Source organism: Lepisma saccharinum, chromosome 22 (genome assembly GCF_977018435.1).
Source record: "Lepisma saccharinum chromosome 22, izLepSacc3.1, whole genome shotgun sequence".
Lineage (NCBI taxonomy): Eukaryota > Metazoa > Arthropoda > Insecta > Zygentoma > Lepismatidae > Lepisma > Lepisma saccharinum.
The window spans coordinates 51,370,355-51,514,533 of NC_139250.1; the positions used below are offsets into that span (position 1 = coordinate 51,370,355).

At 37.3% G+C, this 144,179-nt stretch overlaps 2 protein-coding genes across 2 annotated transcripts; one reads left to right on the top strand and one right to left on the bottom strand.

Annotated features, from left to right (window-relative positions):
• Window positions 1–1,490: 1,490 nt before the first annotated feature.
• Window positions 1,491–90,657, top strand: LOC146004713 (multicopper oxidase 3-like). Its single transcript, XM_083143668.1, has 11 exons — window positions 1,491–1,593; window positions 16,214–16,388; window positions 32,327–32,450; window positions 35,290–35,500; window positions 58,126–58,346; window positions 62,822–63,026; window positions 63,739–63,926; window positions 68,868–69,066; window positions 70,648–70,872; window positions 77,945–78,207; window positions 90,472–90,657. Exons 1-11 carry the CDS (start codon window positions 1,512–1,514, stop codon window positions 90,538–90,540), a joined length of 1,962 nt encoding a protein of 653 aa, XP_082999794.1. The 5' UTR covers window positions 1,491–1,511; the 3' UTR covers window positions 90,541–90,657.
• A 25,785-nt stretch (window positions 90,658–116,442) lies between these two features.
• LOC146004873 (uncharacterized) lies at window positions 116,443–120,174 on the bottom strand. Its single transcript, XM_083143899.1, has one exon. The coding sequence runs from the start codon at window positions 120,172–120,174 to the stop codon at window positions 116,443–116,445; it is 3,732 nt and encodes a 1,243-aa protein (XP_083000025.1).
• Window positions 120,175–144,179: the final 24,005 nt, after the last annotated feature.

Here is a 144,179-nt window from a genome sequence, read left to right on the forward strand (position 1 = left end):
AAAAAATATCAAGAGGGGCATATTTTTAACAAATTTATGGACAACAATCTCACAGAAGTGCCTTTTATAAGTGTAAGCAAATCAATCTGAGGGGGCTCATCATTTGTACACTAGGATTGAAAATTCTTAGAATTAAGAGCATATTACACTTGAAGAATTGGGGAATAAGGGCATCTTGGCATAATTTTAAGTGTGGGCAAATCGGGCTGTTTAATTATATGAGCTCATCATTTGTACACTTGTAAGTGGTCCTGGTTCTATCACCAATACTACTACTGTTTACTGAACACGTATGGAAGAATATTTTAGTTGTTTCAAATGTAAACACCGTGCACTCAGCATAGATGGCGTAACTCAACGCGCCTCTCATGCTGTATACGTTATACATTGCTGGAGTAACACTCGGAAACCACAGACAAAAGCGCTCCTTTGCACACTCACAGATTATCTTCACATGGCGAAAATTTGCTCTGATTGGCTGCTCCACAGAATCCAGTCGAGGAAAGCAAGTAGCAATTAGAACATGTCCTATTCCTCCAAATCAGTCAAGCAGTCAGCCAGGCGGCCATGATTGCTACCTAGAAAGTTAGTTCAGCGCCAACTAGGGCATTCCAACTAGAAATCCAGTTCCGTGTGATAGGGGCTTTAGTTTGTCATGGTAAGCTTGCTTCATGCTTTCAGCAAACTGTCTGTGCTATCTGGGTATGGTTATCTTCTTACACAATGTTGCAGTGAGCACTAACGTTAGTTGTGACAATACATAAGAAGATGTTGATATATTTTTTGCTAGTATGTTTTAAACTTTCAGGAAAAATAAATATTTCTTCGTAAGTTCTCGCGCCTGACCTGCGAAATCTCTCCGCCTCCCCAGGGAGGCGCTCAGCTCAGTTTAAATACCAGCCTATTATTATAAATTATCCTCATTATCAGTTTATTAAAAAGATATAAAATGTGGAGATATGATCTCATTATCACCCAAGGAATAATTTTTATTTCAGAACGAGCTTATTGTAGGAGAAACGGAATTTCATTTCTAAAAACACTTAGAAAAGCTCGAACCATAATTACATATGAAATATCTCAGTTAGTGAAAGTCAGTTAAAAATCCACTAAAAACAAGAAACATGTTTTTTTTTTAAAAAAAAAACAATAATAATGATATAGACATTTACCACAACAATATGGCAATTCAAATGAACCGGAAATACCACTACATGGCGTGTTTCTCAGAAAAGTTCGTCGTACTACATTATCGCAATATATTTGAACCCCTCCGCAATGGAAGCCGGTCTCAACAGGACAAAGAAAATACACGTACGTGTAAATTGGCCTGTAGATAAGAATGCAATTTACTTGCGATTGTGAAATATCTATTTTTCATGCGTTACCGTTTGATTAAACAGGAGAAACCAGAAGGAAATAAAGATAGTATGACCCTTCATTCCCTTGTAAATGTTTCAAACAACGGTATTACGAGTACTTGGAGAAAACACACGAGGCAAGAAGTCAACATGGGTCGTGGCGCTCTAAGTATTTCTAAACAATTTGAAATGGTGCCTACGGTTTTGGTGGCAATAGTCCTGAAATTAGTATGTGAGTACTATGGAAGTATACATCTGATTTGTACATGTTTATATTTTATCCAATGGTAGCGAGTACTGAAATAAGTTGATGACGGGTATTATCTAATTTGTATTTTCTTGGTACTTTGTTATTTAACGTCTGCGATCCACATGCATTAAGATAATCCTGTAAATGAGGAAGAATGAATATTAAATGAATAAAGTAACAACTTAACTGAATAAAACACCAGGGACGTTGTTGGGGGGGGGGGCACGCGGGGGCACTGGCCCCGGCAAACGTACACGTGGCCCTGGGAAACTGTTCTGTATTTGCTGGAAATTTTACTTTGATGACAAATATTGCAAAATAATTCTTCAGTAAATTTTGCTTGCAGTTTGAAACACTTCTTCAATTTTCAGTAGAACGAACCCAAGCAAGGCATTTCTTTCTTATTTCCCTCTTTCTTGCTTGTTGAACACAAACATATGTATTGGGACGGGATGCAGTTAATGGTTTTGATTTGATTTGATTTGATTTGTTGTTTTAAGTCCACTTTATGCACAGTAAGGCTAATCGGGACTGGACCTACAGTTTAAAGTGGGATCCGAACCACTATGAGCCTCCACCGGGAATCGAACCCGAGACCCCTTGAGTACAAGGTGACGACGCTACCACTGCGCCATCGGGGAGGCCCAGTTAATGGTTTTGTAGTCCGCCCCGGTCAGGGAAGTCTTGAGACCTATTGCAAATTCACTTTTCCTCCCTGCTGCACACCAGATCCAGGATCCCCCCAAAACCCGCACTTTCTCTTCATCTGGCCTTGCACTGGCTCCATGGGCGCTGAAAGGACGACACAAGCAGGAAGATTTAGCTACGGGTGGCTAGAACTTCCTACGTTAATTATTTTATGGTTCAGAAAAGATATCCCCATGCGTTTCAATTTCCAAAAACAGAATTCTATTGCTTGTCCCTTTTTTGGCGCGGGAATGAATGACAGCGGTTCTTCTCACATGCACTCAGCCCTCCTGCTAATGACCTGCCCTGCAAGGAGGGAAAGGCTACTTTCTGAAAATTCCGAGAAACATCGAAGCGGTCGGTTCATCTGTTGATTTGGTGGACAGTTGATATCTAAAAGAGAGTTTGACTATCACAAAAGATCCTGGGTTCGACTCCCAGGGTGGTTGCTCTCATGTATAATGAAGAATAAACCACATTTCAATTAAGGAAGGAAACTAGGTATGTAGCAATTGTTTTTACAGCCGTCTGCATGCTCTATAAGCATTATGTTACAAAATATGTATATATTTCTGACTTTCTGTGATTTTCTTCATTTAGCCTCCACCTGCAAATGCGGAAGCTGCTGCTGCTTCGGTGGCTAGGTTGGCTAGACATACAAATATAATTAATCCCTAGTCATGGAGCGAATAATACTTATAATACGCTTATAATCATGAGTTATGGAGAAGCAAATAGCTTATCAATTATTTTCTGTTTGTATTTGTTGTGCAGCGGTTAACAAGGTGCATTACGATGCCAGGGGTTCTGGGTTCTGGGCGTGTGTGTTCTTTATGATGGTCTGCTCATCAATTTCACGTCACTCATTTTCATCTTCATCTTCACGATTAGCCAAAAAGTGTCAGAAAAACGAAGTAAAATAAACAAATCAATCATTTATATATTACGCCGCTTTTCTATCTCTTGGGTTAAATGCGACGATGAGGATGAATGATGAGCCGAAGGAATGGCGATGGGACATACATGATACAACCACACCTGTCCAATGTCCGAACCTTGAAGCTTTGGTTTCGTAGCGTGTTATACTCAGTCAGTGGAATTCTTAGGAAGAAAAACTGTAAAAGTAGGGTGAAAAGAAGCAAAGTTGTACGATGCATAAAAATACATGTTTAGTCCTTCTAAAACCTTCCAATTATCGTGTTCGTGTTTTAAGTACACTGTATGCACAGTAAGGCTAATCGGGGATCCGAACCACTATGTGCCTCCATCGGGAATCGAACCCGGGCAGGTTGTTGAACCTGCTGAACCAAAGACGAGAGCGTAATTATTTGAGCGTGTGGGAACTTTGTTTTATCCAGTGCCATCATATATCCAATTTTTCACACACAAATAAGATTAATTTTAAGAAATTAGACGTGTGCATATAATTTCTTATCGTCATCATTTCCCAAGTGAACAATCAGATGCCATAGAAGACTCGGGCCCGCCCTTGAACTAAGATATACCCGATTCGATTCCGGTATGAACTGTATACATGAGATGCCTAGCTTGAACTCATTACGCGCACATTTCATATTTGCACTGTTGCCGATACTTGTACACCTGGTTCCAGGTCTTTATATCTAAAACCACGGAAATGGGTTTTATCTACTTCTCAATTTTCTTCCAGCAAATTTACAAATCTTAAAGACTAATAACATTGTTCTTGGTGTATAAGCCATTAAGCTAATCAGTTCATTCTGCATTTAGTTTCCCAAATAATGGCTGTGTATTTCGCGAGAGTATGTCCGTAGACTGTTGGGGGCTACAGAAGAAAATGATGTTCCTTTCCAATTTATTGATTGATTGAGTTGGTGTTTTAAGTCCACTTTATACACAGTAAGGCTAACCGGGACTGGGATCCGAACCACTATGAGCATCCACCGGGTATCGAACCCGGAATCTCTTGATTACAAGGCGACGATGTTACCATGCGCCAACGGGGAGGCCCTTGATCCTTTTCTTTCCAAGTGTGTGTGTGTGTGTGTGTGTGTGTGTGTATATATATATATATATATATATATATATATATATATATATATATAATATGTATGTATACAGCATGGGACTATAGGTATATAAATAGTTTGTTAATTTATAATAGTTTGATGGAAAAAATCTTACGTTTCCCCCCCCCCCCCCAAACGGATCAACCTAGCTACGTCCCTGTAAAATACCAATTTAAAGGATAAACACTTGACATTTCTTGTGTTGATTTTCCAAGTATGACTTTTTAGGGCTGTAATATGCAAATTTGTGAATAATATAGCTACTTGTGTTATTTATTTTGTTATTCTGTGTAGAAAGAGAAAAGTGATCATGACATTCTAGTATAGAAAGTAAGGAGGCAGCAATCAAGCTAGAGCCCCTTAAATTAGATAGAAATTTCCATATCTTCATGAATGTACTGTATAAAATATATAATTTTAGTTATTTTCACACAGTATCTGCAAAATAAATTACAAAATATATTTTTAAAGCGAAAAGAAATGGTCACATGTATAATGCAGCTGCGAAGCGTACGTACACAGTTACATGATCAAACGATGCGTCTTGGCAAGGGCTATATGAAATTGTGCAACCATCGTTTTCTCCAGAAACGGTCGATAGGAGTTTCTGAAATAAATGATTCAATTCTGCGTTAATCTACGCTAACCAAATACTTTTTCAAGTATGCCTTCAATTTCTTATCGTGAGAGCAAGACAAGTGCCTGTTTTTATTGAGTTTTGCAAACGATCGCTCGCTTTTAAATGCTCTAAATATGAAACGGTTGGTTTGATCGTGATGAAATCTTAATAGGGTGCAGACAGAAATGATTTAAACACAAAGCTTAATTTTATATCAATCTCCTCTAAATAGGGAATCATATCAAGCCAGGATTCTGAACCTCAGTCATCGGCCGTTGCTCTATGAGGCATTTAAAGAATGCCATGTCAGGAATTAACAAAGCTTCCTGGTTTACCAAAGTTAAAACTCGACTGTACCTTTTTGCCAAAGGGCGATTTTTTTCAAATTTTCCTCTTCATTCGAAAAACCGCTGTGATATTCCAAAATCTTAAAAATTACACCAGCTTAGAATTCCTTCTAGAGCATTGAAGTGAATTTTCGTGTGTTTTTACTGTTATTTAGATATTATCAAAAGTTTAATAGACTTACGTAATCTCAAAACTATCGATAATATTTAGATAACATTGAAAGCAAACTACACGAAAATTCACTTCAATGCTCTAGAAGGAATTCTAAGCTGATGTGATTATTAAGATTTTAGAATATCACAGCGGTTTTTCGAATGGAGAAGAAAATTTGAAAAAATCGCCCATTCAGTTGCCAAAGGTCCAGCCGAGTGTTAAGGTGCTGAGCAACTGGAATTTGCAGGACAATGCCCAGGGTTACAGGGAAGAGAACAAATCTGAGAGCAACGGGCGGTGTGGGGTGTTTTGCCTGGAGTCATCGAACAAGTAGCAACTGAGGAGATTGAGCGGTCGATCAGATTCCATCAGAGACAGACAGGTATAGTTCTTTCCAACCATGTTGAGCTAGACTTGAAGGCATAAATCCACTAGCTTGTGTTTTGCCATTTCCAAGTGTGAAAAATAAACTCTCGTCCATTACCATTAAGTTATCTGCCAGGGGCGAGTGCTCACCGTTGAGAATGAATGATTAAATGAGCTATGTCACCCACATCAACGGTTAAAGGTTCTTGGTTTGATCCCACGAACCTCAGAGTTCGTTACGTGGTGGAGATGCGTTAAGATTTTCAGAAATTTAAAGATGGTCAAAAAACCATTCATACCAATTTTGAGAAACAACTTTTACTTAGGATTGGGTAGTCCTACGAATACAATATTAGTTTTGTTTTTAAGCTCTTTGCTTCTGTTTTTAAAATACGTAATCATTGTCAATTCATATTGCGGAACAGATTATGTAGAGATTTTTGTTCAGCGGAGTAATGATGTAAGTGTAACGTGGCAACACGGCACGCACCGAATTGCAGTGACGTCACATAGTTTCCACGGTTCAACGGACATCGCAGTGTGCATTAACGAGGAATTGATCGTATGCATTGCGCCTGCTCGGCGAGCACTTCTGAAAACCCAAAGTGTCGAGGTTTCTAAGGCAGATAGTGAGATCCCCATGTGTCGCTTGGTAATGTCCGTGAAGCGTTTTCCTCACCAGGGAAAACAACGATTCGATGGACCTTGGTCCCCTTATGCTTAAGTGTTACAACCTAATAAACAGGAGTTTTGAGCACTATGAACCAGATTGATTGATTGAACTGGTGTTTTAAGTCCACTTTATTCCAGTAAGGCTAATCGGGACTGGACCTACAGTTTAAAGTGGGATCCGAAACACTATGTGACTCCACCGGCTATCAAACCCGGAACCCCTTAATTACAAGGCGACGACGCTATCTCTGGGCCATCGGGGAGTCCACTTTGAACCACAGTTGAACCTACAAAATGTTGAAGAATTTTATTTTGCCACATATTTACGAACATATTACTGGAACTATTAGATTGTAAGCGCGGCTTCCATGAACGTTCCGCGCCTTACATATCGTCGATGTTTTCACGAACTGGCGAATGTGTCAACTCCCTTGCATCACGAACCGGCGAATGTGCAAAATATTGATTTTGAGAAAAACGAAGTTGAAAGTAGCCAATTTTGCGTTACTTGCGAATCATTGAAAAAAATATTCGAGCTAAACTATATTTTGAGATAACAATAAATGCTGTGTGAGAAGGTAGTTCATATGAGAAAGAACACCGTTGAAAGAATTTTAATGAACAATAAATGAACAAAGGATTTCATTGAATCTATTCGTCAGTTCGTGAAAACTGCGAATTCTACAGTTCAAGGCTAAAACTTTCAACTTATTTATTGGATATTTATACAGAGTTAAATATTAGGCCAATCCTTAATACACTAATCATAACAGTTTAATACGTAACAGTGAGAAACAGAGAAATTCACACAACACTAGACGTACCCGCAAATAAATGTCAAGAATAATAAAATTCAGGAAATAAAATGTAAGGAACAAAATAGTAATACATTGACCAACACTAGTCTGTTATCAAGTACAAAGTTAATAGACGCAAAATGGTTGTACAATTAGTGAGGTAATCTGACATAGAAGTCTCTATAATCAGGATGAGAAATTACTGGTATTACTCCTTGACATAATGACAGCAAGTCCTGGTATTTTTTCATAGGCAGTTTTGGCTTTGAAGTAAAAGCCCTTGGTGATAAATTGTCCTCTTTAGCACTGCGTGGATTAGGAAGTGATATACTTGAGTGTGTGTTTAGGTTATGCGATGTTTTTATAAATATATTGGGACAACCCTTGCGCACTTGAATTTGCATGACTTTTGTCCAGTCCACGGGTTGACCCTCATTTGTTGTTCTAACTTTTAGGATACGCAGGTACTGCGAATATTGTTTCCAATCTAAGACGTCTTTAGTATGCAACTCATGAACAACATATGGTTGTTTCTTTCTTGCCATTCTGATTACGGGGATGAATTGGGCAGGGATGAAGATATCTTCACTCCGTCGAAGTGCGTTTTCAATTGAACTGTGAATAGCATCACCTTCACTTTGTCCGTGACTCGTTTCGAAGAAGAAAACATGTATGGTGTTGATGTTGTGTGCTTCATTGTTTAAAAAATAAACGAACATAGAAGGCAGGATACTGTTTTTGTTCTGAGATGCACAGCCATCGGCGAAGAACGCTACTTGTTTTACACCTTGTTCATCTTTCATCAGCAGAAACTTCCTTAAGTTTGTTGCAAATTCATTCGGACCTCTTTTCGCTAATCCTTCGAGCCAAACGTAGCAATGATCGCTTTTACTAGCTAATTCATAAATTGTAAAATTGTAGGCTGATAATTTTCTTTTGTAATGCAGTTCAGTTCGTTTGCTCTGTGGTAGATTTATGACTTGCTCCATGTCAAAGCAAGCAGCCACGAACTCCTGTGGATTTTGTACAGCTGTATTTTTCATCGCACCTTTAATTTCCCTCACCTTCTGTTTTTCCTGTATGTGCCTGTTATATTTTTCAATCAAGTGAGAATGATTAGATAAACAATTAGATGATTTCAATGAGTTGTACGTCTCACACAAACCACAAAGATCTTTTTTTGGGGAACGAAATTTTAACTTCAAACATTTAAAAACTGATCTGTATAAGGAGTAACATGCCGAGCTGTTTGGAAATTATTTTTTGAATAGTTCATACATCTTTGCAATACTTAAGTTGGACGACAAGTACTGTTGGCTAGAACTTCTGCGGCAAAAATGAGATTCCATCCTAGGGAACATATTTATGTGCTTTTTAATATCTGTACGCATTTTTCGTCTCTTTCTTTTAACGTTGTCTGACGTCCACCTCTCTTTTCTTCTTCTACCATGCACTGGTTCTTTAACTTCATTAGCATTGTCCTTACTTGTCTCTCAGCAATTGCATGTATGTTAAGAAACATTTTACGACATGCTCTTTGTCTTACGTTATGGTCATCTGGTAAAAAAATAATGAAGCGTTCTTTCCTTCCTCTTTTTGTCTTCTGACTTCGTTGACCTTACAGGAGCATTGGAAGCGATGCACTTACTCAACCATTCTCGTTGTCGAGAAACATTTCCTAAATTATAATAAACGTTATTAAGTTTCATTCTTGTGTTGTAATCAAAATCGTTGCACTTCAATCCTCTTGTTTGGCATGTCCGTGACTCACAACGTGGACGAAGCAATCTGCGAGAAGGAATAACTTGATGACTCTTTTCACTTACATACTCATAATCCAAATAACGACAGGCTTTTACATTTTTCTTACTTTTTCCTTTTCGGAAACCCTTCGCTTTACTGGAGTAACATCCTCCTTTTCAGAACCATCTACTTTAAAATCTGTGTGGCTTGATCCCGGAGAGTTTGTTTTTCTCTTGTCTAACACTGACACTTCTGTTGTGCTCGGCGCAATCCAATATGAAGTGATTGTAACAAACCAAATCCTGACACGTTTCGCATGCAGGAAATATTTCTTCTTCACAATACAAGGAACTACATACAGCGTGAACATTCCTCGGTGAAGAATGTGCGGACGATTCATTATCACTGGAAGATATAACAAAATCATGATCCTTGTCCTCATCATCCGCTAACGTTTCTGAAGAACTGTCAACGTCACGAACTACTGCACTCGAGTCATTGATCACACCACCTGAGCTCTTCTTTGGCACTGACAGAGGAAGTTCATCACCTGTATCACCACTTTCAGAATCTTCTTCCATCCCAATCACAACACCTTCATAATAAATTTTCTCAGGATCCCACCACATTTTCACTTTCGCTCCATATTGCAACTTCTTCATTCCATGGGGGAGTGTAAGTTCTTGGCTTCTGAAGATTTTAATACTGCCATCAGTCCACTTCACAAGCACGTCCTTATTCATATCTTCTGAATAATTACACAACGAACCACACCACTAGAAGGCTGGCTATTCTTCAAAATAATATGGCATATCTTTTATAAACCATTTGAAATAATTTAGTTGCGAGAAGTAAACCAGATGATTGCCAATTTCATTGAAAGTCTCAAAATATAAACTGTACATTGTTCCAATAGAAACACAAACAACTGTGCCTTACATGTTTTCTGATATCTTACAAATGGGTTATATTTCTTATGAAAAAAATGAAATTTAAAACGTTTTATTACAGCGGCATCCGTTAGGCAAAATGTAGTCGAACTGACACATCCTAAATGGATTGTAAAATGATATCATGTTTTTTTCTCCACGAAGCGGCGAATTTCATATTCGTCGGTTCGTGAAATTATCACAATACTAGTTTTCATATTCGTCAAAACGTTGTCCATCTTTATCTCCTAAGCAATATTTAATAGAAACTTGAAACTTTGTGAGAGCAAAGTAGAAGTTGTTCCAACATATACAGCGTCAAAAACTCAAAATGTCAAATTTTGTACATTCGCCGGTTCGTGATGCAGGCGAGTTGACATATTCGCCAGTTCGTGAAAACATCGACGATATATACGCATAGGCCTCTTATAGGCCAACTATAGATAGATCATCATCATCAGTATTCTAACATGAATGGCAATTTCTTGTAAAGTTCATTGTAAATCAATCGATCTAATCCTTTATAATGGAAACATAATCCAAAGTTAATGGAGCCTCCCCGATGGCGTCTTCGCCTTGCAATTGACGGGTCCCAGGTTCGATACCCGGTGGAGGCACATAGTGGTTCGAATTTCACTTTAAACTGTAGGTGAAGTCCCGATTAGCCTTACTGTGCGTTAAGTGGACTTAAAACAACAAAGTTAATGTGAACATTGTTTCCACTAATGGTTTCACGAAACTTAGCGTGAAGTGGAAAATGTTAGCTGGAAGGATGTTTAGACGAGTCTTTGAGTTAGCTGGGGGATGCTCTTATGTGACAGCTCAGGGAATGCTTTGCAAAATTTGTGCTAGGTGGGGGATACTATCCCCCGTATCCCCCTTTACTTCGAACACTGATCGGTGGGAAAGTTGGGACTACATCACTGGCTTTTGGTACCCCTTGTTATTTAAAACAAACGTCAAGGTGCAAGCGTCTCGCTGATGGTATGTTCAATTTCCTTTCAACTTCACTAACGTCCTTCACTCTTTCGCAAAGTTTTTATATAAAAGTTTCCAGTCTTTCTATCATGCCTAGAAAAAACTTAGATTTGCAAATAGGAACCTTAAATCGTTTTGTAAACATCCATATCATTCAATAAATCTTGAAGTATCGGCGTAAATGTTCCTTTATTAATATTGTCACTTATGCTCATCACTGCATGTAGAATAAAATAACCACAAACACATTACACCGGTTGCATTTCCACCTGGTGGCTGGGAAACGACGATTCAGAGATCGTTGCGATCAGCGAGAACGAAAAATTCTCTTCGACTGACATTTTCGTGTCACAAGGCACCTAAAGTTGCTGGCGGGACAAATGAGCGTCGAATACACAGCATGTTGCCTAACGTACTGTAAAATAGGGGAGAGAGAAGGTGAGTCGATTGGCGACGTTATTGGATAAATTTTTACAATAGTCCACAAAGTAGGGAAAGTTAGCGCACAAAACACTCAAACAAGCTAATAAAAACAACTGACAATAACAGGCATACACTTGGCAACGTTGTAATGGGAGAGCGATGTTACCGCTACAGCTTTTACTTCGCAAATGAGGATGTTGATAGTTGACACTCATCTAGCCACGCACCTGCGAAGACGATTGGTGGACAGATGGAGCTATGTAGGACAGCCGACAGTTGGTTCCGCAGCCCGCGATTAGCATAGATGGAGACAAAACCGCTTGATTTCCGGACCATTGTTATCTGACAGTCGTGAGGATTGGAAGCGGCTATCCCAGTGTTCCTTTCATTTCTTTGAGTTTAAAAATCTTTCCCATTTGAATTTCAATTAAAATTTTGGGTGCCTCAGCACTTAGGATATTTTGCACCCGTCACGTTATACGTAATCTTATCATAATAAAAATATAAGCGCCTGAAACCAAAATTTCCCTTACCTGGGTTAAAAGCTGAGGCTATAAAGGGACAAACAAAGACAAAACACACGTCAACACACACACACAAACACACACACACACACACAGTCCTACGGAGATTATCCTGGCCGTAGCACCATACGCCAGAGCCTTGTTAGTCTGCAAAATTCAGTCCAGGGTGTTCTACGTAGAAGGTCACCCCTTACACCCCTCTTCCCCATTACGACTGATCAATATCAACATAAGTGTTTTTAAGGATTGCGGTATATTAGTAAACATAGCCAACAGTGGCATTATCCACCATAGAGAAGCTAAGCTGTGAAAGTATTTAATACTGAGTGTGTGCATTGATCAACGATTATTAGCCCTAAATGGCCAACACCACAAACAAAATCAAATCAAATCCCAAACGTTTCTGGTCACTCATTAATTCAAGCAGGCAATATTCTGGAATACCTTTCAAAGTAAAACATGACTCAGTACACGCAGAGGACTCTGAAAAAGCTGATCATTTTTTTCATTATACAGTCTTCTTAAGAGTCTTTATCAATCTAAATACACTTACTGTTACTCTTTTGCGGAGAACACAAAACTTTCTGGGCTACTGTGAGGTCGCCTCAGACGTGAGGATCCACTTTAAAGCGTTTTCGATGAATTATCAAAAGCTTATACAATCAGCACCCAATGAAACTTCCACTTATGCTAATCCACCCAATGTACAATCAGAAAAGAAAACTCCTTTTCGAGAGAAACCTGTATTAAACTTGAAAATCTTCCTTACTCTTTTACACTCACAAAATCACACATTTTAAACAACTTACATCATTCTAATAAATAACTCGTATCTCCTAGCGACCGAAACAGAAACTTGTTAGGTTTGTCAATAACCATTCGGACAAATTACGAAATTGCGTCATAATGTGACAAATGTATTTCTTATATATTTAACATTCTAAACGTTGCATCTTTAAATTTCATGAAGGTGGGGTGTAACAGCCTCAAATACGCTGGCTTCTTCACTTCCCAATCTTACTCCAGTGCGCTGTCACTCTCTAATATCTCTCCCCACGTCTCCAGAAGAATTGCAATATATCCTATCTTCAATGCTTGGAAATCGCGCGAATGGTCCTGATGAAATCACTTCTCGTTTCCTCAAAAATTCTGCTTCTTTTCTCGCTATCCTCTTCTCCATTTTATTAAACAGATGTTTCAATGAGGACACATTCGCGGATACTTGGGAATAGGCTAACGTGGTGCCGTTATATAAATCTGGAGACAAGGGCTGTTACTTCTTATACACCCATTTCTCTCTTATCACCAGTTTCCATCGCCTGCGAAAAGATAATAGAGAACCGACCGTACAAATTTACCTCTCCATTTGTAAATACAGCACAGCACGGCTTCATACCAGGCAGTTGCTGCTTAACCAACTTGATCATTTTATTATCCGACGCTATCAACTCTATGTCTGAAGAATCCCAATTGAATGTAATATATACGTATTTTGATTTTATAAAGCTTTTGACTGTAGAGCACAATTACCTGCTTCATAAATTATATCACCTATCAAATATTCATGGAAAAGTTCTCTCTCTGCTCAAACACTACCTCCAAAATAGACAACAGAAAGTTGTACTCTGTGAAACCTGTTCTTTTTATCAAGTTGTATCCTTCTATGTACCCCAAGGCAATATTCTTGGAACTCTTATCTTCATCGTTTTCCTTGATAATATTCCAGGATATCTTTCCTACTTATGTAAATCCTTCTCCTGTTCGCTAAAGATTTCAAAATATATATTCAAATATCAAATTTCAGTGACGTGGCACTTCTGAAACAGAATTTAAATTTTCTGATAAAAATGTGTGTGTGAATAATGGAACTTAAAATTAATCCTTAAAAAATGTGCAACGATGACCTTCTGCTTAAAGAAAAACGCATTAAACACCGTAATACTTTATAAAATGATCATCGTGTTCAAATAATTGCCGCACAGGAGGACCTAGGTGTCATTTTGATGAGAAACTCTCCCAGTTCTGAGAACATCGTTACACGGACCGTATGCTGGGTCTGTTCTATCGTTTTATAGAAATTAACAACCTGTCTTCACTCATCACTTTTTTAAAAATCTTTCGTTTCACCTAAAAATGAATACAGTTCTCCGATCAGTTCTATTGCATGTCCCTCAAATTTAAATATACTAAATTCCGTTCTAAACTTCTTCCTGGCCTTTTGACACGTTTGAAGACGTAGGCTCATTTCGCATGTAATCATAATAAATGCATATACATAACATTTCATTATTTGTGAACGTGTGTTTTATGGTGACATGCCAGGTGAACTTTAATATAAGTGAAAGCATGAGTTCGTCACTAGTTTAAGATTTTCGTACCTACAAAGAAAAATCTAAAGCACATATCCACCTGAATAAATTATTATCTGAAATCAATCAAAATTGTGCAGATATCTCCAGCTGATTGTGAACGCAGGCTCATTGCCATGAATCTAACCTTCACTGGCCATAGAAATCATTTAGAAACTGCAACACTTTTAGAATGCACTGGACCTACACATTTTCAGTTTTATTGAAATTTTCAAGTTTTTTCTGTCTTTTTGCTCGGAAGGAGCTACACAGAGTGTGGAAATGTAACACAGAATGGAAAAAATATCCATCCTTGTACGACCCTGAGAAAAAAATAGCACCTCTAATCTCCTCGCTGGAGAGCAAGAGAAAACTGTCATGAAAGAGGGAAAAGTTAAAGTGAAGTAACGCTCGCCGACATGTTACTGTTGCATTCCCGTTGATTGTGGTTTGTTTGTATTTGTTCATTAATGGTAAAATGATACGCTTTCCTTGGTTGCAGAAAGCTTAGTTACCCGTGCAAAATATTTGTCTACTACGAAACGTACGCCATCAATTAACGCAGGGGTTCCCAAACTTCTTTGTTTCACAGCGCCCTTTTTGTTTCCAGATTTTCCCGCGGCGCCCAAGTCAGAATGTAGGCCTATTTAAGACTTCCAATGCTCAGTTAGTGTGGTTGGGTTGCTTGCCTTAAGTTAAAAAATAATGACATATTTCAAATTCAGAAACATTGTAAATATATGTAAAATGTACTAAATAAGCACATATTTGGAACAATCATATAATTTCAGTAAAAATATTAGAATACACTTTGGGAACCACTGAATTAACCAATGGATGATATTCAATGTGACGTCGGCGGCGCAGGTCATGATGGGAAATTTGGCCAAAACCGCATGGTCCGGCAGTCAGTCCGGCAAGCCACAGCAAGCGTGAAGCGAAACAAGTGCATGAAAATTATCCTATGTTTATTTTTAATTGTATATTTTCAAATGAAGTTCTCTTTTGATAAATCAATGCGTTGTTTACGTGTGCCATTTTTTATGTATTAATTGTGAAAGAACAGCATGCCTTCATACATACAGTTTTTTGGGTGGTTAAGATGGCGTGATTTTTCCAATGTGGGGTGAAATATGAATCGTATCTGAAAGGCACGTAGTACTGTGTTTATGGCTAGAGTTATATAACTTTTGTCTTACTCTTTAAATCTGCATGCTTTGCAACGCGTGTGGTTGCTGTACGATCTCTAATAATGTTAAAGAAATTGAAATATTGCTTATCAATCAGCGGATGTATTCGCAATATGCGTATATTTGTATACACTTTTCAGCATATCTTTTATGCCTGTCTCAATGCACATGGGAAATGTCACAATGATAATATAGTACACAAATAATATATACTATATAATACAATATAATATAGTACTCGAAAAATATAGTACACAATTTTGTAATTCGGAACATTTCTATAAATTATCTTTTTCACGAGACAAAGTTTGCTTTTTGTTCACTTTAAAAAATATATATATATATTTTTTTTAAATTCCCTCCACCGGGAATCGAATTTTGGATCCTTCGATTACAAGGGGATATCATTAGCCACTGCACTATCGGATAGGCCCGATTGATTCTATGAGAAACAGGCTCCATAGTCCTGTACTTTTTTGTATGTTACAGTTACGTAGCTTTGTATAACGTTGTTTCGTGGTATAATCATCTTTTTAAATACTCTGGTCATTGTTAAGAGTCGTAGCAAAATGTGAAAGACTACATTTGGCACGTAATCGTTATATTTGTATCTTGAATCACTGCCACAAAAGCTGTGATCGCAATGCTTATCAAACGTGTTTCCAACAAACTCCGAAACGTTTGCCGGAATCATGGCGGCGGACGTGTTTTCGCGCAATGAATTGTGGGGGAAGTTGTTCGTTGAATATCATCCATTCCAACTTGTTTTCTATGCAGCATGTGAGGTTTCCGAAGATGCGTTTCCGGACTTCAACTTCTTCAAGCCGAACAACGGAGCATCGCAACAAGGGACGAGGGACGTACCTGGCCGCGAGTGCACGAGGCCCTGCTCCGACCAGTCCCTCACCTGCCTCTTCGACTTTGTCCTCGAGAACTACGCAACTCTAACCGAGTAAGTATGCATGTTAGCCCTGTCTGGTTCGCTGTACTTTTTGACAACAGGTGTAGTGCAGGTGTATCTCGGTGTGAGGCTGGTGCAAACAAAAGTTCAATCCAAGTAGACGAATGGCGGTGTTCGAGTTCAGAAGATTCAACAAATGCCTGTCTGCTTCCTTAAACATTAATTTGATTAGTTAGCAGGCACCACGTGATCATACACCACACGCTACACCGCTCCAGAACGTAGTGGAAACACCACATACACTACTTGACACCAAAACAACGAAGTAGACGAGTCGGTGTTGCACCGCGTAACCAACTGGAGGCGCGAGTGGAGAGAGAGTCCAAAAGTGCAGGGAAGTAGACGGGACTGCTGATAAAAGGTGCGTTTACTACATTGGCGTAGGTAAACAATGGCCCAAAAAGTGATGCTCTTTTGTTTAGCAATAACGATAAATTTGTCAGTCTTACGTAGCCATACATATTATTGTTCGGTCCAGGATTTGCCCTAAAATGCCTTTTTTCGTTCATTAGCCAGAAAACGTAGGCTTTTAAGTTAAAAATACGCATCATATTATTTCTGAAAGAAACTTCCTCTCTTACTAATATTTAATTCCGCCTATTTCAGCCACAAGTGTCTGTTTCGAAGATAAATGGCTCTCTAAGCAAGGTTGTATTAGGCGCAGGGATCCGGAACCCCCTACCCGAAAGACTTACCAATTCTAAAATTAAATAATGAAAATATATTTGTTTAGCATTTGTTACGTAATCGGAAGTTCATAATGTGCTCTGAACTATTGAACGGCAAAGATTGCATTGGGATCATACGCCTTTCGAAGGACAGTTCCAAAGATTTATGATTGCACACTACTATTAATGATAATAATCATAATATATTAATCAGGGACTTTACTTTTCGCCAACTGGATCTAATATCGTTTTGGTTATGCAATAAATATTAAATTCTTCATCTATTTGACCTTAATTTCTTTGCCAAGGCATTTGTTTTTTATTTAAATTATGACTCTCTTAACTAAGTTGGCCGCGGTGGCTCAGTCGGTAACGCGTCTGACTACCATGCTAAAGGTCCCGGGTTCGATCCCCGGCCGGTTAAAATCCGGGAACTTTTCTAACGTTGGAAGCGGCCCCGGCGCTCACCCAGCGTCGAATAACATGGGTCCCTGGGGGAAACCCTAGGGGGTAAAGGCGGTCAGGCGCGTGATGCTGATCACATCACCCCCACTCACGACCGGATCAAGAAAGTGTGGGGCGTTACCCCCACATCCCCTATACGCCTTCATGGTGTGGTGCTATGCACAGGAGACAACTTTACTTTTTTTTTTTACTTTTTACTCTCTTAACTATATTTCTATTCTTATACCGTCTTTTTACCTATTCGTGTAATAATAACAATATAATTTTAATTGTATTTTAATTCGTATTTAATATAATTATTTTAATTTTAACATCTTTATTATTTTTATTATTTGTGAGACACTTGGTTCGGACCCCCCCCCCCGAAATATACTTTTAGATACTTGCCTGCCTCTAAATGCTTAAATTGAGTAAATGCTGAATAATATAACTTTCCTTGAGCAGGCCTCATCTCCAGGAAGCTATCAATTCAGGGCAAGCCCCGGCACCTAACGACCTGTTGGGTGAGATGAGTCAAGACAAATAGATAATAAACCTTTTCCTGCTCCCCCAAATATAGGCAATAATTAGGCTGGATAGTTCAGTGAACTAACTACGCACTGGTAATACACTATATTTTTTTCCTTTTGTCCATGTCAATTATTCTCACCACTTTGTGCTCCCAAATGGCGCATCAATTGGACATATATCTGTGCATCGGTTGGATAGCCACTTATAGCACAATGCAATGGCCTGAAAATACTTCTGCAACCACCAATCACAACACACGACAAGTCTACGTAACTACGTGTTGTTTAATAAGAGAGAGGTTCTGCGTGAAATCTGCACCAGTTGTCATTTGCTTTATTTAGTGAATAGATCACGCTGTGTGTTTTGATTATGTTGATTTTTTTATTCCACGTGCAGAGAGAGACTGCGTGTATAAAATGTATCAAGTATTATTGGCTATAAGTCAGGTCCGTACCTATTTTTTTTTTGAGGGGCGTTAGGGTAGATCCATAAATGGATCCTGAAATTTTCTCTGGTCTGGAGAGACACAGCATGTGCTGTAATGTAGTAAACATACACACACACACATACACACACACACATACACACACACCACTATATACGTATTTATATATTAGAGAGGTCCAAAAAAAATAAATAATGTCTCATACTTGCTAATGTTGTTCCTTCCCCACGAGCATATTTTACTGCAAAAAATCAGCCAATTGGGAATAAATTTAGAGGTCGTCCAATCTACATGAAGTTCAGAGGCCTGCACAAGACCTGGAGCAGACCAGTTCGCAAGACATGGCTCCTGAAATGCCGTGCAACCTGCGCAACACCCTCGCTTGAGCACCTTGCCTGACCACCTGCCCAGATCGTTCTTGGCAGGCATTGAAAACCCGCCGGGTACCCGCAGTTGTAAGATACCTAGTAGGTCTCAGTGCGTTCATTCAATCAACTGCACGCCCCTCCCTCTGCATGACGTAGTTGCTTCGAGTAGAAACTGCACCGGGCGCACACCTCTCTGCAGTGTTGCCAACTGCAATAGATTTTCACTACTTAAAAATGGGAACTCAAAGCTTCGTAAGCCACATCGCCAATGGAATGAGATTTACGAATGTTGCCCCCCCCCCCCCCCACACACACATTGAAATAGGTTTTCCGTGGCACAGGATCCATAAGTATATGTCGTAAACAACAATATACAGGGTGTTTCTAAAGGTCGTTTACAACGCTTGGGAGGTGATTCCTCACACGAAAACAAGCAAAAAGTCTAAGTTCCATTTTTACGACTGAGGCTTCGTTTCCGAGATAGGAGCCTCGCAAAAGGTGACAAAGTGAACGTCACACCTGACTGGGACGAATACTATAACAGATAGAGAGGCGGTTCCTAGGGAATCATAAAGGAATCGTATGTGCTCAGTCCGGAAGTCACTATGAAATGTTCACTGCACGCATGCGCAATGGAGTCCTCAAAGGAATTTGGGATTTCCAGCAAAAAGAATGCATGGAAAAGGTATGTAACGCAGCAAGAAGGACCGTGACAATGAGAAATGCGTTAAAAACAACACACCCCGACCTCAAACATCAAAACATGAGCACGGAACACAAAATCCGAAAAGGTGAGCACGGTTGCATACCCCAATTACACGCGAGGAATGAACGAATCATGTCATGTGGCATACGAGAGACACATTACTACACCAGGAGGAGGGAAAGAAAAACACAATATCAGATGATTACGACAACGTGTATTTTTACACGCGACAACTACTACCCCCCCCCCACACACACACACAACAAACAACAAATGCTACAATGTCTTACGCACAGACCGTGCGTGTCACTGTACACCAACTGAAGATGTCACTTTCACCACACAAAGGGGGTGGGAAGCAATACCAAGAGTGTTCTCACTGGGATTTGCCGAGGGCGATAATCACGTACGGTTTTAAAAATGTCTGCCGTTCACGTCTACGCAGAGATGACAGTGACGAATCAAGGATTGTCGACTACGAGCAAACAAGTCAGGTGTATCTGCTACCGTCGCGGCGGCGACGTTGATGCGAGCAACGAGGTCCTCAGCTGATGTGACAGGTGTGTCTTATACGAGGGTTTTCATTTCTCCCCAGAAGAAAAAATCTAGAGGGTTGAGATCTGGCGACCTCGGTGGCCAAAGCACAGGCTCATCCCTACCAATAAACCTATTGCGAAACTCGTCATGAAGAAAATGTCGTACATTACGATCGAAATGAGCTGGTGCCCCATCGTGTTGGTACCACATTTCTTGCCGCAGTGCCAAAGGTACGGTCTCCAACAGTTCAGGCAGAACCTCACTAAGAAATGCATGATACGTGCGACCATTCAGGCTTACAGGGAGAATGTATGATCCAATTAAATGATCATGTACTATCTCGCACCACACATTCACTGAAAACCTGTGATGTTGATGGGCCACAAAAAGTGCATGTGGGTTGTCAAAGTCCCACACATGACTGTTTCTACTATTGAAGACATCCATCCTGGTGAAAATGGCTTCAAATGTCCACAATACCTTTGCCCCGAAGTGAGGGTTTGTGTCCAGCTGATGCAACAACCATTGGCAAAACTCCATACGAGGGCAAGAGTCACGAGGTAACAGTTCTTTACTTTCTGCAGTTTAAACGGGTGCATTCCTTCCTCTGACAACACTCGCCAAACATTCACATAAGACGTGTTTCGTGCCCAAGCGAGCACGCGCGTACTGGTGCCAGGATGTTCTGCGACCCCTGTTAACACATCTTCTGCAAACTGATGTGTGCGTACACTTCGGGGTCTTCCAACTTCTTGCCGCGGTGGAAACACTGACCCTGTTTCACGCAGTCGACTGTCCACTACCTGAAAGAAGGCGTGAGACGGTAAACGTCTATGTGGAAAGCGTTCTCCATAAAGACGCCTTGCCTCATGGCTATTACCACGTGCCTCCCCATACATGAGGTGCATGTCTGCTAGCTGCTGGGTCGTATACGCAGCCATCTGTGTAATAGGGAGCTGGAACTGCAAAGTATCGTTTTTGTTTAACACTGGCACACTGCACAAATTGGCCGTATCACCGTACGAACACCACAGACCAATTGTTGCGATATTTGACTTGCCACTCCACCACGTCAACTTCTTCCAATACAACATACTACAGTAGTACTCTTCAATGCGTATGGCAACCTAGAGCGAACTGCTGATCATATCCCAGCACCTGCAACACGACTGGGACGACTGCCGGAGAGAACCAACCCTTCGAGCTCCTCTCGCGGGTACAGCAGTCATGAAGGTCAAACGTAGACTACGAGAGCCAGACTTGCCTGCGCAACGCTTTCAAAACTGGTCTCTTTTACGTCACAGTGATCGCTTGCGAACACTCTTGGTATTGCTCCCCTTTGTGTGGTGAAAGTGACATCTTCAGTTGGTGTACAGTGACACGCACGGTCTGTGCGTAAGACATTGTAGCATTTGTTGTTTGTTGTGTGTGTGTGTGGGGGGGGGGAATTACGTAGTTGTCGCGTGTAAAATACACGTTGTCGCAATCATCTGATATTGTGTTTTTCTTTCCCTCCTCCTGGTGGAGTAATGTGTCTCTCGTATGCCACATGACATGATTCGTTCATTCCTCGCGTGTAATTGGGGTATGCAACCGTGCTCAACTTTTCGGATTTTGTGTTCCGTGCTCATGTTTTGATGTTTGAGGTCGGGATGTGTTGTCTTTAACGCATTTCTCATTGTCACGGTTCTTCTTCCTGCGTTACATACCTTTTCCATGCATTGTTCTTGCTGGAAATCCCAAATTCCTTTGAGGACTCCATTGCGCATGCGTGCAGTGAACTTTTCATAGTGACTTCCGGACTGAGCACATACGATTCCTTTATGATTCCCTAGGAACCGCCTCTCTATATGTGATAGTATTCGTCCCAGTTAGGTGTGACGATCACTTTGTCACCTTTTGCGAGGCTCCTATCTCGGAAACGAAGCCTCAGTCGTAAAAATGGAACTTAGACTTTTTGCTTGTTTTCGTGTGAGGAATCACCTCCCAAGTGTTGTAAACGACCTTTAGAAACACCCTGTATATATATGGTGCATTCAAATGAAAAGGTCCATTTCCTTGCAGAATCTTTATTACAGTAGTTGGCTACACATATTCACCGTATGAGGTAAGACACTGGTCCCACTTTGAAACAAGGTTATGAATTCCTTGGTAGAAGAAGTCCTTGTGCTGGGAATGAAACCATTCCCTGACAGCTTCCTGCAGCTCAGGACTCGAGGCAAAGCGTTGTCCTCTGAGGTGTTTCTTCATAGGTCCGAAAATGTGAAAATCACATAGACTCAAGTCAGGACTGTAGGCAGGGTGGTCTAGCACTTTCCAATGGAATGATTGCAACATATCCTGTGTCTGGCTGGCTGTATGGGGACGAGCATTGTCCTGGAGTAAAATGATGCCTTTGCTGAGTTTTCCTCGACGCTTATTCTTGATTGATGTCCGTAGACGATGCAGTGTTTCACAGTACGTGTTTGCGTTAATTGTGTGTCCCTCCGGAAGGAACTCCACTAGCAGTAGCCCTTGGTCATCGAAAAATACTGTCATCATAAGTTTGCCGACTTTAGGTAGTGACTTGCTTTTCTTTGGTTTTGGTGATCCTGTATGCTTCCATTCCATACTGTCCCTCCTTGATTCTGGCTGGTAATACGGGCAGATGGATTCATCTCCAGCAATGATTTTTCTGATAAAGTCCTCACCTTCATTCCTGTATCGCATCAAATGAGCCAATGACATTCCCATTCTGCACATTTTTGTTCCTCTGACAAACACTTTGGCACCCATTGTGCGCACACTTTCCTGTAACCCAGTCTGTGCCTCACAATGTCATGCACACTACCCAATGAGACGTTCACTTGTTCGCTAATGGCTGCCAGGGATATTCGTCTGTCTTCTTGAATAAGGTTGTCAATAGCAGCCACTGTCCAATCAGGAATGCGATATTTCAACTGTCCCGGCCGAGCATCGTCCTTCAATGTGTTTCGTCCACCACGAAAACGCCTACACCATTTTCCCACTGTTTTGTCCGATACACATTTTTCATACACAACTTTCATTCTCCTATGAATGTCCGCTGGATGTACTCCTTCGGCATGAAGAAACCGAATGACATCCCGCTGTTCTTCCTTGGACACGTCCCTTAATGGCAGTTCCATTGTTCAGCACAGCGTTCCACATCGAGGGAAGAAAGTGAAGGTGATTAGATAACGGACACGTGCTACCTGGACACACTTGCGCATGCACACTGTCTCGTATAAAACGCTTTTTCAGAAAAAATAAAATGGACCTTTTCATTTGAATGAACTAAGTATATATATATATATATATATATATTCTACTGCGAACATCAGGGCCGTAGCCAGCCAGGGGCCAGGGGCATTGCCGTTACCCTCGTTTGGGGGGGGGGTGCAAGTACCTTGATAAACGTGCCAACAATAACAATAATAGTAATAAAGTAGCATGAAAGGTGTTATTATCCTCATAAATCATGCAAGAAGGGGGTAGAAGTCGGTTCTCACGCATTTGTGTTGAAACAGAGGATTAGAAATATTTTTTCAACACGTCAATTTCACATTAGCTAATAACGGAAAACAAGCACACAAACTGATTTTGAAAGAAAGAAAGTACATGATGAATGCATTCCGAATGTACATACATATGACATGTAAAATTTCCATCTACAATACTTTCTCTTCACATGGAGCGACGTAAAATAAGAAATACATATGCTAACACTAAATTGTGTACATATTCGAAGTTTCATTAAAGCATATATATTATTTAAATACATTACATAATCAATTCATCCAACTCGTAACAAACGAACATTAATTGCAAATAATATCACGGGCCGCCGTGGCATTCTCTGTTTTAAAACTTTTCTCACTTAGATGTTCGGCGCTCAGGGCCGACTCCCGCTACCCCCTAGCTACGGCATTGAACTTGATGAGACTGTATAATATATTATAATATATTTGTACTTTCATAAAATTTGAAAGGGGTTGAAATTACCCCTCCGTTCCCCCTCTGCAGGTGGCCTTGGCCGTCTGGAAGGAAAATGCAAGAAAAATGTGAAAACTAATTCCATCTTGAGTATTCTTTCGCCCTTCTACTCTTACATTCTACTAGCCTGTTCTTTTTTGTGCTTTAATGTTTGACCCCCACCCTTGCCCCTCCGCTAGACTTAATTTCCGTCCAAGATTGATGATCAATGAACCCCCCCCTGGTTGCGCCACTGCGTTCCTGGTTAAGGCACCATGCAATGAAAAACAATTAGTTTTAAGTGAGGAGATTTTTGTTTGCTCGATCATTCATTTAGATAAATGAAGCTGTAATATTGCGTGCATTCCCTGGCAAAAAGATATAAACGGCTTACGCTAAACTGAAATCGCTAACTTGTATATACATTCTCCTTGGAGCAGAGAGCTCCTCCTAGGACTTCGTAGGATTTAGGAGCTACGTAAGTAGGCAACACTGGCTGCAGCTGTCCACGTGGTGAAGAAACGCCTGTAGCGACACGCTGCCGGAGGGCTGTTTCCTTCCAGCAGGTTTTGCAGATGCCTGGGTCTTGTTGAATGCCCAGTTACCTCGTAAGCGCAAAGCGCCTTGAAGACGAAGAACCCGGGTAAAGACGCAAGTCGACTCGTTGCCGTGGGCAGGCGAGCAGGTATACCTGTTCTCGCGGACAAGTGGGCAGCGGGTAGGTAAAAGTCAAACTATGCAGGCCTCTGATGAAGTTTTGCTTAAGGATGTATATGTAACGTATATGGAATATATGGGACATTTAAAGCATTGAATGATTAATAAAGAATTTGTACTATTTGCACAAAGAAATTAATACAATTATTTATTACAGAGTTACAATTCATTACAACAATATATTAGATTCATTTCAATATTCAGTCGGTGTTCATTTCAAAATCAACTTCTATAAAATCCAAATCCAAGCGTCTGAAACATGACTTCCATCGTGCCCGACGACCTGAATTAGGCTCTCCATTTCGCTTTCTTTCCTTGTTATTGACTCATTAAAGTTGGATATAAGAGCCACTAAACGTTCAACAGTATCGTAGACAACTTTCAGTGACAACAATTTATTTCACTGACATGGGTACCTGGGGGAAACCCTGGGGGGTAAAGGCGGTCAGGGGCGTGATGCTGATCACATCACCCCCACTCACGACCGGATCAAGAAAGTGTGGGGCGTTACCCCCACACCCCCTATACGCCTTCATGGCGTTGTGCTAAGCACAGGGGAGCACTTTACCTTTTTTTTTTTTATCTTACAATTTGTGCGAGTCAGTCCAGCTTTTCATTTCATATTGTAACCTTAAATCACATTAGCTGGAGAGTCTGTCAGTTTCATGTATATTGAACTCCGGTTTTCATCACGAGCCTTCAGACAAGTAAGTCAAGTTATCATTTCTTGCTTTTCCTTGGAAGATACCTTATCTCTAACCAGTTTAGCTCTAAGATACCGCAAATGGGCCTCCAACTTGTTCCTTGCAGTTTGTTGATATGGTGCCTGCAAGCTAAATACAACAAATTTCTTGCAATACATTGTTCCAACAGAATGCAGATACTTTTCATCGTTCCCGTCTTAGAAGCTGTTGTATCGAAACTGATGCACACAATATCATGAAGCACCTCCCAGAAGAGCAGCTAGCTCCTGAATGGTTTTTCCTTATACCTCTCCTGTTCCAGATGGTATCTATCCAGCACCCAGTATTTTGTCAACTTCATAACCTGTGATAGGTATGTACTGGAAGTCTATCCACAGTTGCTTTCATATTCGTTTGATATGTTCGATCTTTCATCAACGTACTATCCTAGTGCAAGACTAAGGGAAGTTTTTAAATGTTACAAACTTTTACACATAAACGTTTTGTCAATGATTTCTTGATGGGCAGCTTGCTTGCGCTTGTGGAGTCTTATAGGTTCGGCTGTCAAGATTCTGGCCATTTACTGTGGCACTAATAGCAGCTGTGAGTATGGTGAACTTTCTGTCCGAAAGGTTGATAGAATCTAAGATTGGAAGATATTCAAAAGAACACTTTAACTCCAGCCCCCTTCCCCCCACCCCCACACACTTGTACGTACAAGAAATGAACACACATATTTGAAACAAAGAACTAAGTGGTAGATGAAGTTCAAATGCTGTTACCAAAGAAATCACAATGCCACGACTGAACGACATCTTAAATATACAGGACAAAAGCACATGCCTTAAACACCTAAATATTTGTGACTGTTTTCAGAGTTAGCATTGCATACATACAGTGCTGAAAAGCGAAATTTACTCACACCGACAGGCTTCATCTGAACTGAAGAGGTAGTACAGTGGGATCCATGAGTTTTACCGTGAAAATTGTCCATCACCATGCTCGTGCACTTTATTTGACTCAATACGAGCTTTAAGAATTAAAAGAAAACTCAAAACAAGCTGTTGACAACTTCTGCACCAGTATACATAAAAGTCCATAGCTTAAATACACATAGGATGTGAGTTAAAAATTAATGAAAATAGTCATGGACAATTTGTCGAGCAATACTAGTGGATCCCACTGTACATGAATTGCGTACATTTTAATACCAACAACCGAGCAGAAAGTACGAAGGATCGTTTTACCCCGGGAGATAATTTTGCCCTGGTTTCCCCTTCCCTCATATGATGGCATATTTGGCTAACTACAAGGCGATTCATTGAAGTGTAGACCACCACGTCGGTGTTTGCGCTAATTGCAAGCCAGACACTCGCGGCCGTTTGTCGGCATCGTAGAGTGTCGATGAAACAAGAGCACAACAGTTTCCGTAATTATTTTGAAAAGTGATTTACGTACCAGTTATATAAAAGGAGGTGGTTAAAATAGTCGCCTTCGAAGCGCACAAATTTCTGATTTCATCTTTATTAAGACACCCACTAATATTATCGTTTCAACATGGCACCTGCTTCTGATCACTGTGGAATTTGCTCCAAAGGAATTTATGGAAAGCAACAGGTATTGGCATGCTGTCTGTAATACAAGGTTTCACGTTAAACCATGTTTGAAACTTTCTAAATATGAAGTTGAATTTTTTATGGTGAACGACATATCTACCTATAAATGTACGAAATGTTTACAACAGCGTAGCGATGAAACTCCTGTGACGCCACGACCCGTTCCGGTGAATTGTGTAGCTGCTCGCGATAGTGCCAATGAAAACATGGACATAAATAGAGAAAATAATGAAGAAATGGCAATACATAGTGACAATAGTGATGAAGATGATATTGATCAAGAGCATCAACTTGGAGGACAAAAGCCAGGTAATGTAAACTGTTTCAGTTGCTGCCATGTTAAAGACATTATGTCAACATTGATCTCGACAGTGCAGAATGTAAGTGAACAAATTCAATCTCTTAAAGCCGAAGAACAGAATGAAGTACTAATGAAAACAGAAGAAAAAAAGATTCTACAAAACACTTATGCACACGTAATTCAAACGAATCTTCCGAAAGAAAAACAAAACACAATCGGAATGCCCCGCAGTACTCCTTGTTTACCTTTATCTACAGTAGCTCACAAAACTCGCACAGATAAGGGATCTGATAAGTTTCTGGGTCAATCAGTGCAGTCGATAGAAAACAACCAGGTTTTAAATGCATCTGGTTCAAAAAACACTCATCAAGCTTCGACCTTGCAAAATGTAAACAAACAGGTGAACGACGTGAAGAAATCAGTGCAAGGTCAGAATCCATCTACTAGGTTAGCAGTGCAACGCAAGGTTTTTCCTCAGAGAGCTCTATTTGTGACTCGACTTCATCCTGAAGTTTCAAATTCTGACCTTCAGCAATATATTGCTGAAACTTCTTCCGTAAAGAAAATGGTATGTACAAGGCTGAAAACTAAATATGATTCTTACTCTTCTTTTCATGTATCTGTTTCCCAGGATGACTATGATGTACTATTCGATGAAAATATATGGCCTAAAGGGGTATTAGTAACAAAGTTTTTTGGCGAATTGAAAAATGACAATATAGTTGCCAACAAAGACAAAAGTGTATCTGATACAAATAGTAACAGTAAGTCCGGAGAAAACTCAACTTCAAAAACCTAAGTAGTTCTTTCCTTAGTAATAATATGATTAAATGTTTTTTAACAGAATGTTAGAGGAATTAACACCAAATTTGAAACATTAGTAAGCAATATAAATATTGAAAATTATGACATAATTTTTCTTACAGAAAGTTGGTGTAAACAAGATAGAGATTATTTCATAGATTTAGATCCAATGTACAGGGTGATAAGAAAAGATAGAAATCTGGATTTAAACAAACAGAAATCTGGTGGTGGTGGTTGTCTTTTAATTATTAAAAACAAGGTTCAGTTTATGATCTTTTAATCACCTTTTACAGAATTGGATGTAATTTGGGTAAAATAAATGTCAAATGATTCTGATCCAACCATAATAGGATTGCATTACTTGCCACCTGATTTAAACTGTGACTTGTTTGCAAACTACTTTGATTGGGTAGTTCAAGAAATGTTAATGAAACACAAGGAAATAATTTTAGTTGGAGATTTTATTGCTGGTGGAATTGACTGGGCTACTGGAAATTTGTGTTGTTCTAATTATTATGTTAAAAGAAAGGCTGAAAAAATTGTTGAAATCGCAACACTTTCAAATCTAATTCAGCACAATGTATCGTATGACCCTTCACTGCCTTTTAATGTTTTAGATCTTCTACTTACTAACATTTCCACTTGTAACATTAGTTTTAATGAACATCCTTTATCTAAAATTGATAAGTTTCATCCACCGTTTTCATTTTATTTTGAATTGGATAGGTCTAAAAAAGACAATATAGATACAAGGGAAAATAATATTTATAGATGTCTTAATTTCGCCAGAGGTGATTATGTGAATGTTTATAATGAATTGTTGCATTTACCATATATGGTTGAAATATCTAATGATGTACAACAATCTGTTATGGAACTGACTAGAAATGTGTATGCAATATTAAAAAACAATATTCCTTCTAAAGTTAAAAGAACAAACAATCAACTGCCTTGGATGACAAGGAAACTAAAGAGAATGATCAATAAAAAGAGAAGGTATCATGATAAATTTAAACTTACAAATAAGTGTGTATATTACAGTACTTATTACCAATTAAGGAAAGATGTTAAAAAGGAATATTCTAATGTAAAGGAGCATTACTACTCCTCCTTAGAAAACAATGTTAATGGTGACAAGAATGCTTTTTGGTTTCACTTTAATAGAAAGAAGAGAGAAAATACTATCACTGAAATTATTTATGATAATGATGTACTGTTCAATGAATATGATATTGCTAATGCTTTTTGTGAGCTTTTTCACAAATCTTTCTCAAAAAGAAGTAATGCAAATTTTAAAAATATTAATCTTCATTCATACACCAACCTAATTGATGTACCTGTTATCTTGGAAAAGGATGTAAGTGATAAAATTAACAAACTAAAAGGCAGGTCTTCTATAGGTCCTGATGGCATACCTAATTTTATTTTGAAAGCAAACAAAGATGTTTTTGTACCATTGTTAACTAAAATTTACAACATGTCACTTACTTCTGGAATATTTCCAGATATCTGGAAAAAATGTGTTTATTGTACCTGTAACTGAAAACAAAGATGGTAAAGCCAATGATCTTAATAATTATAGACCAATTACTATATTAAATTCCATGGCAAAGGTTTTTGAACACATAATTGCTGACTATTTGTCTTTTTCTTTTAAACAATATATTGATGGAAATCAGCATGGATTTTTTAGAAAAAGGTCTACTATCACAAATTTATTGGTTTTAATAGGCTCTCTTAAATCTAACATTAGGAAGCAATCCCAGACCGATATTTTATTTATTGACTTGGCTAAAGCCTTTGATAGTGTCAGCCATCAGCTATTAATTTACAAACTCGACCAAATGGGATTATCACCACGATTTCTGAAATGGTTTTCCAACTTTTTAGTAAATAGAAGTTTCTCTGTTAAGATTGGTGAAACAACTTCTTCTAAAAAAGAAATACTTTGTGGAGTACCTCAAGGGTCGCCACTTGGCCCAATTCTGTTCGCTGTTTTTATCAATGATGTTACATTATGTTTTAAATCTGGCACATGTTTACTATATGCAGATGATATAAAAATTTTTAAGAGTATTTTAACAAATAATGATGTCGCTCAACTTCAGGCTGATCTCGATAGAATGACATATTGGTGCAAGATTAATGAAATGGAAATTAACTTGAGAAAGTGTAAAGTTTTAAGATGTACTAAGAAAGTTCATTATATAGTCTCCAACTATTTTATTTATGAAAATAAAATCCAAGTGTGCGACAGTCATAAAGACTTAGGAATAGTAATAGACTCCTCTCTCATATTTGATGAGCACATTTCAGAAATTTGCAAAAGAGCAAAGAGAATGCTTGGTTATATATTTTTCTCATGGAAAGTTTTTAAAAGGGAAGATACCTTAATATTCCTGTATAAAACGATAGTTCGTCGTATTCTTGAATATGCAAATGAATTATGGTTTTTGACTGCAACCAGTCACCTTCAAAAAGTTGAATCAGTTCAAAAACTTTTTATCAGGTTATTATGCACAAAGTTTAAAAAAAACTACTATGACCAACATTACTCTGAATGGTTATCACAGTTGAATATGTTTTCCTTAGAAGAAAGATGAAAAATGAAAAGGTTAAATTTTGTAGAGAAGATATTAAATTTCCAAGTTGACAGTGAATACTTTTTGAATAATATAGCTTATAAAATTCCCAGATATTCCCATAGGTATATCTCAATTCTCACATGCCTAAACAAGGCAAGAGGTTTAGTAGCTGATCTTGTTGAAACCTACAATCTGAATTTATGTTGAAGTATAAAATTGTAGGATCCACTGTTTTATTTTATAATTATGTATTCTATTTTTTAATTTTGTATAACATAGTGGTTGTTTAATCGTTATCATCACTTCAATAAATATGATCATTATTATTATTAGAACAATACACAGTTAATTGCACAATATTATATAACAATAAACAATTATTAGTATCAAAGATATAATGGATCTCATTGAAAACTTAATTTGAGGTGTGGATATGCTAACTTGTTATGTTATGTTATTCTGCAGCTTATGTATTTTATTCGTGTAACTTAGTGCTTTTGTATTTGTATTTGACTTAGTGCTGTATAAGGTTTCATACTGTGCTCAACACTTAAAATAAACGATTATTATTAACGTAAACTGGCGAGGAGGGGCTAGAAACCAGTTTTTACTGAGGTCCGGAAAGTAGACACGAGACTGTGAAGTGATAAGGGTCATTGTTTTCTATTGTATGGCCTGTTTATTAGTCTGGCGACTGTGAAGTGATAAGGTGCTTGTTACGTGTTGTGTCTTTTCTAGTATAGTCAACCGCAAGTGTGTTATGGCTCAGAAAATATTTTCTACAGCACAGCGTGTATTCATTTATGACTCATATATGTTAACTCAATCGGCAAGTCAAGTTCAAATGCGATTTCAAACAAGATTCCCGGGTGTAAAAGTTCCATGTGATTTTTATCTCTGGCTACATTAAAAATGCTGTACACAAGTCAGATCTATACACCCTGGAAGAACTGAAACTTAACATCCACAAATAAATTACCAACATTAATGAACGGGAAAGGCAGCAAGTTATGGCTAACTTCATTAAAAGGTGTCAAAAGTGTGGGAATAACTAAGGCGTCCAATTTCAACACCTTTTTTCATAAATTGGTAAGTAAATAAATCACTCTTTAGATTAGTCGCGGCGAGCCTCCCCGATGGCGCAGTGGTAGCGTCTTCGCCTTGTAATCAAGGGGTCCCGGGTTCGATACCCGGTGGAGGCTCATAGTGGTTCGGATCCCACTTTAAACTGTAGGTCCAGTCCCGATTAGCCTTACTGTGCATAAAGTGGACTTAAAACAACAATTCAAGATTAGTCGCGGAAACTTATCACTTGATTCAAGGACAGTCTACAGTGTCCACATACGACCGCGAGCGCCTCGTTTGCTAATAACGCAAACACTGATGCGGCGGTCTACACTTGAATGGATCACTCTGGAGTTTAACGATTTATTATTACATATACTCTAGTGTACCCATATTTGAACCTAATATTCACCGCACCAATTGGATGCATACGGAGACTTATCATCCTATTTATAGGCTAAGCGACGCCATAACATTTCTATTACAGCGCCTGCGGTAACTGTTCCACCACAAGCCCAGAGGACTGCGACCTGCCTCAGTGCATCCCGGCGGACGGCTACGAGACGGCGGTGAAGAGCGTCAACCGAATGCTGCCTGGTCCTGCTATTCAGGTTAGGTTATTTCTAGCTTTGGCGGATCGGTATATTAACTAGTCTTCTCTACCGTACATTCATATACGTTTTTTCTAGTTTATCATAAAACGCGTTTTTGCATACAACGGTTTCTAACGCACTAAAAGCCCATTATTAAATACATGGTAATTTTAAAGTGAATGACAGTTCTGTAATACGTTTGGTTCCAATTTAAAGTGATTTCGAAGTCTAAAGAATATAGAATCCGCATGTTGTATCTACCAATATCATTTGGAAACCTTGGCGGAATATAGCTGCATATACGCAGCAGTTTCCCATGCTTAGGCAGATGCAAGTCTGGCAATCAGTCTGCCATGGAACGTTGGCTGGTTCAGACACAAATCGTAGCAGTGGAGGCGTTCATCCGAACGGGTTCCATTCAGAAGACGCGACAGTTTTGCACTGAGAAGCACAATCAGAACGCCAGAGAACACACCTCCTCCGATCTGGAGACTTCACGTTACCATCGGCTTTTATTGTCTGACCCATCGTATCATGTTGGCACTGCTTGATGGCAACCTTCATTGAATCATCGTGGCAGAGTCTGCTGCGTCTCCTGAATGGAATCCGTTCGGATGAACGCCTCCACTGCCACGATTCGCCTATTGGCCAGAACAGGTAATAATATTGTGTTAACGTGACGTTGTTCCTGACCGCTGTTTCTAATGAATTATAGGTATTGGATTCTGGGCTACTTAATATCCAATTAGTGCTAACAAAATCAATAATAAAGTGAAAAAGTAGAATGCGTAAAAATATGTTTAAAGGAATGTCCACTCTACATTTTACCTTCTGGCTTCCTAACCGTGCATACTGGGAGATGACTCTCACGGACACTTCTGGGTTGTAACAATCACATTGGAAGTCAAAGAGATTTTTACAGTTAAGAAGTATCCCTGACTGTATTATGACTTGGTGTTTTAAGTCCACTTTATGCACAGTAAGGCTAATCGGGACTGGACCTACAGTTTATAGTGGGATCCGAACCACTGTGCCTCCACCGGACTGTATTATGGTATCAAGTGAAAACCCATCATTTCTAGTGTTTACTAGAAGGAAGGGAGACTCCGTACTTATTTCGTTTTAGAGAAAAAATAAAACCAAATATATCTAATATTCGTAACACGAAATTCACCCTCCGTAAGTCTGCAACGTTAGATATATTTCTCAACCTCCAGAGTAGGTTGATTAGTTGAGTTGGTGTTTTAAGTCTACTTTGTGCACAGTAAGGCTAATTGGGACTGGACCTACAGTTTAAAGTGGGATCCGAACGACTATGTGTCTCCACTGGGTATCGATCCCTGGACCCTTTGATTACAAGGCAACGACGCCATCACGGAGGCCAACCTCCAGAGTAGTACGTTCAGATAAACAGGAAGAATGAATGGTGTAAATGTGAAGAAATGCTTTCTATTACAAAATCAAGTAGTTTCGATAAATGTCTTGAGACATTTGAGACATACATATTCGATGAGTGTGTAGCAGTTTCTGTTCTTTTCTCGAGTTCTGTTCATTGTTATTGCTTTTCATGCATGTGCCTTTGTATTTTGAACATGTTAGTCCAGATGTATATAAAATATTTGCAAGCACATTTTGCCAGATTTTTTGCACATAATTCCTCAGGCTATTTATTATTGAACGTGGTACATTTCTCTCTTTATATAGGCTATCATAATTATAAGTATGCCATAATGCAAAGAAAAATAATTTAAAGTAACTTAGATGTTTATCGTCATAATTTATTTACTGATTGCAGTCACACTGTAGACTACGATCCGTGGTATTATTATTTCCAACGTGGAATTGGATATCATTATGCAGAAGAAAGTACTTTAATAATTAATCTTAATCTATATAAGAATATAATAGACCGAAGACCAGACCAAGTTAAAAATATGGTCCGAAAATGTTATCTCAGAGTCGATTTATACATGGTGTTTCACTCGCTATCGAACACTGATTTTCTCTCTTAAAAATTAAGCTATTGGTGATATTGTAATGAAATTTCCTACGGACATACCTTGGAGATGGTGCCACAGTCTTGAATGGGCATCGCGTGAGCCTGGGCGATTCTGCCGTTAAATACCAAAACGGAGTCCATAAAGGCGTGCCAGAGACAATTTATTGCACAGTTTGGTGTCCGGAAACCGCTTGCAAAGTCTTCCAATCAATATTTGGTGAAGAAACTGGAAAGAACGGGAACGTGGTTGGATATGCATGACGAAGGACGTCCACAACTGCCGGATGCAAAGGCGGAGGAAGTGAAAAGCAGATTGCTGGGCTCATCAAAGAAGTCGTTGCGTAGACTGTCGCAGGAAATAGGACTTTCCACAAGCACATGTGAACGAGCTGTAAAGAAACCAAAGCTGTATGCATGTCGTGTTACAATTGCAACCTCCCGACAAAGTGAAAAGAGCCAATAAGAGACCACTTCCAACACTCGCTATGACGTCACCATGCTTTCATATACCAAGGTATGTCCGTAGCAGATTTCAGTACATTTTGACCAAAAATTTGATTTTTAAAAGAGAAAACCTGGGGTCGAGAGCGAGTGAACTTGAACAATGGAACTAGTATAAGCGAAGTAAATATAAACTCTGAAGCTGTCTATGTGCCATATAGCCTCACAGGAAGGGCCCCTCACGTTCTCAGTTTCGGCCATAGCAGGGGTGACGTGAACATAGCCTTCAGCCACCTTCACCATCTCAGCAGGTACAACTGACTAGAGGCTCGGAGGTGAAATATTTCTCACACATAAACTAAAACATCATTGCTAGAGTCAAGGAGTCTCCTCTCGTAACTCCTCTTGCTGTCCCAGGTTTGCCGGGGCGACGTAATCAAAGTGACCGTCCATAACAGGCTGCTGGGAGAAGGCTCCGTCATCCACTGGCACGGCATCCTTCAACGGGGGACGCCACACATGGACGGGGTGGAGATGGTGACGCAGTGCTCCATTCCCTCCAGTACGTCATTCAGGTACACTTTCAAGGCGGAAGACTCCGGAACGTACTTCTGGCATTCTCACACAGGTATTATTTATGAATTGAGGACTAAAATTGGTAAACGTTGTAAGTGCCAAAAGCGAAATTGTTTGGAAATCGCATCGTTCCGCACATCAGCCCGTAAGAACGTTCACACGAGTGACCTCTTTACACGCCCTTTGAACTACTTAGAGGGCTACCAGCCACATTTCACGTTTACCACATTATAAAGCATGGCACATTTCACAGTTTAACGTGGAAAACGGTGTTTGAATTATTGTGGCACTTACAGCGTTTATCAATTTTAGTATTAAATTATTATATCATAGTTGGAAACGGAATATATTTTTTTCCGCCTGAAATGCTTCATTTTTTTAATGGGATAGAGCAATAAGCTATCAGATTTCCTTCAGTCACGGGCTGTTGAGTTTAGCTATACCAGCTATGTTCTAAACTCATTTTTATACAATAAACAAACCACATGTGTTGTATTTAATTTGCTTAGTTTCTTTACGTTTACATATTTATCATTACGTTTGCAGATTGCAATTTATTGTAGGTGCCATAGAATGTCAAGTTTAATAGTATCCATTGTCAACTACGCTCTGTCCCCGGAATCTATGGAGCAGGAGGGAATCGAGCGCAGAGAGAAGCAGTACGCTTTTCCACTACATGCAATTCCATTCGCTCTCACCTGTTCATTGGTGGAGCCGTTTCGCGTCAGTACTTGCGCAGAGACTTATTTTCGTTCGCTTGCTCGAAAGACACCCCGGACAGAGTATAATGTTTCCATGTTTGTTCCAAGCATTTGAGTGTGTGCGAAGATTAATTGTCTCTAATAATTACATAGCCAAGTAACTTATATAGTCAAGTCTCTGAAACGTATATCTTCATATTAGGCAATATCAGTACCAAAATATATGAATTCTTTTAATCTCATTCCGTTTCGTATGAAAGGAAATACAGCTTCGGTTTTGTCCTGCAATAAGACAAATACTTTTAAACAATTGCAGCGATCACTTAAGTAAAATATACACTCTTTAATTGAACTTTCACAAATTCTTTAAATCAAGTCTCTCACAATGAATTTACGGTACGGAATAATTCGGGTCACAGTTTCGGGGTAGTGATGCACAATGCTCACAAATTCTATATAAAAAAAAGAAATTCAATCTGTCCATCACCTTGTTCTAAATACCAGTGTTTGGAAAATTACTTTTTAGATACTAACTAGTTACAGTTACAGTTACTTGCTTCAAAAAGTAACAGAGTTACAGTTACTCATTTTGAAAAGTAACTCGGTTACAATTACTGGTGCTTGAAAAGTAACTAAGTTACTTTTACAGTTACTTTCTGCCGGAAATTTTCTTGCGAACATTTACATACAACTGGTGATCATGAATTGGAATAAAATGAACATGTGAAGACATAAATGTGTTTTATTTATGCTTCTGGTTGGTACATAATATAAGTCTTCATACATTTATGATATTCCGTGGAGGCGGAAGGTATTACTATAGGGAAGGAGACAAATTACCAATCACTTCTCGTTGGGAGGAGGGGTTTCAGTTTCACATACGAAAACCATTTTTTCGATTCCCCATAACAATAAATAACACATATTTAATATCCAATATATATATATTATATTATATATAACTAACTAACTCTAACTAACTAACTCTCTAGCCTTCTTAAACCCGAAGGTTCATGGCTGCAGCAACACAGGCCTTCCATCTTTCCCTATCTTGAGCAAGATCTATATACTCTTCTCCATCCCTACCGATTTCCCTTAGGTCCATCTCAACGTTGTCCCTCCATCTTCGTCTTGGCCTTCCTACAGGTCTCTTACCATCAGGTTTCCCAACAAGAATCCTGTATACTCCTCTTTCCTCTCCCATTCGTGAAACATGGCTTGCCCACCTAAGTCTTCTTGATTTAATTATTCTAATAATATCTGGACATGAAGACAAATTATAAAGGTAAAAAAGGTAAAGTGTTCCCCTGTACATAGCACCACGCCATGAAGGCGCATAGGGGGTGTGGGGGTAACGCCCCACACTTTCTTGATCCGGTCGTGAGTGGGGGTGATGTGATCAGCATCACGCCCCTGACCGCCTTTATCCCCCAGGGTTTCCCCCAGGTACCCATGTTATTTGACGCTGGGTAGGCGCCGGGGCCGCTTCCACCGTTAGAAAAGTTCCCGGATTTGAACCGGCCGGGGATCGAACCCGGGACCTTGAGTATGGTAGTCAGACGCGTTACCGACTGATCCACCGCGGCCACCTGACAAATTATGTAGTTCTAAATTATGTAACCTTCTCCACTCACCTGTCTCCTCATCCCTTTTAGGTCCAAAGATTTTCCTAAGGATTTTATTCTCAAATACTCTCAATTTACGTTCCTCTTTCAATGTAAGGGACCAAGTTTCACATCCATATAATACTACAGGCAAAATTACTGTTTTGTATATTTTAACTTTTAGTTTCTTAGATATTAAACGAGAAGACAAAAGTTTATGAAGAGAGAAGTAACATGCATTTCCTGAATTAAGCCTACTTTTTATTTCCTCTTTAATATAATTTTCATTTGTTAATATTACTCCTAAGTATTTGAATTTGGAAACTGGTTCAAACGAGTTGTTATCAATAATTAGATTTTGATTATTACCTAACACTTGGTTTCGGCCTATAAGCATATATTTAGTTTTCTCTTTGATAACTTCCAAACCTATCTCTTTAGCAGTTTTGAAAAATATTTTAGCATTATTCTTAATTGTATTCACATCATCCCCCAGTAAGTCTACATCATCTGCATATGCTAACAACTGAGTCACACCATTTAATTTTAGTCCTTCTTTAGTTTCGTTTACCTTCCTAACAGCATATTCTAAGGCAAAATTAAAGAGCAATGGAGATAATGCATCTCCTTGTTTTAACCCATCATGAATTGTAAATTTGTCAGACATATTAATACTCACACGAATTTTACTTTCTGTTTCACTGGTGCATATTTTTATCATACTAACAAACTTCTTAGGTATTCCAAACTCTACTAATATATTATATAATTTATCTCTTTTGACCGAATCATATGCTTTTTTGAAATCAATGAATAGTTGATGGACATTTTGATTATATTCCCACTTTTTTTCAAGTGTCTGTCTGATGTGAAAAATTTGATCTGTAGTTGATCTGGTACGTTTAAATCCACATTGATAATCACCTATAATTTCATTAGCATATGGGGTTAGTCTTGTTAAAAGAATGTTAGATAATATTTTATATGTTGTTGAGAGTAGAGAAATTCCACGGTAATTATTGCAGTTCATTTTATCACCTTTTTTAAACACAGGGACAATTATGGATTCTTTCCACTGTTGAGGGATTTCTCCTTTATTCCATATTAAACAAATTAATTTATGAATTTGACATATTAATGAATTTCCACCATATTTAATTAACTCAGCTGGTATTAAATCAATGCCAGGTGCTTTGTTATTCTTTAGCCTTTTAATAGCATCTTTAACTTCAGTCAAGTTAGGTTCTGGAACTAAAGGTTCTGCTGTGTGTACTTCATTCACTTCTGATTTATCTCCTACATGAACATTTAAAAGGTCATTAAAGTAGTTCTTCCATCTATTTAGAATATCGCTTGGGTCAGCAAGAAAATCACCGTCTTTATCTTTAATCAAGTTTACTTTAGGTTGCCACCCCTTTATAAACTCATTTACACCTTTATATAAATCTCTGATATTTTTATTTTTGCTCTTTGTTTCAATTTCGTTAATTTTGCTTTTCAAGTAATCTCTTTTTTTACTTCTAAACGTTCGGTTAACTTCTCGCTTTATTCTATTATAATTGTTTAGATTTGTATCATCAGAGTTATTTAACCACCTAAGTCTAGCCTGATTTCTTATTTCTATTAGATTATGACATTCATTATCAAACCATGGCTTACTTTTTCTCGGTTTATGGTATCCTATACTTTCTTTAGCTGCTGATTCTATTGCATTACGTATGTGCTCCCAATTCTTATTTACGTCTATTTCATTTATATTTTCATCATCATTTAAATCCTGCAAAATATCAAATCTATTTGACAGTTTAATTTGGTAATCTTTCTTAATTCTTTCATCAGTAAACTTTCCTGTATCAAATTTTAGAACTTTTAGATTTTGTTGCTTATGATTTAACACTGAGAGTCTTTCTCTTAATTTAGCAATTACTAAATAATGGTCACTGGCACAGTCCGCACCTCTATGTGTACGAACGTCAATTATACTAGTATGTCTTCTCTTATCAATGAGAATATGATCTATCTGATTATGAGTTTTACCATCTGGAGAAGACCAGGTATATTTATGGATATCTTTATGTTTAAAAGTGGTACTTTTCACAATTAAATTCTTTGAGGTTGCAAAAGTAATCAATCTTATACCATTATCATTACTTAATTCATGAAGACTTTCTTTACCAATCGTAGGTTTAAATGTCTCTTCTTTGCCAATCTGTGCATTACAGTCACCTAACAGAATTTTCATATCATAATGAGAAAATTTATCAAAGACCTGTTCTAACTCTGTATAAAAATCATCTTTAATATTATCATCTTTATCTTCCGTTGGTGCATATATGTTTATTAAAATAATTTTACACCACCTACCCTGTAAAACTGCATATGATATCCTATCATTAATAAATTCTACTGTTTTAAGAGCCGAGATAATTCTATTATTTATAAAAAAGCCTGTTCCAAAATTATGATTTTCAGTACCACCATAGAAAAAAGTATAATTTTTAGTTTTACAATTCCCTTCTCCTGGCCACCTAACTTCCTGGACAGCTACTACATCTAATTTATACTTATGTATCTCATTAACTGTACACTGAAATGCCCCAGGCTGGTAAAGGCTCAGAACATTCCAGATGCCTAATTTAACATCCTTATTCCTAATGTAGATCTTATCCTTAGTCCAGGGACCTCCCAAAGTAGTCCCCACCCGGAGATCCGAACGGGGAACTATTTTACCTCCGGAATATTTTACCTTGGGAAGATCCATGGCCTTATATTGCTGATTCTTGACATGGCTTTTTACAGTGCAGAGTTGTCAGCTCTACACCTAACCCCCAATATGAATGGAGGAACTACTACACAAGACAAACACAAACACATTAGACAGCACAATTACTGCACAAGATTAACACAAACACATTAGATAGCACAACTACTACACAACACACACACAAACACATCACAACTATAAAACAATATAAACACAAACACCCCATAACTACTACACAATATAAACACAAACAAACTACACACCACAACTACTACACAAGACAAACACAAACAAATTAGACAACACAACTACTACGCAAGGCAAGACAAACATACTAGACAGTACAACTACTACACAAACATACTAGACAGCACAATTACAACACAAGACACATACATACACACCACCGATACTACACAAGACAAACAGAAACACATTCGACAGCATAACTACTACACAAGATAAACACAAACACACTAGACAGCACAACTACTACACAAGACAATCCCAACCACACTAGACTATATATAAAGTGTGTGTATGTATGTATGTATGTATATAATTGCATGGGTGGAGAGAAATAAAGAAATCTTATATATAGACTGTATTTCTTAATTAATGGTTCTTGTTTGCAGCAGTCATTTTTATAGACACCACCTTTTGTGTTATTATTAGTCTATGTGGGCTATTGGCAATGCAAAAACCAATTGTAGCGGTTATTTTGCTTAATGAAGCTGACAGTGTTGTAACTGATTGCATGTTTATATAATAGCACACCAGAATAATTACCAGCGCGACTCGATTATTCCGCGTGGCAATACGCTTAGAAGGGTAGGGGTGAACATGTAGGAATTTCAAATCCCACACACACACACACACACACACACACACACACACACACACACACACACACACACACATATATATATATATATATATATATATATATATATCCCATATTTTAACGCACAGCTGGTAATACAAAAACTAATCAGCTGCCACTGATGGATTAATTTTGCAATTATGATAAACAAAATACATGCATGACCTGGAGTGTTGCTGATACAGTCTAGATATCTAGAAAAAAATTACAAACAAAATATTTAAACACTTGCAAATACTAATTTACTTGAAATAAAGTAGTTTCCTTGAAAACCCAGACAAGCGTTTACTTCGTCTAACGAAGGGTATCATACAAAGAGTAGTGAACGAATATCTAGTATTTTTTTAAATACTCTTTCGAAACCTATTTTCCCATTTTTCAATTTATTCAAGGTTATTAATTTTATGTTCTAATAATACTCTAGATACAAATGCAATTCATAAAACACTGATTCAGATTCCTGTTTTTGTGAAACAAATTGTTAGAGAATGGGCAGTTTAAGTGTTTAAGAAAATATTGTAAACTGTTCGAAGAATATTGCAGGCTATGCTTTTAATAAAATTTATTATTTGTTTATCCTTTTGAAAGTTCATGTGTTTTTTTAACTCCCTAGAAACATTTTATAAAGCTTTTATTATAGAAATAGATATTTATCAATAGTAAGAGCAGGAGATACTTTTCATTGTGTAATGAGCTAAGGATTGCAGTTCTGGATATTTTTTTTGTTCACAATACACATTTAGAACAATAATTTTTGTTGCTACCCGGCGGAAAGCTTAGAATTTAAAGAAAGCAATCCATTTTCTCAGTGCACAGAAGTTCTTGTAAGAATTATAGCAGTACTGAAAAGCTCACTCACTTATTGAACTTTAAGACAGAAGCGACACGCAACACACATCTTTTGGAAAGCAATGTTCAGAAATAAATGCACTCTTTCGAACTGAAGCGACACGACAAGCTGCGTGTGTCGCTTGTCACTTGCATGATGCTCGGACTGAATACCGTGTTGCCTCGGTTAGTTATTCGCACGGTGAGTGCATGCAGATCGATCGAAGTGTTTGTTTGTCGTTTCAGTGTGAAACTTCCGCGTCACTTCTTGCCTGTCTCCTTGGTATGAATGTCACTCTCGCTGTAGTCATGTCGCCGGTCGCGGGTGAGCCCCTCGCTCAAACTTGCTTTTCAAACATATTTCACCGTATTTTATTTTTTTTAAATTATTTTTTTACTTGTAATAATCTGTTTATTATAATCCTTATTATTCATTACATTTTTGTTTCAAAATGTTTATTTGTTTTCAAACAGCGTAGTATACATCGTCGAAGCCAACAAGTCCCAGCGTTAACAAAATGTCCATGTTTCATGTGATCTCCAGAAAACTGATACGATATAAAATCACTGCGACACTTATCGAATTTTCTATTAACACGACAAGAACATATACGTACGAAAACTCACTACAAACAGGATAGTCCTATTGACTAAATAATGCACAAATGTAAAGAAAATAAATATATAATGTAATCGGTTGCGTGTGAGCTCTGCGCTCACTCTGACAACACTATTTCCACAACAATGACCTCTCTAATAAAATTGTGATCAGGTCGCTCGTAAAACTCTAAACGTCAGCTAGAGAGCACCACAGGCCAATATTTTAAATACTGTTAAAATGACACTTCATTAAAACTTAAAATGAGCGCGGTGACCGATCGCGGGTTAAGGGAGATTTTAGATCGAAGCGACAAGCGACACAGGGCCCTTCAGTCTATCACTAAGCATTCACCGCGCATAGAGAAAATCAAAATAATTAACAGACTATTTTAAGATTCATGTTGACATACTTGAAGGTGTTGATATGTTCATTCGCGGATTTTGGTTTACGACCAGTAGCCATTTACCACTGCCGAAAATCAGCAACAAAGTATTTGCATTCTCTATCTCTATCACAGATCAAATAAAGGGACTCGTTAGTAGTGTAAAAGTATATACAACCAGCACAAGAAAGTATGAACCCCCCTCAGGCAGATTTGCCTACACTTAAAACTTGCTCAACATGCCCATATGAGCTTTTTGATCAAGTGTGGAACCCCGTCTAATCCAAGATTTTTGTAAAAATACCCTCGGGAAGTTCCTGAGAAAGTATGACCCCCTCAGATTGATTTGCCTACACTTATAAAAGGCACATCTGCCAGATTGTTGTCCATAAATTTGTTAAAAATAAGCCTCTCTTGATATTTTTTTTGGCCACACTTAAAACTAAGCCAAAAATGCTCATAAGAGCCACACCCACACCCACCCACACACACATATTTACTTCCGGTTTAAGTTCAATTGGGCACCAGCCTCAACTTGTATATCTAGTATTAAGATAATGTAATTCTTCTAGAATTGTTCTGTGACTCTCTCATTTCTTACATCATAAAGATAAGATTTTTCCCCTATGAGAATAACACTACATATAGTGTCATCAGGGAGTGTATCGTGGAATTCAAAGATAATTTTAATGTTTGTCCTGTCATTAACCACAACTTGTTTCCTTTTTGAAGTGTTGATGACAAACATGGGTCTCTGTGCTTTGAATTCATCTGGTGTGTAATACATGTCAGTATTGCCAGTAGTGACCCTTTTGTATGATGAAAATGCTTCATATAATTTGAGGAGATCATCCTTGGACATGTCTAAATTATAATTTTCTCTAGGAAATACCTAATTTCTGCCATTTTTAAGATATATGTTCTTGATGTTGCAGCTATCAAATTTACTTGAATTTTTTTCCTGATTATTGTGTCTTCCAGTCTGAAACAATACCACCACAAAATCCGGCATGTCATATTGTATACTGGAGAATGAATTTGTAGCATCAAACTCATAATAAGTACCAGCGGCAGGCTTCTGTACACATTGATATGTATAAAATTGTAAAGGAACTTGTGGATTTTTTATTATATCTGCTTTGTATTTAAGAGCATAACTGGCCTCATATTCAACAACTGGGATTCTTAGCTCCATAGTCTGAATAATGCATTTGCCTTCATCAGGTAGGGTATTAGGCAGAGCTTCCCCTGTGGAGTTTATTGCACTGTACCTCATCAAAGCGTTATTATGATTGGCAGCTCTTCTAAATGTGATTCTTAAACCACCCTTCCACATAATGTCTTTGTAATCTGAGAAAAATCCTGGCAACAGGCGCATGGGGAACAGCACTATGTGGCTTTTAGATATAATTTTATCACCAGCCTCAAATCCACCTATTTTGTAGTATGATGCCTCGGTTTTGGATAATTTTAGTGTGGCCAAAGCTGTAGAGGTAATGCCAGGATAATCTATTCTGTTTATAACAACACCATGCTTTCTGATCTCAATTTCAGAGAACAGATGTGGCACAAAATTGTCTACCAATCTTATATTTGAATTTGCCGGATAATCTGTTCCATCGAGCTTTACAACATCAAATTTGATGTATAGATCTGCTCTGTGGGGGTGTATAAAGCCATCCCCTACATTAAGATCAACCTTAATCTCTGTGTTGGGTTGATTTAAATTTGCAAATGTCCTCCTGTTTGGAGGGAATGAATGTAGCTCATAACTCCCAATATTTTCCATTTTTTTCTTGTATGTATTTTTATTTAAATATTAATTTCTATGACAGCAGTTGTTGTGGCTCCAGCAAAATCAACTAATTCTTCTTTTTCATTAGTGACCATCAATTCAATATTATCTATTCTATTATGGTACACAGGAAAATATAATGTTGGGGATGGAGTGTAGATGATTGGCTCCATAAATTCAGAATTAGGTTTGAATGTTGCAATGATGCCAGTTTGTTTGTGAGTGCCTATGCCATTTGATTTGGTGATCATACCCTCCGCCACATTACAGTGAATATTCAGAGTCTCTATGGCTAAGAATTTAGGTATATTAATAGCAGTGTGTTTGATGGCTGGTTCAAGTTTTGTGTTGTTCTCAAAGCCTAACAGCTCTCCTATAGTACCCAGATCCACTGTTTCTGTAGCAGATACAATCTCTACTCTGTGAGTGACAGAATTTTGAGTTAATACTATACCTCTGGGTAATTGAGCATTTAGAGTAGATAGATTTTACTGCCCTGGAGTGATGACAATTTTTTGATCCCCTACTGCAATTTTGTTGTTGTGGTGTGTAATATTAGGGATCAAGTACATGCCATAAAATGCTCTGAGAGCTATTGTTTTGGGATACACTATATCATCATGCAATTTGAGTTTCAATATTGAATTTTGGCTGGTGAGATGGAATACCCCCATGATGTTTCAAATACCACAAGGCTTTTTGAAAATTTTCAATTGATGGTTTATTTATTTGAGACATATATTTAAGAACAGATAAACACAAATGTCCACAATTAACATCTTTGAAGTTTTGAACACGGGCATTATTGTAATAAAGATTAGTTGATTTTAGATATTTTATTAAATTTTCAGGTGGAACACCTCCAAATGAATCAAACACAAATGCCTCATTTTTTAAATATTTAAGATAACAGATCCAGTGAGTGCCCTGATTTTTGTACTTATCCAAATTAACAATGCCACACTCTTTGTTGAGTGGTTGCTCTGGCAAAGAATCAGACATGTACACACCTCTAAAATTTTTGATGCCCAGTGGCTTGATTAAAGCTTCAATATCTTGGTTTGTAAGCGGCTCTTGTTTTTTTAAAACTTATTCATGGCTCTCTTAACACCTTTGCCTTGTTTCTCCATGGCCAGGTTTTGGCGCTTCAATTCATCTAATTCTGCCTTATTCTTTTTGGCATCTATTACTGTTTTTGCTATGGCAGCTGATCCCCCAGCCAAGCTCCCAACAGCCCCGAGAGCTGCTAAGATAGCCGGGATAGTAAATATGAAACCCCCCACATGTGATTTTTTTCTAGATTGTTATAATTTTTTTAATTGGGGGGTACTAAGCAACAATTTCATACCATGGCCCTTGGCAATACAAGAGTTTTTTTCTTGCGCTGCTTTTTGGTTAAAAGACTATCAATAGTTTTAAGAGATTTAAGACCTGCATAAGGTATTTGATACATAACACCCTTGGCCTTCATTCTAGGTTTATTATATACATATTCACAGCCCCCACCCCAGTTTTTGTTTGGTGTTCATAGCTATGGTGGTCCCCAATGCTGCTATTTTTTCACTTAAAGAAGCATCCTTGCTTACAAATCTACCAAATGCAGCCTCTTCTAATTTCTTGTCTGCAACATGTCTCTTGTCAAGATCAGAATGTGTGTTGTATTCTATGTCATGGTCTCTACAAGCAGCATCTAGGGGATTAACACCAATACTGATAGCCTGGAATATGTAGTTCAAATGGCAGCTTGTTTATAATGTCATTAACAAGCCCCCGACCCTCAGAAATATTCCAAAATTTAGGTGGTAGAGTATTAATAATTTTTATAAGATATCCAATCCCCTTAGTGTCATTCACTATAAAATTAGACAATTTTGTGCTTATCATGTCCATAATTCCAACCATTTCATTGTAAAAATTGTGGTTGCCAGCATTTTCCTCCCCAGCTATCACCAATAACCTATCTACAAGTTTCCTGACATCATCAACCCATACAAATTCTTTAGGCAGGGTGTTGTATTGTTTGATTCCACTACCTGTCTTGATCTGTGACCATATGGGTTTGATTAAATTGTTGTATTTTGCTCCACTGCTAGACTTGACTCTTTTTTGTGTGGGATCATTGTTCTGGTATAGAGCATCTGTTTTTATTAATATTTCTTTGTAATGCTCATAATCTTGATCTGTATAGCTGCCAGGCCTTTTCCTAGTCATCAGTTCCCACAATCCAGGTGTGCCAAGATATTTAACAAAACCACCATTTTCTCCAAGATGAGATTCTGAATATACAATTATATCATCTTCCATAAATGTTACTCTGAAATTGCCAATTCTATGTATGATGCTACCATCACGCTCTGTGTCAGCATATAAGCCAAAGACCTCATCTTTGTTGTCTTTAGGTGTGCTTAAATATTTTTGAGCAAGAAGACCCAATTCAATAGGATCCAGAGTAGCTTCAATTCTTCGAGGAGCAATAGGACTAGGTGTATGAATACTGGAAAGTGGGGTGATTGGATAATCTAATATGTTCGTTGCAGCTACAGGTAAAAGCTCTGTGATCAAATTTTGATTTTGCTCTGTAACAGTTTTGATATTTTTACCTAATTCACTAATAGCATCAATAATAGGCTGTTCTGTTTGTTTGTGTTGTTCATAAATTCCTCGGTTCTGTGACTTCCATCCCATAAATCTTTTTACAAGATAATCTCTTAATTTAAGATCATCAATGATTGGCCTTTTCATGGTTATTTATATATGTTTCAATGTCCAGAAAAATTTGTTAATTTTATTTCTGTATTTGCCACTATTGGGTTTTCTTGTCATATCAATTGTGACAAACCCATAACTGTCTTGATTCCAGCACCTACTGCAAAACTTGGAAAAATTATTGTAGCTCAAGTCCCCACCTACATATTCATCATGTATGTGTTTGAGGTTGGTATGGTCTTGATGAAACACACATATAAAATTGCTGTTGTCTCGGATCAGTTGCTCCGGTATTTTTTAAAAAGTCTGTGCCAGGTAGAAGCAATCAATGTTTTTGTGTCGGCCCTGTGTAAAGAAATTTCTAACCTTGTTTTGATTATCCAGTATAATGTCATCAAACACAACAACAGAATTATCGAGACATTCATGAAGTGGCTTAACATCTGGTTCAAAAGTGGCAATATCCAATCCATCATATAGTTTCATCAGCTGTTGATATTTTAATTGTTCCAAGCTCTTAGAGAAAACATACAAGTGCCTGTTTTTCCAGTCTAACCAGTTGGGTGCCAATAAAAAATTATCAATCATTAGTGTAGTTTTACCACAAGCTGATGGCCCAACAATAAGACATCTAATATTTTCAGGCAGCAACTTGCCATTTCTCTTAATCTGCTGTTCAGGTTCTGGCAGCCTTTTTATAACATCCCAGGTGCTCATATTATCACTTTGTCTGCATCGATCCAGCTGTGTTCTGGAAGTCCTAGCCATTTGACAAATAACTTGTTGCCTTTTCTGCGGATGATATTTTCTATGAGATATGTGTCACGCTGGTTAGTTTTGCTGAGTTCTTCTTCATAGAACCTGCCTTTGAGAATTTCTCCTCGGTGATCTTTTATTATATATGTGTTAAGGGTCCCAGGTTTAACTTGAACCACTGTAAATAATTCAGTGCTCCAGTTTCTTGTAAAGCCTCTTTTGAATAAGTGCTTATATTTGCTGATTCTTACTTGATCACCCACGTTGTATTTGGCCTTTCTTGTTGTTGGTTGGTATCTAGGATAATAAACAGTCCTGATCAATTTTTGCTCATCAGATGAAGTTACTTCAGAGGGTTTCATGTTGATTGTGGAATGGACCGAGTTGTTATATTTATGTAGAAGTTCTGGAAGAATATTAATCCATTTATAATTACCTTGAAGTGTAAATTGTTTATACATAAGATTTTTTAGGGTTTTGTTGAATCTCTCTACAATTGAGGCTTTGAGATCACTGTAACTCGAATAATGTTGTATTGACTGGCTTTTAATAAATTGTTGGAACACAGAATTATAAAATTCTTTGCCATTATCTGTTTGGAAATAGCGCGGTGATCTTCCTGATGGCTTCTGTAACACATTTTCCAGTCTTGGATTTGAGTGGCATAGCCCAGGCAAATTTTGAAAATGTGTCTATGACAGTGAGTAGATACTTGTAGCCCTTGTTGATTTTGTCTAAGTTTTTCAGCTGTCCACTTGCCATCTCAATCAAGTCGTTCTGCCATAAATCATCTATAACTTTTGTAACTACTGTCAGTCTCTTATAATTATGTCTCGCTTGTCTGTGTAATTCATCAACAATAATTTGTCTAGACATAATATGTAAACAAGAATATTGCAACTATGGGGTGTTCAGCAGCTGATACTACAGGATTTTCTAAATATAATTTGTCCCCTATTTGTATATTAAATTCCAGAGAGCCATCATCTTCAGCATAGGCTGTTTCTAATGTATTGGGGTCTGTAAAATCCTCTAACTCTACACTGGTGATTTTTGCTTTGTTATCAGCATTTGTTATTGATAAGGTAGGGTAGTGGTGTGCCTGTGGTTGAAGCCAATATTTGATCTTGATTGGTCTCAGTGTGCCCCCAACAAAAAACTGGTAATAAAATTGTGCAGGGGACAGCATATATATTTTGCCACCTGGTGTAAATGGTGAATCATATTTTTTGTTGGGGATGCTGTACAATTCAAGAATCACTGTATGTTTTGGATTCTCGATTATGCCGGTTATTTCTTTTTCTGCTGTAAGCAATCTGCTTGTTACAGATTCAAGATGCTGATTGATGGTCCTAACAACATCATCATGGCCTGGCTTGATTTTTATGTCCACAACAAGTTTCTTGTATTGTTGCACAATCTCTTGAAGCTGGGTGGCAAAAACAGACAAAGCATTTGCTTGATTGGATTCCATGGTCCCTAGCTGTTGCTTGATATTAGCTACAATTTGTTGCAAATTTTCAATAGCTGCCAATTTTGAAGTTTGAGCAGTAAGATCATGGACCTGTCTTCTGATATCCTCAAACAGGGCATGCAGTTCATTAATATGTTGATTAGTTGGTAGAGTGGCCACTGTCTGAGTAAGTTGTTTGATCTCTGTCTGGATATTCTTGATATCTTCTGATTTCAATATGCGATTCACTGCCCTCTTAATATTTTTAAGTTCCTGTGATGTAAGCAGATTTGATACAGTATTCTGCAAAGATTCAAGTGCCAATTTTACATTGTTTAATTCAGAAGCATCAGCCACATTCTTCATAGCATTTTGGAGCAGGGCTATATCTGCCTGAGAAGGTGTTGATTGTTGTAAAATTTCAAGCTTTGTTTGGATATCATCAATCAAGTGATGAAAATGAGATAGCTCAGATTCAGTGTTGAGGTTTTCAAGCTTTGTGATCTGTTGCTGGACACTTACAAGAGTGTCTACAATACCGGGCAGGCGGGATTCTAGAGATTCTTGTACATTTGTCAAATCACTTTGCACTGCTGCTATTGTACCCTCAAGATGGGTTATGTTACTTTGAATTTTTCCAAAATCTTCATATGTTTCAAGTTGCAGCTTAATGTTGGCAACACTCCGAGTTATTACACTCATAGCATCAGAAGATGGCAAGTTGTTCATAAAATTTTCAAGTGTCTCAATTTTTTCTTTAACCTCGGCTATGGCATTGTTTAGAGGGTCCAGATTAGGTATTTGGAGTGATTGAATCTGTTCTTTTAGAGTGGAAATCACTAGATCAAAATCTTCTTGTGATTTTATCCTTTGACAATTGTTTGGAGCTGTGTCTGGACATTATTTATCTGCTCTTCTAATTGTTGTTTCAATTGCTCAGAGTTGGTGGCCTGGGTCTTAAATTTGGCTTGAAGAGCTGCTACAGCTTCTTCTAAACTTTGAAAATTATCTAATGTGGCCAAATCAGTATATTTCTGAAGCAATAATTTAAGTTCTGAGTCAATTTTAAGAAGAGGGTCCATGCATTGTGATTGTAAATTTGTAATTTCTAATTGAAGACTGGCATTGAGTGTGGTTTGTAAAGCTTGTAAATCACTTCTTAATTTCTTGACTCTGACATCAAGCATCAGAATCTCATCACTGTGATCTTCATGTCTTGTATGGCCAAATATATCATTAGGCATTTTTGTTTTAGTGGTTATTTATTATAAAATATCTAATTCTTAATTCTATAAAAAAAGGTATAAGCTTGTCATATGATCCCGCGACCTCAATATATAAGCAGTCACCAGCAGAAACAGTATAAACAGTGCCAGAAATCATGTTTGAGTGCTTAATTCTATAAATATTTCTCCCTACTGAAATTTTGACATCACCCTCAGGAGTTGTAATAAATTGGAATTGACCACCTACAGGTAATTGGTAATAATTTAAATTATTGTTAAATATGTACAATATTTTACCTGTTTCATCATCAACATCTGTAAGTATGCTATTCAGATGAATAATTAACAAAGCACTTAGTTTAGATATCATATCAGAAGAGGGTTGTGGTGTTGGCAGCTCCATAATAGCCTGTTTTTTGAACCCAAATAAGTTCATAGGCATGTTTATTTATTTCAAATCATGCTCTGTAATTGGGCATTGTTTGCCACTTTTCAAATCACAATGACCCCATGGTAGAGTATGTATGCCACATGATAAAATACATCTCTTATCATCATGTGGGTCCAGAGCCACTTTTCTTACAATATTGCTAGTCAATAAGTGATCCACACTCTGAATTCTATTTTCTGATGTTCTGATTGTGCTACATGATTTGAGGCAATTTTCATAACCTTCAAATTCAAGCTCTTTGTCCACAATTACTCTGCCAATGCCCTTGGCCCTTTTGGCAACAACACCACTACATGTTTCAAAACTGTACATCTTGGCCCTTAACCCAGCAAATGCCACAATAACATCACCAAGTGTCTTATCTTTTAACTTGCCAGGCACTTTTTTGTTGTGGTGTTTAATTTTTGAATGTTCAGTGGTATCAAAATATTTAAACAATTCAGGCTGTGCTATATCTTGATAAACATCTTCTGTTTGAATATCAAGAACAAAACTATCTGTGTCCATGTACATCAGTTTTACACGATCCTTATAAAAAGGCTTCAACACATCATAATACAATTTTAACATGTGTAATTTGGCCAATTCCAATATCACAGCCCCTACATAAATAGGCTTATCAAACTTAATCTTTGTTTTTTTCATGTTGAAAAGTGCCATATTTTCATCATAAATTCTTCTGTAATTGAAGTTGGGCTTTGCAATCAATATTTTGCTCCGGCTGGGGTCAGTAATTATTTTAACATCAATATATTTTCTGACATTTTCAATTGTTTTGCCATACACTGAATTGACCATCAATTTAAACAAGGTCTTATCAAATTGGCTCAATGCAGATGTTCGAAGCTCTGTGTTTGTATCAATATATGGTTTCAACCATCTTGAGTGCCTGAACCTCAAAACTTTTCCAACTTTGGTCACTTGAACACCATGATGCATCAGGAACTGGAGGTTTTTGTAATATATGACATAATCCTGTTTCGGCTCTAGAGTCATCATCAATTTCTTCTGTTTAGAGCCAGGTGAACACTTAACCTCAGGAATTGGGGGCAGATCAGAAAAGTTATTGTGTAAATTATCTGGAATTGTCAGATCAACCTCTAAGAACAGGCCATAATTACTGTCATCAAAATCCTTAAGATCTTCAATATTGAAATCTTCAACCCACTCAAGCCCTGCATATGGCAGTTTTTTCATCATGGCATAACCATAGAGGCTGTTTGCATCTACATACAGTATATAATTTGATGGCAATGCTGGATCATAATCAGGAATATATTTGTTATTTGCTCTGGCATATCTCTGAGAACATTGCACCATGCCTCCTCTTATACATTGCTCCATAAACAAGTACATATCTTGATCTTGGATCAGATCCAATTGCATTTTAGTGTTTAAAAACATTGCAGACCATGCTAGGCCTGGTGCACTGTAAAAATACATTGGATCCAGCTTATAATTTTGCATGGAAGATTTTCTGAATGCCTGCAGTATATCAGCTAAGAGGGTCACATCAAGTTTTAAATAGGCCTTGTGATAATCACCAAATGTCTGGCATTTTAAATTGTTCCACATCAACTGGGCATGGTGATAATCATCATCAGTGATTCCAGATCCTCTGATTTTGCTGTAAAACTCTTGTTGTGGTGGCAGAGCACACTCATCAAATTGAGAAAAATCTGTAACATAATCATATGGATATACACCCTTTCGCCTAATTAATTTCAGGTCCTGATTTGGAAACAAAGCACATGTGATTTTGAATTGATCATCAGATAATTGAGTGGCCAGTGTAGCCAGGCTAGCCGATAAAATTCTGTATGAATGAAGAAATCTTAAGTGAATAGGAACACCATTAACTTTAATTATTTTGCTAATGGCAATATATTTCTCATCATTTTCTGCTAAAATATTTAAATTCTGCTTGTCAAACCCCTCGTACCTGATCAAATGATGAAAATCATAATTGGATGCACCATGGAAAAATATAGGGATAAATTTTGGTCTCTGGATCTTAATATTACAGCTATTACACAGGGCCATTAAAAATTTACCATCTGTATGATAATGGTGATGTACCTTGATATTTGTATCTGAAAATTCAGAATAACATACCGGGCATTTTTCTGCATTGTTGAAATCTTCATTCTGTTTCTCTGTTAAAGGCAACATAGGTTTTGATTTTAATAAGATATTAGATGCTATGTCATGGCACTCATTTTCTATTCTATGTGCAAATTTTTTGATGGCATCTGCTCCCATGTATAAATCTTCTTTACTAACAACACCATCCTGTACAACCACATAATAAAAACTGGAAGGTTCATGTAATTGATATGATGTAATTGAAGATTCCTCAGGGTCTGGGCTGCAGAATGCAAGGGGTTTGAGGTTTGATTCAAAATCACAGACTATATATGCTGGGTGTTCCAACAAGGCTTCAAACTTTTTGAATTTTGCATTTTCACTTGGCATTGGCATCACCATATGAACAGGTTTATGGTTGCCACAGTATTTCAGATGCTCAAGTAACTTGTTTTTAGCAATTTCTGCATTCTCTTCCCGAACCCCTTTCACCATTTTTTGACCATCAAATACAGACAAACATCTTCTGCACAACTTGAATATTCTATGAGTTTTGTCTTGTTGTGTTCTGACTAAAGCTTCAAGATTATGTATCAGAGTGTAATGATTTGCACCATCCTCTTCAATTAAGAGCAGATCAATCGGAATAGCAGATTCATCATCAAGTGTACTGATTCTGAGAGGATTTATCAAGCAATTGCCACGGCCAGTAGAACAAGTAAATACATTAATAGATAATTGTTTGCCATTGATGTGCCTGGCCTTTTTTTCAAATTTATCAATATTCTGAACAAGCATTGGATATTCTAAACCCTCCATTGCCTCATTAAAAATATGTTCATGCTGTTTATAATAACTTATTCTCTGAGGATTCCTTGAAACTGGATACAAAGCAGCTAAAATACACCACAAAAAGCATTTCTGGTCGGTATTTTCTATGTTAACCACGGCTGTTTTGTTTTTAATATTGGCGGGTAATGGCACATAAGTGGAACCTTGTAATGGGTTGAATTCAGAAATATTAACATATAACTTGTGTGAAGATCCGCATAGGCTCCATCCAGACTCTTTTGCAGCAAATTCAGAGTGTTTAATATTCAATTGATCTATCAAACTGCTTATTATTTTGTCTGAATTTGCATTTGAATATACCGGTACAGTTTCTGTTATGTGGGGCTGTGTAAATTTTGTGCCATTTGGCTTCTTATATTGTGTAAACAATTTGAGAGACAGCTTATAAGAGCCATTTTGTGAATTTAGAATTGCCTGCACATCTGGATTTATACTGTTCAAGAAATTCTTAATGTCACATCTTGGCTCTGATACAAACCGGTGATCCCTTAATTGGCCGTTAAAACTGCTATGGATGGGTTCATAGCGTGGCTGCTTTGCCGGTCCAGCATTAACAGGTGTTTCATGCTTCCTTTTCAGACCAGATGTAGATGGTTGTGGGGGCAATGTTGATGACTGTGCAGAGCAAGAACCCACATGTCTATTGAAATATGCCTTGCTAAATATTTTATTGCATTTAGAACATATTTTAGTGGGAGTTCTGAATTTGCCTGGGTTACAATTCTTTTGGTGTCTGGCCCAATTGGGGCTGGATATATTCTTATTACACTGATTGCAATATTTTTGATTTGGCATTTTTTGTTGTTGGTTTATTATATAAGATTTCCTGGGGTTCAATTCAAAATTTTGTACTTAATATATATATATATATTTTGTTCAGCTGTGTGCTTTGTTTATTTCTTGTGTATATTTAATATGTTAATATTATTAATTTTTATTCTCAGTTTATTATATAAAATTTTTTGGGTTTTAAACCAAAACTCTATGCTTATTATGACAGGTTGTAAAGCTAATAGCCTACAAGTGGAAAAAGAGAATAAATATTGATCTACACTGACCTTCCGCAAATGCCTGCACAGACATGCATGTCCTAGAAAGGCAATGACCTAGCGCTGAGTGTTATGTATTGATTTTTGTATAACAGGCTGGGACAGATATAAGCCTGACTCTAAATATGAGTGGATTACAACAAACAAGCTGGATGCAACAAATATCAGATTTTTTATACAAAATATAAGCCCTTTTTGTTCAATATACCAGAAATATATTTAATATGAATTATATATTAAACCAAACAGGCCTGTAAGTATGAGAAGCACTGTAACAACACATCTGTTCTCCTCAGCCACTCTCACAATACTGGGTGAAGAGTAATGCAAAATCTCTTTATATACCCTAAGCCGGTCCGAGAAGAAAAAAACGGGAAATTCCCGAGTGGTCATAATTTTTCACGGGAATTTCCCGAGAGTTTTTATTAAAATTATCTGTGAATTCCACGATACACTCCCCGATGACACCATATGTAGTGTTATTCTCATAGGGGAAAAATCATATGTTTATGATGTAAGAAATGAGAGAGTCACAGAGCAATTCTAGAAGAATTACATTGTTTTAATATTAGATAAACAAATTGAACCTGGTATCCAATTGAACTTAAACCAGAAGTAAATATGTATGTGGGTGTATCTTAGCTTAGTTTTAAGTGTATCCAAAAAAAAATATCAAGAGGGGCATATTTTTAACAAATTTATGGACAACAATCTCACAGAAGTGCCTTTTATAAGTGTAGGCAAATCAATCTGAGGGGGCTCATCATTTGTACACTGTAGCTTCGGGAAATTCCCGAGGGCATTTTTACAAAAATCTTGGATTAGACGGGGTGCTACACTTGAGCAAAAAGCTCATATGGGCATGTTGAGCTTGTTTTAAGTGTGGCCAATTCTGCTTGAGGGGGGCTCATCATTTGTTGTGCTGGTTGTATCATCAATTACACTCTCGTTGTTCTGCAGCTAGACCTGTTTGTTATCCCCAGGCGAATTCCTAAGGCAGATTCCATTATCAGTGTGAGGAATGTTGAAAAGTGGAAATTTGGGAAGGATTAAATGCGCTCCCCTTCCTCCTCCCCCGCTGCTCTTTGAGCAACAGGGGAGCCAAGCAGATAGTTTGCTTCTATGCTTACAGTCAGCCTTGATATTTTGCCTTAGGTGATCCGAAGAAAATCTTTAGAGTAGCAAAATTAGCTCTTCTTCCACATTACAAACATCCAAGTTAGCAATTTAAGTGTCGTAAAGTAACTGTGAAAGTAACTGTTGGAACGTTACTTCTATTGAAAAAAGTAACTCAGTTACAGTTACTTGATCTTATAAGTAACTAGTTACAGTTACAATTCTTCAAAAGAAGTAACTGTTACTTGTAACTAGTTACTTCCAAACATTGCTAAATACTTCCAACAACTGCCGCTAGGTGACAGTTGTGTGCGCACAAAAGGAGTGCATACATGACAAACAACCACCTATTGTGGGTTGTTTACATAAGCACTTCTTTTTGTTTCTGTGTACCTGGTAAGTTTTCATAATTCTATTCCCCTTGATAGAATAAAAGAAAAACATCTATTCGTAGAATGTGTGAATATTTTTTCGTATGCAATTGAGGAGTTTTGTAATTGCTGTATTGGCCAATAAGAAGCGAGATAAGTCTTGCATCATCGTTCAACAAGGAGGTGTGTGATAAGTCCATTTTATGCAGATATAGGCTAATCGGGACTGGTCCTACAGTTTAAAGTGGGATCCAAGCTGTATATACCTCCACCGGGTATCGTAATTCTTTACAATAAGTTGTTGTACAATAATATGTACAATACGTTATAATAATATCAAATCTATGATAAGTGACGTGCCCAGGAATTTAGAAATGGTGGTTACGTATACTAATTTTAGTAGTCACCTTTGGCCACCTTTTCTGCCTCTGACGTTTTTTTTTTTTTTTTAAAGAATACTGGACTGGAGGGAGGTTTTCAACTACCACGAAGCCCTTTGTGTACGCCATTGACATATTTGTAATGTAATATATATTAGCATACATAAAATAATTTAAATGCTTTTTAAGTCGACTTTATATACAGAAAGCCTAATGGGGACTGGACCTACAGTTTAAAGTGGGATCCGTACCACTGTGCCATGTGCCTCCACCGGGTGTCGAACACCAGACTCCTTGATTACAAGATGACGACGTTATCACTATGCCATCGTGGAGGCGCGTATAAAACAATCGATAATATACAATAATTATATATATATATATATATATACACATGCATACATACATATACATACGTATGTACACAAATGTGTTATTGAAAAAAAATAATAATAATGGATGTTGATGTAACAAGTAAATCACGTAATAGCTTGAAGAAAAAGTATGTAAATATAGCTATGCCAACTTTGTAAAGCTTCCAAACAAAATATTTTTTTCATTTTTACGTATCTTACGGGGTCAGAAATTTTGTGATGTAGAACTTGGATATCTGTTTCGCAAAGAGTTGAAGAGTTTTAGCATACCACTCAACCAACTCGAAATGTTGCTTTCAGAATTCCAGAGGCTTGACGGCATAGACGGGGCCCTCATAATACGAGAACCCAGGAACAGCGACGCCCTCAGCTCCTTCTACGACTACGACCTCCCAGAGCACTACGTCTTCCTGCAGGATTGGCTTCACGAGTTAGGAGTCAACGATTACCCAGGGAGGAGATTCCGTGACGTCAGTCAGCTCGCAAGAAACATCCTTATAAACGGCAGAGGAAGGTACCTTGTGAGTAACACAGAACGCCTCTTTCTCGTCATTGGCTCTTAAGTTCACTTTAAATTAATAAAAGTATATTCAAAAGAACAAATATGTATGTATAATAATTTTATAAACGTGAGTATGCATATGGTATGACCGAAGCACAGTGGAATATGCTGAAACGTATCGAACAAGAAAATCGATTTCGACATGTGTAAAACGAAATATCTTTTAAGCATTACTTATACATTTAAAACTTTCCAACTTACGGCGACAAATACCAAATACAATGGACACATGATTGGCCAATTAAGGCCTTTATGTTGCATGTTTTCTTCCACGGAACTTCCTCTAATTCATTCAAGCAAACTTTCGAAAACAAGTTCTGGGTGCGGGAAAGGGGAACGGCAACGTGCGGGGTTCCTAGGAAAGTAAAGGGAGGAAGTAGAAGCAAAAATATTGAGCAAGACTGTTAAATATGGGGATGGAAATCTGAAAAAACTTGCGATACAAGAGCAGAACAATGACCCAAGAGAACTTTAATGGTAAAAGAAAGAACTATACACCATAGGGCTGAGGTGGATGTTGGAAGAAGGAGCCGAGGGGAGGGCGGGCATGCAGGAAATGAGGATAATAAGGGACAGATTGGAGGACATCAGCAAACAAAACAATTTGGCAGAATGTGCGGAGAAAGTGTCTTTAACTTCGGCACAAATCGTGGATGGGAATAGGCAATGGGGAAGGCGAATATACGTAGACGTGTGTGAAACGAGCGACAGGACGCGTTTGGCATGGATCAGGCTAGGGGTTGGGAACAATTGAAGCGCGTAAGAGAGGACGGGATTGTAGAATGTCCAATGTGTGGGGAAGACGAGACGAAATTCCACATTCACCTCCAGTGTAAAGAAACAGTAAAGGCTAGACGGAAGTACATAAAGGATATGAACGAATCAAAGATGGAGGGACAAATGAAGGCCAATACGGGGAGGGAAATGGCTGGAAGGGACGAAAGTCAAAAAAGGGAGCTGGGAACCTTCCTTCATTGCGTCTGGACAAAGAGGGCGAAAAAGATTAGGGAGGGGAGAGAAAGTGCCTGAGAGCGGTGTGTAGAAAGCATCAGTATAGATTGTAGTGAAGGAAGAACCCGCAAGTAATACGAAAGGTAAAGTAAAACATGGATAGGAAAAAGGAAGGGGGAAAACTTCAATGTGTGTACATCCGCAAAGCCTCATCCTGGAAGGAACCTATATTCTTTCTATTTTATTCTATTCTAATACACTATTCATATGTTACGTTTTAAATAACATAGCAAAATTATTTTTGGAAAATATTTCAATTTTTAAATTGCGTTTCGTAGCTATATTAACAATAAATATATTATTTTATCAATATACAATAGTATGACCCTGTAGCTGCATGTGTATATGAATGGACAAACAAAACATAACTGAAATATAATTGTATTTTTGAACAATTTATGTGTTAATTGTTGACACGTGGTACTGTTTTTTTTTTTAAAAAAGGAAATACTTTACACGATTTTGTTGCAAATCAGTCGTCATTTAAATTTTAGAGATGAACCTGCAACAATCAATCATGAAATCAAACAAAGAATTTCAAATAGATTTTTGGAGAGAACTTACATATTTTTAGCACCTATGGACTCAACAATCAAACGTGATGCAAATTTTTGATTTCGAGTAAAGTGGAACACGATTCAGTTGACCAAATCAATGCATTTCTGATATTATTCACGGATATTCAGCATACTCTTACAAATTCCTTTTTTTTGGTTTGGTTTGAGTTGGTGTTTTAAGTTCACTTTATGCTAATCGGGCTAATCGGGACTGGACCTACAGTTTAAACAAATGTGCCTCCACCGGGTATCGAACCCGGGAACATTGATTACAAGGCGACGACGCTACCACTGCACCATCGGGGAGGCCCCTGCAAATTCCTTGTGAAGTGCAAGCTATCGCTGGCTGCCTTCCTGGACCAGTACTCAGCATATACCAAATTATTTTTTTGGTCAAAATTACACACTTTCGCTATTCGCCAATCTACGTAACAGGAGTAATTTAACTTAAGATGTTAGTATATATAATGCCTATCCAGATACAAACTAAAATTACTAAACATCTTACAGATACACACATACGCACACACATAGGTTTCAAGGTATTCCAAGTCAAGGTGCACCTGAATCTGAATTTTTAGAATTAAATTAAATGTAACTTTATTCTATCTTGTAGGTCAAGAACCTAAAATTGCCATTTGGATAAGAATTGAAGTATTATACATAATATAGTTAGAAGGTAGATGGTATTTTAGACATGTTTTGTTTATTTTAACTTCTTGATTTACTTTTGTTCTGTATTCTGTCCCACCTGTGACACAAGAAACAATTACTTTCTTTTTTAACTGTGGCGTTTCCCCTGCAACTCTAGTAGAATACTCAATGGGCAATTACCTTCTCTCCTTGTCTGAAATAAAGTATTTTTTATAATTTGAAAATTCACAGAAATTGAAATAAGTTTCTTTTTAAGCAAAGAGGCAGTGTTATATCTGTCCCACTCGTTACACAAAATTGTTCACTTGTAGCTAAATATGGGGGAATGTAATCATAGGGTAGTTAAGTTATGTTCAATCAAGAGTGTTTAGTTTCATATTTCCTATAACGACATTGCGTACGATTGGGTTCATTTTTACAGTGCTATGCGACGGAATGTGGAATTACAATTTAATAAACGTACTTTGCAAGTTAACATTTTTCCTTCATTATAAGGGCCTCCCCCATGGAACAGTGGTAGCGTCATTGCCTTATAATCAAGGGGTCCCGGGTTCGATACCCGGTGAAGGCACAAGTGGTTCGGATCCCACTTTACACTGTAGGTCCAGTCCCGATTAGCCTTCCTGTGCATAAATTGGACTTTAAACAGCAAATCAAACCAAATCCTTCATTATAAGTTTCAAAGTAAACTAACCTAGGATTCTATCTATTTCAGTTACAGTTCTTTCAACTGGCTACGTTTTTTTACAAGGTATAAGGCAGCTTAAGCAGTTCGCTGCTCGACGTATTTGAGTCAGACATGATGACGATTGACCAAAATGCCAGGATGCCATTAGTTGGATCCGAAAATAATATCACACAAGACTATACATACAAAGAATGGTCCTCCCCAAACTTCTAAATACTTCTATTTCACAGCCAGTGGCGACGCATATGTTGACTTACATGTTTGGTTTGCAGGGTATATTTCATGATTCGTGTCTTCCGCTCGGTGGAATGGCTCAGAGGAGCATTATATCAGATTTCCAGCTAAGTATTTTTTTTGTGGAAAGGGAAATTCTCGTTTCGCTGAATCCCCTTTCGCCGAATATTTTGAAGGGAGGGTGAAAGGAGGGAATTTTCCCTCCGCTGGGAAAATTCAGGCCAAATTGCACGTCTTTAATTTTTTTGCAAACAAACAGAAAAATTTAATGAAAACGTCATATAGCGAAATATACCTATAAAAGGGAAAGACTATTTATATGATTTGTGGAGGAAGCATTTGGTAGGGTGAATTGGAAAAAACCTAGATATACTGAATAAGATTGATGTAGATGGGAAAGAGTGGAGACTCATAAGCAACCTATGTGAAACAACTGTTTCCAGAATAAGGAGAGCCAATAATAGGAGGAAGATGAACAAATTATACGAGTTTGGTACACGACATGATTTTTTTTAGCGTACGACGAGAGGACTGTGAATACTTAAATGTCCATTGTGGGCATTCGACACGAAAATAAATGTGAATGCCTCCAAACTAGGTTGAGCTGTGTCCGAAGTGAAGGTATTAGAGTTAGAAATTCTTTATCCCTGGGCGAAGTTCAGCCTATGGCTGCTCTACCACTCAACCCCCAAAATCTTGTACAATCAAAGAAACAAAAACAGTACTATAATATAAATATTCCGTTACATTTATCCCTTTTAATTATTTCAGTAACTATCAATATAAAACACATAGACAAATTTTCTCAATCACACATAGCCGACCCCTGTGGCGGAGTGGTAAGCACATCGCGCTACGACGCCAGGGGTCCCGGGTTCGAATCCTGGCCTGGGCATGGATGTTTGAGAGTGTCCATTCATCTATTTCATCATATCAACCCTCATTCTCATCTTCGCAAATTAGCCAAAAGTGGCACAAAAAGCGAAGTAAAATAAGGCAAATCAAATCAAAAATATCAAAATATTTCTTTCGCGTACTAATCTGCTCTTTTATTTCGTTTCGAATTCAAAGTACACATGCTGAATTTAGTTATGTGTATTGAAGCGTCGTCCCTGCTTATCGAGAAGTATTTCTGTTACAGTGGCAGCGCATTCAAACCATATGCAGAATTGAGATAGTTATCTTGGCAATAGTTATTGCATTTGTATAATGAGTTTTTCAAACAATTTTTCAGGAATTTAACAATGTTTTATATTTCTAAAACATAGTATTAATTTCCATTGCTTGCAGGATCCTACAACCGGAAGTTCGACTAGCACGCCATATCATGTCTTCCACGTGGAGCCAGCGAAGAGATACCGTTTTCGGGTGATCAACGGAGCGTCCCTGTCTTGCCCCCTGCAGATGCAGGTTCAAGGTCACCGGATGCTAATCGTGGCTACGGATGCAGGGCCTCTAAAACCTCTTTACGTGGACACACTTGTATCTTTTTCAGGTAAGTATTTGCCAGCAATAATATCATCATACGTTCACTCAGTCATGCATTTCTGTTCCTTCTTAAGGTGGCTGTTGATGATGTACGAGGGTCAACCAGAAAAAAGAAACGTTTAAGTGTAAAACACAAACGACAAATGATGTTTGCAAACAATTTATGGTACATCAACTACATACCTTACTCTACCTTTTCACATATTCGCCATACCCACTCAGCCCTGTGATCTGGGTATTCCAATTTCTCTTGAAACACGACGAGTTGATTACAGTTGACTGCGTTGAAACGTGGTGCAAACTATTTCTACAGTCTCTTCACTCACAGCAGGCATTTCCGTTCTGAGTATGTCACCAACGCTGCTAGCCGTCTCAAACTTTGCACACCATGCATTGATGACTTTTAACATCTCTAAGATTTCGTCCATTCTTCATTGCGAACTGTCTTTGCACTCTCACTCGTGTTACCACTGAACACACTGTGCTTTCTCCTTCATTGACGCCATGTTGAAACAGATGACCGCAGCGCCACTTGCAACGACGGGAAGAAACTCGATCAGTGACCTACGTACAGCTACAGAAATCGTCTCTCCACCTGTCATAGTTTTTAAGATACTTTTTTTTTTCTAAACAAGGGTAAGACTATATGCTCACACGATGTAACAACCACGAACCTCCCTAATTGACGCTTTCTACGTGACTCTTCTGAATCTTTGCAGGTGAAAGATACGATTTTGTTTTGGAGACGAGAGACGAACCTGGAGCCTTTTGGATCCAAGTGAAAGGCATTGCTGAATGCGCAGATGAGAAATTTCCCAACCAGCTCGCCATTTTAATGTACAAAGGTGCGAGACTAGGCGACCTGTCCAGGCCACTTGGATACAACGACAGATTGACTAAAGGAGTGGTGAGTTTCCTCGCTACATTTTAATTTCATCAACATCAGTAAAGGGAATATATAATAATATACTAATCATTAAAACTTGTAATAACCTTTCAATTTGTGCGGTGTCAGAAGGTATTTTGATGCTACGGCCAGGCCTTCCGAGACCAGTGTGTGGACTACAGACAAGCAATTTTCTCGCCCCCTTCTGCCCCGTCTTCACAGTTCTCGTATTTGGAAAGGAAAGTCTTTCTATATATTTCCTATAATTATTTAAATTCGTAAAAATGTACAAGAAAAATATTTTAATAATTTAGTAATATTTGTATTTTTACTGTTTTGAATTTTAAACTTTATTAAATATGTAAGAAAATATAATACAGTGCTTTCAAAAAGTAACTATATACCTGTCATGCACTAGTACAACAATACGTAACATCGACTTACCTTACATCAGCTGTTAGAAATGGTTCCCATGAAAATCCAGAAATATCTGCACGCGTTTCTTCTTGTTCTCGAAGACTCTCACAAGTTGTTCATGTGGAATGTTCTTGGTGACAGCAGTTTGAAGTTCCTGGAGGCTGTGGGGTTTTCTCGATAAATATTATTTTTTGCATAACCCTACAAGCAAAAATCCGGTGGGCTTAAGTCCGGAGAACGAGGTGGCCACAAGCTCTTAAAAATGTTTCAATCTCCGAAAACCTCTTGCAGTAACTTCATGGACTGCCTGGCTGTATGTGCGGTCGCACCGTCTAGTTGAATCCAAGCATTATTAATTTCGTCCTCGGTTATCTCTCCCATGAACTGGTGAATGATTTCACAATAAGGAGCTGAATTTATTGTTTCTGCGAAGAATATTGGGCCGACTATTAATATTGCAATCCACACCCCAATCTCCTGGTCACGTAGAGGAATTTCATGTACGGCATGTGGGTTGTTGGCAGACCATAAACGTGAGTTCTGTGTGTGCACGTACCCCGATAAATGAACCATGCCTCATCTGTATAAAAAACATAGTCCAAAATGTCATCAGAATTGTCCGCCAAAAACTGTTGAAACCATTCACAGTATAGAATTCGCTTTCCACAGTCTGTGGCCAATAACTTTTGAATCGCTTTCACTTTATATGGGATGAGACTGAGCTTCTTACGAACTGCCTCGTGTGCAGTTTTGTTTTTCTGTTGGGCCAACTTTCGCATGGACTTGTTGGGACTACGTTGCATAGCAGCTGATATGTCTCGCAGTTTTCCTTCATCTAGTACTGATGGTCTACCACTTCGCTCATAGTCCTTTACCGATCTAGTCTCCCTAAATTTCTCGATTAGCGCTCTTACATTTGTCGATTAGGAACAACTGTACCTGGAAATTAACGAAAAACTGGTTTCTCACTGTCTGTGTGTACTAACCATACTCACGAACGACGTATTCAACGAGAAGTACCTGTATTCGCTGTGATAATATTAACACCATTCTGAGACACAGTCTCAAGGTTCAAAGGCGACGAACACACAATGAACAACAAAGAACCAGACACACCTTTTGGTCCCAAAGCACCAGCCTGACTGGCTCGCGGAAGCAAACTGCACACAACGCAGAATTACCAACCATTGCAGAAAACATTACTCGCAGCGCACGGAATACATATAATTGTGTTTATATACGTAAACGTAAACAGCAGAGGGTTGCAGGGAGGGTGCAGGAAAGCCTTAGTGGGATGCACATATTTGGAAGCTCTATGCATTGCCTTCAGGGTCATTCTATCCTCGACAAGATCAGATGAGACGGAACTATGCTGAAAACAAATAAATGTCTTCGACGTTTTAACTATTACATAACTTGACAAAAAAGAATGCTTCGAAAGGAAGCCGAATATTTCTTTGAGTTCTTCATCCCATCGTACCAAAAATTGGAAAACCAAGGAAGACATCAACCAAAGCAAGAGAAACCTGAATTCTAAACCATTCCTCTTGAGTACGTGGCATCTAACTTCGTTGTTGTCTTGTTTCAAACCCGTTTTAGTTTACTCGTTCTCATTCCTGGGAGCCCAGCGTTTAGTCCTAAGTTCTAAGCAAGAATTTCACTTTCTCTCAAAATATCCTTATCTTTCTCATTGCTCTTAACATAATTAATGACACTGGAATTTTTTTTCTTATTTTCTTTTGCAGTAGATTTTTCAACTGTTTCTGTGTATTTTTTCGACGCTTATTTCAAATCTGAAATAGTTTTTTTTTTTACATGATATAGTAATCATGCAATTTGCTTTTGAGGAAAAGTACACCAATTGGTATTTGCACTGAGGATCGATATATCATGACGCTTATATCCACCTAACCACACATTAAAACACATATTTTTACTGTTTTTCGTATCGGATTATGGTTATTTCAAGCAGACGTAAGAAATTAGCTGAGACTCCAAGATGCAAGAAAAATATATTACACTCCTGAAAGCCGGACCAGATTTTTGTGAACTTACTTTCATAAGATAAATACTTTATTTTCTACCATGATGTATCAGGTCTTCTCCACCAATGAGGTGTTACGTCTCATAGTCTAAAAAGTAAAATTTCTACCGGAGAGGGGAAACTTATAGAGGCTGTCAAAATTGAACATTTTAAATTTTTCATGACGTACTTCAACATAAGAAAAGATCACCCTGATCAAAAACTACAACTACCAAATACACCTTTTGTCTGAATTTGAAAATAATGGTTACTGTAATAAATGAATGAAATAAGTGTTTAATAGAACTAAACATTGATTTCAGCATTCTCCTCACACGTTCTTCAATTGTAAATACAATAATTATATATGCGTGAATATAATTAAAATTAGAAATCGAAATCATTCTTGTTCCTGCTGCTGTTTGAAAGAGTAGGTAATGAGGTAAGAAAGTACGTGCAGGCCCTGTTAAATGAGGCCCGTGTAGTGAACTTTGAAATAAGGTAAAAAATATTTTAGATTTAATTTTACTGCGCTTTAAGTCAATTATTTCCACATATTTGATGCCCAGTTCTTTTTAATTGTGCAACTTGCCTTAGAACGGAATTCTTGTAAGGTACGTACGGTCCTTAACCTGAAAACTACTCACGTGGCTTCCTACATTATCTGTCCTGCGACCTTTGCATAGAAAACCAGTTGCTGTTTAGACAGAATTACCACATTATCGAAAGTGCAATGTGCATTCCATAGAATTCTGCATTACATACTGTGTTCGGAGCCTTGAGGCAAGACATTTTTTTCCCACCAATTCACCATCACAATAATGGTCCCTGTGCAAATGAAATTACATCTCTTAGTTACACGGCTCATCAAACTTATTTGTCATCTTATTGTTTGTTGAAACATTATTATCATTCCCAGTTTTTAAGGGTTTTATTCAAGCCTCGTATTCCGTCCTATTGACTTGATTTTTTGTGGACGTGTATCAAGAGATAGCACAAAAGGATCAAGACCTGGATCTTTATAACGTCAAAATTCTGACCTTCTTAGATTACTGCAATCTACATTGATCAACTTTTAAAGATTAAATTTCCTCACTTCTTGAAACGTCCTTATCTTTTCTTGCATAATTTTCCAAGGAATAAGGTTTGTTGGAATCTAACCACTATCCAATATAGTATTAATCAGAATGACGGGCAACACAATATCATCCTAGTTGCAAGTATCATGCAGAAGTCGTCTACGTTTTTGAATTCAACCGTTACATATTGAATCATGCCGTGGAATAAAATATGCTATACGTGTCATTTCATACAATAACCAGTATATGAGTCATTCATTGGCCTTCTTCGACGTGTTGTAGGTACATTACACGTTGCTCCGAATATAACTCAAGAATCGTACATTGTTTACAACTGAAAGATTTCAAATATATACATGCATTTAAATTGATTGTTCCTTGAAATCAAATCATATTCCACAACGTAGCCTTGGTTACCAGAACATCTAGATTCCAACATGCACGTTGACATTCTTTTGGATTTACAACAATAGCAAGTTTGTAATGTCCTTGAAACACTTGCAAGTTAATGAAGTATCGATGATTCCATTCTTTAATTGGATTGAATTCTAAGATTAATACAGGGCCTCCCCGATGGCGCAGTGGTAGCGTCTTCTCCTTGTAATCAAGGGGTCCCGGGTTCGATACCCGGTGGAGGCTCAAGTGGTTCGGATTCCACTTTAAACTGTAGGTCCAGTACCAATTAGCCTTACTGCGGATAAAGTGGACTTAAAACAACAAATCAACCAACCAACAAAATCTAAGATTAATACGTGATACCATTTAATAAAACACGTCAACAACGAAAGAGTGACCAGGCAACCAACCATGATAATTTGTATTATAGAATGAATTTCTACATGAAAATGTGTCTATTTAGATATGTAACACTCATAAAAAAGATTTAGTTGTGGACAGGTCAGGAAGAAATAACTTATCTCATATCATCAATTTTAACTGTTATAGTTGTACATCTTTCAACTACTGGGTGTATTTCTTTTTAATTATTTTGTGAAAGACTGGAAACAAACAGTTTCATGTGACTGGTCACCCTTCAGAAATACACTATGTCCCATCTATCTCTGGAGTAGACGAATGGAAACAAGTCTCTGCGCAAGTAGTAACGCGAGACGGCTCCACCAATGAACACAGGAGAGGAAGGGGATTGTGTGGAGGAGAGGAAAGCAACGGCAGTTACAAGCCTTTCCAGCAGCGTATACTGCTTCGCTCGTCCCACTCGATTTCCTCCTTTCTCTAAACATGGCCTCGATCCAGAGATAGCTCGGACAGGGAATAGGCCAAGTACAAGTAATAAAAAGTAAATATACGTGTGCTGCAGTTAGTCGAGGTATTTTCGTTAGAAGTAAACCGAAGACCAACGTATAAGAGTGTTACGTTTTTGCTCACGTCTCCAACAAAATTTAAAATATTTAAAAAATAAAAATATTTCCTCTTCTTTTACAGCTGCTAAACGTTATGGACCGTGATTGCGACAGCCCCGACAGAGACGGCTCCTCCTTGTGCATAGCAGACCTGAGATTCGGCGGGAATTCCAGCAAGGAGCTCCTGAAGGCCAAGGTGGACCTCCAGATATACATGCCCTTCGGCTTCAGTACCTTGCAGGAGGAACTCCGGAGTCCTGACAAGTTCTTCCCGTACATTAGTAAGATTTCCCTTACATCCAGCTCCTCTCAAGTTGTAGATAGATTCATGCCCTGGCTACATAATTACCGTATTTTAAGAAAACGAAACGTGTCTTAATGTAAGACACGATAAAACAGCATAGTGTCTGTAGTATAAAGTTGTATCTTAAGCACAACGGAGAAATTAACATACACACCCTCAAGTAAAACTCTTTACCTGTCAGTAAGCTGGTTCAGTTAAAAGTATTTAATTACAAATTAAGTTTTAACGAGAACATATCAGTATTCAAATGTGAACTGTGGCAAAATGTAGAAGGGGTGACAATAAGGACATAAAAATTGCAAATGTGACGAGAAGGATATTAACATAAAACAGATTTTACCTTTGAAGATTAGTGGCTATTTTCATCGGCATAGTTTACGTTTAGTTTAAGTTGCTAGTTGAACAATATATTATGGTCTCTGTGTTTTTGAATGTGTTTCAAAACACTGTACAAAATATGCAGTCATCATATATACATGAACTAGTTTTTTGAGTTGGAACTTTGCTGTTACTCGATTTTGCCAATATGTTTTATGCAATTCTTAAGTGCCAGGTATAATGGGTAGCTAATACGTTAAATTATACACAGCTTTACACTGCCAAGTCACAAGTAGAGTGGCGGATATCGCGCCGGGTACAGAGCGCGTCTGTCGGCAAACTGGATGTTGCATCCGCGTAACTGGAGCAACTAGCTATGTAATGAAATAATCTCGTACAATTACATTCACAGTTACAATTAAAATAAGCGCGTGATGTGCTGAAAATATCCACCTGCTTCCACACATTTACGACATCCGTATTTTTAGGAAATACAAATGTTTCTCTTCCGAAATAGCATCAATTTGTCTCCTGATATTTTCTTCCAATTTTTGTATAGCTACCGGTTAAAATGCTTGATAGCTCGCTACGCAGACGTCATAAAAATGTATGTTTCTTCTATAAGGCTCCGGAGGGATTTTCGAGGAGCATGTTCCAATCGTTTTCTAAAGTCGTTTCGATTCTCCTCAGGAAGCACGCTCCGTTTCACCCTTCGCTTCTTATCAAGAACAGATCCTCTTTCCCTAAATGTTTCAACGCTCTCTCTCTCTGCAGCAGAAACATCTGCGAATACTGCTGGAAAACTCTTTATAACTTCACGATAAGAATTCGTAATGACGTAAACAATTTGTTGTTTCACATTTTACGTATAGCGTGACATTATTAGACTGCAGAAAAGCACTAAAACAAAACGATCTAAAACCCTTGTTAACACTTTAACAAATCACAAACACGTGCGAAGTGGACACCATCTATCTGGATACTGAAGCACTGACCCGTCCAGTGCCAAGGTCTGCTTAAAGCTGTGGGTCTAAAAGGCTGCAGACTCACAATCACTGTCCGGCGCACCACGGGCGACTTGAACGAGAAAGTGCTGTATTCAAATAAAAGCAATTAACTTGGTCACCCGTAAACACTTTATAATTATTACTTAAAATGTTGTAAACATAGGCCAGACATTCTTTTAATGCCTCTATATCACGCTAGATTCTCTTGTTGAAAGAGTGATGTTTTCTTCCAGAACCCAACGTGCAGTTCCCACCCTCAGTGTCTTTCATGGGGAGGAACCTCTCCTTCTCCGCCCCCTCCTCCCCGCTGCTCACTCAGAGGGGAGACGTGGGGGCAGAAGCCCTGTGCAACCAAAGCAGCGTCCCCGGGAGATGCCGGGGACAGGACCTTTGCTACTGCACTCATCTGCAGACGATTCCTTTCGGCGCCCTCGTCGAGATTGTGCTGGTGGACACGCGTAAGTAATTAAGAGGAATGTCATTAGCTTCCAATCAGCCCCAACATAAATAATGATGTTTGTTTTTAAAATATTGTAACACTTTCTTTGTAACAATTGCTAGCAGGGTTTTTAAAGGTTCAGGAACCCATACATTCATTCTAATGCGTTCTATTGGGTTCAGCAACCGAACCGGAACATTTTTCTCGCGCAATTTAAATTCGATCCAAGTTGCATATTGTTTCATTTCAATACCAAACTTGGACCGAATTTTAATTGACCCTGAAAAAAATTACTGGTTTGTATTTAAATTGGTCCGGAAAATAAATTCCTCGACCGAATTGAAGTACAGGGTGAGCAAAAGGTAACCGTGTACCTACACTACGCTACATTGCGTAGAGAAAAACTTCCCTTTCTTGATGTTTGTTGGTACATAAAGACATGGACAGTTGGTTAGTAAGCCACTCACTGTTGTTTCTTCGGAGCGTGATATTGCAAAGCGCGGAACTGCATTAGCAATGGTTTCGTTACTCGAAGCTCGTGTGTTTTGGTGGAACAAGTTTTTCGACATGGAGGTGAATATACGTTAGAAGTGCGAAATAAGTTTATGGAAAGGTTTCCTCTGATACAGATCCACCACATTGTAATGCAGTGAGGCGGTTGATCTATAAATTTCGCAGAGCGGGATCAGTGAAGAATGCACCGAAATCAGGCAAGTCACGAGTTTTAGCAGAGGACAAGTTACACGATATTTCGATTACACGTTCGCCTGACTTGACACCTCCAGATTTTTATCTCTGGGGAGACTTATCTCTTTGCGTTTGCGAAGACAATCCCCACTCTCTGGATCAACTAAAGGAAGCCGTTACAGCATTCATCAGGAATATCTCACAGTTGGAACCGCCAAGGGTTCTTGCAAAGAAGATAAAGCGTGTCAATGCATGCCTAGATGCACATGGAGAATATTTTCAACATTTACTGTAGCAGGTATGTACCATGTAGCATGTAGCATGTAAGAATGTGTGAAAAGTAGGAACACAGCTACCTTTTGCTCACCCTGTACTTCACAGATAAAAATAATTCTTTATGCTCCAGAACCCACTTACACTTGCTGATTTTCTCTCCTGGACCAGAATTAAATTTATTTAAATTCCTCGACTAATTAGCAGCATATAATTTCAGGAACCATTCTTTGTGTGGAAAGAAAATATTCAGGTATCTCACAGATGCTGATCATCACTAGGCGTAGAATGCCAATCATAATACCATTTGTTAACCTCTTTCTGTGACATAATACTCGCATCTCTTTCACTTTATCTTTGGCCAGTTTGAGTGTTGGGGTACGAAACCAGTAGTGTAATTGATGCTATTATAAAATCGATAAATGAGGAGGTGTTTTGACTGAATAGAAATACTTAAAACTAAGGCAAAATGTCTATAAAATTTTATTGTTCCTGTGTAAAACCTACGATTTTTTTAAAAAAAAGCTTCCGAGAAAAGAGGACCCCCTCAAATTGATGTGACAAAACCTGAATTTGCTAAAATTGCTGTTTATAAATTTGTTAAAAAATATGGCTTTTCTCAATATTGTTTTGACTACACTTAAAACTAATCCAAGATACTCATATGAGCCACACCTACCCACATATACCTACTCACACACACCTACACATACTTACTCACACATATTTACTTTCGGTCCACTTCCGGTCTACTTCCGGTCCACTTCCGGTTTAAGTTCAGAGAATTAATATGTTGACTTGTAACATTCTAAATATTTTAATTCAAGACCAGGTACAACTTGTTTATCTAATACTAAGAAAATATAATATGCAAAACTCTTCTAGAATTGCTCTGTGACTCTTTCATTTCTTACATCATAAACATAGGATTTTTCACCTATAAGAATAACACTACATATGGTATCATCGGGAAGTGTCTCATGAAATTCACAGATAATTTTAATATTTGTCCTGTCATTAACCACAACCTGTTTTCTTTTTGAGGTGTTGATGACAAACATGGGCAAAATGTTAATATAATTTTATTTTTAATGTGTATAATCTACGATTTTTGTAAAAAAAATCTTCTGAGAAAGTATAACCCCCCCTTAAATTGATGTGGCTAAACCTGAATTTGTTAAATTGTTGTCTATAAACTTGTTAAAAAATATGCTTTTTTCTCGATACTGTTTTTGGTCTAAGCTATGAGCAACAACAACAGAGCCATCTATGTGCAAATGTCTGAACTCGGTGAACAGACCCAAGTCAACAAGTCAACTTTTTTCAGTACGTCAATATTTTTAACTCTCTTTGCTAGCAATAGGGACTGGTAGTAAGCGTTAGACAAAGTACTTTGGAGCCGAATATACCTTTCTTAAAACGTCGAATATTGCTAAAATATCTTGAAATTTGCATATTTCTCATACCGCCGTATCTTGTTCTATTAGACCTCTTCAAGAAAATTGCCAATTAGTGAAAACTAATTGAGCAACAACAGGTGCTAATAGGGCAAGCATACAGTGATATGGGGATATGTGAATTGTCGGTTTCTTCGGTTCAGATAAATGGATCGAATTGAAACTGGGATATTTTGCATTTTTTTAAATATGATAGCTAAAATAACAGAGATTTTGATTGGTTAATATTGGTTTAAGTAAACAAGATTTCTATTGGCAGATATTTGTTCCAGCCTGTTATACAAAAAATCAATACCACATTAGGTCACCGCCTTTCTACACACATCGTGATGTGCATGTCTCCACACGCAATTGGGGTAGGTAATTGATTCTCGAGGTCGCTGCTTCCGTGGATCAATATTTATTCTACCTTCGCGCATGTGGCTTTAGTCAGACAATTCGTCATAATTTTGTAAGTACAGAATTTTGATTTGAATCCCGAGAAATCTGATATATAAAACCAACTTCAAAAATTAAATATATTAACATATTAAATATATACAATAAATATATAAAATACATTGCTAAACCCAATTAATATTTTATCAAATATAGAGGTTTAATTTAAACCCCAAGAAATCTTATAAAATAAACTAATAATAAAAATATATTAACATATTAAATATACAAAGCATATTATTAAACACAATTAATATTTTATATTAAGTATAGATTTTTATTAAGTACAGAATTTTGATTTGAATCCCGAGAAATCTGATATATAAAACCAACTTCAAAAATTAAATATATTAACATATTAAATATATACAATAAATATATAAAATACACTGCTAAACCTAATTAATATTTTATATTAAGTATTGAGGTATAATTTAAACCCCAAGAAATCTTATATAATAAAAACCAATAATAAAAAAATATTAACATATTAAGTATACAAAGCATATTATTAAACACAATTAATATTTTACATTAAATATAAAATTTTGATTTAAACCCCAAGAAATCTGATATTTGTATGAATTTGTATTTGTATTGAATTTTGAGAATAAAAACCGAGAAACTTCTATTTAAATAACATTTTGTAAAAATGACAACTTGTATAACCGACTTACCACTTGAACTGCTATACAAGATTTTTGAGTATAGTACAGGTGAGGATGTTGCGAGGCTAGTTGAGTTAAGCAAAATAGTGCCTGAATTTTATCCACCGTGCGAGATGATTTTTATGGACAATCTTCGCAAAATAAGTGGTATTAAAAAGTTGCAGAATCCAGAGTTTCTTTTTCGGGCTGCAAGCAAAAAGTTGGTTGATAGGATGGACGAGTTTCATATAGCAAGGCAAGGAAGACGACGATATACGGATGATTGGTATGAGTCAAAAACGGAAACAGACAGCATTATCACACAACTTATTGCATTGACTGAGGCGCGAACTTTTTTTATAATCTGACATAATATATAAATAAAATACTATTACTAACAAGGAGATAACTGGATTAATTTTTGCAGGCAACCAAATCTTTTGAAATATTGATAAAAGATATTAACAAATGAAAATTATATTAAAGAGGAAATAAAATAAAAAGTAGGTTTAATTCAGGAAATGCATGTTACTTCTCTCTAAGAAACTAAAAATTAAAATATACAAAACAGTAATTTTACCTGTAGTATTATATGGATGTGAAACTTGGTCCAACATAAATTGAGAGTATTTGAAAATAAGATTTTTAGGAAAATATTTGTACCTAAGAGGGATGAGAAGACAGGTTAGTGAAGAAAATTACATAATTTAGAATTACATAATTTATATTTATGTCCAGATATTATTAGAATAATTAAATAAAAAAAGATTTGAGTGGACAGGTTATGTGGTATAAAGCCCGAATGGAAGAGGAAAGAGGAGTTTACAGGATTCTTGTTGGGAGACCTGATGGTAAGAGGAGGCCAAGACGAAGATGGAAGGATAATATTGAGATAGACCTAAAGGAAATTGCTAGGGATGGTTAAGAATATATAGATGGATAGATGGAAGGCCTGTGTTGCTGCAGCTACGAACCTTTGGGTTTAAGAATACTAGAGATTTAGTTAGTTATGAAATTACATGGCACTATAAAAAAATACAATCCCTGGCATAGAATGAACTTTTTAAAAAATGAAATTTATTTCTTCATAATGAACTTTAACCTATAGCATTGTACAAAAAAGAGATTACTTGAAAAGTAAAATTAATGCAATTGAAATAAAAGTATCAGAGGTTCAAATAAATTTAGAAAGGGGTGGCAACCTGAAATAAACTTGATGAAAAATGGCTGATTATTTTAAATAGATGGAAGAATTGCTTTAATGATTTTTTAAATGTTCATGTAGGAGATAAATCAGAAATAAATGAATCAGAACTTATAGTCCCAGAAACTAACTTGATTGAATTTAAAGATGCTAAAAAGATAAATTATTTGAATTTGGAATACCTAAGAATCTTGTTAATATGTCTGACAAATGTACAATTTATGAAAGGTTATAAAACAAACATGCATCATATTTATTGCTTTTTAATTTTGCCTTAGAATATGTAGTTAGGAAGGTAAAAAAACTAACTAAGTAATGTGACTCAACTGTTTAGCATATGCAGATGATGTAAATACAATTAAGAATAATGCTAAAATATTTTTTAAAGCAAGTAAGAAAGTTAGTAAAGAGAAAAGTACAAGTCGAAACTAACTTGTTTAATCTAGTTTTTAAATTTAAGTAATACTTACAAATGAAAATGATATTAAAGAAGAAATGAAAAAGAAAGCTTAATGCATGTTATTTTTCTCTTCATAAACTTTTGTCTTCTCGTTTAATATCTAAGAAACTAAAAGTTGAAGTATACAAAACAGTAATGTTGCCTGTGGATGCGAAAACTTGATCTCTTGAAGATAAATTGAGGTGTATTTGAAAATAAGATCCTTAGGAAAATATTTTAGCTTAAAAGGGATAAAGAAACAAGTGAATGGTGAAGGTTACATAATTTAAAAGTACATAAGTTATATTTATATCCAAAATATTATTAGATTGATGATTAAATCACGAATACCTAAGTAAGCACGAATAAGAAAAGAATAAAGAAGAGTTTACAAGAGTTTTGTTGGGGAAAACCTGATGGTAAAAAAAAAAAATCTCTGTTATTTTAGCTATCATATTTAAAAAAAATGCACAATATCCCAGTTTCAATTCGATCCATTTATCTGAACCGAAGAAACCGACAATTCACATATCCCCATATCACTGTATGCTTGCCCTATTAGCACCTGTTGTTGCTCAATTAGTTTTCACTAATTGGCAATGTTCTTGAAGAGGTCTAATAGAAAAAGATACGGCGGTATGAGAAATATGCAAATTTCAAGATATTTTAGCAATATACGACGTTTTAAGAAAGGTATATTCGGCTCCAAAGTACTTTGTCTAACGCTTACTACCATTCCCTATTGCTGGCAGAGAGAGTTAAAAATATTGACGTATTGAAAAAAATTGACTTGTTGACTTGGGTCTGTTCCACGAGTTCAGACATTTGCACATAGATGGCTCTGTTGTTGTCGCTCATAGCTTAGGCCAAAAACAATATTGAAAAAAGCCATATTTTTAACAAATTTATAAACAGCAATTTTAGCAAATTTAGGTTTTGTCACATCAATTTGGGGGGGGTCATCTTTTCTCAGAAGCATTTTTTTACAAAAATCGTAGGTTTTATACAGTAACAATAAAATTTTATAGATATTTTGCCTTAGTTTTAAGTATTTCTATTCAGTCAAAACACCTCTTCATTTATCGATTTTATAATAGCATCAATTACACTACTGAAACCATTTCTTTTCCTTCCGCATTATTTTTAATATACTTCCCCTTCGTTCACTTAAATATGATATTCCTAAAATACCATCGTCCTAAGTGACAAATGTGAATTGTAAGAAGAATGGCGGCAATAGTTCGATAATAGTGGAATCAAGTGCAATAACTGTTCATTAGGTCATCTGTCTGTTTGTGTAATTGAAACATTATTCAGATATATCTTACAATAAAAACTAACATTAAGTTGAAACATATTTCATGATCAATAAAACATGTAAATTCTGACTAAGGCAAAACTTATTGTAGAATAAAACATTATAGACGTAGCGTTTCCACTCTCTAAGAAGTTCTTCTTCACACAAAGATTCACAACATATCCATGAATTCATGTTTGCACCTGCACTTACACGCCATACAATGCATAACTAATCCCCACATACACAACTGATGACTTATTACTTATCTTTTACTACACAGTATACATACTAATGAACTCAATGTATTATTTTATCATTGTCTAATCTTTATATTATCCATATTGTATTATCATGATCATTATGTTTTTTATTATTTATTATTATTCTCTTTCTTTGTTCTTATTCATTTATTGCATCTCCGACAAGGGTTGGTTGTAAGAACGGCCCATGAGACCGAAACACGCCTATTTAAATAAAGGCCACTCTATTATATTCTATTTTATTAAACATGGAAACATGGCTTAATAGTGTTACCATGTCTCATGGGAGTCAATAAATTGAACGACACATAGCACTTGCCAGAATGTCAATGTTGAGTACTCACTCAGTTTCTCGGGATTGTATTTACCCTTAAATGTCTTTCCAGTGCAGGGAGTGAACCTGAGCCACCCCTTCCACCTGCACGGCTACCGCTTCGCCGTTCTGTCCCAGGGCCGCAAGACGGACGGGAGGATCTCCGTGGAGGAGGCGAGGAGGATGGACGCCGCCGGGCTGCTCAGGAGGAGGCTGGAGGCGCCGCCCCTCAAGGACACCGTCCCTGTGCAGAGCAACGGATACACCGTCATCAGATTCAAAGCTGACAACCCAGTTACGGTGCCATTTGTGTCCTGGAATATCACCTTCCATAACGTAAATTAACTCACTATTAAATCACTGTTTCAGTACTTATGAAGAAGCATTTTCAGAGAAAATTGTCGTTGTATGGCAATATTTTATTACAATTCTGAACTATTTTTATTCATCAAAAAACTGATCGTTGCCTAATAGCGCAACAATTCAGAAAATTTTGAAAAATGACTAAAGACGATCTCATCCATTGACCCAGCAAATCTTTCGACACAGAGGGCATAAAACCAGACTAGTATTGATCTGCGTTAAGGACAGTCGGTGTTTAATATTCATAATTTATTTGCATGTATTTAGAATTTATTTGCATGTATTTAGAATAGATTAACATATCATTAGAATAATTTACATTTATGGATCTGCATATTTATAACTTTTATGAATTTTTAATTATTAATTTTATGGAAAATTAGTAAATAGAAGGTGATTAGAAGTACCAATGTTATGCATATGGTTTTATGTTTATTACTGCAAAGTATATAATGTATAAAACGATAATATTTATGTTTATAATATTGAAAATAAGATTTTACGGTTTATGAAACACTATGAATGTTGGTAATTGGTAATTGTAAAAGTTCAATTACGATTTAGGACGGCCCGGTACTTGAACTCACGATAAGTACTCGTAATAATTATAGTGTACTAAGGAATAATAATAAATGGCATGTAAGACAATGAGCGGGAACGAACTATGTATAACGTGTAAGCTGATTCTGATGCCAGACAGAAGACTGTCTCCAAATGTGAACTCTGCGGAGGTAGACCACAAGGGAATTTGGGGGACGTGCGGTCAATGTCAAATGACGTCAGAATTCCAGAACAAAGAAATAACCCGATTGACCAATTAGAGAACGCGTCGGTAGATTTTCAGAACCGTTTTTTTCACGGTCAACTAGAACGCATGAATATGGGAAAGGTATGTACACCGCAGCACAGGACAAGGGAGGGAATGATAGGTCTGGGACGGCACGGTCAAGGTCAAATCTTTGAAGCTGCGCGTCGCTATTTTTATTCATCAAACAACTGATCGTTGCCTAATAGCGCAACAATTCAGACAATTTTGAAAAATGACTAACGACGAGCTCCTCCTTTGAGCCAGCAAGTTTTTCTGGAAGGAAAATCCAGCCCCGGCCCGTACAGTAACCATAGGTTGCGGTTCACGTTTTTATGTGCAATGACGTGTTAGAAGTAAAGTGACTGTATTCCTTGAATGTGAAGCCATGCGTAGGGCGGAATGACAATGTCGTAATAGGCAAATATTAAACACCCAAACAAGAACAATCTCTAGGTAAGAATGTTTACCATAGCCTGTGGAAAAGGAGATGCAGTAGCCACTAGCACCGTCGAACGTTTGGACGGGAACTTGAAGTTACAAAGCCATAGACCGTGGCTCAATAAACTCATAGAGTGATTTACTAAACTTCATCAAATTAGGGTGTATTACTTGTATTACATTTTGTGTTTACATTGTAACATATTGAAAAAGTAAGAAAAATAATATTGCTCGTTTTAAACACCGGGCAGTAGTTTCTATTGCACTTAATATGTAATAAGTAGCTACCCGTAAGTACATTTATTTCATCTCAAGCCATAAACTGTACATGGGAAATGCGCATTCATGTCATCAGTTTCCGAAATATTTTCCTTTCTGCTTGTTGCAATACTAGCGCATAAATTTGCAATTAGTTTAATAGGTAAATTCACCTCTTACCGTCGTTTCGTCATCACGAGGTAAACAAGCTATTGCCCCCTCCCTCTCTGAGAAAATCTGCAGAGTACGAAAGAGTTTCTGTGTATGTCTCATTAACGTTCCGGTGTACAGTGGTGGAAAAAAGTTCTTCCCCATAAGACTTTAATGGCAGTAAATAATGCCGGAAGGGTAGGCAACACACATTGCACCATTAGGTGATCGGGTGATTCTGTCTGTCTCAAGCGCAACTCGTCTTTCATGCAATAGCCAATAGACACAGGAAATGTAGGAAAGTCATGTCACTTGTCAGGTGGAATGTTGTTCGTCAGCAAATCGCATTTTCTCAACCCAGGTTGCAGAACCGACAAGAGCTACCCGTTATATCTCCGAAAATGATTCCCCTAAAAACGTTGAATGAAACGCTAAAACAATTCTTGCCTTAATTACTGTATGTGCCGCAGTAGCACAGTCGTTAGGGCGTTTTATTACCATGCGAGAGATCTGGGTTCGATCCTCGACGGGGGATAATCGGGATTTTGTCCACCTGTTCATGCTGCTTCGGTGCCCACTCAGCGTCGTATAAAGTCGGTACCTGGAGGAAACTCTGGGGAAGGGGGGGGGGTATGGCGGCAAGGGGCGTGGTGCTGATCACATCAAATCCCACCTTCCGCCTGATGAAGAAAGCGTGGGGCCCTAACTCCACTAACTCCACACCCCCTATACGCCTTCATGGCTTGGTGCAAAGCACAAGGTAGGACTTTGCATTTTAATTTACTATGCATCCCAATTTTGTTGTAACGAAACTTCCCAATCTCTACGTGGGCTTTCTTCCAAGTTCCGTAGGGATGTGAATAGGCTCCAATATTTCTTGAGACAGTTCATACATGTTATATTTCCTTATAAGAACAACAGCCGATATATATTTTGTGTATTTTTTTTGCTGGGAGGTATAATCCAAACATGTGAGGTGATCCTTTTCCCAGTACTCACTCCATTCTCAGAAATAAATCGCAATTCCAAACACTGAAAATGCAGCACTTTCTACATCTTAGCATGCAAATATCTACATAGTAGCAAAGTAATGTGTGGAAAGAGAAAAATTAACGATTTTTAACGGCACTCTGGAAATCTTTTACAAGTAGTTTATTTTTTTCAATTTGAACTGACATTCATAACATTCATTAACGTTTCCAATATTGACAAAAGAATAGCTTAGGCGTTCTGCTACTTTCAATTCTTCATTATCGTAGTCACCGTAACTCTCTCTCTCATCCTTCCCGATGCCGCTGTAGTAGAGGAGTCGCATTGTAATCAAGGAGTCCCCTGTTCGATACCCGGTGGAGACACAGTGGTTAGGATCCCACTTTAAACTGTAGATGCAGTCTCGATTAGCCTTTGTGTGCATTAAGTGGACTTAAAATACCAAATGAAAATAAAAATGAAAATCACCGTAACTCTCTACAAAGCCAGAGGATCCATTTTTGAAACCTGTTGAGGCTTAGATGTAGCATTGCATTCGTATCATTACCCATCATCTTCTTCGTCGCGATTATCGGAAGAGGTAAAAATGCGACACAAAATAACCCAAACAGAAGCTTGGAATCAATCTGAATATTGTTTACGTTGGATACGTGGTAGAATTGTTTTAAATATCACTTCCTGTGATGTAATAGGGTTTTTGATTAAGGACCATTTGTATAATGCATATCGTTGATGCGAACAATAAGTAGTTTCACGTTCACTACACTCTTCGGTTGTTTAGAAATCGTAAGGAAGAAGGATCTCTAAATTTCCGCTTTCACATGTCAATGAAACTTTAAAATAAGTTCAGTGTAGGTCACAAAAGAGATTTACATATTGTTATGATATCTTTTAAACACCACGAAATCTAATTCCAATAGAATACGATACTACTACTTACGTTCCTGTAAATGTTCACCATTAGTCTGGCGAAAGAAAGTAACTAAGATTTCCGCGTTTCCTTGAGGAAAGATAAGGCGCCTGCTTGTAGCAAGCAAGCAAGCACCAACTGCTTCGATCAGTGACCTTCACTGCCAGAGTGACTCACAGCAGGCCTGCGCTCGTTCCAGTGTGCGTATAAAACAGGTATTTTATTTCGTTCGTTCCAATCCACAGTTATATCAAGCTAACATTCTAATATTTTCGTAAAATATGTAGTAAACAAGTTGTATACATTATGGTCTTCCAGAGTGTTGTTGCCTGATATTTACACGCGGGGATGGGGGTGTTGTAAACATTTCTGAACCCAAAGGTCGAGCACGAAGGAAAAGTTGTGTAAGCATTGGAGGTAATAACAAGGTAATAGAATTTGAAGGAAATGCTGGAATAAATTATATCAGAAATTGAGTAAAAACAGTTCTCATCACACGTAGGGCTATCAGATCACTCGTCAGGGGAAAGTAGGACAAATTGTCTCAAAATGTTGAACACGATTGTATTTGCAGTAACTATAATAGGTTATTAGGACATCTTAGCATATAACGAGAATATGACACATCTTCAGCTGAAAAATTAATGTTGAAGTGGACGGTTGAGTTCAAAATTCCTCAACTGCTAATTAATAGCATGGCTGTATGTGATTTCAACTTGTGTATGTAAGACAGAACGTTGTTCGTCGATGTGGGGCCAGGAAGAGAAAACAATCCATGAATTCGGGAAGGAAAAAATTCACAATTTCGTAAACAAAGTCTGGAAGTTCTTGTTTATTAATATGTAAAAAAACTACTATACACTGGGAAAAAACAGAATTATGTGCCTTATTCCTCCAATAACGAGAAAAATTACTTGTTACTTCGAACAAATTACCGACACTTGTATCGATAAATCTTTACAAAGTAAGCATTTTTATACATATATCCGGACTTTTTCGGATCTAGAAAATCGTGAAGTAATTTCTGAGCTGGGATTGTAATTGTTTTTTCGAACATCCAGTAGCAACCATGCACACTCTTTGATTTAAGCATACTTCTCCAAGGAACCACGTTATCTTAGACTTCCCTCAGTTTTTCTGTTTCTCCATCTAATTTGAAGTTACGTGATGCTCAAAATACGTATAAGACATTTGAGATTTCTTTCAAATTCCTTCCGGAGGCCAGACACAACTATAAAATGTAGGACACGACCGGAAATAAGATTGATTCTTATAAGTCTTTTTATTTTCTTATTTAGCGTCGTTTTTCTTTCACCTCTTGCTAATCGCGACGACGAGGATTAGTGATATGATGAAATTGATGAAGGGGCACTCACAAAGAATACCCATACGCACGACGGGATTCGAACACAGGACATCAGACACCGTAGCGCACTGTGCTAACCACTCCGTCACGGACGGAATTCTTATAGCCCTAATCGTTCCTCAAGCAATTTTCCTATCTTTAACTACACACGAAACATAATGAACAATCTAAATAAACAGGTGCCAGTTCACACTCTAACCGTAAAAAAAAATATGCATGTGAAAATGCAAAATAATATTTATTTTTAGGTAGTTGTGACTTATTTTTGTATATTAAAGAAATATATTAGTGATAAAATGACGGAAGTAGAGGAACATCTCCAATGAAACACTCATGCCTTATGGATAGTTTTATTTCTTGCCGAACAAGGTTCCGAGTTCGAGTTCCGACCAAAATGGATTCATTGTGTATGTTCATTCATGTCTTTAATGTAATCATAAATCGTCGTCATGAATAATTTAACTTCAGAGGAAGAAAACTGAGGTAATTACTAATAAAAACAATAACAAAACAAATTTGATCTTAAAGCCCTGGCTTTGCGCTACATATTCCATCACGGGGATCATGGGCGTGCGCCCATGGGGCCAGGGGGAGGGCAAATGCACCCCTAATCATGGACGTCTGCAGATTTTTTCCACGAAGAGACAAGCAAGGTATTTTTCCATGGGGCATATTACCCCGATAATAGTGTTGCATTATCGCATTCCTGCATCCTCATTATAATAATTAATGTAAATTATTATGACTGAAATCAAATTATACATGTGAAAACGTACTTTTTGGTTGACATTCGTTTTCTAAGGGGAAGATGTGGCAATCCTTGCCTCCCTTTCAGACATCTATGCCCCTATATTATTATATTTTCACCTAGAAATTTAGGATAGATGAATCCTATCGCCGTTATTAAACTATATTATACTCTTAAAGAAAATTAAGTATTTTCAAGCCGATGAAAGTTCAAGGCAACTAGTGTTGCCCACGGGACGAGACGGGACAGGCTTTTAAAAATTCGAGACGAGACGAGATTGATGATATGTCCCGAGACAAACGAATATTTTCGAGACGAGACAGCATTTCACAGCATTTCCACGAGACGAGACAGGCCAAAGTCTCGTCTCGTGGGCAACACTAAAGGCAACTACGGTTGAAGGGGGTGCAGTGGCGAAACCGCAGCCCCCACAACCTTGAACGGAAATCAATTTTAAGGGGCAAACATGGAAGTAAAGGAAAGCAAGAATAGCAGAATCTAAGAGTAGCTAGACAAAAGGATACTCAAGATGGATTTTGTTTTCACGTCTTTCTTGCATTATTTCTTCCTGACTGCCAAGAGCACCTGCGGGAAGGGGGGGGGGGACAGAGCTGCAATTGCCCACTTGATTTCAAATTTTATACAAATATGAATACCTTTTGTAAAATGTTCTTGTTTGCTTCGCTCGCAATGTCTGCTTTTCTTGCAGTCTAGTCAAGTTCAGAGCCGTAGCTAGGGGTCGGCGGGAGTTAACCCTGGACGCCAAACGATGTAAATGAAAAAAATTGTAAAAGAGAATAATATGGCGCTCCATGAATTTTTTTCCCATATTAAATCGACATTGTTTTCATTTTGCAAAAATTTGGATCTAAAAATGTATTGGTCGCTTTGCTCGCAATTTGTTTTCTGTAATGCATTTTATATTACCGAGGAGAGAAGTATTGCTGCTAAAAGGTTTTCTCTTAAGTGCATGAACAATTGTTTGGAGGAAAAGGAACGCACAGATTTGAGAGACAATTTATATGATTTTTACTGTTGGTATATATGTATATATATATATATATATGTGTGTGTGTGTGTGTGTGTGGGGTGGGGTGTTGTATATATATATATATATATATATATATATATGTATTTATGTGTGTGTGTGGGGTGGGGTGTATATATAAACACACCCATCAATGCAATTGATGCAATTTAAACAAGTGAGATGAAATTACGTTATTCTTTTCCGGCCTGAAATATCATCAAGGCTATCCCCCCCTAATCAGAGGGTCTGCGCACGCCTATGACGGGGACTGACACTTTACGTAGGTGTAGACACGCTTCGTACAATTTGATGATATCGCGATTACGTAATGGATGTGCAGCCACTTAACTGAAGCCCCCAAAATTCACATTTTATTCCTAAATTCTAAATTAGCATAATATCACATAGTTTACCTATTCATAATATGCGGCGCTTTGGTGCAATTTGTGGATTGTGCATTAATCAACATCAGGTTAATCGCGGCAGGCAAAGTGGAGGGAAAATGACAATGAAGCACAACGAGGGGGCCCTTGGTTCCCGATTAATGAAACTTTGTCTACATGCAACTGAGTCGCTGCGTGAAATCGCTGAAAATGTCATTTGTTAATTTCTTAATTTTGCTTATTTTATATTGGTTTTCTAGCACTTGGCGTCAACAAAGGCGATGAGGATGATTAATGAAGTTATGAAATGGATGATAGGACATGATGATCCATGTCTTACACAAAATTCTAAGTTGGGACTAATGAATATCGATTCGTCTTATCATTTGTCAAGTAGTTGTTTTTAACTCCAAACTTTTTCAAGGACTTCTGGGTTGACAGCATGTGTGTTGCGCGATGATGATTCGACGAAAACCACCATTTCAGTGAACTTTCTTGACAATGCCTCTAATATCAGTAAAGAGAACATTTTCTTACGAATAGCTGTTGTTAAGAAACCAATTCCTGAAACCTTTTCTGGTGGTCTCACGGCACCCAGCTGTTCTTTGTTATGGCTGGGCCTGGGGGTATGACTCACGCTGCTGTCAATACTCAATCATTCCCGAGAATCCAGGTCCGCCAGGCAAACCCAAGCGACAATTTTGTTATTTGGGTTGCATAGACAACAGGCTTTAAGTTGTTACGATATCGTAGGTCTCGTGGCCCAAGAACTATTTTCCATGACTGTACGCCAATTAAAAAGCTGAACGCTTAAGATTTGGTACGCTCCAAATCCACACTCGATAGCTACCCAGGACAAACGAGTACGGATAATAAAGAATAGAAAGTTAATGTTGGAGGAGGCGGAAGCTTGCACCCTTTCTCAAAATATCTTGTCTTCTGAGTATGGAGAGTTTGTTCTCTTTTATCCAAAACAATTTAAATCTCTCGAACAGCCTTTGATAAAAGGTTCGTAACATTTTGATTAACCCACGCCATTTAGTTCCATAGATGGCGCCAAATTAACATAAGAAAGCCAGTTTTGTTTTTAGCATCCTTTTGTAGATAGTGAGTGATTCATCTGTACTTGAATCTGTGTTCTCGAAAATATTATAAAAGCGATGATATCGCGCAAGAAATATCACACATTCGCCACGGATCGTCGAAGATTTTAAATTTAAAGATAACTTCTCGGTGTTGTGCATACATCTTGGTATGGCAGTTCGGGGCGCAAGCTAAGCCTATGTGACCATAGGTATGCCGATGGCCATGCATTATGCTATGCACAATACTGCAACCATTCTACGTTAAGAAATAAAGCTAGCCTAAGGATTAATTTGGAATAAAAGGCTAGAGAGCAAATATTGGCTCAGTTATTATTGCATATCTCTTGGTGTGGTAGTTCGGGGCGCAAGCTAGGTCTATGTGATCATAGGCGTGCCGATAGCCACGCATTGAGTTTATGCGTTTTAGTTGAGTCAAGTCATCGACAAAGCGAAATTCTGACGTTCGTACTAAGCCTGTTTGCATCATAATCACAATAAATAAAGAAAAAATCCTTTCGTTTTGTCTACTGCAATAATGTGGTTTTATTCCTCTGTGATGTGAAGCATTGTCTTTGCCTAACACTATCCCTGAACCTGAGAGGAGTCTGTGTACTTCACCGAGTCTCATTGCTCACCGCTGGGTAATACTGAGTTATTATTAATACATATAATAATACGTTTAATAAATAAAGCAGATTGAACGTATTAAACGTTTAAATAATGAAATATTAATAACAATTTGTATTTGACTAACGTCTGGTTTTATGTCCTCCTGTGTATGCATGTAAATAATTGTGGTAACGAATGGAGACTAAAGAATACAGCAGATTAGGAAGCCGAGACAAATTCAAAAGTGGCATTACCTACCATAAAAAGTAAACTATGAAAGTTTTAAATAATTAAATTCAATTCCAGTTATTAATTTTGTGATTATTAAACTTATGTGATCAATATTAGCAATTATCATTACATAGGTAAGCCACTGTTATTTTTTAAGTGTAAATACTTACCTTGTGCATAGACTGCTTCCCCAGAGGCGTATGTAGCTACCAGTCCGTAAGAATCACGAACCTTCCGACCTTCTGTAAACAACCGACTCAATTCGAGTAACGTATCACTCCGCGCCAGCTATTTGTGAATGACGCGGCCATCATATGCTGCTCACTCGCAACCTTTAATTTTACCTAACATGGAAAAACGTATTCTTATTTTCACTGATAATCTACACATTGAAGTATAATACATGTTCTACAAGTGATTAAATACGTGTTCTTGTTCAAGAATGAACATATTTTTCTACGCCAAAAGTCCCATTTATCTGACACTGCGTTAACAGATCCACCTTCCCCCCCTCCTCTCTCAGTATGACAGCGCCAAAGTTATACAAGAGAGTGAGAGATTCGTTTCAGTAAATTCAAGCCTTTTGGTTTTATTGCTTCCTCTTCCACCCAATTATTGCCCAACATTGTTGACATGTAGAGTATTGTTTCTCCCTTTGTGCAACAAACATACCGCCAATTTTAGCAGAAGCTAAACAAAGATAAGCCGGGGAATAAAAAGAGATTGTTTATCTTTCTCTCGGTTTCTCGTCCACTAGAAAACAAGAAGACGATAATAAGCACATTATTAACGCACGTCTCATGCAAGTAATGTATTTTCTTACCTTGATTCAGTACTTCCTTTTTGAACTTGAGGCATTTTCGGCGCTAGACATCATCCTGTCACAGTACGGTCTGTCAAACTTGCTTCCCAAAAAAGAACTCAACGTGGAACAAGAGGCGATTTAACGTCGACTGCTAAAATTGGGGAGATGGTCATCAATCATCACTATCAACATCTTCCCCACAGTGGACAGGACGGCCCTTTGATTGAAAGAATACGAAAGCACCTCGCGTTATATTACGCTTCTCAAAATCGGTGTACTTGTTTATACGAGCAACAACGTGTTTTTTTCGCGGTACTCAGAACTTGACCGGTCGTTTTCCTTTCTTTCACAACACCGAAAACACAAAGACCCAGACACACAATTACACTTGGACACCAACTTCACTGCTTGCTCAGGATAGCACCGACACAACGTCACATAAACGTTAAGAACAACCTGCGTCTTGCTACTTTTCAAACGGCTGTATTTCCGAAAGACTACTCTGAAAACACGGGAGACCTTCCTGCACGCATGGAAGTCGCCATGTTCGAAACTGGCGCTATTTTCTTGCTGTTCACGTGATCGATTGTAATTTATACAATAACCACGTATTATTATTATAGACAAAAACCTTTAATGAAAATATATTTTAAAATGTATAATCCAATGTAATTTACACGTTTTTCTTCCATTATACTTTCATACAGGGTGGCTCAATAAGTCACTTAACACCCTCAGTACAAGGCCACTGCGGCATGGAATTTGAAATTGGCGATGACGAATCGTTATCAGGCCAAGGGGGAACCACATTGACGCCACCCACATGGTCGGCGGCCATCTTGATGTCCGCCATCTTGAATTCAACTTCAGAATTTTAAATGGGAAGGGGGTCGTGCGACATATCAAAATGGGCTAGAATTTCACGAGAAATGCAATGGTGAAGTTTTTTTTGACGTTTCTTTAACCAGTAAAAAGTTATGACTGACTTCTTGTACCAATTTGCTCCTTTTCGAGGTGTTAGAAAAATGCCTTAAAATTTGTTTAGCGCTTCGGTAATGCATCGAGATCAAAGTGACGTCTATGGAGAGACGTTCGCATGCCAGTGCACACAGGAAGTTCATAAACAGAATATTCGATGATTTTTATCTGATAACCCATTTTCGACAGATCAAAGCTGAATGGTTAGTGTTGGTAAGTTAATGGTGTGGCGTGCTGTGTGGAACACGATTGGTTAGTCAATTTTCCATCAACGGAACTTTAAATGCTTAGGGCTACTTGGATTTGTTAAATAAACAGTTTTTTTTATTATTGCTTATGGAAGAAGGTACTTTTTACAGAGTTTTTTCAATAGGGAAGAACACCAGAACACTTATGGGAACGTTATGAACCAGTTTTTGTCCAAAGTTAGTTATCAGATGACAAGGGTCACATATTCTGTTTATAAACTTCCTTATGAACATAAACATTAGCCTTGTCACTGTGAAGGACTTTTAATTCAATGGAAGCGTCACACTGTAAATTGTTCGCGACAACCATTCATAATGCACAGCTCTTCATGGATGTATCCGATTAAAATAATGTGCAATGGCATGCGAACGTCTCTTCATAGACGTCACTTTGATCTCGATGCATTACCGAAGCGCTAAACAAATTTTAAGACATTTTTCTAACACCTCGAAAAGGAGCAAATTGGTACAAGAATTCAGTCATAACTTTTTACTAGTTAAAGATACGTCGAAAAAACCTTCACCATTGCATTTCTCGTGAAATTCTAGCCCATTTTGATATGTCGCACGACCCCCTTCCCATTTAAAATTCTGAAGTTGAATTCAAGATGGCGGACATCAAGATGGCCGCCGACCGTGTGGGTGGCGTCAATGTGGTTCCCCCTTGGCCAGATAACGATTGGTCATCACCATTTCCATGTTGCGCGCTGCAGTGGCCTTGTACTGAGGGTGTTAAGTGACTTATTGAGCCACCCTGTAGAACGGATTACATAATGCGGAAGAAATCCGTTATTAGGCTGTTGCCAACCTCAATATTTCTCACTAAGTCAAGTACAGAAACGGAAGTGGTATGTCGAATGATAGTGTGATTTCACATTGTCCGTGACGATCCTCCGGGGATGGGGGAGGGAGTGGGACACAGGAGTCGATCTATAATCCAGAGGTGTTTACCATCCGCATGGTGACATCCTCACACTCCGGAATACTTTTGCGGGTGAAGGAGGGCAGGCCGTAGGGTGAAGTGGCATCCGTTTTTGTTATCAAGATGTCTACCATTCAGGCGGGGAAGGTAACATTTGAGAAAGCTTACCTTCGCAAATTCTCTCCATCTGAAATTGGAGCCCTTGTACATGGAAGAAAGGTTGACATTTGGACCACCCCTATATCCCTCCATTAATATACGTCTGTTTGTTATTGCAGGTTACTGGTTATTCCACTGCCATCTCCTGTATCACTTGCACTCTGGGATGCAGATGGTTTTCCAGGTAGAGGGGAAGGTTCCTCCAGCACCAACTAACTTTCCCAAATGCGGGAATTTCCCATCATGAGCGTTAAACGGAAAACTGTTCCTTTGTACGTTGTCTTAAGATCCATAGACAAGTGTTGTCTCATGTATTAATGTAAATGTTTGTAAACTTCTTCAATGTTGGTTTCATTTGAAACTATGTTCTCAACAGTACTACGTTTCGAATTTAATTGGGACTAGGCAAGGAGGCGTTCTTAATTTAATTATACAACCTTCGAATTACTACAACTACCTTCCATGTATTTACATAACCTCTCCATCTAAGTCATGTTAATCATTCCCTTATTAAAGAAAGTTTTATTCTTCGTGTAATTCTTTTTTATAAACCCACACTACATTTGCAGATTTTACAGGAGAACACACCTCTTCTACCATCTTGGATTTAACGTACTTTTTTTTTTTTTTTTTAAAAAAGAATTCTAACACAGGTAATTCATAAAAAATCACTAAAGTTGCTGACGAAGGCAGTATCACAAGTATCTCTGGAAAACACCTCTCACTCGTTCATTTCATCATCTTTGACAGTTTTACTAACCTATTGTGTATTGCGAAACATCCTTTAAGGTGGGATTTTGCTTTTCTCACGAAAATAATTTCAATTTCTGACATTAACAGTAATTATTGTTCTTCCTTTTTTCGCTACCGTAACACATAGTATGGCGGGCACAGCTTGAGTCGCGTCGTGGATCATGTGGGTATGCAGTGTTTCCAACCTTCGTAACTGAAAAATACCTGAATAGCTCAACAAACCATTGACGGGTAGCCCCAAAAACCATTGACGGATAGCCCCCAAAACCATTGACGGATAGCCCCCAAAACCATTCACGGATAGCCCCCAAAACCATTGACGGATAGCCCCAAAAACCATTTACGGATAGCCCCACGAACCATTTCCTGCAAGGTTAGGTTAGGTACGTTAGGTTAGGCAAGCATAGTTAGTTAGTAAAACAATGCGATACAGCTTTTAAAAAAAATCACCTTAACTTCTTGCAAAACAACGGCGTACGTCATCAAACGTACGCGACATCCGGTCCACGTAAAGGAAGAACGGCAATTGTGCGTCGGAGATATATTTCTCTTCGAAAATACATGAATTCCCGGTCCAATAGATTCAACGATGAAAGAAAATACCTCCACGAACTTGGAAAATCCCACAGAAACTCATTTCCGTAAGTAGTTTCTCCTGTAAAATTGAAGAAATGCGTTTTCCCGAGATCACACAGTTACCCAAGTATTGTCACAAGGCATGTTTATGTAACTGTACCTCTGCGTATGTTGGAATATTTAAGAAAATAATTCCACGTCCAAATATCCAACATAAACAAATGTTCAGAGAGTTCACGATAGGTGGAGTCTAACTGCTGATAGAATTCATTTTCACTCGCGTTTATACTGGAAAGGAGCGCTAGATGGCACTGGTCATATATTATAACAAACCGTAAATTCTCGAATAGCGTCTCACCGATATATAAATTATAGTACGAAATTAATTTCATCCTTATTTAAGCATTTTAGTAGTACTTTTGGTCTGAAGTTATCAGATCTTTCATTTTCATAAGATTAACCGCAAATAAGTTTGGTGTCGGCGTATGCACAGGGACGTTTTCATTAGATGGAGATTTCTCAGGGTCCTGCAATTTGTGCAGGTGAAACTAAACTATTATCTTACAGCGTGTTACACTCCAGACTTTTGCATAGAAAAGTAATTAGAATTTTTCAGGTTTTTTTTTACAAAAGGTTCCTAGACACACACACAAATGCATATATTGCTCAATAATACATTCGAAAATTTTGTTACGCTAACGTGGTAAAACGTGCTATGTAAAAAAGTTGTGAGGGCCCCGGGAGGAGGTCCAGAAGTAATCGAACAAAGATGGTCGGGCATGTAGGTGCTTGGCAAAGAACGTGAGGAGAAAAAATCCCCGGATATTTGCGTTGACACGGTAATTGGATGGCGGTGGTTAATTGATTCTCAACTATGAACGAATGGAGATCGGCTGGACAAATGGGCGAAATGGGATACATCAGTCGGACGTTGGTTATGTTGGATGGAAAAAGGTAGGACATGTGATTGATGTTCTTCGACCCAACCTGCCATGAGGTAAGCTGATGCTCACCATAATTCATTGCATGAGCTCATGTCTTCGCATTTATTTGGTAGATCTGCCTAATTTACGTTCGGAGATTAAAACACGCTATCGTGTGTTCCGTGTGATGTTGAGACGATCGTGAAATGGTCGTACTGAACCTCGTGGTTTATCGCAAATGGCGGACAACGCCATTACCATAAAAAAAGTGTTTTTTATCGCAAGATGAGTTGAAAACTAATATAATCCTTTCAAAAAAGGCGGATCTTAATAGTGAGGTAAACGAATGTGATATACATCTTGGTTACACTCATTAGCAAAGTATATTTTAAACTTTTAACTTTCTCTCAAGGTCACATGTCCGTATACGGGCACGCTTGATATATACAAAAAGACGTTATGTCGTATCAGATGTACGGCTTGGAAATCAATGTGTTGTAGGTGTTGAACTTTTCAGACTTAGATGGAATCAGATACTGTGATCACCTTACAAGTAGTAATATGAACATTTTAGGCGGAGTTGCCTAATTTTTCAGCAAATGCACAGTGTTAATAATTATCTCTTATGAGGAAAATGAATCAGCTGTGAATGATGGGGTAAACAACATCGTTTACTCAAGGGAGAACCTGAAATCTCTCGATGCTCATAAGTGGCGGTGGTGTAAAATCAGTATTCTAATAAATTAGTTCAATAGTTTTCGAATTCTGTCTCACTCTGAGTATTCATACAAGATTTGACGTGTACCTGTTGCATGAATCCATGTACAGTCAACGGCAAAGATAATGGTAAGCAAATTGTCCACCACTATTTTCATTATTTTTTTATTCTACATCCTGTGTTGTTTTAAGGAATGAAACTATGTTTGTTCGAAGCAGGCATTGTTCTCTGCTTATTGACGTCTTTATTTCAATTCATTGTCATCACATTGTGTAATTCAGACCGAATGAAAATGGTGGTGGACAATTCGCCTACTGTTTCTTTCGCCGTTGGGTGTACTTTTATATGTGTATTTTCTTCCAGCAGGAGAAGTTTTGAGGGTGCTGTTAATGTATCCAGTATCATCACTGGTCGAAATAAATTCACCAATTTTTGAGGATTATAAGAGACATGTCTTTCGGTTATATGTTCATTCTTGACTCTTGCCAGCATTAAGAATTTCGTTCTGTTAGGTTCAAATGAACTTGTTCGCGTTACTTGGGAATGAGTATACATAAGGACGAGTCTGAATTGTTAGGTATTGAGGGCATGGCAATACATTGTGATATCAGAGACATTTTCCCCTGAATATTCTCTGGGTACTCCTAAATTAGGGGATCAGAATGACATTAATCGTTAACGCAATCAAATATTCTTTTATTTAAACATTTTCTTTGTTAGATTTGTACAGTAGTATAATCTCTGCGGGGTTAGATTTCCTCTTCAGCAACTCTCTAATGAGCGCTTTCGGCTTTGCGGACGGGACACGCGAGAGCCATCTGGAAAGTACGAAGGAAAGGTTGCAAGAGAGGCTTAAAAAATCAGGGATATCTGATTCTATCCCTGATACAGAAGCTTCTATAGCTCAAGAGAAGTTGGAAGTAGTAGTAGTTTGAGGTAAAGTGAAACTAGAGTTGTGGCTTTTGTGATGTGATTGTGTGGGGTTATCCTCACCTCTGACGTACTGTACCATTAAGACTGATGAGACTCAGTGGTTGAGTTGTTGCTGCTGGGGAAGATTTTGTTTTGAATAAATAAGTTTAAACATTTTTTTAAAGAATAAGTTTGAAAAAATACGTTTGAACAAATATTTTTTGAGCAAAGATTTTTTTGTTGGATAAGATTTTTTATTAAGATGGGAACTGAAAAGGAGCCAGTGACCTTGGATATATTGCTTACTGTCATCAAGCAGAATGATGAGAGAACCAACGATCGGTTTCAAGCGTCTAGGGAAGGTACAGAGATATTGAAATCTGAACTCTTGGCAGATACCAATGAGTTGGTGGGTAAGCTGCATTCTGACTTATCCGAAACCAACAGATCTATGTCAGAGTTAAAACAACACACGTTAAAGACAAGTGAGGGTTTGCATGACCTCACGCTGTCTGTGTCTCAATACAGAATTGAATGCGTGAGCAGGACTGGAGGGTTCGAGAAGAAGAGTGAATCTCTAGCAAATAAGTTTGATTCAGAAATACAGCGTACCAGCAAACTTGACAAGAACGTAACGGTAGAACAAAAACTTGACAGGGGATATGATGGGAAACATATTCTAGGCAAGGAGTGTGCTCTGGGGGTGTTAGGTAACAGGGATGAGCCTTTCTCTGTCGACTTCCACATGGATGTTGCTTCTATCCCAAAACAGAACTTGCAAGTTTCTCTATCAGGTGTTTGTTCCGAAGAATTTTGTTCTCTGGGTTCGTCTTCGTTGGGTGAGCTTATCCGCATGGTGCAATGTGAAACAGGTTGGTCTGTAAGTAAGGTGTATCTTCATCGCAATATCAGCTCAGAATAAATCTGTCTTGTCCGAAGCAAGTATTGACTTACCTGTAGCGTCCATAGTTCAAGATCATTCGGTACACAATGTAGTCCAACCAATATCTGATTATCCACCGCAGACTGCTGTGAAGAATTCAGTAATCGAACTCAGAAGTTTCATTTAGTGTGGCCCAATGCGTGTCCCCATGCCCAAAAGAATGGCCAGTATGATATATGTCGTTTCTTCGATGAAATTAGGAACTGGTTATCCAGTCAAGTATCAGAGTTAAAATGAAATCACCCATGGACCCACATGCCAAGAAAACTTCGGTAGTCAGTTGATCTGTTGCTGGAGGAAGAGTGTCTCTCCATCCAAGCCATCTTAGGAAGAGAAGAACAAAGAAGTCTCCATGGAATAATTATAGAACCAAAGTTAGGGGAAAATTTGGAGTATTAGTCTTCTTGTGGCTTTGTCTCATTTGTACAGAGTACAACTGGTAGGGCATCGTACTCATGTCAGAACAAAGTGGCAAGAGATGCGATCAGGTGAGTATGATTGCTCAAAGATGAAGCCTAGTGAGGTCATCGGAGCGAGCATCACTCATTAACAAAATGATATTATTTTATCTAATGTGAGAGACAATTTATCACGGAAAACACAACAATTTTTGTAATTTTATTTGAAAGTTAGTAGTGTAATTTGTACTATTACTGGGGCGAGAAAGTATGAGGTGTTTTGACTGAATAGAAATACTTAAAACTAAGGCAAAATGTCTATAAAATTTCATTGCTACTGTGTATAACCTACGATTTTTGTAAAAAAAAAGCTTCCGAGAAAGTATGACCCCCTCAAATTGATGTGGCCAAACTTAAATTTGCTAAAATTGCTGTTTATAAATTTGTTAAAAATATGCTTTTTTCGATATTGTTTTAACTAGACTTAAACCTAGGCCAAGATGCTCTTAAGAGTTTTTTGATTATAGTGTGCTATTTTGTCTAATCCAAGATTTTTGTAAAAAAGCCCTCGGGAATTTCCCGTAAAAAGTATAACTCCTCGGGAATTTCCCGTAAAAAGTATAACTCCTCAGGAAATCCCCGTAAAAACAAAATTCTCGGGAATTTCCCGTTTTTTTCTCAGACCGAGTTTAGCTACATCTATAAAAAGTTGGATCTAACTATAATAGTTAATATTGTGAGAATAGTTGAAGAGTACAGACGTGTTGTTCCTGTGCTCCTCATATTATAGCTCTGTTTGGTTTGATATACTGAATTTCTTATTATTTATATTAAACATATTTCTAATATATTGAACAAGAATCTTATATTTTATATAAAAGAGTTTGATATTTGTTACATCTAGTTGTAATTAGTTTATATTTAGAGTTTTGGCTTGCAGCTGTTGCAATCTGTTTCTGTGTGTTATACAAGATCAATACGCATTAGGTCATTGCCAGTGCTGACATGCAATTGTGGTAGGTCACTGTTCTGTGGATCAATACTTATTCTACCTTTGTGCACGTAAGTCATTGGCATTACAAGTTGTCATAGTTTTATTAAGTATAAAATTTTGATTTGAAACCCAAGAAATTTGATATAATAACCCGAGTTTAAAAATTAATAATATTAACATATTAAATATATACAATAATTACATAAAGTACACTGCTGAACCCAATTCATATTTTATATTATATATAGAGTTTTAATTTGAACCCCAAGAAATCTTATAACTAATAATAAAAATGCCAAATCAAAAATATTGTGATCAATACAATAAGAATATATCTAGCCCCAATTGGGCTAAGCACCAAAAGAATTGTAATTCAGACAAATATAGAACTCCCACAAAAATATGCCCAAAATGTCATAGAAAATATAGTCTGGAATATTTCTTATATAAACATAAAAATAATTGTTCTGCACAGTTTTCTACTTTATCACAACCATCTACATCTTCATTTGGTCTAAAAAGAAAACTTGAAGCACCTATTAATTATAAACCAGCAAAGCAGCTCCGCTATGCACCTATCCATAGCAGTTTTAATGGTCAACTAAAGGATTACCGTTTTATATCAGATCCAAAATATGATATTAAGAATTTTTTGAATAATATAAATTCTGATGTGCAGGATATTCTAAATAAACAAAATAGCTCTTATAAATTATCTTTCAAATTATTTACACAATATAAGAAACCAAATGGAACAAAATTTACACCCCCCCCACATAACAGAAACTGTAGCTATATATTCAAATACAATTTTAGACAAAATAATAAGCAGTTTGATAGAGCAATTAAATATTAAACATTCTGAGTTTGCTGCTAGAGAATCAGGATGGAGTTTATGTGGAAGTCCACACAAGTTTTATATTAATATTTCTAAATTTAACCCATTACAAGGATCTACATATCTGCCATTACCTGCCAATATTAAAAACAAAAAAAGCTGTGGTTAACATAGAAAATAATGATCAGAAATGTTTTTTGTGGTGCTGCTTTGTATCCAGTTTTAAGGAATCCTGAGAGAATAAGTTATTATAAACAATATGAACAGAATTTTGATAAAGCAATGGAGGGCTTAAAATATCCAATGTCAGTTTAGAATATTGATAAATTTGAAAAAAAAGGCCAGAGATATCAATGGTAAACCATTATCTATTAATGTATTTATTTGTTCTACTGGTGTTGGGAATTGCTTGATAGAACCTCTTAGAATTAGTACACTTGATGATGATTTTGCTATTCCGATTGATTTGCTTTTAATTGAAGGAGATGGCACATACCATTACACTTTGATACATAATCTTGAAGCTTTAGTAAGAAAACAACTAGACAAATCTAATACAATATACAAGTTGTGCCGAAGATGTTTAACTGTATTTGATGGTAGAAAAATGGTGAATAAAGTTTGTGAAAAAATGCAGAAATTGCTAAAAACAAATTAGTTAAACATTTAAAATATTGTGGGAATCATAAACCTGTTCATATGGTGATGCCTAAACCAAATGAAAATGCCAAATTCAAAAAATTTGAAGCTTTGTTGGAACACCCAGCATATATTAGTTTGTGATTTTGAATCAAACCTCAAACCTCTTCCATTCTGCAACCCAGATCCTGATGAATCTTCAATTACATCATACCAGTTACATGAACCTTCTAGTTTTTGTTATATAGTTATACAGAATGGTGTTGCTAGTAAACCACAATTGTACATGGGACCAAATGCTATCAAAGAATTTGCACATAGAATAGAAAATGAGTGCCATGACATAGCATCTAATATCTTATTAAAATCAAAACTTATGATGCCTTTAACAGAAGAACAAATTCAAAATTTTAACAATACAGAAAAATGTCCGGTATGTGATTTTAAATTTTCAGATACAAATATCAAGGTGAAACACCATTCCCATACAAATGGTAAATTCTTAATTGCTCTGTGTAATAGTTGTAATATTAAGATCCAGAGACCAAAATTTGTCCCGATATTTTGCCATGGTGCATCCAATTATGATTTTCATCATCTGATCAGGTTCGAGGGGTTTGACAAGCAGAATTTAAATATTTTAGCAGAAAATGATGAGAAATATATAGCTATTAGCAAGATAATTAAAGTTAATGGTGTTCCTATTCACTTAAGATTTCTTGATTCATACAGAATTTTGTCGGCTAGCTTGGCTACTCTGGCCAGTCAATTCTCTGATCATCAATTTAAAATTACTTGCGATATGTTTCCAAATCAAGACTTGAAATTAATTAGGCGAAAAGTGTATATCCATATGATTATGTTACAGATTTTTCTAAATTTGATGAGTGTGCTTTGCCACCAAAAAAAGCATTCTACAGTAAACTCAGGGCTTCCGAAATTACTGTTGAAGATTATCACCATGGCAAGTAGATGTGGGAAACTTAAAATGCCAGACATTTGGTGATTATCATAAGGCATATTTAAAACTTGATGTAACTCTCTTAGCCGATATACTTCAGGCATTTAGAAAATCTTCAATAGAAAATTATAAGCTGGATCCAATCTATTTCTACAGTGCTCCAGGCCTAGCATGGTCTGCAATGTTTTTGAATACTAAATTGCAATTGAATTTAATGCAAGATCAAGATATGTATTTGTTTATGGAACAATGTATAAGAGGAGGCATGGTGCAATGTTCTCAGAGATATGCCAGAGCTAGTAACAAATATATTCCTGATTATGATCCAGCCCTGCCATCAAATTTTATACTTTATGTGGATGCCAACAACTTGTATGGACATGCTATGATGGATAAATTGCCATATGCAGGGCTTGAGTGGGTTGAAAATTTTAGTATTGGGGATCTTCAGGATTTTGATGACAGTAACTATGGCCTGTTCTTAGAAGTTGATCTGATAATTCCTAAAGATTTACACAACAAATTTTCTGATTTGCCCCAATTTCTGAGGTTGAGTGTTCACCTAATTCTAAACAAAAAAGGTAATGATGACTTTGGAATCAAAACAGAATTATATAATATATTACAAAAACCTCCAGTTTTTGATGCATCATGGTGTTAAAGTAACTAAGGTTGGCAAAGTTTTGAGGTTCAGGCACACAAGATGGTTGAAACCATATATGGATACGAACACCGAGCTTCGAACATCTGCAATAAGTCAATTTGATAAAACTTTGTTTAAATTAATGGTAAATTCAGTGTATGGCAAAAGTATAGAAAATGTTAGAAAGCATAGTGATGTTAAATTAGTTACCGACCCTAGCCGGAGCAAAAAATTAGTAGCAAAACCTAATTTCAATTATAGAAGAATTTATGACGACAATATGGCACTTTTTAATATGAAAAAAACAAAAATTAAGTTTGATAAACCTATTTATGTAGGAGCTGTGATATTAGAATTGGCCAAATTACATATGTTAAAACTTTATTATGATGTATTGAAACCTTTTTATGGTAACAGTATAAAATAAATGTATATGGATACAGATAGTTTCATTTTGATATTCAAACAGAAGATGTTTATAAAGATATATCACATCATGAATTAATTAAATATTTTGATACCAGTGAACATTCAAAAATTCAACCCCACAAAAAAAAGGTGCCTGGCAAGTTAAAAGATGAGACACTTGGCGATGTTATTGTAGGATTTGCTGGGTTAAGAGCTAAAATGTATAGTTTTGAAACATGTAGTGGTGCCGTTGCCAAAAAAGCTAAGGGTATTAGTAGAGACACTGTAGACAAAGAGCTTGAGTTTGAAGATTACAAAAATTGTCTCAAGTTACAGAAGTTAATCAAAACATCAGAAAATAGAATTCAGAGTAAAGATCACTTGTTGACTACCAATATTGTAAGAAAAGTAGCTCTAGACCCACATGATGATAAGAGATGTATTTTGTCATGTGGCATACCATGGGGACATTGTGACTTGATAAGTGGCAATCAATGACCAATCACAGAGCATAATTTGAAATAAATAAACATGCGAATGAATTTATTTGGATTTAAAAAAAAGCTATTGTGGACTTGGCAACACCAGAACCTTCTCCTGATATAATATCTAAACTAAGTGGTTTCTTAATTATTCATCTGAATAGCATACTTACAGATGTTGATGATAAAACAGGTAAAACATTATACATATTTAATAATAATTTAAATCATTACCAATTACCTGTAGGTGGTCAACTCCCGAGGGTGATGTCAAGATTTCAGTAGGGAGAAATATTTATAGAATTAATCACCCAAACATGGTTTCTGGTACTGTATATACTGTTTCTGCCGGTGATTGTTTATATATTGAGGCCCCAGGATATTATAACAAGCTTATACCTTTTTTTATAGAATTAAGAATTAGATATTTTATAATAAATAACCACTAAAACAAAAAAACAAAAAATGCCTAATGATATATTTGGCCATACAAGACATGAAGATCACAGTGATGAGATTCTGATGCTTGACGTCAGAGTTAAAAAATTAAGAAGTGATTTACAAGCTCTACAAACCACACTCAATGCCAGTCTTCAATTAGAAATTACAAATTTACAATCACAATGCATGGACCCTCTTCTTAAAATTGATTCAGAACTCAAATTATTGCTTCAAAAAAATACTGGCTTGGCAACATTGGATAATTTTCAAAGTTTAGAGGAAGCTGTAGCAGCTCTTCAAGCCAAATTAAAAACTCAAGCTACCAACTCCGAACAATTGAAACAACAACTAGAAGAGCAGATTAGTAGTGTCCAGACACAGCTCCAAACAATTGTCAAAAGTATAAAGTCAGAAGAAGATTTTGATCTAGTAATTTCCACTCTAAAAGAACAGATTCAATCACTACAGATACCTAATCTGGACCCTTTGAACAATGCCATAGCCGAGGTTAAAGAAAAAATTGAGACACTTGAAAATTTTATGAACAACTTACCATCTTCTGATGCTCTGAGTGCTATAACTCGCAGTGTTGCCAACATTAAGCTGCAAATTGAGACATATGAAGATTTTGGAAAAATTCAGAGTACCATAACCCACCTTGAAGGTACCATAGCAGCAGTACAAAATGATCTGACAAATGTACAAGAAACTCTAGAATCTCGCTTGCCTGGTATTGTAGACACTCTTGTCAGTGTCCAGCAACAGATCACCAAACTTTAAAACCTCAACACCGAATCTGAGCTATCTCATTTTCATCACTTGATCGATGATATCCAAACAAAACTTGAAATTTTACAACAATCGACACCTACTCAGGCAGACATAACCCTGCTCCAAGATGCTATGCGTAGTGTTGCTGATGCTTCTGAATTAAATGATGTGAAATTGGCACTTGAATCTTTGCAGAATACTGTAGCAAATCTGCCTACATCACAGGAACTTAAAAATATTAGGAGAGCAGTGAATCGCATACTGAAATCTGAAGATATCAAGAATATCCAGACAGAGATCAAACAGCTTACTCAGACAGTGGCTACTCTACCAACCAATCAACATATTAATGAACTTTATGCTCTGTTTGAGGATATCAGAACACAAGTTCATGATCTTACAACTCAAAGTTCAAAATTGGCAGTTGTTCAAAATTTACAGCAAATTGTAGCTAATATCAAGCAACAACTAGGGACCATGGATTCCAACCAAGCAAATGCTTTGTCTGTTTTTGCCACGCAGCTTCAAGAAATTGTGCAACAATACAAAAAACTTGCTTGCGATGAGATTGTTAGGACTATCAATGAGCATCTTGAATCTGTAATAAATAGATTGCTTACAGCAGAAAAAGAAATAACTGGCCTAATCGAGAATCCTAAACATACAGTAATTCTTGAATTGTACAGTATCCCCAACAAAGAATATGATTCACCATTTACACCAGGTGGTAAATTGTATAAGCTGTACCCTGCACAATTTTATTACCAGTTTTTTGTTGGGGGCACACTGAGACCAATCAAGATTAAATATTGGTTACAACCACAGGCACACCACTACCCTACCCTAACTAATGCTGACAACAAACCAAAGGTCACCAGTGTAGAGTTAGAGGATTTTACAGACCCCAATACATTAGAGACAGCTTATGTTGAAGATGATGGTTCTCTCGAATTTAATATACAAATAGGAGACAAATTATATTTAGAAAATCCTGTAGTATAAGCTGCTGAACACCCTATAGTTTCAATATTCTTGTTTACATACTATAAAAAAGGTAATGTGCTCCCCTGTGCTTAGCACCACGCCATGAAGGCGTATAGGGGGTGTGGGGGTAACGCCCCACACTTTCTTGATCCGGTCATGAGTGGGGGTGATGTGATCAGCATCACGCCCCTGACCGCCTTTACCCCCCAGGGTTTCCCCCAGGTACCCATGTTATTCGACGCTGGGTAGGCGCCGGGGCCGCTTCCAACGTTAGAAAAGTTCCCGGATTTGAACCGGCCGGGGATCGAACCCGGGACCTTGAGCATGGTAGTCACATGCGTTACCGATTGAGCCACCGCGGCCACATATCTATGTCTAGACAAATTATTGTTGATGAATTACACAAACCAGCCAGACATAACTTTAAGCGACTACCAGTAGTCACAAAAGGCATAGATGATTTATGGCAGGCTGACTTGGTGGAAATGGCCCCTCATGGGGGACAGCTGGAAAACTTAGACAAGGTCAACAAAGGATACAAGTATATACTTACTGTTATAGATACATTTTCAAAATTTGCCTGGGATATGCCGCTCAAATCTAATACTGGAAAATGTGTTACAGAAGCTTTCAGGACAATTATTAATCAGAGTGGAAGATCACCACGCTATCTACAAACAGATAATGGCAAAGAATTCTATAATTTGGTGTTCCAACAATTTATTAAAAGCCAGTCAATAAAACATTACTCGAGTTACAGCGATCTATTGTAGAAAGATTCAACAGAACTCTAAAAATTCATATGTATAAACAATTTACTCTTCAAGGTAATTATAAATGGCTTACTATCCTACCAGAACTTCTAGATAAATATAATAATTCAGTTCACACCACAATTAACATGAGGCCCTCTGAGGTAACTTCATCTGATGAGCAAAAATTGATCAGTACTGTTTACTATCCTAGATACCAACCAACAACTAGAGAAGCTAAATACAAGGTTGGTGATCAAATAAGAATTACTAAATATAAGCACTTATTTAAAAGAGGTTTTACAAGAAACTGGAGTACTGAATTATTTACAGTGGTTCAAGATAAACCTGGGACCCGTAATACATATATAATAAAAGATCACCAAGGAGAAATTCTCAAAGGCAGGTTTTATGAAGAAGAACTCAACAAAACTAAGCAGAGAGACACATATCTTATAGAAAAAGTTATTCGCAAAAAAGGCAATAAAATACTGGTCAAATGGCTAGGACTCCCAGAACACAGCTGGATCGAGGCAGACAAAGTGATACTATGAACACCTGCGATGTTATAAAGAGACTACCAGATCCTGAACAGCAGAATAAGAGAAATGGAAAGCTGCTGCCTGATAATATTAGATGTCTTATTGTTGGGCCATCGGCTTGTGGTAAGACTACACTAATGATTGGCAATTTTTTATTGGCACCTAACTGGTTAGACTGGAAAAATAGGCATTTGTATGTCTTCTCTAAGAGTTTAGAACAATTAAAATATCAGCAACTAATGAAGTTATATGATGGACTGGATATAGCCACTTTTGAATCAGATGTTAAACTACTTCATGAATGTCTCGATAACTCTGTTGTTGTATTTGATGATATTATATTGGAAAACCGAAACAAGGTTAGAAATTTTTTTACACAAGGCCGACACAAAAATATAGATTGATTCTACCTGGCGCAGACTTTTTCTAAAATACCAAAACAGCTGATAAGAGACAACAGCAATTTTATATGTGCGTTTCATCAAGACCATACCAACCTCAAACACATACATGATGAATATGTAGGTGGGGACTTGAGCTACAATAATTTTTCTAAGTTTTCTAAATTTTGCAGTAGGTGCTGGAACCAGGACAGTTATCGGTTTGTCACAATTGATATGACAAGGAAAGTTAATAGTGGTAAATATAGAAATAAAATTAACAATTTTCTAGACATTGAAACATATATAAATAACCATGAAAAGACCAATTATTGATGATCTTAAATTAAGAGACTATCTTGTAAAAAGATTTAAGGGATGGAAAGTAGAGAACCGAGGTATCTATGAACAACACAAGCGCACAGAACAACCTATTATTGATGCTATTAGTGAATTAGGTAAAATATCAAAACTGTTACAGAGCAAAATCAAAATTTGATCACAGAGCTTGTACCTGTAGCTGCTAGGAACATATTAGATTATCCAATCACCCCACTTTCTAGTATTCATACACCTAGTCCTGTTCCTCCTCGAAGAATTGAAGCTACTCAGGATCCTATTGAATTGGGTATTCTTGCTCAGAAATATTTAAGCACACCTAAAGACAACAAAGATGAGGTTTTTGGTTTATATGCTGACACAGAGGTTGATGGTAACATCATACAGTAGTGTGATTTGTGATATAACCAGCTCGATAAATGATGAACCCCTCTCAGGCAGATTTGGCTACACTTAAAACTTGCTCAACATGCCCATATGAGCTTTTTGGTCAAGTGTGGTACTCTGTCTAATCCAAGATTTTTGTAAAAATGCCCTCGGGAAGTTCCTGTGAAATGATGAGCCCCCTCAGATTGATTTGTCCACACTTACAAAAGGCACTTCTGTCAGATTGTTGTCCATAAGCTTGTTAAAAATATGCCCCTCTTGATATTTTTTTGCCCACACCTAAAACTAAGCTCTTGCATCATGTTTTGCATCAAATTATGATGCAAGAGCTTTTGTATTATGCAACAAATTATGATGCAAGAGCTTTTGCATTGTGCAACAAATTATGATGCAAGAGCTTTTGCATTATGTTGTGCAACAAATTATGATGCAAGAGCTTTTTGTATTACATATCAGTTAGTATTGTGAGAGTGGCTGAGGAGTACAGATGTGTTGTTGCAGTGCTCCTCTTATTTTTTTTAAATATAGCAGATTTGTATAAATTGAATTATAGGTTTGTTTGATTCAATATATAGAATTTTCTAATATATTGAACAAAGGGTTTATATTTGCACTAGTTTGTTATACAAGATCAATACATGACACATGGTATTAGGTCAATGCCTTTCCATGCACATCACGACATGCCTGTGCAGACATGCAATTGTGAAAGGTCAGTGCTTCAGTGGATCAATACTTATTCTATCTTTGTGCATGTAGGCTATCCTGTACATCCTGTTTATTAAGTATAGAGTTTTGATTTGAACCCCAAGAAATTTTATATAAATACCAAAGCCAAAAATATTAACACACATACACACATACACACACACTAAATATACAAAACACACTGCTGAACCCAACTGATATTTTTTATTAAGCATAGAATTTTGATTTGAACCCCATGAAATCTTATATAATAAACAACAACAAAAATGCCAAATCAAAAATATTGTAATCAATGCAATAAGAATATAACCAGCCCCAATTGGGCCAGGCATCAAAGGAATTGTAATCCAGACAAATGCAGAACTCCCACAAAAATATGCCCTAAATGACATAGAAAATATAGCATGGAATACTTCACTTATAAACATAAAGGTACTTGCTCTGCACAGTCATCAACATTGCCCCCACAACCATCTACATCTGGTCTGAAAAGGAAGCATGAAGCACCTGTTAATGCTAGAGCAGCAAAGCAGCCGCGCTATGAACTCATCCATAGCAGTTTTAACGGCCAATTAAGGGATTACCGGTTTGTATCAGAGCCAAGATGTGACATTAAGAATTTTTTGAACAGTATAAATCCTGATGTGCAGGCAATTCTAAATGCACAAAATGGGTCTTATAAGCTGTCCCTCAAATTGTTTACACAATATAAGAAGCCAAATGGCACAAAATTTACACAGCCCCACATAACAGAAACTGTACCGGTATATTCAAATGCAAATTCAGACAAAATAATAAGCAGTTTGATAGATCAATTGAATATTAAACACTCTGAATTTGCGGCAAAAGAGTCAGGATGGAGCCTATGCGGATCTCCACACAAGCTCTATGTTAATATTTCTGAATTCAGCCCATTACAAGGATCTACATATTTGCCATTACCTGCCAATATTAAAAACAAACAAGCCGTGGTTAATATAAAAAATAATGATGAGAAATGCTTTTTGTGGTGTATTTTAGCTGCATTGTATCCAGTTTCAAGGAATCCTGAGAGAATAACTTTTTATAAACAACATAAAAATGATTTTGATGAGGCAATGGAGGGTTTAGAATATCCAATGTCTGTTCAGAATATTGATAAATTTGTAAAAAAGGCCAGGGATATTAATGGTAAACAATTATCTATTAATGTAATTATTTGTTCTACTGGCCGTGGCAATTGCTTGATAGCACCTCTCAGAATCAGTACATTTGATGATGATTCTGCTGTTCCGATTGATCTGCTCTTAATTGAAGGGGATGATACACACCATTATACTCTGATACATAATCTTGAAGCCTTAGTCAGAAAACAACTAGACAAATCCAATACAATATTCAAGTTGTGTAGAAGATGTTTAATTGTATTTGATGGTAGAAAAATGTTGAATGGTGTTTGTGAACAGAATACAGAAATTGCTAAAAACAAGTTAACTGAGCATCGGAAATACTGTGGGAATCATAAACCTGTTCATATGCTTATGCCTAACCTAAGTGAAAATGCCAAATTCAAAAAATTTGAAGCCTTGTTGGAACACCCAGCATATATAGTCTGTGATTTTGAATCAAATCTCAAACCTCTTGCATTCTGTAGCCCAGATCCTGATGAATCTTCAAGTACATCATACCAGTTACATGAACCTTCTAGTTTTTATTATGTTGTTGTACAGGATGGTGTTGTTAGTAAAGAAGATTTATACATGGGAGCAGATGCCATCAAAGAATTTGCAGATAGAATAGAAAATGATTGCCATGACATAGCATCTAATGTCTTATTAAAATCAAAACCTATGTTGCCTTTAACAGAGAAACAGATTAAAGATTTCAACAATGCAGAAAAATGCCCGGTATGTGATTGTGAATTTTCAGATGCAAATATCAAGGTGAAACACCATTCTCATACAGATGGTAAATTCTTAATGGCCCTGTGTAATAGCTGTAATATTAAGATCCAGAGACCAAAATTTGTCCCCATATTTTGCCATGGTGCATCCAATTATGATTTTCATCATTTGATCAGGTACGAGGGGTTTGACAAGCAGAATTTCAATATTTTAGCTGAAAATAATGAGAAATATATTGCCATTAGCAAAATAATTAAAGTTAATGGTGTTCCTATTCACTTAAGATTTCTTGATTCATACAGAATTCTGTCTGCTAGCCTGGCTACACTGGCCACTCAATTATCTGATGATCAATTCAAAATCACATGTGCTTTGTTTCCAAATCATAACCTGAAATTAATTAGGCGGAAGGGTGTATATCCATATGATTATGTTACAGATTTTTCTAAATTTGATGAGTGTTCTCTGCCACCACAACAAGAGTTTTACAGCAAAATCAGAGGATCTGGAATCACTGATGAAGATTATCACCATGCCCAGTTGATGTGGAACAATTTAAAATGCCAGACATTTGGTGATTATCACAAGGCTTATTTAAAACTTGATGTGACCCTCTTAGCTGATATACTGCAGGCATTCAAAAAACCTTCCATGGAAAATTATAAGCTGGATCCAATGTATTTTTACAGTGCTCCGGGCCTAGCATGGTCTGCAATGTTTTTAAACACTAAAATGCAATTGGATCTGATCCAGGATCAAGATATGTATCTGTTTATGGAACAATGTATAAGAGGAGGCATGGTGCAATGTTCTCAGAGATATGCCACAGCAAATAACAAATATATTCCTGATTATGATCCAGCATTGCCATCAAATTATATACTGTATGTAGATGCAAACAGCCTCTATGGTTATGCTATGATGAAAAAATTGCCATATGCAGGGCTTGAGTGGGTTGAAGATTTCAATATTGAAGATCTTAAGGATTTTGATGACAGTAACTATGGCCTGTTCTTAGAGGTTGATCTGACAATTCCTGATAATTTACACAACACATTTTCTGATCTGCCCCCAATTCCTGAGGTTAAGCGTTCACCTGGCTCTAAACAGAAGAAATTGATGATGACTCTAGAGCCGAAGCAGAATTATGTCTTATATTACAAAAACCTCCAGTTCCTGATGCGTCATGGTGTTCAAGTGACCAAAATTGGCAAAGTCTTAAGGTTCAGGCACTCAAGATGGTTGAAGCCATATATTGATACAAACACAGAGCTTCGAACATCTGCAATGAGCCAATTTGATAAGACCTTGTTTAAATTGATGGTCAATTCTGTGTATGGCAAAACAATAGAAAATGTTAGAAAACATATTGATGTTAAAATAATTACTGACCCCAGCCGGAGCAAAATATTGATTGCAAAGCCCAACTTCAATTACAGAAGAATTTATGATGAGAATATGGCACTTTTCAACATGAAAAAAACAAAGATTAAGTTTGATAAGCCTATTTATGTAGGGGCTGTGATATTGGAATTGCCCAAATTACACATGTTAATATTGTTTTATAATGTGTTGAAGCCTTTTTATAAGGATCGTGTAAAACTGATGTACATGGACACAGATAGTTTTGTTCTTGATATTCAAACAGAAGATGTTTATCAAGATATGGCACAGCCTGAATTGTTTAAATATTTTGATACCACTGAACATTCAAAAATTAAACACCACAACAAAAAAGTGCCTGGCAAGTTAAAAGATGAGACACTTGGTGATGTTATTGTGGCATTTGCTGGGTTAAGGGCCAAGATGTACAGTTTTGAAACATGTAGTGGCGCTGTTACAAAAAAAGCCAAGGGCATTGGCAGAGTAATTGTTGACAAAGAGCTTGAATTTGAAGATTACAAAAATTGCCTCAAATCATGTAGCACAATCAGAACATCAGAAAATAGAATTCAGAGTGTGGATCACTTGTTGACTACAAATATTGTAAGAAAAGTGGCTCTGGACCCACATGATGATAAGAGATTCATTTTATCATGTGGCATACATACTCTACCATGGGGTCATTGTGATTTGAAAAGTGGTAATCAATGCCCAATTACAGAGCATGATTTGAAATAAATAAATATGCCTATGAACTTATTTGGGTTCAAAAAACAGGCTATTATGGACCTGCCAACACCACAACCCTCTTCTGATATAATATCTAAACTAAGTGCTTTGTTAATTATTACCCAGGGTTTCCCCCAGGTACCCATGTTATTCGACGCTGGGTAGGCGCCGGGGCCGCTTCCAACGTTAGAAAAGTTCCCGGATTTGAACCGGCCGGGGATCGAACCCGGGACCTTGAGCATGGTAGTCACACGCGTTACCGATTGAGCCACCGCGGCCACATATCTATGTCTAGACAAATTATTGTTGATGAATTACACAAACCAGCCAGACATAACTTTAAGCGACTACCAGTAGTCACAAAAGGCATAGATGATTTATGGCAGGCTGACTTGGTGGAAATGGCCCCTCATGGGGGACAGCTGGAAAACTTAGACAAGGTCAACAAAGGATACAAGTATATACTTACTGTTATAGATACATTTTCAAAATTTGCCTGGGATATGCCGCTCAAATCTAATACTGGAAAATGTGTTACAGAAGCTTTCAGGACAATTATTAATCAGAGTGGAAGATCACCACGCTATCTACAAACAGATAATGGCAAAGAATTCTATAATTTGGTGTTCCAACAATTTATTAAAAGCCAGTCAATAAAACATTACTCGAGTTACAGCGATCTATTGTAGAAAGATTCAACAGAACTCTAAAAATTCATATGTATAAACAATTTACTCTTCAAGGTAATTATAAATGGCTATCTATCCTACCAGAACTTCTAGATAAATATAATAATTCAGTTCACACCACAATTAACATGAGGCCCTCTGAGGTAACTTCATCTGATGAGCAAAAATTGATCAGTACTGTTTACTATCCTAGATACCAACCAACAACTAGAGAAGCTAAATACAAGGTTGGTGATCAAATAAGAATTACTAAATATAAGCACTTATTTAAAAGAGGTTTTACAAGAAACTGGAGTACTGAATTATTTACAGTGGTTCAAGATAAACCTGGGACCCGTAATACATATATAATAAAAGATCACCAAGGAGAAATTCTCAAAGGCAGGTTTTATGAAGAAGAACTCAACAAAACTAAGCAGAGAGACACATATCTTATAGAAAAAGTTATTCGCAAAAAAGGCAATAAAATACTGGTCAAATGGCTAGGATACATAATCTTGAAGCCACCACAACAAGAGTTTTACAGCAAAATCAGAGGATCTGGAATCACTGATGAAGATTATCACCATGCCCAGTTGATGTGGAACAATTTAAAATGCCAGACATTTGTTGATTATCACAAGGCTTATTTAAAACTTGATGTGACCCTCTTAGCTGATATACTGCAGGCATTCAAAAAATCTTCCATGGAAAATTATAAGCTGGATCCAATGTATTTTTACAGTGCTCCGGGCCTAGCATGGTCTGCAATGTTTTTATACACTAAAATGCAATTGGATCTGATCCAGGATCAAGATATGTATCTGTTTATGGAACAATGTATAAGAGGAGGCATGGTGCAATGTTCTCAGAGATATGCCAGAGCAAATAACAAATATATTCCTGATTATGATCCAGCACTGCCATCAAATTATATACTGTATGTAGATGCAAACAGCCTCTATGGTTATGCTATGATGAAAAAATTGCCATATGCAGGGCTTGAGTGGGTTGAAGATTTCAATATTGAAGATCTTAAGGATTTTGATGACAGTAACTATGGCCTGTTCTTAGAGGTTGATCTGACAATTCCTGATAATTTACACAACACATTTTCTGATCTGCCCCCAATTCCTGAGGTTAAGTGTTCACCTGGCTCTAAACAGAAGAAATTGATGATGACTCTAGAGCCGAAGCAGAATTATGTCTTATATTACAAAAACCTCCAGTTCCTGATGCGTCATGGTGTTCAAGTGACCAAAATTGGCAAAGTCTTAAGGTTCAGGCGCTCAAGATGGTTGAAGCCATATATTGATACAAACACAGAGCTTCGAACATCTGCAATGAGCCAATTTGATAAGACCTTGTTTAAATTGATGGTCAATTCTGTGTATGACAAAACAATAGAAAATGTTAGAAATCATATTGATGTTAAAATAATTACTGACCCCAGCCGGAGCAAAAAATTGATTGCAAAGCCCAACTTCAATTACAGAAGAATTTATGATGAGAATATGGCACTTTTCAACATGAAAAAAACAAAGATTAAGTTTGATAAGCCTATTTATGTAGGGGCTGTGATATTGGAATTGCCCAAATTACACATGTTAATATTGTTTTATAATGTGTTGAAGCCTTTTTATAAGGATCGTGTAAAACTGATGTACATGGACACAGATAGTTTTGTTCTTGATATTCAAACAGAAGATGTTTATCAAGATATGGCACAGCCTGAATTGTTTAAATATTTTGATACCACTGAACATTCAAAAATTAAACACCACAACAAAAAAGTGCCTGGCAAGTTAAAAGATGAGACACTTGGTGATGTTATTGTGGCATTTGCTGGGTTAAGGGCCAAGATGTACAGTTTTGAAACATGTAGTGGCGCTGTTACAAAAAAAGCCAAGGGCATTGGCAGAGTAATTGTTGACAAAGAGCTTGAATTTGAAGATTACAAAAATTGCCTCAAATCATGTAGCACAATCAGAACATCAGAAAATAGAATTCAGAGTGTGGATCACTTGTTGACTACAAATATTGTAAGAAAAGTGGCTCTGGACCCACATGATGATAAGAGATGCATTTTATCATGTGGCATACATACTCTACCATGGGGTCATTGTGATTTGAAAAGTGGTAATCAATGCCCAATTACAGAGCATGATTTGAAATAAATAAATATGCCTATGAACTTATTTGGGTTCAAAAAACAGGCTATTATGGACCTGCCAACACCACAACCCTCTTCTGATATAATATCTAAACTAAGTGCTTTGTTAATTATTCATCTGAACAGCATACTTACAGATGTTGATGATGAAACAGGTAAAACATTGTACATATTTAACAATAATTTAAATCATTACCAATTACCTGTAGGTGGTCAATTGCAATTTATTACAACCCCTGAGGGTAATGTCAAGATTTCAGTAGGGAGAAATATTTATAGAATTAACCACTCAAACATGATTTCTGGCACTGTATATACTGTTTCTGCTGGTGACTGCTTATATATTGAGGTCCCGGGATCATATGACAAGCTTATACCTTTTTTTATAGAATTAAGAATCAGATATTCAATAATAAATAACCACTAAATCAAAATGCCTAATGATATATTTGGCCATACAAGGCATGAAGATCACAGTGATGAGATTCTGATGCTTGATGTCAGAGTCAAGAAATTAAGAAGTGATTTACAAGCTTTACAAACCACACTGAATGCCAGTCTTCAACTAGAAATTACAAATTTACAAACACAATGCATGTACCCTCTTCTTAAAATTGACTCAGAACTCAAATTATTGCTTCAGAAATATACTGACCTGGCCACATTGGATAATTTTCAAAGTTTAGAAGAAGCTGTAGCAGCTCTTCAAGCCAAATTTAAGACCCAGGCCACCAACTCTGAGCAATTGAAACAGCAATTGGAAGAGCAGATAAATAATGTCCAGACACAGCTCCAAACAATTGTCAAAAGCAAAAAATCACAAGAAGATTTTGATCTAGTGATTTCCACTCTAAAGGAACAGATTCAATCACTCCAGATACCTAATCTGGACCCCTTGAACAATGCCATAGCCGAGGTTAAAGAAAAATTGAGACAGTTGAAAATTTTATGAACAACTTGCCATCTTCTGATGCTTTGAGTGCAATAACTCGGAGTGTTGCCAACATTAAGCTGCAACTTGAAACATATGAAGATTTTGGAAAAATTCAAAGTACCATAACCCATCTTGAGGGTACAATAGCAGCAGTGCAAAGTGATTTGACAAATGTACAAGAATCTCTAGAATCCCGCCTGCCTGGTATTGTAGACACACTTGTCAGTGTCCAGCAACAGATCACAAAGCTTGAAAACCTCAACACTGAATCTGAGCTATCTCATTTTCATCACATGATCGATGATATCCAAACAAAATTTGAAATATTACAACAATCAACACCCACTCAGGCAGATATAGCCCTGCTTCAAGATGCTATGCGTGGTGTGGTTGATGCATCTGAATTAAATAATGTGAAATTGGCACTTGAATCTTTGCAAAATACTTGAACAAATCTGCCTACATCACAGGAACTTAAAAATATTAAGAGAGCAGTGAATCGCATATTGAAATCAGAAGATATCAAGAATATCCAGACAGAGATCAAACAACTTACTCAGACAGTGGCCACTCTACCAACTAATCAACATATTAAAGAACTGCATGCCCTGTTTGAGGATATCAGAAGACAGGTCCATGAGCCAATTTGATAAGACCTTGTTTAAATTGATGGTCAATTCTGTGTATGACAAAACAATAGAAAATGTTAGAAATCATATTGATGTTAAAATAATTACTGACCCCAGCCGGAGCAAAAAATTGATTGCAAAGCCCAACTTCAATTACAGAAGAATTTATGATGAGAATATGGCACTTTTCAACATGAAAAAAACAAAGATTAAGTTTGATAAGCCTATTTATGTAGGGGCTGTGATATTGGAATTGCCCAAATTACACATGTTAATATTGTTTTATAATGTGTTGAAGCCTTTTTATAAGGATCGTGTAAAACTGATGTACATGGACACAGATAGTTTTGTTCTTGTTATTCAAACAGAAGATGTTTATCAAGATATGGCACAGCCTGAATTGTTTAAATATTTTGATACCACTGAACATTCAAAAATTAAACACCACAACAAAAAAGTACCTGGCAAGTTAAAAGATGAGACACTTGGTGATGTTATTGTGGCATTTGCTGGGTTAAGGGCCAAGATGTACAGTTTTGAAACATGTAGTGGCGCTGTTACAAAAAAAGCCAAGGGCATTGGCAGAGTAATTGTTGACAAAGAGCTTGAATTTGAAGATTACAAAAATTGCCTCAAATCATGTAGCACAATCAGAACATCAGAAAATAGAATTCAGAGTGTGGATCACTTGTTGACTACAAATATTGTAAGAAAAGTGGCTCTGGACCCACATGATGATAAGAGATGCATTTTATCATGTGGCATACATACTCTACCATGGGGTCATTGTGATTTGAAAAGTGGTAATCAATGCCCAATTACAGAGCATGATTTGAAATAAATAAATATGCCTATGAACTTATTTGGGTTCAAAAAACAGGCTATTATGGACCTGCCAACACCACAACCCTCTTCTGATATAATATCTAAACTAAGTGCTTTGTTAATTATTCATCTGAACAGCATACTTACAGATGTTGATGATGAAACAGGTAAAACATTGTACATATTTAACAATAATTTAAATCATTACCAATTACCTGTAGGTGGTCAATTGCAATTTATTACAACCCCTGAGGGTAATGTCAAGATTTCAGTAGGGAGAAATATTTATAGAATTAACCACTCAAACATGATTTCTGGCACTGTATATACTGTTTCTGCTGGTGACTGCTTATATATTGAGGTCCCGGGATCATATGACAAGCTTATACCTTTTTTTATAGAATTAAGAATCAGATATTCAATAATAAATAACCACTAAATCAAAATGCCTAATGATATATTTGGCCATACAAGGCATGAAGATCACAGTGATGAGATTCTGATGCTTGATGTCAGAGTCAAGAAATTAAGAAGTGATTTACAAGCTTTACAAACCACACTGAATGCCAGTCTTCAACTAGAAATTACAAATTTACAAACACAATGCATGTACCCTCTTCTTAAAATTGACTCAGAACTCAAATTATTGCTTCAGAAATATACTGACCTGGCCACATTGGATAATTTTCAAAGTTTAGAAGAAGCTGTAGCAGCTCTTCAAGCCAAATTTAAGACCCAGGCCACCAACTCTGAGCAATTGAAACAGCAATTGGAAGAGCAGATAAATAATGTCCAGACACAGCTCCAAACAATTGTCAAAAGCAAAAAATCACAAGAAGATTTTGATCTAGTGATTTCCACTCTAAAGGAACAGATTCAATCACTCCAGATACCTAATCTGGACCCCTTGAACAATGCCATAGCCGAGGTTAAAGAAAAATTGAGACAGTTGAAAATTTTATGAACAACTTGCCATCTTCTGATGCTTTGAGTGCAATAACTCGGAGTGTTGCCAACATTAAGCTGCAACTTGAAATGTTGCGGCTCCGGACTGTTGTCTCCCTTCACCGCTGAGATTATGATAAAAAATAACACTCGCGTACTGATTATACGTGGCTTTATTGTATATAAAGCATGAGCGAACTGTAAATATACATAAAAATACATGAAAGTACGTAGCGTTGTGAAAAGCGATCTTTTCGCGTGCAGGTGTCTGTCTCTGCTGTACGCTCGACGATGTTCTATTGTTTTTAGTAGTATTGAACGCCAATAGATGGCGCTGGTTGGCTTTTTACTCATTATTTTGCGACTGACGGAACATGCCGCCCACCTTGAAGGCACTGCCTTCAACCTAATTAAGTCACACTAGTTACACTACACTGGAAGGGGGCACAGCCTCCCGACTGCTCTCTTCGTCTGGCCGTGGATTGTTTTTATGGATACCACCCGAACAAGTCCATCACCTCCAGGATGTAGCTCGATGATTCTTCCTAACTTCCAGCTCAAGGGGGGAAGGTTGTCTTCTTTGAGTAAGACCAGGTCTCCAACGCGTAGATTAGGGTTCTTCTGTTTCCATTTGGATCGTTGTTGAAGATTTGTGAGATATTCACGTGACCACCTGTTCCAAAAATGTTGATATAACTGTTGCATATGCTGCCACCTGGATAGTCTATTCACTGGAATTAAGTTCAAATCAGGTTCGGAAATGGTAGTGAGTGCCTCACCAACTAGAAAATGGCCAGGGGTTAAAGGGTTGAGGTCATTCGGGTCATTAGATAAAGGAGTCAAGGGTCTAGAATTTAAGCAAGCTTCGATGAGTGTTAGATATGTGTAAGTCTCTTCGTAAGTGAATGAAGCGTTTCCTATTATCCTCTTCAAGTGATACTTCAGCGACTTCACTGCAGCTTCCCAGAGGCCTCCCATACTTGCTGACCTTGGGGGTATGAAATGCCATTCAATGTTGTCAGAAGCAAGGAAATTCTGAACCTTTTCTTGATGAACTTGTGACATGAATAATGCTTGTAACTCTCGTAATTCACGTTGTGCACCTACAAAGTTTGTTGCATTATCAGAGAAAATTTTAGCACATCTTCCTCGTCGAGAGATGAATCGTTTCAATGCTCCAATAAATGAATCTGTAGTTAAATTGCTGACTAGTTCGATATGTACAGCCTTTGTAGCCAGGCAGACAAAAATTGCGATGTAAGCCTTTTCTAGTCTGCTGCCACGACGATTGTTGGTTTTGATGTAAATTGGACCGCAATAATCTACACCGCTGTGTAAAAATGGTTTACTTGGTGTCACTCTTTCTCGTGGAAGGTCTCCCATCAGCTGTTCAAATGTCTTCGGTTTGTTTTTGAAGCAAACAATGCACTGATGTACAATTCTTCTGGTTAAGTTACGTCCACTGAGGGGCCAATAGGATTGTCTTAATGACGTCAGCAGAAGTTGAGGTCCAGCGTGGAGTAGTCTTCTATGCTCATTTTCAGCTATCAAAGTAGTCAATCTGGAGTTTGCAGGTAGAACAATTGGATATTTTTGGTCATATGTATTTTCAGATGCTGCAAGTCTTCCGCCCACCCTAATTACCTGATTCTTGTCGAGAAACGGATTTAAGTTAAGTAGTCTGCTTGACTTGGGTAGTTCTGCTTTACTTTTGAGAGCTTGCAACTCTGGTTGAAATTCTTGTTCTTGAGTAAGTTTTATTAAGCATGTAATAGCTGATTGCAGTTCAGTTGTTGTCAATGGTCCAAACTGTCGTTCCTGCTGTAGCTTTCTTGAGTTGTGAGAGAATCTCATACAATACGCTGTTACTCTCTGTAATCTTTCTAATGTGGAGTATCGTTCAAGTAACTCAAATGACTTTGTAGTTGTTAAGGCGACTGTAGTTTTCCTTTGTTCAGGTAAATCTTGAGGTTCAACTGTAATCTCATTGTGATCAATAAGTTCATTTGTTAGCCATGATGGTCCATGCCACCAAGATTTAGCATTTGGCATTTGTGATGGTAACAACCCTCTTGAAATATGATCTGCTGGATTGTCTTGAGTTCTTACGTGTCTCCATTCGTAACTGCTTGTCAGTTTCTGTATTTCAGCCACTCTGTTGGCCACGAAAGTTTTCCATTGTGATGAAGGCGCTTTCAGCCAAGCTAGTACAATAGTAGAGTCTGACCATAGAATAATCTTCATTCCTGTCCATTTTAGAGCTTCTGTGACCTTGTGTGTAAGTCTGGCAAGAAGTAATGCTCCACAAAGTTCCAAACGTGGTAAAGTTACCTTTTTTAGAGGGGCAACGCGAGATTTCGAGCAAAGTAAAGTAGACGTGATATGTCCATTTGAATCCTTGCATTTAATGTAAATGCATGCTCCATAACCAAGCTCAGATGCGTCGCTGAACCCATGTATCTCTACTTCTGATGTTGGTTCGGTCATTGTCCATCTGGGAACATGAAGTTTCTCTAGCTGTGGTAGTTCCTTGCGAAAGTGGTCCCATTCTGAATGCAGTGATGATGGTAATGTTTCATCCCAATCTAGTTTCAGTCTCCACAGATGTTGAAGAAATACCTTTGCTTTGAGTATAACTGGTCCTATTATTCCTAATGGATCGAAGATACCAGCAATGGTGGATAAAATAGATCGTTTGGAAATTCTTTCACTTCGATTTGTATCCTTTATTGTGAAGTAAAATTCATCTGTGGTTGGATTCCATAATAATCCTAAACTCCTTATAGTTTGTTGTGCTTCATCAATGTGATCTAGTTTTGTTTCTTGATGTTCTACTGGAATGCGAGATAATAATGTTGGGTCATTAGCACACCATTTTCTCAATTGAAATCCTCCACGTTGTAATAATGCGGTGAGACTGTTCTGCAATTCAAATATTTCTTCCATTGTGTTGGAACCTGTTAGAATATCATCAACGTAGATATCTCTAAGTACGACTTCTGCAGCCTTTGGGAAGTCCTGTTTTTCATCTAATGCAAGTTGTTCAAGACATCTCGTAGCAAGAAATGGCGCTGAAGCTGTCCCATACGTCACTGTTGAGAGCTGAAATGTTTGGAGAGGTTTCTGTGTGTCATCACGCCAAAGAATCTTCTGCAGACAAGTATCTTCTGAATGAACTTGTATTTGTCTATACATTTTCTGAATGTCACAAGTAATGACGTATTTGTGTTGCCTAAATCGTGTGACAATAGCGAATATGTCATCTTGTATTGTAGGTCCCACCATTAGAATATCGTTGAGTGATAATCCACTGGAAGTTTTGCATGAGGCATCGAAAACAACACGGTGCTTTGATGTGGAGCTTGTTTCCTTGGTTACGCAATGATGAGGCAAGAAACATTCTGAAATGTGGCATTCATCTTCCTCAATACGTTGCATGTGTTTCAAACTTTCATATTCGTTCATGAAATTGACATAAGCATCCTTCAATTCTGGATTCTTGACGAGCCTCTTCTCCATTAAATGAAATCTTCTGGTTGCTATTTCCTTCGAATCACCTAATTTACTTATGCTGTCCTTTACTGGCAATCTAACAATAAATCTTCCAGTTTCATCTCTCTTGAAATTAGCCTTAAAATGTTCTTCACAAGCAATCTCTTCTGCAGATAAGCTAGGCTTAGCGTTGCATTCTTCAAGTGACCAGAATCTTTGCAGTTGATCTTCGATTCGTTCTTCTATGCTAAGACAACATACGTTTGGTGATGCATGATGTGACGTAATATCATATTTACCTCCCACGATCCATCCGAAAGTGGTTTTCTGTAGAGTTGGCAACCCTGGTGCGAGACGTATTTGACCTATGTAAAGCAGATCAAAAAATATTCCCGCTCCGATCAGTAAGTCTACTCTTTGAGGTGTATTGAATTGTGGATCTGCCAAATGAATATTCTGTGGAATATTCCAATTGCGGACATTAATCGGAAGTGCTGGCAGTTCTTGTGTGATTTCAGGCAGAACGACAAATTCTAATGTGGCAGAATAAGCATTAAATCTTGATTTGACAGTGGCTTGAACGCTGTGACACGTCTTTGATTCTGATGCGCCTATTCCATTTATGTGAGACACCCTGTTCGTTCTTTTCAATTTCAACATTTGCGCCATTCTCGAACTGATAAAGTTTGATTGCGATGCCGAATCGAGAAGCGCTCGACAACTATGATATGATCCTTGTGCATTACTAACATAAACAACTGCTGTACACAACATTACATTTGTTTGTTTCTGAGTATTCTGTGTTACACATGTAACGGATTCTGTATCTCTCCGCCCTGCACTCGGAGTGACGTAGTTTTCTGATTGAGAAGACGACGATGATGATGCGCTGCGTGATGATGACTGTTGGGAAAAATGCAGTAGGGAATTGTGCCTTGAATTGCAAATCTTACAATTACCTGAAGGACATGTCTCAGATCTATGTCCAGCTTTTAAACAATTGAGGCAAAGTGAAAGACGCTTTACTACATTTATTCGCTCTGGTACTGATTTTGCTTTGAATGAAGTGCACTGATAAATAAAGTGTGTTTGATTACAAAACCTGCACTTTGGTTCATTGTATGAAAGATGAACGTTTGTTTTAAACGTATTCTTACTTTCCGATCCACTCTTCTGAGAATAAGAGCCTTTGTTGCGAAACAGAGGTTTATTTTGTGTGGGCCGATTGTTATCTACGGCATCTAGAACTTGACACCTTTGTTGCAGAAACTGAATGAGTTCTGACATCGACGGAAGTTCAGTACCTGGAATTGTTTCTTCCCATTCTTTATGAGTAACGCTATCTAATTTATTTGTGACTAAATGCAAGAGAAGAGCGTCCCAATTTTCTGTCGGTTGACCAAGCGATTTTAAAGCACGTAAATGCTTCACTATGCTGTCTAGAAGTCGCTTCAAAGCGGCAGCCGATTCCCTTTCTACAGGCGGTAAATCAAACAATGCCTTTACGTGTTTGTTTACAATGTACCTTTTGTTTTCAAACCGCTCCTTTAAAAGTGACCACGCCGTTTCGTAATTCTGTGCAGAGATCTCGAGCGCTTGAATGACTTCAAGTGCTTCCCCTCGCAGCGAAGAACGCAAATAGTGAAATTTCTGAATAGCTTGCAATGACGAATTGTTATGAATTAGTGCTTGAAACGTGTCAAAAAAAGACAACCATTCATCATAATGTCCGTGAAATAACGGTAGATTTATCATTGGCAATTTCACTGCAATATTGTCCTGTGTTTCTTTCGGCACTTCATTGTGAATTTTAGACGTTGTGTGCGACTGGAGTACAGTTTGTGCGCGCGCCGCTAACTCAAAATATGCATTTTCGAAGTGTTCCCTTTCTTGACCTTCCTGTTCCTGTAACGACTCATCTTGCAAAAGTTCAATTTCTGACTGAATGTTTTCGAAGTCTTTCCACGATTCAACAAATTTCTCATGACGTAATGTTAATTGCGCGATTCCATGTTCTTCTGTGAGGCTATCAATGTATGCTCTGAAACGCGTAACTCTAGCCTTTACTTGTCCCCGCTTAACGATAAGCTCTTTCAGTCTCTCTGCATTCATTGTTGCTAACGAGAATTCAAACTGTTTTGTCACGACACTGATGCGCTGGAACTGTTCGTAGCAGTATTGAAAGTTCACTTACACTTCACTGAACACTAACACAGGGTAACACAAAGGGTGTGAGGATGTAATTAAATAGGAAAGTGACGAATCTTGCATGCACTCACTACCTACCTTGTTGTTGCTGCTGCGATGCGACGGTTGGCGTCCATGGCGGGCTCAATCTCGTTGCATCCGGATTTGGAGGACCAAAATGTTGCGGCTCCGGACTGTTGTCTCCCTTCACCGCTGAGATTATGATAAAAAATAACACTCGCGTACTGATTATACGTGGCTTTATTGTATATAAAGCATGAGCGAACTGTAAATATACATAAAAATACATGAAAGTACGTAGCGTTGTGAAAAGCGATCTTTTCGCGTGCAGGTGTCTGTCTCTGCTGTACGCTCGACGATGTTCTATTGTTTTTAGTAGTATTGAACGCCAATAGATGGCGCTGGTTGGCTTTTTACTCATTATTTTGCGACTGACGGAACATGAAACATATGAAGATTTTGGAAAAATTCAAAGTACCATAACCCATCTTGAGGGTACAATAGCAGCAGTGCAAAGTGATTTGACAAATGTACAAGAATCTCTAGAATCCCGCCTGCCTGGTATTGTAGACACACTTGTCAGTGTCCAGCAACAGATCACAAAGCTTGAAAACCTCAACACTGAATCTGAGCTATCTCATTTTCATCACATGATCGATGATATCCAAACAAAATTTGAAATATTACAACAATCAACACCCACTCAGGCAGATATAGCCCTGCTTCAAGATGCTATGCGTGGTGTGGTTGATGCATCTGAATTAAATAATGTGAAATTGGCACTTGAATCTTTGCAAAATACTTGAACAAATCTGCCTACATCACAGGAACTTAAAAATATTAAGAGAGCAGTGAATCGCATATTGAAATCAGAAGATATCAAGAATATCCAGACAGAGATCAAACAACTTACTCAGACAGTGGCCACTCTACCAACTAATCAACATATTAAAGAACTGCATGCCCTGTTTGAGGATATCAGAAGACAGGTCCATGAGCCAATTTGATAAGACCTTGTTTAAATTGATGGTCAATTCTGTGTATGACAAAACAATAGAAAATGTTAGAAATCATATTGATGTTAAAATAATTACTGACCCCAGCCGGAGCAAAAAATTGATTGCAAAGCCCAACTTCAATTACAGAAGAATTTATGATGAGAATATGGCACTTTTCAACATGAAAAAAACAAAGATTAAGTTTGATAAGCCTATTTATGTAGGGGCTGTGATATTGGAATTGCCCAAATTACACATGTTAATATTGTTTTATAATGTGTTGAAGCCTTTTTATAAGGATCGTGTAAAACTGATGTACATGGACACAGATAGTTTTGTTCTTGATATTCAAACAGAAGATGTTTATCAAGATATGGCACAGCCTGAATTGTTTAAATATTTTGATACCACTGAACATTCAAAAATTAAACACCACAACAAAAAAGTGCCTGGCAAGTTAAAAGATGAGACACTTGGTGATGTTATTGTGGCATTTGCTGGGTTAAGGGCCAAGATGTACAGTTTTGAAACATGTAGTGGCGCTGTTACAAAAAAAGCCAAGGGCATTGGCAGAGTAATTGTTGACAAAGAGCTTGAATTTGAAGATTACAAAAATTGCCTCAAATCATGTAGCACAATCAGAACATCAGAAAATAGAATTCAGAGTGTGGATCACTTGTTGACTACAAATATTGTAAGAAAAGTGGCTCTGGACCCACATGATGATAAGAGATGCATTTTATCATGTGGCATACATACTCTACCATGGGGTCATTGTGATTTGAAAAGTGGTAATCAATGCCGAATTACAGAGCATGATTTGAAATAAATAAATATGCCTATGAACTTATTTGGGTTCAAAAAACAGGCTATTATGGAGCTGCCAACACCACAACCCTCTTCTGATATAATATCTAAACTAAGTGCTTTGTTAATTATTCATCTGAACAGCATACTTACAGATGTTGATGATGAAACAGGTAAAACATTGTACATATTTAACAATAATTTAAATCATTACCAATTACCTGTAGGTGGTCAATTGCAATTTATTACAACCCCTGAGGGTAATGTCAAGATTTCAGTAGGGAGAAATATTTATAGAATTAACCACTCAAACATGATTTCTGGCACTGTATATACTGTTTCTGCTGGTGACTGCTTATATATTGAGGTCCCGGGATCATATGACAAGCTTATACCTTTTTTTATAGAATTAAGAATCAGATATTCAATAATAAATAACCACTAAATCAAAATGCCTAATGATATATTTGACCATACAAGGCATGAAGATCACAGTGATGAGATTCTGATGCTTGATGTCAGAGTCAAGAAATTAAGAAGTGATTTACAAGCTTTACAAACCACACTGAATGCCAGTCTTCAACTAGAAATTACAAATTTACAAACACAATGCATGTACCCTCTTCTTAAAATTGACTCAGAACTCAAATTATTGCTTCAGAAATATACTGACCTGGCCACATTGGATAATTTTCAAAGTTTAGAAGAAGCTGTAGCAGCTCTTCAAGCCAAATTTAAGACCCAGGCCACCAACTCTGAGCAATTGAAACAGCAATTGGAAGAGCAGATAAATAATGTCCAGACACAGCTCCAAACAATTGTCAAAAGCAAAAAATCACAAGAAGATTTTGATCTAGTGATTTCCACTCTAAAGGAACAGATTCAATCACTCCAGATACCTAATCTGGACCCCTTGAACAATGCCATAGCCGAGGTTAAAGAAAAATTGAGACAGTTGAAAATTTTATGAACAACTTGCCATCTTCTGATGCTTTGAGTGCAATAACTCGGAGTGTTGCCAACATTAAGCTGCAACTTGAAACATATGAAGATTTTGGAAAAATTCAAAGTACCATAACCCATCTTGAGGGTACAATAGCAGCAGTGCAAAGTGATTTGACAAATGTACAAGAATCTCTAGAATCCCGCCTGCCTGGTATTGTAGACACACTTGTCAGTGTCCAGCAACAGATCACAAAGCTTGAAAACCTCAACACTGAATCTGAGCTATCTCATTTTCATCACATGATCGATGATATCCAAACAAAATTTGAAATATTACAACAATCAACACCCACTCAGGCAGATATAGCCCTGCTTCAAGATGCTATGCGTGGTGTGGTTGATGCATCTGAATTAAATAATGTGAAATTGGCACTTGAATCTATGCAAAATACTTTAACAAATCTGCCTACATCACAGGAACTTAAAAATATTAAGAGAGCAGTGAATCGCATATTGAAATCAGAAGATATCAAGAATATCCAGACAGAGATCAAACAACTTACTCAGACAGTGGCCACTCTACCAACTAATCAACATATTAAAGAACTGCATGCCCTGTTTGAGGATATCAGAAGACAGGTCCATGATCTTACTGCTCAAAATTCAAAATTGGCAGTTATTGAAAATTTGCAACAAATTGTAGCTAAAATCAAGCAACAGCTAGGGACCAGGGAATCCAATCAAGCAAATGCTCTGTCTGTTTTTGCCACCCAGCTTCAAGAGATTGTGCAACAATACAAGAAACTTGTTGTGGAAATAAAAATCAAGCCAGGCCATGATGATGTTGTTAGGACCATCAATGAGCACCTTGAATCTGTAACAAGCAGATTGCTTACAGCAGAAAAAGAAATAACAGGCATAATCGAGAATCCAAAACATACAGTAATTCTTGAATTGTACAGCATCCCCAACAAAGAATATGATTCACCATTTACACCAGGTGGCAAAATATATATGCTGTCCCCTGCACAATTTTATTACCAGTTTTTTGTTGGGGGCACAATGAGACCAATCAAGATCAAATATTGGCTTCAACCACAGGCACATCACTACCCCACCTTATCAATAACAAATGCTGACAACAAACAAAAAATCACCAGTGTAGAGTTAGAGGATTTTACAGATCCCAATACATTAGAAACATCTTATGCTGAAAATGATGGCTCTCTGGAATTTCATATACAAATAGGAGACAAATTATATTTAGAAAATCCTGTAGTATCAGCTGCTGAACACCCCATAGTTGCAATATTCTTGTTTTCATATTATGTCTAGACAAATTATTGTTGATGAATTACACAGACAAGCCAGACATAATTATAAGAGACTGCCAGTAGTTACAAAAGGCATAGATGATTTATAGCAGAGCGACTTGATTGAGATGGCAAGTGGACAGCTGAAAAACTTAGACAAAATCAACAAGGGCTACAAGTATCTACTTACTGTAATAGACACATTTTCAAAATTTGCCTGGGCTGTTCCACTCAAATCCAAGACTGGAAAATGTGTTACAGAAGCCTTCAGGACAATCATCAATCAGAGTGGAAGATCACCGCGCTATTTGCAAACAGATAATGGCAAAGAATTTTATAATTCTGTGTTCCAACAATTTATTAAAAGCCAGTCAATACAACATTATTCGAGTTACAGTGATCTCAAGGCCTCAATTGTAGAGAGATTCAACAAAACCCTAAAAAATCTTATGTATAAACAATTTATACTTCAAGGTAATTATAAATGGCTTAATATTCTTCCAGAACTTCTACATAAATATAACAACTCGGTCCATTCCACAATCAACATGAAACCCTCTGAAGTAACTTCATCTAATGAGCAAAAATTGATCAGAACTGTTTATTATCCTAGATACCAGCCAACAACAAGAAAAGCCAAATACAAGGTGGGTGATCAAGTAAGAATCAGCAAATATAAGCACTTATTCAAAAGAGGCTTTACAAGAAACTAGAGCACTGAATTATTTACAGTGGTTCAAGTTAAACCTGGGACCCTTAACACATATATAATAAAAGACCACCGAGGAGAAATTCTCAAAGGCCGGTTCTATGAAGAAGAACTCAACAAAACTAAACAGCCTGACACATATCTCATAGAAAAAATCATCCGCAGAAAAGGCAACAAGTTATTTGTCAAATGGCTAGGACTTCCAGAACACAGCTGGATCGATGCAGACAAAGTGATAATATGAGCACCTGGGATGTTATAAAAAGGCTGCCAGAACCTGAACAGCAGATTAAGAGAAATGGCAAGTTGCTGCCTGAAAATATTAGATGTCTTATTGTTGGGCCATCGGCTTGTGGTAAAACTACACTAATGATTGATAATTTTTTATTGGCACCCAACTGGTTAGACTGGAAAAACAGGCACTTGTATGTCTTCTCTAAGAGCTTGGAACAATTAAAATATCAGCAGCTGATGAAGCTATATGATGGACTGGATATTGCCACTTTTGAATCAGATGTTAAGCCACTTCATGAATGTCTCGATAATTCTGTTGTGTTTGATGACATTATACTGGATAATCAAAACAAGGTTAGAAATTTCTTTACACAGGGCCGACACAAAAACATTGATTGCTTCTACCTGGCACAGACTTTTTCAAAAATACCGAAGCAGCTGATCCGAGACAACAGCAATTTTATATGTGTGTTTCATCAAGATCATACCAACCTCAAACACATACATGATGAATATGTAGGTGGGGACTTGAGCTACAATGATTTTTCTAAGTTTTGCAGTAGGTGCTGGAACCAGGACAGTTATGGGTTTGTCACAATTGATATGACAAGAAAACCCAATAGTGGCAAATACAGAAATAAAATCAACAATTTTGTAGACATTGAAACATATATAAATAACCATGAAAAGGCCAATTATTGATGATCTTAAATTAAGAGATTATCTCGTAAAAAGATTTAAGGGATGGAAATCAGAGAACCGAGGAATTTATGAACAACACAAACAAACAGAACAGCCTATTATTGATGCTATTAGTGAATTAGGTAAAAATATCAAAACTGTTACAGAGCAAAATCAAAATTTGATCACAGAGCTTGTACCTGTAGCTGCAAGGAACATATTAGATTATCCAATCACCCCACTTTCCAGTATTCATACACCTAGTCCTGTTGCTCCTCGAAGAATTGAAGCTACTCAGGATCCTATAGAATTGGGTCTTCTTGCTCAAAAATATTTAAACACACCTAAAGACAACAAAGATGAGGTTTTTGGCTTATATGCCGACACAGAGCGTGATGGTAGCATCATACATAGAATTGGCAATTTCAGAGTAACATTTATGGGAGATGATCTAATTGTATATTCAGAATCTCATCTTGGAGAAAAAGGTGGTTTTGTTAAATATCCTGGCACACCTGGATTGTGGGAACTGATGACTAGGAAAAGGCCTGGCAGCTATACAGATCAAGATTATGAGCATTACAAAGAAATATTAATAAAATCAGATGCTCTATACCAGAAGAATGATCCCACACAAAAAAGAGTCAAGTCTAGCAGTGGAGCATAATACAACAACTTAATCAAGCCCATATGGTCACAAATCAAGACAAGTAGTGGAATCAAACAATACAACACCCTGCCTAAAGAATTTGTCTTGGTTGATGATGTCAGGACACTTGTAGATAGGTTATTGGTGATAGCTGGGGAGGAAAATGCTGGCAACCACAATTTTTACAATGAAAAGGTTGGAATTATGGACATGATAAGCACCAAATTGTCTAATTTTATAGTAAATGACACTAAGGGGATTGGATATTTTATAAAAATTATTAATACTCTACCACCTACATTTTGGAATATTTCTGAGGGCCGGGGGTTGGTTAATGACATTATAAACAAGCTGCCATTTGAACTACACATTCTAGGCTATCAGTATTGTGGTCCAGGCACAAAATTGAACCATAGATTAAACAGAGGGGACCCTGGTGTTAATCCCCTAGATGCTGCTTGTAGAGACCATGACATAGCATACAACACACATTCTGATCTAGACAAGAGACATGTTGCAGACAAAAAAATTGGAAGAGGCTGCATTTGGTAGATTTGTAAGCAAAGATGCTTCTTTGAGTGAGAGAATAGCAGCTTTGGGGACCACCATAGCTATGAACACGAAACAAAAACTGGGGTGGGGGCTGTGAATATATATATAATAAACCTAGAATGAAGGCCAAGGGTGTTATGTATCAAATACCTTATGCAGGTCTTAAATCTCTTAAAACTATTGATAGTCTTTTAACCAAAAAGCAGCGCGAGAAAAAAATTCTTGTCTTGCCAAGGGCCATGGTATGAAATTGTTGCTTAGTACCCCCCAATTAAAAAAATTACAGCAATCTTTAAAAAAAATCACATGTGGGGGGTTTCATATTTACTATCCCGGCCATCTTAGCAGCACTTGGGGCTGTTGGGAGCTTGGCTGGGGGATCAGCTGCTATAGCAAAAACAGTAATAGATGCCATAAAAATGAAGCAGAATTAGATGAATTGAAGCGCCATAACCTGGCCATGGAGAAACAAGGCAAAGGTGTTAAGAGAGCCATGAATAAGTTTAAAAAAAACAAGAGCCGCTTACAAACCAAGATATTGAAGCTTTAATCAAGCCACTGGGCATCAAAAATTTTAGAGGAGTGTACATGTCTGATTCTTTACCAGAACAACCACTCAACAAAGAGTGTGGCATTGTTAATTTGGATAAGTACAAAAATCAGGGCACTCACTGGATTTGTTATCTTAAATATTTAAACAATGAGGCATTTGTGTTTGATTCATTTGGAGGTGTTCCACCTGAAAATTTAATAAAATATCTAAAATCAGCTAATCTTTATTACAATAATGCCCGTGTTCAAAATTTCAAAGATGTTAATTGTGGACATTTGTGTTTATCTGTTCTTAGATATATGTCTCAAATAAATAAACCATCAATTGAAAATTTTCAAAAAGCCCTGTGGTATCTGAAACATCATGGGGGTATTCCATCTCACCAGACAAAATTCAATATTGAAACTCAAATTACATGATGATATAGTGTATCCCAAAACAATAGCTCTCAGAGCATTTTATGGCATGTACTTGATCCCTAATATTACACGCCACAACAACACAATTGCAGTAGGGGATCAAAAAATTATCATCACTCCAGGGCAATATAATCTGTCCACTCTAAATGCTCAATTACCAGAGGTATAGTATTAACTCAAAATTCTGTCACTCACAGAGTAGAGATTGTATCTGCTACAGAAACAGTGGATCTGGGTACTATAGGAGAGCTGTTAGGCTTTGAGAACAACACAAAACTTGAAGCGGCCATCAAACACACTGCTATTAATATACCTAAATTCTTAGCCATAGAGACTCTGAATATTCACTGTAATGTGGCTGAGGGTATGATCACCAAATCAAATGGCATAGGCACTCACAAACTAACAGGCATCATTGCAACATTTAAACCTAATTCTGAATTTATGGAGCCCATCATCTACACTCCATCCCCAACATTATATTTTCCTGTGTGCCATAATAGAATAGATAACATTGAATTGATGGTCACTAATGAAAAAGAAGAATTAGTTGATTTTGCTGGAGCCACAACAACTGCAATCATAGAGATTAATATTTAAATAAAAATACATACAAAAAAAATGGAAAATATTGAGAGTTATGAGCTACAATCATTCCCCCCAAACAGGAGGACATTTGCAAATTTAAATCAACCCAACACAGAAATTGAGGTTGATCTTGATGTAGGGGATGGCTTTATACACCCCCACAGAGCAGATCTATACATCAAATTTGATGTTGTAAAGCTCGATGGAACAGATTATCCGGCAAATTCAAATATAAGATTGGTAGATAATTTTGTGCCGCATCTGTTCTCTGAAATTGAGATCAGAAAACATGGTGTTGTTATAAACAGAGTAGATTATCCCGGCATTACCTCCACAGCTTTGGCCACACTAAAATTATCCAAAACCGAGGCTTCTTACTACAAAATAGGTGGATTTGAGGCTGGTGATAAAATTATATCCAAGAGCCACACAGTGCTGTTTCCTATAACCACAATTTTTACAATGAAAAGGTTGGAATTATGGACATGATAAGCACAAAATTGTCTAATTTTATAGTGATTGACACTAAGGGGATTGGATATCTTATAAAAATTATTAATACTCTACCACCTAAATTTTGGAATATTTCTGAGGGTCGGGGGTTGGTTAATGACATTATAAACAAGCTGCCATTTGAACTATACATTCCAGGCTATCAGTATTGTGGTCCAGGTACCAAAGTAGACCATAGACTAAACAGAGGTGACCCTGGTATTAATCCCCTAGATGCTGCTTGTAGAGACCATGACATAGCATACAACACACATACCGATCTTGACAAGCGACATGTGGCAGACAAAAAATTAGAAGAAGCTGCATTTGGTAGATTTGTAAGCAAAGATGCTTTTTTGGGTGAGAGAATAGCAGCATTGGGGACCACCATAGCTATGAACACCAAACAAAAACTGGGGTGGGGGTTGTAATAAATTAAATAAATTAGCTACAATTTAATTGAACTAGTTAATCCCAGAATATGTATATAATAAACCAAAAATGAAGGCAAGGGTGTTATGTATCAAATACTTTATGCAGGTCTTAAATCTCTTAAAACTATTGATAGTCTTCTAACCAAAAAGCAGCGCAAGAAGAAAAGTTCTTGTCTTGCCAAGGGACATGGTATGAAATTATTACTTAGTACCTCTCAATTAAAAAAATTACAGCAATCTAGAAAAAAATCACATATAGGTGGATTTATATTTAGTATCCCAGCTATTGTAGCAGCTTCGGGGGCTGTGGGGAGCTTGGCTGGGGGGTCGGCTGCCATAGCAAAAACAGTAATAGATGCCAAGAAAAATAAGGCAGAATTAGATGAACAAAAGCGCCATAATCTGGCTATGGAAAAACAAGGCAAAGGTCTTAAGAGAGTCATAAATAAGTTTTAAAAAAAACAAGAGCCGCTTACAAACCAAGATATTGAAGGTTTAATCAAGCCACTGAGCATCAAAAATTTTAGAGGAGTGTACATGTCTGATTCTTTACCAGAACAACCACTCAAAAAAGAGTGTGGCATAGTTAATTTGGATAAACACAAAAATCAGGGCACTCACTGGATCTGTTATCTTAAATATTTAAACAATGATGCATTTGTGTTTGATTCATTTGGAGGTATTCCACCTGAGAATTTAGTAAAATATCTAAAATCAACTAATCTTTATTATAATAATGCCCGTGTTCAAAACTTCAAAGATGTTAATTGTGGACATCTGTGTTTATCTGTTCTTAGATATCTGTCTCAAATAAATAAACCATCAATTGAAAATTTTCAAAAAGCTTTGTGGTATCTAAAACATTATGGGAGTATTCCATCTTACAAGCCAAAATTCAATATTAAAGCTCAGATTACATGATGATATAGTATATCCCAAAACAATACCTCTTAGAGCATTCTATGGCTTGTATTTGATCCCTAATATTACACACCACAACAACACAATCACAGTTGGTGATCAAAAAATTGTTATCACTCCAGGGCAGTATAATCTATCTACTCTAAATGCTCAGTTACCCAGAGGTATATTATTAACTCAAAATTCTGTCACTCACAGAGTAGAAATTGTGTCTGCTACAGAAACAGTAGATCTGGGTACTATAGGAGAGCTATTAGGATTCGAGAACAACACAAAACTTGAACCAGCCATTAAACACACTGCTATTAATATACCTAAATTTTTAGCCATAGAAACTCTAAATATTCACTGTAATGTGGCCGAGGGTATGATCACCAAATCAGATGGCATAGGCACTCACAAACAAACTGGCATTATTGCAACATTTAAACCTAATTCTGAATTTATGGAACCGATCATCTACACTCCATCACCAACATTATATTTTCCTGTGTGCCATACTAGAATAGACTATATTGAGTTGATGGTCACTAATGAAAAAGAAGAATTAGTTGATTTTGCTGGAGCCACAATAACTGCTATCATAGAAATTAATATTTAAATAAAAATACATACAAAAAATAAATAAATAAATAAAATGGAAAATATTGAGAGTTATGAGCTACAATCATTCCCCCCCAAACCGGAGGACCTTTGCAAATTTAAATTAAGCCAACACAGAGATTGAGGTCGACCTTGATGTAGGAGATGGCTTTATACACCCCCACAGAGCAGACCTATATATTAAATTTGATGTTGTCAAGCTCGATGTTACAGATTATCCGGCTAACACAAATATAAGACTGGTAGACAATTTTGTGCCACATCTGTTCTCTGAAATTGAGATTAGAAACATGGTGTTGTTATAAACAGAGTAGACTACCCTGGTTTTACCTCTACAGCTTTAGCCACACTAAAATTATCCAAAACCGAGGCTTCTTACTACAAAATAGGTGGATTTGAGGCTGGTGATAAAATAATATCTAAGAGTCACACAGTACTATTTCCTATGCGCCTGTTGCCAGGATTCTTCTCAGATTACAAAGATATTATGTTCAAGGGTGGTTTAAGAATTACATTTAGAAGAGCTGCCAATGATAATAATGCTTTGATGAGGTACAGTTCATTAAATTCTACTGGTGCAGCTCTGCCTAATACCCTACCTGATGAAGGCAAATGCCTTATTCAGACTATGGAGCTAAGAATTCCAGTAGTTGAATATGAAGCTACAGTGTGTCCGAAAAGTCACGCAACCCGGTGTTTACGACCGTATAACGGAATAGGGAAACGGAATGAGAAGAAACGCTTTCTGCCAAGAGAATGCCCTGTATATTGGGAAAATTTAGAGAGACAAACATATGTAAGAACATGCATGTTTTAATAACAAATAAGCAAAGTGTTGCCAAAGGCGGAAAAAAAATATTTGCAAATCGTGTATATTGATGCACAGAACTCACTGAGGTAAATTATTGCAACATTTCACAATACCAACGAACAATTTGGATGGCCATCTAATGAATTTGACAGAAAAAGAACTTTGACGAAGTTTCAAAAACATTGCAGAAGGGAATAAATGGGCTGTTCCAAAAATCGATGTTTTCACAATATTACGAGGGACACTGGCAACACTGTTGGTGTCACGTGTCACTAACAGACGTGTTTCACCTCAGGCTATCACACTAAGGCACTTTTAACGACAAAGGAGAAAGTTGGTTATTCTCGAACATATGCAATAAATTACATACACCTTGCAACCCTGAAATGTGGTTTCAATTAGATAGGTATGTCAACAGCCAAAATTCCAGGCATTGGTCGACAGAAAACCCACATCAGTTGCATGAACTACCCTTGCACTCTCCGAAAATCGGTGTATGGTGTAGAATATCGCGACGTCGTAATGTGGGACCGTTATTATTTGAGACAACAGTGAATACTGCTGTGTACGGGTATCTCATAATGCAATTCGTTGCTCTCCTGGAAGAAGACGAACGTGATGTTTGGCTACAACAAGATGGAGCAACTTGCCATACATCTAATGAATCTCTTCGTATGCTGAGAGAATTTTTTGGTGATCGTCTAATATCCAAGAATTTATGGCCCAGTCGCTCGCCCGATTTAACATCTGGAGATTTTTTTTTTTTTGTGGGGTTACTTAAAGGGGAAAGTATACCAAACGGAACCCAGAACATTGGAGGAGCTGAAACGAAACATTACACAGGAAATTAATAATATCGGTGCTGCAATCCTCAGGAAGGTATCTGAGAACATGATCAAGCGAACCAACTTATGTATCCAAAAAATTGTGGACACTTAAAACATTTGCTTTAATTTGTAGTGATACCAACATTTCAGGCTTGCAAGGTGTATGTAAATTATTGCATATGTTCGAGAATTACCAACTTTCTCCTTTGTCGTTAAAAGTGCCTGAGGTGAAACACGTCTGTTAGTGACACGTGACACCAACAGTGTTGCCAGTGTCCCTCGTAATATTGTAAAAACATCGAATTTTGGAACAGCCAATTTATTCCCTTCTGCAATGTTTTTGAAACTTCGTCAAAGTTCTTTTTCTGTCAAATTCATTAGATGGCCATCCAAATTGTTCGTTGGTATTGTGAAATGTTGCAATAATTTACCTCAGTGAGTTCTGTGCATCAATATACACGATTTGCAAATATTTTTTTTCCGCCTTTGGCAACACTTTGCTTATTTGTTATTAAAACATGCATGTTCTTACATATGTTTGTCTCTCTAAATTTTCCCAATATACAGGGCATTCTTTTGGCAGAAAGCGTTTCTTCTCATTCCGTTTCGCTATTCCGTTATACGGTCGTAAACACCGGGTTGCGTGACTTTTCGGACACTCTGTAGTTATGCTCTTAAATACAAAGCAGATATACTAAAAAATCCACATGTGCCTTTACAATTTTATACATATCAATGTGTGCAGAAGCCTGCCACTGGTAGCTATTATGAATTTGATGCTACAAACTCATTCTCCAGTATACAATATGACATGCCAGATTTTCTGGTGGTACTGTTTCAGACTGGAAGACACAATAATCAAGAAAAAAATTCAAGTAAATTTGATAACTGCAACATCAAAAACATATATCTTAAAAATGGCAGAAATGAGGTGTTCCCTAGAGAAAATTATAATTTAAACATGTCCAAGGATGATTTTCTTAAATTATATGAGGCATTTACAGCATACAAATTGTCACAATTGGGAATACTGACATGTTTTACTCACCAGATGAATTCAAAGCACAGAGACCCATGTTTGTCATCAACACCTCAAAACGCAAGCAGGTTGTGGTTAATGACAGGACAAACATTAAAATTATCTGTGAATTCAATGATACACTCCCTGATGACACCATATGTAGTGTTATTCTTATAGGTGAAAAATCATATGTTTATGATGTAAGAAATGAAAGAGTCACAGAGCAATTCTAGAAGAGTTTTGCATATTACATTGTCTTAGTATTAGATAAACAAATTGTACCTGGTCTTGAATTAAAATATTTAGAATATGACAGGTCAACATATTAACATAATAATATAAAAATATTTTGAATAAGTATTTAAAATTATATTACAGTGTACTACTGTATAATCAAAAAACTCTTAAGAGCATCTTGGCCTAGTTTTAAGTGTAGTTAAAACAATATAGAAAAAAAGCATATTTTTAACAAATTTATAAACAGCAATTTTAGCAAATTCTAGTTTGGCCACATCAATTTGAGGGGGTCATACTTTCTATTCAGTCAAAACACCTCGTACTTTCTCGCCCCAGTAATAGTACAAATTACACTCCATGGAATAATTATAGAACCAAAGTTAGGGGAAAATTTGGAGTATTCGTCTTCTTGTGGCTTTGTCTCATTTGTACAGAGTACAACTGGTAGGGCATCGTACTCATGTCAGAACAAAGTGGCAAGAGATGCGATCAGGTGAGTATGATTGCTTAAAGATGAAGCCTAGTGAGGTCATCGGAGCTAGCGTCACTCATTAACAAAATGATATTATTTTATCTAATGTGAGAGACAATTTATCACGAAAAACACAACAATTTTTGTAATTTTATTTGAAAGTTACTTTTGATATAACTAATTTGCACAACATTAGTAATAAATTGAATAATTTATTACGTGTTGACGAGAGAGATGTACTTTGTAGTTACATCTCAGACTGACTACCATGCTAAAGGTCCCGGGTTCGATCCCCGGCCGGTTCAAATCCGGGAACTTTTCTAACGGTGGAAGCGGCCCCGGCGCCTACCCAGCGTCGAATAACATGGGTACCTGGGGGAAACCCTGGGGGGTAAAGGCGGTCAGGGGCGTGATGCTGATCACATCACCCCCACTCACGACCGGATCAAGAAAGTGTGGGGCGTTACCCCCACACCCCCTATACGCCTTCATGGCGTTGTGCTATGCACAGGGGAACACTTTACCTTTTTTTACCTTTAGTTACATCTCAGAACTACACGGGAAAGAACACGTCGTAAATATAGGTTATCCACAAAGAGTTTGATCCGTGTTGCTATCATTCAATAACTCCTCAACAACATTATCATCTGTGCCCTGAGAATCAAACACCCTTCTCTTTTTGTCATCGCTCGCTTCAGCAAAAAATGCTAGGAATTGCCGTTATTCATTCGTAACAGAAATCAGGTTTCAAAGTTCATTTAGCCAAAAATAATGAAAGTAATAAGCGAATTAAGTCAAATAAAATAATTTCTGAAGAATCAAAACAGAAAACAATGATACAACACGAATTCAGTGCACAGAGAAATAAAATATGAGTGAAAAGAATGGTTACGCGGTTGGTATACGTTTGAGTGCGGCGCTCACAAGACACGGACTGTCATGAAAATGAAATGTCTGCGCAGACTGAAAACAATGCCACAACCAATAACTGACGTCATCTGGTCATATACATTCCAAAATACAGCTACACAAGACCAGAAAGTGATATCATTATCTGAACCTGAAGAGCTTAAATACGTATATTCCAGGGTGTGCGCCACGCTCAGACGTATACCAACGGAGGGTTGATATGGAAACAAGGCTTAATTATATTACCATAGTCATCTGAAATTATCCCATTGGAAAATTTCATTGTAAAATGCTCTTTGTGTGTTAGGAATAATGGTTGCTGTTATTAAGTTCATGGTAATTACTAATGATTGTTCGATGTTATGTAGTAAAACAGGATGTCATTGAACAAATGAGCGCTCATTGACAGAATCGTAAATTTGGGACGACGGAGTGTGATGGAAATTGTAGCTGACTTCTCTGTGAGACACCCGGGAAGGTTTCTAAATTACTCATAGTGTGGTGGAGAAATACAGGGTTTTCCTAAAGTCCTTCCACATTTAAATTCACTATAACTTTGTAACGAACAGATATATCTCAGTGAAATAAAGTTTGTACTGCACAGCAGTCTTTAAAGTTTTACCTTTCAAACTGTACGTTGAGACAATCACGTGACTGCGAGCGATCAGGTGATTCCAAAATGGCGTCGATTCAGGAGAATTCAATGCGTTTTGTAGTAGGATAGTCCAAAATTGAACGTTGTAGGCTATGTCAACGGATCACCTAATCGGGCCTTTGTTCTCGGAGGTAGATATCATTGACGTGCGCTACCCACCTTAACATGCTGCAGAAGTTCTTCCTTCTCCGGCTGATTGCAATTGGCATCAAGGATGACAGCATTTCCAGCAAGACAAGACACCGTGCAAAATCCTGGATGAAGAATTCGGAGGCAGGTGGATTTGCCGCAAAGTACTCACATCACTGCCCATAAGATCACCAGATCTGTCTCCGTGTGACGTTTGCCTTTGGAGATACTTCAAGATGGAACCGTACGCGGAAAAGCCAAGAAATCTGATGACCTCAAATCAAAAATATCTGCAGTCATCGAGGGCATTTTGGATGAGCAGCAAACGGAAAGCCATTCTGGATTTCAGGACGATACTTCAGGAATGCATCAACGTGAATGGCGCCCTGGTAGAAGTAGGGCGATGAGGACCACAGATATGCAGGGTTACCAGGTAAAATTTTAAAGGCTGCTATGAAGGTCAAACATTATTTAACTAAAAACTCTCTTCATTACAAAGTTATAGCGATTTTGGGGGAAGGGGCAGGAAAACCCGGTACAGCCTCGCCTAGTTCACTGCACGTTTTGACTCTCTCTGCACACTCGCGTCTATTTTCTTAGAAGTGCCACACCGAGCCGTCTACTTCATCGATTTGAAGTCACGTAATACACTTGCCGTCTGCACCATTTCCACTACGTTCTGAAGCGGTGCAATGTGTGGGGTATGGTCACGTGGTGTGTACTAACTAATCAAATGAACGTTTAAAGGAGCAGACATGCCTTCGTTGAATCTTCTGAACTTGAACACCGCTTTTCGTCTACTTGGTTCCTTGTACAGGCCTGACACCGGGATACACCTGCACTACACATAGACTAGACGGGGCCATGTGGCACTCAAATGTGTGTCGTAAATTAAAAAGCGGTTCATAAAAAAAAAAAAAAAAAAAAAAAAAAAAAAAAAAAAAAAACAATGACGAGACAGAAACAAAGGTATTGGCAGCGTTTGCGAGGAGCTCAACGAAGAGCACTCGGCGTATAGCACAAGAAGGTAGCCTCGGTCAATGCTTTATTGTTTGTGTATACACTGCAAATGCTACATCGAGTGGAGATGACCAAGACGGCTGTCTGAAGTTTTACGACTCGCGCACTTTTGACGTGGCATTTGGCCAGGTCTTGTCCGCTCGCCGACTTGACCTTCGGACACGTTTTGGGTTCCTCAATGCTCTTAACGTCTTCGAAGATATCGGCATGTATTATGGAGGAAAGTGCTTTCACTTATTTGAAAAGTTTAGAACGTGACGCTATATGTGTACTGGCTCTAATATTGCGCAAAATTCAATATGTTATTGTCTATTTTACAACTCAACAAAGATTTATTGGACTTACAGCTTTACAGGTGGCTGTTTATGCCCAGCTTATATTATAAGTACATAAGATATGTTTTAATATAAATTTTACATACAAATATCATAAACGCTCTTAATACAATTGTATATAACTACATTAACTCATGCAATAACAGAAATATATTATAATTTTATATCAGCTTTTCTCAAAAAAGGAAGCATAACATATCCAATTCTAATATCTGGAGCATACAACATTGAAGTCATATTAATGGGGAAAGGAACATTACGTTTTGACAATGTTTGTATAAAGTATTTCATCTCTCTGAGTGAATTGGACATTCCAAAATAATATGATAAGCATCACCCCTTAAATCACCACTGTCACAATTCGGAGATTTTAAAATGTGTATTTTAAATAAATGATGATATGTTCTCGCGTGACCACTTCTTAGTCTATTTATTAAAACAATTGCATTTCTTGAACCTTTACAATTATAAAACCAAGGTTTTTTCCTAGTGTAATCAACATAAGGGCCATAACTTTCACCAACACTTTCTAATGAATTATTACACCTTAAGTTCCATTCTTCAAATATTTACTTCTTAACCCTCGGCAAAAGATATGTGTAATGCAATGGTAACTGGATTGTTTCATTCATCTGAGCAGCTTGTTTTGCATATTTGTCTGCTTGTTCATTTCCGTAAATATTCATGTGTGATTTTACCCACACATAATGAATTACTTTTCCATTGCTAATTAAGCTATTAGTTGCACGAATACAATTGATGACATATGGTGATATTTTAAATATATTTTTATAATTAGATTGTATTGCTTGTGAAACACTTTGCGAATCAACTAGTATTAGAAATTTCTGTTCAGGAACTGTACCAATATAAAGCAAAGCTTGATATACAGCATATATTTCTGCTGTAAATATGGATGCCTCCACTGGTAACCTAAACATTTTTGATATATTTCTTTCAGTATCATAAAGATCTGCTCCTACTCCACTTTCAGTTTTAGACCCATCTGTATATATGTGATAAAAGTCTTCCCAAGATTCTCTAAACTCAGATGAATGATTATATTTCGGGAAATATACGTATATTTTGAATTGGTTGTGTGGGAAATTCTAACGAGTAGACTGCTAATGTTCTTGCTATGAGTACTTGACTACATTCATGGTGATATTTACTAAATAGTTGTACCCAAGGCGTAGCTGATTTATCATTAGTTATTCCTGAATCATGCAGCTCTAAAAGATTTAATAAAACATCATTGAAAGGATGCCATGGTGAATGTTGAATTTGAAATAACATTTTTATTGCGATTAACTTTATCCTCGCAGAAACAGAACATTCTACTGACTCCATATATGCCACTACATTAGGATTACTGTTCATTAATCCCAAACATCTTTTTAGTATTTTTTGTTGCTGTACTTCTAGTGGAGAACGTTTTGTTACTGGAAAATTACACAAGACCATTAATCCATAATCTAATACTGCACGATAATAATTCTTATAAAACATAAGCATGCTGGTAGGATGTGCTCCCCATTTGGTATTCGCCATAGCTTTAAATAAATAAAATATTTTATCGGATCTATTTTTCATCATATTTATTTGATACTGCCATGATAATGATGCAACAAAGTATACACTTAGATATTTTACTTGTGAAACAATTGGAATTTGTATTTTGCTAGGAATAATGTTGAAAATATTTTGAAGACCCTTATGTTTAAATACTACTATTTTTGACTTTTCTAAAGATATTGATATTTTTTTCTGAATTCATACTTCACGCACAGAAAGTACATACCTTGGCGATATGTATAATATGTGCCACAGAAGCCCACACAGATAAAGTTCTGATAATTCAATACCAGTCTCAATATGTGAAACTGTGTGCGAGACACCTGTGAAATTGCATTGAAGAAATGTACGGGTTTTGCCCACCTTACAACCTCATTTATGTTAACACCTGGATGGAACTTTTTGCGTTTTGAGGCAGCCCCATCATTGCTCTACAGGAAACTAATGGTTTAAAGGCTCTGCTTTAAACTAGAAATTTCGATTTTTGTCCCCATTTTAAGTATTGTGGCCCACTATGCGATGGTGAGATTTCCAAAGAAACATTAAATACAAACGTCAGGGAAATGTTTATAATACAAAAATTAATCCTGATTAATTTCTACAACGAACTAATCTGATGTGATACGCACATGTCCCCTAAAGTTTCATAGTTTTTTGAATTGAATTGAATTGTTGTGTTATGTGCACGTTATGCACTGTGAGGCTAATCGGGACTGAACCTACAGTTGAAAATGGGATCCGAACCTCCATCATGTGCCTCTACCGGGTATCGAACTACAATTTCTTAGTTGCAGCCTTTCAATATACTGCTCCAAGAAACCCATTATCAGATGACAGGTTTTTCTTGCCTCAATATAATAGTAGAAACAACATATACCTCACTATAAAATCATTTCCCTAGATTTGAAAGGCGACTTCTCTATTTTTCGGTGGCATGCTATGACGAGTAACTGTAATTTGAACTGTCGGTTCTGTGGCGAAATGGTCAGCGCAACTTGTCACAAAGCAAGAAGTCATCGATGAAATGCGAACTTCCTTATATATATTTTTTATTTTTCCTCCTAAGAAACCTAAATTGTGACTTTTTGCTGTTTGTGGCTGGCCTCTTTCTCTTGCTGTTTCTGTTGTGCTAACTAGATAATAGGTCATGGTGTAGCAGAGGGGGGACAAATATTGAATTTGTCTCTAATTACTAATTTTGATTTGCCTTGCGAGGGTGTATATGCGTGCATACCGAACGGCCTACTTTCAACGCCGTTCTCTGGTAATCAATGGATTCCAGACGCAATGCAATTACGTGATGATCCAATATTAAACGTTACGTCCAGTTACTGAACACTAGTGACTTCATAAATGCTTTTTTTTTGACAAAATTGCATTTTTTTGCCCTTTGTAGCTAATCTACGTTTTCTTCAGTTTCTTCACTTCTAGTGTTACTTTGCTCCAGATTGTGAAGCCAAATTATATAGCAACTATTCCCGGGACGGCGTAGCAACCGGTCTGCAATTACAGCGTAGATCGATTGCTGACAAAATCCAGTATTCCTGTTGGCTGCTTTCAAGACGGGAATTATTAACGTCTTAGCTTCTTGCCGAAACACTAGGCCTAATTGGTTATTTGACCATGAATTCCTTTGCAGGGAAACGCGGAAAACAGGCGGTCGCTGCCATTAAGGCAGTTTACGCGCCGGATATAAGAGCGACGCGCCTGTAAATCCGTGACATGAATGAAAAGCATGGGAAAATAAATAATACTGAAAACCAATGTGTATTAATGAATTTTGAAATACTTAAATAGCTGGAGATGAGATCCGAAGAAAGCGCTGTCAAATATAATGCAAAAATGTTACTTTTCTCTGTCAAAAACCCACCATTCTCAGATCACTTTAAGTGTTTTTGCTCGGCCAAGGCCTTAGAACCGCCGATAAACACAAACCACGTGACGCATGTCCATCAGCCAGCCTCGGAAAGCAGGCACCGAGCTGCAATCAACGTTGTCTCTACATAGAGCGCATGCGTCGTGGTGCTTCACTTTTGTGAAAGAAACACATAATCTCCGTTCGTAAGTTCGAACCCTGTAGGATCAGTTTTTTTTTCATGCAGAAGGATGAAATGCTATAACCTGAGTAGACGTTTTCCTATGTGTGTGTAATTTACGATTGTCTGATTGCGTGGCCAAACATTTGCAGCAGATAGGAAGTGGCTTTCCGCTTTCACTACTTAAAATAGTGTTAATTAAAGTAATGCAATTGACACAATATGCATGTCACTGTGCAACACAACAACAGCCTCCCGCTAGTTATTTAAAATCAAGGATGTTAAAATTCAATGGACATTTCCACTCAATTTTTTTTACAACAATTTTAAAAACTACACCCTGGAAAAATGACCCCTGCAATTTCTCGCGTTTCTCTGCGTCCAGTTTAAGGCAGAAACGAGACTTCCAAAGTTGCGAGGCCAGCGTTGCGCTGAAAACACGCCGCCGCCATGTTACTACGTCACTTCTTAGGGAGAGCTCGTTTGTCGTCTGCTTCGAGCGTCCAGTTCCGGATGGGTAGCCCACCGTGAGCGAACACGTGCAGCAGTTTTACAAATCTGTACCGATTTAAATAATGGAAGAAGGAGCGATAGGAGAAAGGAAAGCTATGCTTTTTAATGATCATTCTTCTATGAAATATCCGTGCTGCTCACGTGCAAGATAAATGAAAGGGTTCAGCTGCGTGTGTGTTCTCAGGCCATGCGAAAAATATTGCTTATAAAATTGGTTGCTGACCAGACACTCCAAAATATTTTTTAAACATATATTTATCGATATTTACCGTAACCTATGTAGTGCAAAGTAGGAATTTTCACATTCTTCACTTTATTTAGAAAGCTTATTTAACTTTTCCATAAAGCAATTTCAGTTTGTGTTCCATTTCTGTTGCGCAAATTATGATCAAATATTTTTGTGCAAATAAGAGAAAATACACTGAGAAGATTACATTAGTTGCACAGTACATATCTATACTTAGTTTATGTATAATTATTACAAGGAAATAATGTGTATAACCATGGGCGTATTTAAGGGGGATTCAACGAGTCCAACCCCCCTCTTTTTTTGGTTCACTAAAATTACCAGTTTCCTTGTTCTATCCGCTTGTTCATAAAGAATTCCTTCGGACTTATTTCATTCTCTTAAATTAGAGACGTATAGGACGGGATACGGATGGGAAGGACATTTCGTAATTCCACACACCAGATGGGACTGCAGACCAATATCTGCAATTTTCTGATAATTGAGACTGTCAAATCAGTTATTTTTTCCCCCTCGAATCATATTAAAGAAATTTGGTTCTTAAAAAAGTAGTGACACAAGATGAACAGAAAAGTATCAATACTTCGTGATTACAAACACACAACTTTGTCGGGTCCAACATCCCCGCCGACTCCATGGGGCTTGTGGGTGGGGGGTTCGAGCCCCCCCCCCCAATGTTAATGATGTGGGGGCAGAGCCCTACAAATAATTTTGCTTAAGAGGATCTAATGTATTATTTTGCTTCTCTTGAAAAGTTTACTCTGAATTGTGCAACATGAAC

Coding starts and splice junctions, on each gene's coding strand:
- LOC146004713 (XM_083143668.1), top strand. CDS start 1,512: ATGGGTCGTGGCGCTCTAAGTATTTCTAAACAATTTGAAATGGTGCCT. Junction 16,389..32,326: donor AACTACGCAACTCTAACCGA/GTAAGTATGCAT, acceptor TTTCTATTACAG/CGCCTGCGGTAACTGTTCCA. Junction 63,027..63,738: donor CACACTTGTATCTTTTTCAG/GTAAGTATTTGC, acceptor GAATCTTTGCAG/GTGAAAGATACGATTTTGTT.
- LOC146004873 (XM_083143899.1), bottom strand. CDS start 120,174: ATGGCGCAAATGTTGAAATTGAAAAGAACGAACAGGGTGTCTCACATA.